The following is a 120566-nucleotide window of genomic DNA, read 5'->3' as shown; positions in this document are numbered from 1 at the left end:
CTTTTATGCTCATAGAGAATACGTCACACCAAAATGTGCCACTATGGCATACAGATTATTTCGAAATAAAGGAATTTTAGAAATAGTGCAAGGATACTCTGCCCCTCCCTTGTCCCCCCTGAAAGCAGATGAATCTATGTAAAAGGTGCCCTCCCTGTATCAGGAGGGCAGACCTCCTTATCGCCAAATAGGGAATTGAGGGCTGAGAAGGCCTATGAACAGACCTTGCTACTTACCAATTTACTACCCCAAGCCCAAACCCCTTTGTCTTGTCAGTTCTTCACTAATTTATTGTTTCTTTGTCTAAAAGATGCAATGACCTACTTTGGTTATTCCTTTGAATTTATTTTTATGGAGGTCCTGTATGTGCCGTAATTAAATCTGGTTTCCTCCTGTTTATCCTGTGTCAGTTTAATTACTAGACCAGGAAAAGAATGGAAAACGTAAGAAGGGAAAATTTTCCCACCCCTACAATGCTATGCAGACGTTACCACACCACGTAGGTTTCTGTTCAGCGTGGCAATACGATAGATAGTTTAATTTTGCATTCCCTATACCTGACACATAGTTAGTAAATGTTGAATTTTTGAATGCCTACCTATGTGCCATGAACTCTGCTAGAAGACTTATCTAGCTGGCAACAGTTGCAGTGTAGAAATACTCTTTACAATTTGTTTTTAATCTTGGTAAAGATCTGGTAAGCTGGCACTATGCCATCTAGAAGTTCCTGGGCTCAAATGGTCTACGGAAACCAAACGCCCTATTACTCTTTGTTACCTTGAAATTACCATCAGACCTGAAATGCATCTAATGGTAGAGTCAGAAGTGGTGTAATGGTGAATCCATTCTAAGAAAAGGCAGAAATCAAAATGTGAATCCATGGGGAACTCTAGGATAAAAACAGTAAAAATCATTAACTTCCTTATAATTATTTTGTTATTATTTTATGTTTATTACTTTTGTTTATCCGCATAGTAATTACCAGCAGGATCCTTGAAATGAAAAAAGCCTGAATGCTTGTTATCAGGGATGGCAAGGAATCTGGGGAAGCCACTAGGTATTATATTCCACATCCAAGCATGGGGGGAAACCCATGAAATGGTAAAGGTATTGGGCGATACTGAGAGGAGTAAGGCAGGGTTAGTCTCTGAGACCTTCAAATAGGAGGTAAGTAGACGAAGAAGAGGAAGAAATCCCAGATGGATCTGATAAAGATGTTTAAAGTTGAGGAGCAGAAATAGCCAAGGGTGGTTTCCACAAAAGGCACACAAGAAAAGTAATACAGTGCCGTGATTGAGAGGTTTAAGCAGTGGAAAACTATAAAGACTAGTTTCAAATTTCAGCTCTGCCAGTTTCTGGCTGTGAGAACTTGAGTCCCTCAAAGCTTAAAAGTGTTCCTTGGGGCACCTGGGTGGCGCAGTCGGTTAAGCGTCCGACTTCAGCCAGGTCACGATCTCGCGGTCCGTGAGTTCGAGCCCCGCGTCAGGCTCTGGGCTGATGGCTCAGAGCCTGGAGCCTGTTTCTGATTCTGTGTCTCCCTCTCTCTCTGCCCCTCCCCCGTTCATGCTCTGTCTGTCTCTGTCCCCCCCCCCAAAAAAAAAAGTGTTCCTTAAAAAGACAAAGTAGATGGGAGAAACAGGGAAACCTACCTTTCTTGGCATCACGTTCAGCATAATTTCCCATTTTCCTACATAAACCTGTGTATAATGCAAGTAAGAGACAAAAGCACTTTTAAAATCACCTTCTTGATTTTTGTCCACAATCCTTTACCTGCAACCCTTGTAACCAGATGTTTGAGAATGCAAACATTTTTGGATTTCAGAAGAACAGTAGTGTGAATGGAGTATTACTCAGCAATCAAAAAGAATGAAATCTTGCCATTTACAACAACATGGATGGAACCAGAGTGTGTTATGCTAAGCAAAATTAGAGAAAGACAAATATCGTATGACTTCACTCATATGTGGAATTTAAGATACAAAAAAGAGTAACATAAGGGAAGGGAAGCAAAAGTAGTATAAAAACAGGGGAGCCTGGGTAGCTCAGTCGGTTAAGGGGAGTAAGGCTCCCCCTACCCTGACTTTGGCTCAGGTCACGATCTCATAGCTCATGGGTTTGAGCCTCACGTAGGGCTCTGAGCTCAGAGCCTGGAGCCTGCTTGGGATTCTGTGTCTCCCTCTCCCTCTGCCCCTTCCCTGCTTGCACTCTGTCTCTCTCTCTGTCTCCCAAAAATAAACAAAAAATAAAAAAGGGAGGGGGGCAAAACATAAGGGACTCTTAAATACTGAGAACAGATAGGGTACTGGAGGGGTTCTGGGTGGGAGGATGGGCTAAATGGGCAAGGGCCATCAAGGAGGACACTTGTTGGGCTGAGCACTGGATGTTATATGCAGGGGATGAATCACTGGAGTCTACTCCGCATATCATTGTTGCACTATATGCTAACTAACTTGGATGTATATAAAATAAAAAATAAATATGTGTATATATATTGGAAAAAACCAGTAGTGTGGTACATATGTTATGTAACCATCCCTCCCTCCTGCAGAGGTGTTAAATCCAACACACAGCTATTTTGCACTGAAACAGATTTCACATTAAATGGGATAAAGACTGTTAACTTTAGATCAGGTTAAGTTTACACTAAATTCAAAAAAATACTTTGTTTTCCAAGCATTTCAGATTTTATGAATTTTGGAATTGCAGATAAGACAGGGTATTGGTGGCACCTGGGTGGCTCAGTAGGTTGAGCGACCAACCCTTGATCTCTACTGAGGCCATGATCTCACAGTTCATGGGAATGAGCCCTGAGTCAGGATCTGTGCTTGACAGAGCAGAGGCTACTTGGATTCTCTCTCCCTCTCTCTCTGCCCCTTCCCCACTCATGAGCACCCATTCTCTCGCTCTCCCCAAAATAAATAAATATATATATTTTTAAAAAAAGGGTATTGCAGGGGCTCCTGGGTGGCGCAGTCGGTTAGGCGTCCGACTTCAGCCAGGTCACTATCTCGCGGTCCGTGAGTTCGAGCCCCGCGTCAGGCTCTGGGCTGATGGCTCAGAGCCTGGAGCCTGTTTCCGATTCTGTGTCTCCCTCTCTCTCTGCCCCTCCCCCATTCATGCTCTGTCTCTCTCTGTCCCAAAAAAAATAAATAAAAACGTTGAAAAAAAAAGGGTATTGGAGAACCCAGCCAGTCATGAGCATGCTACCATCTTCATCCTTCCTCACCCAAAATTTTGCTACCCCTTCAAATTGAGAATTCTTTTTCTTCTCTGGGAATGCTGGTATTACTAAAGAAAGAGACAGGACCTTGACTGATAACACGTAGGTTTATTATGAAAGCTCTAAAGTGAGAAATGAGAACTCAGAAGATGAGAACAAAGAAAAAATAAAAGGCTTTGAATGTTGATATGTAGTGGTTATGGCCCATATATTGTATACATGAACCCAACAACTTCTGTAAAATGGTTATTTATTGACTTTATAATAAGCTTGGTTATGAATTTCTCCTTACAGTCTTCTTTATTGCCCAGAAATACATGAATGCAGAAGCCATTATAAAAGCAAGAGTGGGAGGTCAGGGTGCTTTCAACAAATCTGAAGTGCAACAGCAAAATAACATGCTAGAAGGGCATAGCAGGAAACCGTCAGCCCTACATAAGGCCTTATCAAAGGAAGCTATATTATGCTGCATGCTTGCAAAGTAAATCAAGGTCATCAAGAAAATAGGACACTGTGGGGTGCCTGGGTGTCTCAGTCAGTTAAGCCTCTGACTCTTGGTTTCAGCTCAGGTCATGATCTCCCAGTTCGTGGGCTCAGGCCCAACGTTGGGCTCTGCACTGACAGTGCAGAGCCTGCTTGGGATTCTCTCCCTCTCTCAAAATAAATAAACTTTAGAAAAAATGTGACACTGTACTCATTAGTCTGTTTAAAATAGGAGTATAAGGGGCACCTGGGTGGCTCAGTCAGTTAAGCGTCTGACTTCGGCTCAGGTCAGGACCTCACAGTGTGTGAGTTCGAGCCCTGCATCAGGCTCTGTGCTGACAGCTCAGAGCCTGGAGTCTGCTTCAGATTCTGTGTCTCCCTCTCTCTCTGACCCTCCCCCACTCACACTGTCTCTATCTCTCTCTTGAGAATAAGTAAACATTAAAAAAAATTTAATAACAAAAATAAAATAGGAGTATAAGACATTTGTTTGTTTTTATTTAAGTAATCTATACCCCCAGCAAAGGGCTTGAACTCACAACCCTGAAATTAAGAGTCACATGCTCTTCCAACTGAGCCAGCTAGGCACCCCAGGAATATAAAACATTTATTACACATTGTTGCTTAAAGAAGTATTTAGAACTTGATACCAAAATGCATCATTCCAAATAATATTATATAATGAAGAATTAACTATTTAAATGTAGTACAATAGAAGCAAATGAACATACTTCTCAAAATATAGCTAATTTTTGTATGGGTACTTGTGTGTTTATTTCTTTATAGACAGTAGATGCTTTATAGCTATGGTATGTGAAGAACAAGGTGCTTTTGGGGCGCCTGGGTGGCTCGGTCGGTTAAGCATCCGACTTCGGCTCAGGTCATGATCTCACGGTCTGTGAGTTCGAGCCCCGCGTCGGGCTCTGTGCTGACAGCTCAGAGTCTGGAGCCTGTTTTGGATTCTGTGTCTCCCTCTCTCTCCGCCCCTCCCCTGTTCATGCTCTGTCTCTGTCTCAAAAATAAATAAACGTTAAAAAAAAAATTAAAAAAAAAAAAAAAGAACAAGGTGCTTTTATTTAAGTATGCAGGTTGACAATCCACATCAGCATGGACTGGTATTTATACTCCTGGTTTTTTCTTTTTTTTTTAATATTAAATTTATTGTCAAGTTGGTTTCCATACAACAACCAGTGCTCATCCCAACAGGTGCCCTCCTCAATGCCCATCACCCACTTTCCCCTCCCTCCCACCCCCCCCATCAACCCTCAGTTTATTCTCAGTTTTTAAGAGTCTCTTATGGTTTGCCTCCCTCCCTAACTTTTTTTTCTTTTCCCTTCCCCTCCCCTATGGTCTTCTGTTAAGTTTCTCAAGATCCACATAAGAGTGAAAACATATGGTGTCTTTCTCTGTATGACTTGTTTCTCTTAGCATAACACTCTCCATTTCTATCCACATTGCTACAAAAGGCCATATTTCATTCTTTCTCATTGCCAAGTAGTATTCCATTGTGTATATAGACCACAATTTCTTTATCCATTCATCAGTTGATAGACATTTAGGCTCTTTCCATAATTTGGCTATTGTTGAAAGTGCTGCTATATTGGGGTACAAGTGCCCCTATGCATCAGCACTCCTGTATGCCTTGGGTAAATTCCTAGCAGTGCTATTTCTGGGTGATAGGGTAGATCTGTTTTTAATTTTTTGAGGAACCTCCACACTTTTCTAGAGTGGCTGCACCAGTTTGCATTCCCACCAACAGTGCAAGAGGGTTCCCGTTTCTCCACATCCTCTCCAACATCTATAGTCTCCTGATTTGTTCATTTTAGCCACTCTGGCGTGAGATGATATCTCAGTGTGGTTTTGATTTGTATTTCCCTGATGAGGAGCGACGTTGAGCATCTTTTCATGTGCCTGTTGGCCATCTGGATGTCTTCTTTAGAGAAGTGTACTCCTAGCTTTTTCTACAAATACCAATTAGTGACACTGGGATACTTTGGTGACCTGATGTTCCAAACACAAAAGCTTCTAATAAATCTCTCTAGAATAGGATACTCTGAGAATACTCTAAAATACATACTTTCTTTTAGAACTTAGGTATCAGGGTAAAATGAAAATGCTCCAATATTGTTTATTAATATATTTTTAAAAAATATTTATTTACTTTTGAGATAGCACAAGCAGGGGAGGGGTAGAGGGAGGGGAACAGAAGATCTGAAGTGGGCTCTGTGCTGACAGGCTGACAGCAGTGAGCCAGATGTGGGACTTGAACTCACAAACTGGGAGATCATGACCTGAGCTAAAGTCGGATGCTCAACTGACTGAGCTACCCAGATGCTCCTATTTATTAATATTCTTTAATGGTCTATAATGAAGATAAAATACTTGATAAAAGCTTGACAGAAAGGTCAACAAATAATTATTTTGCTAACTGTTCTCATAGTAGTAGAATATTTAAAGAAAACAAACAAAAACATTAGCTTCAGGGTCAAGACTATTTGGATTCTAATCCTGGTCCTAATCAGTGATTTGTACAATTCCTGAGCTTCAGTTTTCTAGCATGCAAGACACTGAGATACCAGCCTCTGAGGTTGTTGTAAACATTAGAAAAAATTTAATGTTCAACATATTCCAAACTTAAAATATTTTTCTAGGAATGTGTTCAATGTGGGAGCATCTACAGCAAAAATAATCAATAATGCAGGATTCATGGCCAAACATAACTATTTATTAATTTTTTAAATAAACATTCAGTTTCTTCCTTTAGAAAAAACCTAGAATTTAAATATTTTCCATCCCATCACATACAAGTCTGTATACATTATTTACATCTTTCAATTAAACATATTACAGATTTTCTGACATTCAGTATCCCTTTAAAAATTTTTTTTCTTAATGTTTTTATTTATTTTTGAGACAGAGAGAGACAGAGCATGAGCAGGGAAGGGGCAGAGAGAGAGGGAGACACAGAATCGGAAGCAGACTCCAGGCTCTGAGCCATCAGCACAGAGCCCGATGCGGGGCTCGAACTCACAGACTGTGAGATCACGACCTGAGCCGAAGTCGGATGCTCAACCGACCGAGCCACCCAGGCGCCCCCAGTATCCCTTTTAAAGTAAAATGACGAAGCAGTTAAACTTTGATCTGTAATAACTAGAATTTGAGTAATCTTGGCACACTTTTCAATATAGCATTCATGTTTCCTTTCATATTTTAGACCATTTTTCCCCATCCAACTACTTAAAAATAAAGAGAATTGTGTGTTTCCATGAGAGCAGGATCTGTTGTCTTGCACATTCTCTGTGATTACACAATGTGAATAGGCTTCCATTATATGGCACTGGCAGGATTATGCTTTTGTCATCAGAAATTATCTCTACTCAAACTTTAAGAGTTGTCATGTTTATTGTACTCTCTCTCAACCTAGATTTCATGACACTGTTCCTTGATAATTTTAAGTAATAACGTATGGAAAAATTCAAATAGAACAAAAGTTAAGCATTCTCTACAGGATTATGGCCCTTACCACCTTAGTTATGCATGTACAAAAATAACACATACAATTTAGTGACTGTAAAAAACTATTTCCCCTAAAAATAGTTATTTCTGCAGAACAATTTAAGGAGAAATGTGTTCTTAATATGGAAATGCACTAATCTATTATCTCAGAAAATGAAAATGAAAATATGTACAAACCTGTAAGAAACACCAACACATAAAAATTTAATACACAGAAGAAAAATTAAATATTAACAAAAATTTTAAATTACTAATAATCTCAGCTTCAGTGACATAACTTCAAGAAAGCTGTCAACCAGAACAAACCAAAAATGCTTATGTAAGTTGCACCTGCCAACACTTCTGTCAGTGGATTACAGAAAGTGCTTCAGAACCACTAACAACAAGGACCTGCACAATCAACCCATCTGTTTTGTTCTCCTAGTGCAATGGAGGCTGAGAGGTGGGAAGTCAACAGCGTAAGGAAGTAATTTAAGGAGAAGGAGATGACAAGCCAACAGAGCTAAAAACAGGCCAGTGCTTTCATTATCTATCTTTGAGAACTGTAACCCAAAATGCTCTATTGTATAGCATTACACACAGAAAAGGAACTGGCATCATACTTGCAAAACTGAGATTATTCAATATTTTAATATGCATTTCCTGTCTTTTGTCAAAATTTAGGTTTTGTTCAGCTATAAGTGGCAGACATGGAACATAGTATTATACCTTTACAATAAATTATTCTCTATGATTAACTTGTTAGGAACATCTTAAAAGTTTAAATTGTTTGTAGTCAGAACTGTTACTATACCTTAAAATTAAAATTTTCCAATAAATCTTAAGATATCTTTACCTCTAGTAATATACACCATTAAACTGAAAAACAGTAATTGCTGTGGGTGAATCTTAACATTATGACAAAACTCTACTATTTAAATTATTTTAGGAGTGGATCTAGAATAGCATGTCTAAAAATTGGTATATTCTTTAATATTTCAGAAAAGTTTCAAAATAACTTTTCCCCTTGGTATGCAGTCACATTTTCAAGTTACAAATATACTTATGGTCCCATATCTTTTAAAAAGACATTCAAAAATTTTAAAGTTATAAATGATATATGAAATGATTATACAATTTTAAATATTTTATCTGTGATACACAGGTTTAACATTCAGCATAATTATTATATAAAATTTATTCCAATTTCTTTGTACAATGATCTGCAGTCTTTTCATTTGAGTGAAAATAATGTTTAAAAAAAAAAGGACAAAGGTAAAGGCTATTGTTATCTTAAGCTACTTCTATATTAAATATTGGATCCATTTTTTCATACTGTCCCTTCAATCAAAATTATCTTATAGTAGTTGAGATAAAACTCAGAAGCTATCAGGGAAAGGAACAAAAGTAGAAAACAAGAGACAGACCTTGATTTTTTAATTATTATATTTAACAATAAGGTAATTAAACTAAATTTGTAAAAATTAAATAAAACCTATACATCCAAATGACACTGTATACTTCAAAGTAGAGACATCAGGAAACTATTCCTTTATTAAATGGTGCTACCAATGCTCAAAACATTCTCTTCTGCAAATTCAGAGCCTATGGCAGTCTTTTGAACTTCCCTAATGGTTTAGTTTTAAGAAAACAGCAAAGTAGAGTTAAGTTTGGTGAATGAGCTAGGTCTTACTAAGCTGCCAAAAAAGTCTTCGGTGCAACTAAAATGATGAAATAGATTTTCTTGCATAGTCATAAACCAATTCTCAAGGCATCTCTGAAAATGCTCCAAAAACATTACACCCTCAAAGCATAGCTAGAAAGAATAATGCTCCCACAGGAACCACTCTGAAGATCAACTCTCATTTGGATGTTTAAAAGAAAGTCCTACAACTAACTTAATAATTGTATCTCACATTTCACCATTTCAGTGGTTATCAAAACCTCTCTCAGAGAGGGTGTACACAAAGGTATAAAAGAAATGTCATTTTGCTATTTTCCCATAAGCAAGGAAAATGCTAACACATAAAATGGAGTCTGGTGATTACATGTAAAATATAAATATCCACATCATCTGTATTTCCTGAAGATAAGAGATTGTAGTGTTTTATCTTTCCTGATAAGCCAGGCAGTAACTTAATCTGAGATATATTATACACTAAACCTGTCTTCTCCCAGCCAATACATTTTATGCTCACCCTTTACCATTTACAAATAACACAAGTAGAAAGAGCAATGTAAAATCTTTCGATGTAAACTGACCTCCAAAGCCTCTACCAGCCAACTAACACATGCTTACTCTTTTAATGAAGTCTAATGGCATGGTTTTTATGGGAAACAGAACAATCAAGTCAGCAAATGAGAGCCAGTAGCACCATCTACTGCTTACCGAAAGATTTTCACTCTTGGATTATTAATTTTCCATCATTTAAAATAACTCCTAAAACTTGCTTCATTTCAACACTTAACCAAAGCATTGTGATAATAATACTATGTTAACTTATTACTTGATATTTTATGCTTTAATTAGTGGATGAGAAAACCAACTTCTGCTTTAAATCTCTGCATAAAGAGCAGGGGGGAAATCATTATCTTGGTTATTTATAAACTAAATTAAGAGATCTGGTAAGAATCCAATACATATTCGTAAGCAAAGTGCTACAAAACCAGGATTTGATCCTTATTTTATAAAGGGCATCTTATGAACGCTCATGGAAATGAATCAAATCAAAGCAAGTTTTGTTAAACTGGTTATTTCTCACATGCTCTGGTGGGTGTTTCCTTACCTGTAGCCATGTAACCCCATGTACAATGCCAGGCCTCTCCCTGGGAGAACTTCTCTACTTTGTTACCATATCCATGCGTACATTATCTCCCTACTTCCTAATAATACCTCTGTTTAAAGGAATACTCAGAAGCAGGCACCTGAGATTCTGACACAGTGACAACAAACTCCTATCTACACACAGTAGGAAAGTAGGGCCTAGTACTAAACATTATTTTATAGAAACATCCTTCCATTTTTACAGTGTACTACTGTGTAAGGCTTAAAAGAGCAAGAACAATTTTTCAGTATTTTCTACACTTGGCTATTTGCAACCCCTTTGTTACTAGGATGATACAAAGTCCAACGCAGTATGGAAGACTACTGGAATAATCATGCTTCATTTTCATCAATAAATAGGACCCCATGTCACTTGATGCCAAATTTTATTTCTGAATCAACCTACAGGGATTGATATTACCTACCTAGGTAATAAAATATTTGTTTTAAGGACATCAGTTACTTCTCACTGCAGTTTATCAATAACCATTACCAATGAATGTCCAACATACTTGCCAGGCTCTCCCATTACTTCTACTGTTGGTACTTGGAGAATGATTGTTGGAAATGAAATGGAGAAAAAGGCAGTTCCTAGTCATCATAACTGTAATGGCATTACATTATATCACTGCTCTCCCTGTTAATGGCAAAGACAGACTGATTTATTTAATTTTAGATTCTCGCCTACTGACCATTTTTAGTCTATATAATTTCAAAGCAAGATTTCTATTCCACAAGGAAAAAGGTATATATTTCACACTAAAGGAAGAATATATATTTGTAACTGAAGGAAACAGATCTTACCAGAAATGACAAAATCAAAAGGAAGTCTGAAAAAGATACTTCTCAAGACTAAAATTGAAGTGAAAAATGTTAAAATTATTTTAAAAATTAACTTTCTGAACTTTTTACTTATGGGAATAATTCACTAGAAAGCCATGACAAATAAAATGTAAAAGTTGATAACTACTAAATTAGCACTTACATTGTTTGATATCACTGCAAAGAAAAAGATTTCCTTTCACAGTAGAAAAATCAGAAGTCAGAATGCTTCAAATTGGGCCTATCATAAGCAGAGAAGGGTACTGTATCATTTTAAAATGACAGGCAAACACCAGCTCCATTCACTGAATGGAAATGCTGGAGAGTGATCAATTTCCCCCAAACAGTCCTTAAATTCCATGTTTAATGTCTACACCTAAAATTAATAATTTATGTTTAACTTCTCATGGAAGTTGATTCCTAAAAGGAAGTCTCTAAGACTTTGTTTACAAGAAATTGGTTAAAAACTTCATGCCACTCTACTCAAGGATTTTAAGACAAGACTTTCTGAACTTGACTCATCATACAATTCCATCTATAGCTCCCCATACAAACAAACCCTCCCAACCAAACACACACTCTTATCCATCCCATCCTCTTCAAAGTAGAAGGGAATTCTCTAGACTTATGGCTCATTTGGCAATTGCTAAGAAACCTCACAGTTCAGCATCACCTCTGAAGATGGCAAACCTATATAAAACCTGAATTTTTTACACCTAGAGTGCAGTTAACATGTAGAAAGAAGCTAAAATGCAATAGGTATTACACTTCAACATCCTTTAGTTTCAATATCACAGATATCAAGAGATGGAAGAAAGACCTGCTTGTAGAACTTTAAACATTTGTTGAACAGAATTACCATCAATATCAAAAATAATTAATAAATACTGATTTTGTACGTTCTACATGCACACCTTTACAAATTGTGTTTCTTTAATGTAGTAAAAGCTGGAGATCACCAATTTTGGTAAACTATGGCTTTTATCATAGACATTTTAAAACATGCATCAGTAAGTGCCCTGGGTAGTAATCCTAATATTGTTCAAGCCCTGTTCAGTTCTATGTCTGTGCTTTGCACCTCAGAAGTGAGCCTACCAAGGCACTTAAAAACATAAGTCTTTTGGGGACTTCAGAAATTGGCCACAATTTACACAACACAGAACCCCCAACTGTCATCAGTCCAATCAGCAAGCGTTTTCTTTCAGCATACAGTATTATCAAAAATTCTGCAAGTAAGCAAACCAAGTAAAACAAACAAACAAACAAAAAAAAACACCATATGCCACTAAGACAAAACTTACCCCTATCAAATTTACAGAGAATGGTTCTTGGCTTCCTCTAGCAATTGAATATGGTTTCACTTACTCAGAATAAAGAAAAAGAAACCCAAACAAGCCCCCTAAACCTATGACAAAAATGACCGAGATAAAAATAAAACACAACCAAATCCAAATAAACTCCACACACTTCATTTGAGGAACAATTTGCACAGCTCTGCGTCCTTTTATCTGTCCTTTGAGGTGAGTTTTTCAATCAGTTCTTGGAGTGGTGCAAGTTCTCTTCTATCAATAAGGTTGAATTCCTACACACAATAAAGGCAGGAAAAAATAGTAAAAATGTATTATTTATATCTCATCCCAAAGCAGATTTCCATTAACATTTGTTGGACATTAGCTTTCAAAGTAAATAAGGGTCTTATCATTTTTTCAAAAAAATGTATTCCTATTCCCCCACTCTGTGTCTTGACTTAGGCAAATCACTTATGCACTTCTGATATTGTACACATCTGTAGTAATACTAGGGTAAATCCCCCTACCTTGTAAAATTACTGTAGGGACTAAATGTGATACTGTGTGCTAACCACTTCATGTAATTCCTGGCATAAAGTGAATACTCAATAAATGAGAGTGCTGCTTCCTGTTAAAAGGGAATAACCATTTAGATATCGTCAAACAAGTGGGGACCAAAAACTCTAGCATCTCAGGCAAATTTCAACATTATATGAACATGAAGAGTAGAAGAGTTAAACATCAGCAAGCTATCATGAGATGTAGCATGAAAGTAACATAAGAAACACGGAGTCCACAAATGATAAACAAAATCCTGTAACAAACAAATTAGAAAGCCTGGATTTAATTTTTGCTTCTTTATGAATTCCACTCCTGTCGTTGTGAGCTTCAATGTTGAACAGATTTCCCCACAACTATAACACCGTAAGGCTAAATAAATATAGGCTGTCTATACTTCTGATCTCATATTCTGCCATGGTGGGGCATTCTGAGCTCCCAATTTCATTCACTTATTGAGATGATCATGTCAACCATTATAGTAAGTACTGGGGGAAAGAATTAGAAGCATTTAAGAGCAAGCCTACCCCTAAGATTTGTGGGATCTGGACTAAGAACACAAATGGATATATAGCATATGACTATTAAATTTTACATTAAGCTAAAACATTGTTAAATAAAACATGTTCTATCCTCCTACCTTAACAAATATACCTTCAAAGTGACCAGGAAAGCAGATTCGAATTTAGAATTCTCAAGATTGCTCAGGATTCTGCACTGGAAAGGAGTAACATGAAGAGAGCCTATCCCTGACCCTCAGCAAACCTCCCTGATCTTCCAACCCCCAGCTCTACCCAGAACTTTAAGGAGCCTCACTTGCAGGAGTGTGGACACCCTGGCTGGTTTATGTAGGCCATGGTTACACACCTTCACAAACTGCTGCCATCTCGCTACCCCTAAGATCTAGAGGTACACGTATCAGAGATATGATCATCCCTTTAAAGAATGGACCCAAGGAAAAGATCCATGCAGAACTTGGAAATATAACTGGGACCATGTGGAAAGAAAATTGAGATCAGGTACCAGAGCACAAACCAGAGGGATCTGGGAGGTATGTTCTTTGCCCTGTGGGTCCCTTACTCTGTGAGAGTACAGCTGGAGAATGACCAGAACAGGATTCTCTAAACAGTGAGGTCTAGGGCAGAGGTCCCTCTTACACCAACAAGGGGTGACTGTATACTAATGGAACTACCTTTAAGAAGGTCACAGTGTCTTGAAATACATTTCAATAGGCTCAGATGTGCTTAATGCTAGGTATCAATATTTGCTAGGAGCTGAGAGATAACATTGCATTTTCAGATAAGATCATACAGGATAAAAGTAACCCTTCTGGAGGGAGAATATCCTCTCCTAAATCACTAAAACCTGAACATTAGCAATCCTCTTCTGTCTAAACCAAAGCACAGAAGCAAACTTTGGGATAAGATTTTCTTTTTTTCTATAGGTGTCTGTAGATAGGATACCATGGTAAAGTAATTCCTCTGAGCAACAGTTTTGGCAAGTTATAATCTAAAATGGGTTTATATAGGTGAAATTGAGACATGAAATGTGTGCTTTTAGTGTGAGGGGTATGTAGAGAGGGAAAATAGACACATTTTTCTTTAGTAGAGATGGGATGAGGGGAGGGCATTTGTGAGTATATGCCCACAGATAAACAAAACTAACACAGATTTAAGACTTGGACTTCTGCCTACCATCTACCCTCTCAACCTCAACCAAAAAGAAGCTCATCAGCTTAACCATTTCCACCTCTTTTTCAGTCCTGCCTATTTGCTGTCTAGTTATTATAGCAGGATGAGAATATCGGACTCCTCTTAGTCTACACCTCTGAGAACTAAAGTGAGAAGGAGGAGGTCAACCAGAGTCAGAGAAAAGACCAATGGACCTCTGGAATAGCAATACTCTTTGGGGCAATTTTTTCCTCTTTTGGACATAATGAATAGTACCTAACTTAAAAATTATTCAGCATGTGGTTTTAAAAAGGAGGAGAAAAAAGATGTTATATACAAAGCCCATTTCCAGGCCAGAATATGCAGAAGGAAGGAAGGAAGGAAGGAAGGAAGGAAGGAAGGAGAAAAAAAGAAAAAGAAAAAGATCCAAGGTAGACAGGAATTGAGAATTGAGGGTTAAGAGGATTAGGAGGAATGCTAAAATGGTAAAGGAGCCAAGTTCATCTGGAGGCCTGCCAATTAGCCAGGTTCCTAATTCAGCCGCTCCATTATGGCCTGTTAACTGAAGCAATGTCAAGGCAAGACCTCTGAGATCCATTTTAGACTTGCATGCCACCAACCTGGAGATGAGTGGAATTTAGAAACAAAAGGCCTTATCATCATGGCAAGTAGAGAAGAGCATAAAGACTAGAGAGATATGGCAAATTTTATCCTAAAGGATACCTTTAGTATGGATGCAGTATTCACCTTTGAATTCTACGCATAATGCGTTTTACTGAGCAAAAAAAGCTTCCTGGGGTGCCTGGGTGGCTCAGTTGGTTATCTGCCCAACTTCAGCTCAGGTCATGATCTGACAGTTTGTGAGTTCAAGCCCCAAGTCATGCTCTGTGCTGACAGCTCAGAGCCTGGAGCCTGCTTTGGATTCTGTGTCTCCCTCTCTCTCTGCCCCTCCCCCACTCACACTCTCTCACTCTCTCTCACTCTAAAATAAATAAACATTTAAAAAAAAGGAAGAAAGAAAAGAAAATCAGAACTCTAAAGGTCTCCGAATCCAACTTACCTGGACAAAAAAAATAAAGTGCTTGAAAGAAGTATTGAGATGTGCTTCCTCCTGAAGTTGGATTACAGGATCGAAATGCTGATGATAAATGTGAGCATAAACCCTAAAGAGGCGTTTGAGTATAGTTTTTGCCACAGACATGAAATTCTTCGGGAATGGGACACCTAATAAATAGATAAACAACCCCCTTATTAACAAGAGACAAGAACAAAGCAATATGAGTTTGTCAACAAATGGCAACATAAATTAACAAGACAACCCTTTAAAGAAATATTTGTGAATTATTTTACTTAATAATACCCACTGTACTTTTCAGAAGTTCTCAACATATCATGAATGAAATTAAACTTTAAAATTTCCATGGAATAAGAACTAGACTTCAGCATCACCCCTTAATGCTTCTTGTGTGCTTACCACTTTACTAAAATGAAATAAATTTATGCCTAAGATGGTAATGAAGCTAAAACTCACACTTATATCCTTAGATTTCTTAACATCAAGTCTCAATACAAATATGTGCTGAATACAATGTATTAACCATGTTCAGTTTTACTTAAAATGCTTGTTGGGGCGCCTGGGTGGCTCAGTCAGTTAAGTGTCTGGCTTCAGCTCAGGTCATGATCTCACGGTTCGTGAGCTCAAGCCCCACGTCCGGCTCTGTGCTGACAGCTCAGAGCCTAGAGCCTGCTTCAGATTCTGTGTCTCCTCCTCTCTCTGCCCCTCCCCTGATCGTGCTCTGTCTCTATCTCTCAAGAATAATAAATAAACTTAAAAAAAAATTTAAAAAAAAATAAAATGCTTGCAACACTTTTTTATATTTTTTCTACGGAAATTATTTCATTACTACTCCAGGTCTACATTTATTTATTTATTTTTAATGTTTATTTATTTTTGAGACAGACAGAGACAGAGAGAGAGCACAAGTCGGGTAGGGACAGAGAGAGAGGGAGACACAGAATCCAAAGCAGGTTTCAGGCTCTGAGCTGTCAGCACAGAGCCTGACATGGGGCTCGAACACAAACTACGAGATCATGACCTGAGCCAAAGTTGGATGCTTAAACAACTGAGCCACCCACGTGCATTTATTCTGAAATTAGCTACAGTCCCTCTCAATGAGGCTTATTGTTTTATGAATTAGAGCACTTTTACAGCACTAAACAAATACAAAACTAGGAAAATACAAAATTTCATGTCCTTTGTTACACTGGCAAAATGATCCAGTTTGGCAAAACATAAGGCAAATATTAAAACTCCTGGATTCAGTGTCATCACATGACACTCACTTAAAAATATTATAGGTCACAAGGAAACATAAGACAAACCAAAATGAAGGGACACTATAAAATAGTATGCTTATCCTCTTCGAAAACATCAATGTCATGAAGGACCAAAAAGACTGAAGTACACATAGTCCATATTAAAGAAAGCTACAGAAACATGACAAGTGAATGAAAGCAAACGTCAAAGATTTTCTTTTGCTATAAAGGATATTATTGGGGAAATGTGAAAAATCTGAAAAAGACCTGTAAGTTAAACAACAGTATTGTATCATTGTTAAATTCCTGACTTTGATAGTTATACTGTGATTTTCTAAGGAAATGCACACTGAAGTACATTTGGATAAAGAGGCATTATCACATAACTTACTCTCAAACAGTTCAGGAAAAACAAAATATGTAGTTAGGGGGAAGAGACAGGGAAAAGAGGGGAGGAGAGGGAGGGTGGGAGGGAGGGAGAGAGAAAGTGCACACACAAATATGGTAAGAAGTTGACAACTAAAAAATCTAGAAGAAGAAAAAAAAATCTGAAGAAGGATATACAGGATCCTGTTCTTTGCACAACTGCAAATTTTCTAAAAGTCTGAAATTGAGTCAAAATAAAAAGTTACAAAATATATTATGGGAGATAAAAGATAAGGTGAAGGCACTTAACAAAAATGATTATGATGTATGTAAGGGAGTCCTGAAAAATAGACCTTTTATTACAAAGGCTCCAAGGTAGTTTAAAAATTTTTTTTTTCAACGTTTATTTATTTTTGGGACAGAGAGAGACAGAGCATGAACGGGGGAGGGGCAGAGAGAGAGGGAGACACAGAATCGGAAACAGGCTCCAGGCTCTGAGCCATCAGCCCAGAGCCCGACGCGGGGCTCGAACTCACGGACCGCGAGATCGTGACCTGGCTGAAGTCGGACGCTTAACCGACTGCGCCACCCAGGCGCCCCGGTAGTTTAAACATTCAATAAATGTGTTTAAAACAATCCATAATAACAGCAACTATTTACATTGTGGTCTCCTCCACCACAAACTCTGAAAGTATAAAATATAGGGGCTCATGGGTGGCTTAGTCGGTTGAGCATCCAGCTTCCACTCAGGTCACAATCTCGCAGTTCTGGGGTTTGTGTCCCGCTGTGTGCTGACAGCTCACAGCCTGGAGCCTACTTTGGATTTTGTGTCTTCCTCTCTCTTTACCCTCCCCTACTTGTGTGCCTCCTCTCTCCCTCACTCCCTCTCTCTCAGAAATAATAAATGAATGAACTTTAAGAAATAAATAAAAATATAAAATGTAGACAAAAAGCTGTCCGTTGATAGAACAAATCCTTAATTTTTTCAGAAAACACAAGTTGTAAGAAGTTTGAGAGGGTAAAATCATATGAACTAGCTGGCTATGAACAATTTCCACTTGAAAGGTCAGCCCTGAAAAACAAATAAAAAAAAAAGCAAATGTCATTCAAGTTGCTAACAGGCCAACCCCTCAAAATCTTCTGGTTTTCTTCTCACCTAGCTTGATTTCATAGTCTGTAAGATTCACACTGTGGTCATAAATTCAAACTCCCTCTTTGCTGAAAATACACTGTAAAACTGAATATAAGTTACATAAACTTCTTCCCTAAACAAGAAATGGATATGACTATGGCAGATGATATTGGCTGCCTACTCAGTATCCAGTCTCTTTTTTCTATAACACAGGCCAAATTTTGTTACTATCCAAGATATACGGATATTCTCACTGTTTAAAATTACAGGGAGGTTTAACTTAATGTTCATGATAAACTTGGTATGGAAAAGATAAGGCACTTAAATGTGTAAGATTAGAAATACTGTGATAGATATGATAGGCTAGTATGGTTCCTGGAAGAGGGCCAGAAAGTTCTAAAAACATATAAAATTATATAAAGCATAATGGATCTCAATTATACAAAACAATCATACCAATTTTTGATGGGAATAATGTCTCATCATCCAACTGGTCCTGAACCCAAGTCATCAGGTAATCAATATACTTTGGCGCAGAGCACTTAATAGGCTTCTTTATGTTTGTTCCATCTGCCCAGTGATACTCATATCTGTATTGGAAAGATAACAGGCACACAGAATAGAAGAGTATACCTATACAAAAAGCATATATTTTTATATTGTTAAATGTATGTATATCATGAATGTATACAGGACATGTTTTAAACAATCTGCTCCTCCAAATAAAGATCTTTTTTTGCATTTGGCATTTAAATTTAGAGTTTTTAAACTGCTACTGACTGGACTATTTTGGATTTAGCATGATCCAAACTAAGCTGATCCATCAATCTCAACTTTTCTAAGTTTTTCTTTATATACAGCATTTGTATTTTAGAATCATACATTGCCATGGTAGAAAACCTAGCTAACTTTCCACGTCTCCACTTCTGTGATAACCATCTTTAATCTTTATGGTTTTTTTTTTCTTTGAAAAACATTTCTTATGCAGTACAATTATTTTTACTTGTAGTTTTAAATTTAGGGTTAAGGATAGAGAACGGCATGGAAGATGCATGAAGAAGAGAATGATTCAGTATTTGAGTACCTTTGGCTGAAAAGCCAAATTTGCCTTTAAAGAAAAATGGCAACTCAAATAAAGATGCCTATAGGATTTGGGTATTAACAGAACACTATCGTTTGGTATAATCAACATTTAATGTACACCGACCATGTGAGAAATACTGTATCAAGGAATACTGTTCTTGACCAAGGGACACTAAAATGAAAGACACTTTCCATACCGTTATGGAAAATAGACTAGTAGAGGAGATAGGCTCATAAATGAGTAAGTAAAGACAGTATGGCAAGACTGGTAATGGAGTTATACACAAACCCATACCCACATGCAACCACAACCTGATTTTTAAGATAAGGAATAAACACACAGCTGCAACTCCAAAGCATAAAAATCTCCAAACTGAACTATCATTTCGTTTTTTTTAGTTTCCAAAAGATTACTTGGCTACCATTTAGCTTCTCTCTTTGAATCAGTTTTGTTTTTCTAACCCTGTTCCAATTTAGACTAACAAAATGACAGGTCAGTGAGTCTAACGAAGGAGGTGAAATAAAATATAATGGGAAATACTACAGAATATTTTAAATAATAAAAATTATCTTGAGATAGGATAAATAAGGAATCTATTTAATTATAGCTACTTACACCTGAACAATAAACTTAAACACAATACACCTGAATAAACATTCTAACAGCATACCTTACTGCCAACCCTGGGCAACAGGGTAGATTATCAAGTCTACTTTGAAGGTCTTCAAGAGGAGATTCTCCAACTTTTGGCATCCTGTTCCACTGCTTAATCACTTTCATAGTCCAGAGATTCTTCCTAATATGAAACTAAAGTCCCGAGGGACACTTAAGCCTATTCTTGTTTGATCCTCTTAGGAGACATAGATCATGAACCACATAACTTTTAGCATCATTACTCTTCACTTAAAGACAGGACTCATCCATGTTTTCTCCCACATGTTAAGAAACCTTAACATTTTTGCCTTTCCTTGCAATCATATTTTTCATTTTATTAGTGATCAGGTGTTCCATATTCATTTTTAAATGCAAAAATAAAAAATGGACACAGTTAACCTAAAAATCATTTTCAACATTCTGAAGTTTTTAAAAACACTTATTTTCAATATCCTAAAGCTTTTTGAAAAATAAAACTATATATTGCTTACACTTCTACAGTTTATAACTATGATTCCTCGATCCATTCTTATTCTTTTGTCATGTCTATACTTAAGAATGACTTCATCCTGTAATTCTATTTTGCCCACATTGATTTTTTTATTCCACCTCTGACAGACCATTCTCTTTGAAATTTATTTCCATCATCATGGTATAAACTTATCAACTGCAAACTACAAAATACTCATCGTTTCTTGGTTAATAATAATAACTGACAAAATTCTCTGAGCCATCACTCAATACCACTTTACAAGGGGCCAGTACTAAGCTACTAACAAATGCCTCTCCTTGGTACAATCCCAAACATCTTCTAGTAAAGATGGCAAAGCATGACGACAAATGCATCTTCTCAGCACTAAAAATGGGCATAAGACTCTCAAAAAAAAAAAAAGGGGGGGGGAAGGGAGGGAGGGATGGCAGGTGGAAAGAAAGGTAGAAGGAGGGAAGGGAAGAAGGATGGATGAATGGAAAGGAGACAAGGAAGATCATTTTTTGTTTTTCCAGTATCTTTACAGAGATCCTGTGCCTGTTACTTTAGAAAAATTAGATACATTCCTCCTAACCAGCTTACTTAGATAAGGTTTCTGCAGGAAAAGTGATCAGACCAGTATTCTAAGTGGTAGTAATTCTCCCTAGTTCACAGGAACAAGGATATTGGTATAATACCAGAAAACCTCACAATAAAATACTGATCAATTTCAGAGGGGGAAATGACAAATTTGAGGTAAAGAAACCTTGCAAACATTCAGATGATAAAGTAATCAGGGTTAATATCACCAGTGATGGGACAGTTGATATCGTGTGTGCCTTCTGATATGATCCACTGAGAAGAAATTTATCATTTCTATGATGTCCTGCCAAGATAGCAAAGCCTAAATGTGGTCACAAGGAAACATCAGACAGACTGTATCAGGGGTCCCTAAGACCACCCCCATGTTTGACGATTTGCTAAGAGGACTTACAGAACTCAGCACACAGTTGTACTCACAGCTATGATCTATTACAGTGAAAGAACACAAACCAAAATCAACAAAAAGAAAAAGCAAACAGGGCAAAGTCCAGAAGAAACCAGGCACAAGTTTCCAAGAGTCTTTTCCCAGTGGACTCACAAGGGCCACACTCAATTCCCCCAAGACTGAGCTATGATAACACATGTTAAATACGATCTACCAGGTAAGCTCATTAGTGACTCACTGTCCAGATTTTTTATTGAGAAATGGTCAAGATGCACCCTCTGCATGGCACATATTAAAATTCTAAACTCCCAGAAGGAAAGCATAAGCCATACTGTTTGTACAAACAGTTTAGGCACAGTCAGCCTGTTTTAACAAATAGGGAGGTGGGAACCCTTTCAAAATCCCAGGTTCTCAGATGCTATCCAAGGATCAATTGTGTAAACAGGCCTTTCGAGGGGTAACAGTCAGGCCTGCTATGTTAAGTCTTTTCTGTATAAAGAAAATAAATACTGGAAAAGACTGAGGAACTGTTCCAAATTGAAGGTACCTGAAAAGATAAGTCAAATAAATGCCATACATATTCCTAGGTAGAATCTTGGACCAGAAAGGGAAAACTGAGCAGTAATGAAATGTGAACAGTGTCTATGGACTGGAGGAAGTGATGTGGAGGGTTTGTATGCTGGTTATACAGAAGACTAACTTTGTTTTTGGCAAATACACAGTTGAATATGAAGGGGTAAAGATGCATTAATGTCTATAACTTGCTCAAAAGGTTCAGAAAAAATTGTTAATGAGTACATATACAGAGTAGGTGATGAAACAAATGCAGTAAAATGTTAATAATTAGGGAATCTGTGTGAAAAAGATACGGAGGGGCCTCTGGGTGGCTCAGTCGGTTAAGCATCCAACTTTGGCTCAGGTCATGATCTCACGGTTCATGAGTTCAATCCCCACGTCGGGCTCTGCTGACAGCTCAGAGCCTGGAGCCTGCTTCAGATTCTGTCTCTGTGTCTCTCTGACCCTCCCCCACTTGCGCACTGTCTCTCTCTCTCTCAAAAATAAACATTAATAATTAAAAAAAAAAAAAGATATGGGAGTTCCTTGTGTTCTGGCACCTTTTCTGTACACTTAAAATTATTGAAGTTTCAAGGTTTGAAATAGTCTGAAAATAAGTTCTTTTCAAAAAAAATTACCTTAAGAGATATTTAAATCATATTCTTTTGAACATCTTTGATGACGGCAAACTGTCAGTTTTTCTTTAAAAGATTCCAGGAAATAGCTAAGCTCATTTGAAATTAATTTGAGGAATAAGGGTAGACAACTCCAAGTAATACTCTGCTCAGTATGTGAATTTGGTCAAAAAATAAAAGTATGACTATGAAGTACTAAAACTGAATCTCTTGGGTAGTAAGTAATCTGACTGACACTGTAGTTTAAAAGTTACCAAAATTAGGGGTGCCTGGGTGGCTCAGTCAGTTAAGTGTCAGACTCTTGATTTGGGCTCAGGTCATGATCTCAGGGTTGGTGGGATTGAGCCCTGCATAAGGCTCAGCGCTGTTAGCACAAAATCTGCTTCAGATGCTCTCCCTCTCTGTCTGCTCCTCCCCTGCTTGTGCTCTGTCTCAGTCTCTCTCTCTCTCCCTCTCAAAAATAAACAAACATGAGAAAAATTTATAAAAATAAATACATAAAATAAAAGTTACCAAAAATATTCTAAAATAAGTGATGAGCAATCTAAGGTCGCTACTTAAAATGATAATACCCCTAAGCACTAGTAAGTTTGGGCAATGTCGTTTTGTTTTTGGTGTGAAGCATATACTTCACAAAAAGTCAGCATTAAAAATAAAACTTCTCTCTTTATGTCTCATAAGTACCAATTAATCTTTCTTAAAGTTATAAAATGACACAATGTAGCAATTGAGAGTACAGGCACTAGGGGTGGCTGGGTGGCTCAGCCCATTAAGCGTCTGACTTTGGCTTCGGTCATGATCTCACAGTTCATGAGTTCAAGCCCCACGTCAGGTTCTGTGCTGACAGCCTGGATCCTGCTTCGGATTCTGCACCTCCCCTGCTCATGCTCTGTCCCTCTCTCTATCTCCCAAAAATAAATAAAATGTTAAAAAAAAAAAAATTAAAAAAAAAAAAAAAAAGAGTACAGGCACTAGACTCAAAGAGACCTGTATTTTAAATCTGGTTCTGCCTGCTTCTAGATAATAGGACCTTGAACATCTTACTTAACCTTTCTCAGACTCCATTTCTTTTCTTATCTCATAGGGTTGTATGAAGTAAAAGATAAAATGCATGAAAGGCTTGAGATTTTAGGTAGCACTAAATAAATGGTAGCAGCCATTGTTATCATCAGCCATAGTAGTAATAAAGGCCAGTTTCAAGAATCTATCGATCCAAGCAAACATTTATCAAGTGCTAAACCAGGTGGCAAGCACTGTTCTTGCACCAAAAAGGATTTAAACAAAGAAGGAATCTAATAGGTTAAATAAGACATGTATAAACAGTGCAAGAAAGAAATATAACCACAAAGACAAAAAGGTTAAATAGATCAGATCTAGTCTGAAAAAATCAAAAGGTTTAGAAGCAATTGATGTGAGCCTTGCAGATGGGTAGGATTTTTTAAAAATATTGCCAGATGATTAGAGGGAGATGGGAAGAGAAGAAAAATATCCAAGAGAATAATGGAGTAAGCAAGTTTTCAGAGTGTATGCAATGGAAGGAACAGCAAGGCATTGCCAGTAATCTAGTTTGGATAGACCAGAGAAGATTCATAAGCAAACAGAGAAAAGGTTGGAAGGAGGATTATACAGGGAGAGCCAGAAAACTCAGGCTAAGAAATCTGGACTAAATGTATCAGTCATTGGCGAATCGTGCTACATTGGTGAAGGAGATGCTACACAAAGAAATTATATGTTCAGAAGCTTTCTTTCTATCTAAGAACTTTTAAGTAAAAATGAGAAGTGATTATGAACCATGTCTTACTTTGGGCCAGCTGACATCACCGGACAACTTTCCTCTGTACAGAAATCTGTGATTGTTCCATAAAGCATATTAATCTGATTGAAGAAATCCACAGCTGCAAAGCAAATACCAGTTATAAGTAAAAAATTAAATTTTAATTTTACTCAAGCAGAATCCTAGATTTATCAGTGTCCTTTTCTCCACAAAGAACAGGTGAAAAGCATACAAAGAAATCACAATACTTGGTTACACTGAAATTAGGGGTTTCTGTTTGTTAAGTGGCTCCTTTAAGCAGATAAAATAGCAAAGCAGAGAGTGGGAGAAATTCTTTGCAACACATATAACCAACAAAAATCTTGTATTCAGAATATATAAAGAACTCCTATGAATCAAAAAGAAAACAACAACCCAGTAGAAAAATGTGAGACAATTTTGAACCCCAACCGTTAACAAAAGAAGCTTCCAGATGGTCAAAAAGCACATGAAAAGAGAGTGGCGATCATGGAATTGCAAATTTAAATGATAGTGGGATGCCGGTCCATAGCCATCAAAAAAGTTAAAATCCGGTCCATAGCCATCAAAAAAGTTAAAATGTATTTGAAAATGCAAAGAGCTATGAATATCCAACACATTCTTAAGGAAGAACAAGATGAACATCAAAATTTGTAAAGCACAATGGATAAAATAGTGCGGTCTTAGTAGACCAATGGAACAGAATGGGAAACAGAATGGAGACCAGAATGGAGACCAGAAACAGACAAGAAACAGCAAGCACAGAAGCATGTTACTTTTAGGTGTACAATATAATGATTCAACAATTCTACACATTAGTCAGTGCTAATCACAATAAGTGTACTCTTAATCTGCTTCACCTATTTCACCCATTCCCCCCCATTCACTTACACAAATATTTCTTCTTTTTTTTAATGTTTATTTATTTTTGGAGGGGAGGGGCAGGGAGAGAGGGAGAACAGAATCCCCAACAGGCTGTCTTCTGAGCTGTCAGCAGAGAGCCCCACACAGAGCTTGAACTCACGAACCTGGAGATCATGACCTGAGCCAAAGTCGGACGCTTAACCAACTGAGCCACCCAGGTGCCCTCACAAAGATATTTCTTAAGAAGAGCACAAAAAGCACTTACCATAAAGGAACAGTTTTCTATGTTTCATTGGGACTTATTCCTGGGTTTGCAATATTTTTGATGCTATTTATAATTTTTATATTGACTCTAGTAACAATCTTATTAAGTTTACCTATTGGTAATAATAATATTGGTGCAGTAATAATCCTAATATTTCGATTTTTCAACATTCATTCATATTGACTATGAATGAATATGTTTTCCTTCAAGTGATGTTAAGAAAGCAATCCCATGTAGGAGCACCTGGGTGGCTTAGTCAGCTAAGCATCTCACTCTTGATTTTAGCTCAAGTCATGATGTAGATCAAGCCCCATGGTGGGCGCTCCCCACCCCCTCCCCCCACTGCTAAGCATGGAGACTGCTTGGCATTCTGTCCCTCCCTCACCCTCTGCCTCTCCCTCACTTGCAGTCTCTCTCTCTCTCTCTCTCTCAAAAAAAAAAAAAAAATAATAATAAAATTAATAATAAAGTAAAATAAATTAAAAATAAAAATTAATAAAATACTTTTAAAATCCCATTTATAATTGCACCAAAAATAATAAGACATTGAGGAATAAAGCTAACCAAAGAAGTGAAAGATGTGTACTCTGAAAACTATAAAACATTTATGAAAGAAATTGAAGATGACACAAAGAAACAGAAAGACATTTCACGCTCATGTATTAGAAGAACAAATACTGTTAAAATGTCTATACTACCTAAAGCAAACTACAGATTTAATGCCATCTCTATTTAGTACTTTTCACAAAACTAGAACAAATAATCCTAAAATTTGTATGGAACTACAAAAGACCCCAGATAGCTAAAGCAACCTTGAAAAAGAAAAGCAAAGATGGAGGCATCACAATTCCCAACTTCAAATTATATTGCAAAGCTGTAGTGATCAAAACAGTATGGTACTGGCACAAGAGAGTCACATACATCAATGTGATCAACAGAACAGAGAGCCCAGAAATAAACCCACACTTATATGGTCAATTAATCTATGACAAAGGAGGCAAGAATATACAATGGGGAAAGGACAACCTCTTCAACAAATGGTGCTGGGAAAATAGAACTGGACCACCTTCTTTCATCATACACAAAAGAAACTCAAAATGGATTAAAGACCTAAATGTGAGACCTGAAACCATAAAAATCCTAGAAGAGAGCACAAGCAGTAATGTCACTGGCCATAGCAACATTTTTCTAAATATGTCTCCTGGGGCAAGGGAGATAAAAGCAAAAATAAACTGCAGAGACTACATTAAAAAAAACAGCTTCTACACGGGAAAGGAAACAGCCAACAAAACTAAAAGGCAACCTATGGAATGGGGGAAATATTTGCAAATTACATATCCAATATGGGGTTAGTATCCAAAATACATAAAGAACTACAAACTCAACACACAAAAAACAAATAATCAAATTAAAAAATGGGCAGAAGACGTGAACAGACATTTCTCCAAAGAAGACATACAGATGGCCAACAGACACATGAAACAATGTTCATCATCACTTACCATCAGGGAAATGCAAATGAAAACTACAATGAGATATCATCTCACATCTGCCAGAATGGCTAAAATCAACAACACAAGAAACAACAGGTTGGTGAGGACATGGAGAAAAAGGAACCCTCATACACTATTAGTGGGAATGCAAACTGGTTTAGCCACTGTGGAAGATAGTACGGAGATTCCTCAAAAAATTCAAAACAAAATTACCACACGATGCAGTAATTCCACTACTAGGTATTTACACAAAGAATACAGAAACACTAATTCAAAAAGATATATGCACCTCTATGTTTATTGCAACATTATTTACAATAGCCAAAATATGGAGGCAACCCAAGTGTCCGTCCATAGATGAGTGGATAAAGAAGATATGGTGTTTGTGTGTGTGTGTGTGTGTGTATAGACACACACACACACACACACACACACACACATATATATGGAGAGAGAGAGAGAGAGGGAGAGAGAGAGGGAGAGAGAGAGGGAGAGAGAGAGGGAGAGGGAGAATGGAATATTACTCGGCCATAAAGAAGAATGAAATCTTGCCATCTGCAACAACATGAATGGATGCAGAGAATATAATGCTAAGCTAAATAAGCCAAAGAAAGACAAATACCACATGGTTTCATTCATATGTAGAATTTTTAATTTATTTTTTCTTTTAGTAATCTCTATATGCAACATGGGGCTTGAACTCACAACCCCGAAAAAAAGAGTCACACACTCCACTGACTGAGCCAGCCTGGTGCCCTCCTATGTGGAATTTAAGAAACTAAACAAAAAAGGGAAGACAAAGGGAAAAGGCAAGGGAAAGGGAAAGAAAAAAGAAAAGAGACGAACCAAAAACAGACTCTTAACTGTAGAGAACAAACTAGCGGTTGCCAGAGGGGAGGTGGGGCAGGGAGCAGATGGTGAAAGAGGTGAAGGGGGTTAAAGAGTAGTACACTTATACTGATGAACATTGAGTAATGTACAGAATTGGTGAAAACACGCTATTGTTTACACCTGAAACTAATATAACACTGTAGGTTAACTACACTGGTTTTAAAATTTTTTAAAAGGTCTACTCCAAAAAAAGAGTATCTGATAAACATATTTTACTAATTTCATAAGATCATTATTGAATTTCCTTTAAAAAAAAAGGCATAGATAAGTAACTGAGTGTACTACTGAGAGAGGCAATTTAGCATAGTGATTAAAGTGTAGTCTCTACTTGTGATGAGCACCGGGTGATGGATGGAAGTGTTGCATTACCATATGGTATACCTGAAACTAATGTAACACTATATGTTAACTAGAATTAAAAGAAAAACTTAAAAAAAAAAATGTAGTCTCTAAAACTCTAAAGCTCTATATTTGAGCCTAGGTTCTATCATTTGATAACTATACGACTTAGGCAAATTACTAATCTTTCTGTCTTACCTTCCTTATCTATATTAAACTGAAATAATAGTACCTACATCATGATGCTATAAAGATGAAATAAAAATAATCCATGTAGAAAGGATAACAGAGGGTAAGACATAGAATTAGTGTTCCATAAACATTAATTGCTGTTATTATTATTTTTTTCCACTGAAGATGGTAAATCTGTGCTTTGTATTACATTATAACAGGAGACAAAAATTTCATAGAACTCCATATTCACAAATAAAATAACACAAAGGCTAAAGTGGATTGAGGTATCACTATCCTGTGACATTAAGTTGCTAACTAGAACCTAGAACAGACAGCATTCCAACACTAACCTATAATGAGGCTACTAACCTAATTTAGAGCTTACTGAGAAACAGGCTACTTACTGTTCACTGCAACCCATTCATTTAGATCCTCCCCCTCAGGAAGCATGACCGCCATCCGGAGATTACCACTACCAAGTGTGGCTTCTGCATGCTTTAAGAGCTCATACTGGTGAGAACCCTCTGGAATGTTCTTCTTTGGTTTAAATGTTTTAGAGGAGCGGCTACCACTGTGAATAGAAAAGAAAAGAAGAACCTCAATATTTAAGGCACAACTTTCAACAGAGTTGCCTATACTGTATTACTGAATAAAATAACATTGAGGTGATCCTAATGTCTACAAATAAACAGCCCTAAATTGTACTGGCAACGTTAAATCCCAGTGCAATAATGGTGGTGACTACTATGTTTGATACCCCAAACTCCTACAAATCTTCTCTACATTCCTACTGCAACTCCCAAGGAGAAAGATAATTTTTAGCTATAACTAATCCAGTGTTTCACAATAAATTAGATTCAGGATTATAGGTTGTAATCTATAAAAACAAAATAGTACTTCTATAATCATTTTTGGTCATTTTATTCCTTTTCACCCCTATTCTAAGTCCCTCATTTTACTACAAGTAATTTATTTCCTTCATTAAAGATAGTTTTATGTCAATAAAACACAAAAATCCCAGAGTGAGAATGAGAAGATACATGTTCTGCCCAGTTATAGGAAACATCAGCAATCTTAACCCAGAATTCCACATATGCAGATAAGTAGCTAGACATTAATATGGTTGGCTTCTCAAATTTCTCAGTTCGTGTGGATACATGCACACACACATTTTTTAAACGGATCAAATGAAACTAGTATTAGAAATGTTTTTAAGAGTTTTTAAGAGATGGATTCTTCTGTTAACACTATCAAATTTTTATCAAACTGTATTATATCCTGGTAATTCCTTCTCAATACTTCCCTTCTCTTCATATAGAAAGGAACAGTTAAGAAGGAATTAGAACAAGGAGAGGCTGGGTATGTGCGAACTCTAAAGTTTCATGTTACTAAATTCATACCACCAAAAACATTCAGTGAACATATGAATATGGAAAGGGAATTCCAAGAACAGACAGTTACACTTTGCAAGCTCTCCATAGCTTTTCACTCATTACCTCCTTCTCCCATGCTTAGCCCCATGATCTCTCCTGTTTTCGCCAAGATAAAGGGTAGTTCTCAGTGCTGGTCACATATTATAATTACCTCTGGAGCTTTCAAAAGGTACTGAGGATCCTGAGATAAACTAAGAACCCAGTATCAAATTCAACCCAAATATGGAATTCAAATGACAGGTATTTTTCATTCTAAGGCAATGGAATTGTTGTTTAAACCAAAGTCTCTGTTCAGATGTTTAATTAGAGTACACTGATGTTCTTCATATTATTGCCCCCTCCCTCTGCCAGGTATCTCTACTCAACAGCCAAGGTAACTCTAAAAGCACTGATCAGACATTACTCCTCTGCTTAAAACCACCCAGTGGGTTTCCAGTGCCCCAAAGTAAATCCAAATATCAAATATTAAGACAGAGGCCCTGGGGGTGCCCGGGTGGCTTAGTCAGTTGAGTGTCCGACTTCAGCTCAGGTCATGATCTCGCTGTCCATGAGTTTGAGCCCCGCATCGGGCACTGTGCTGACGGCCTGGAGTCTGCTTCAGATTCTGTCTCCCTCTCTCTCTCTGCCCCTTCCCCGCTCATGCTCTGTCTCTTTCTCTCTGTCAAAAATAAATAAACATTTTTTAAAAAGTTAAAAAAAAAAAAAAAAAGACAAGAGGCCCTGGACCGAAACCCTTCTTCAGTTTAATCACAGAATGCATTAAACACCAAATCCTCTCCCAGCATCTCTAAAATATAAAAACATAAAGATCATTATGCCTACACCAAACTTGAGACTTACTTTATTTTCCTGCTCTTCTCACCCTCTATCAAAATTTAGTGTGAGAAACAAACCTCACCAACATTTTCTACAAAGACATTTTACTGATTTATGTGTGATTAATGACAAAAATAGCTCTCCTATGACTAATCTGGTGCATGTCTTCAGGCAGGGTGTTAAAGTTAAATACACTCTCTTTAATTAGCCACTGTTCCAGTTAATGCAGCAACTGAGGACGTGACAAGCTGTTCTGAAAAGCGCTGGCGGAACACATGAGGATTATTAAGGACATCAGTTGTGCCTGCACTCAGAGGAGGGTCAGAGCCTCACCTGCCCCCCAAAACCATCTACTTGTTGACCCACTCTGCCATGAAGTCTTAGGCTTCCAAATGTTTTCTTGATTGATACTCCACCCAGAATTGGTCTTCCACAAAACTAAGTAAATCTACCTCATAAGACTTTAGTCTTGAGTAGAAAGAAAAAAAAAATCTGAGCTCGATTTTGTGAAGGCCAGCTATGTTATCTTAGGCAAATACCCCAACTTTCTTGAGCCTATTCTTTCTTAAGCAGTGAAAGCCTAATTAAAATAACAAAACATCACCACTGTCTAGATCTTAGATCTGCTGCAAAATGAGAAAAGTAATATATGTGAAATAAAGTTTGGTTAAAACTGTAAAGTGCTATGCAAATGTTAGTTTTTTCATTGTCCTTCCTGTTCCCAAACCAGAATAAGAGAGTCACAAAGCAAAGGGTAGCACAATATCCAAAGCAGTATTCAAGCACCACTCCCACCCTCTTCCTCTAAGACTGGATGGGGGGGGGGGGGGGCGGCGGGGAATATAACCCTACTTCAGAAACAAATGCTTTTACACATCAAGTTTATGAAAGAATTTTTTTTTTTCAACGTTTATTTATTTTTGGGACAGAGAGAGACAGAGCATGAACGGGCGAGGGGCAGAGAGAGAGGGAGACACAGAATCGGAAACAGGCTCCAGGCTCTGAGCCATCAGCCCAGAGCCCGACGCGGGGCTCGAACTCATGGACCGCGAGATCGTGACCTGGCTGAAGTCGGACGCCCAACCGACTGCGCCACCCAGGCGCCCCTGAAAGAATTTTTTTTTTTAATCCTGTTTTATTTTTTGGTGCTAGTCCCATATGAAGGTTCGGGTGATCTAATGCTAATCATGGAAATCAAGAAAACAAGGTTCTATTCCTCATTTTGCCACTTTCTTTTTATGTTACTTAGGAAACCACAAATTATCATCTGGGCTTCAATTTATTTGGTTTTTTGAAAGTCTGGAAAATAACTTTTTACAAAAAGGTATAATTTAAGAGATGAGATAATGTTTATAAAGTGATCTTAGTTCCCTGTAGACTACTGACTTCCTTCTCTGTTCCTCATTTCCATGTACACTTAAACTTCAAAAATGTTTTCAAGTTCTCTAGTTTTCTTTCTCTCTGACCCTTCTGCTTTATTCAGGCAGTATAACCTAACCATTTCAATACTCTATATTTTTTATATATTCTTTTTAAAAACCATATTCAGGGGGTGCCTGGGTGGCTCAGTCGGTTAAGCATACTACTTTGGCTCAGGTCATGATCTCACAATTTGTGGGTTTGAGCCCTGTGTCGGGCTCTGTGCTGACAGCTCAGAGCCTTGGAGCCTGCTTCGGACTCTGCCTCCCTCTGTCTCACTGCCTCTCCCCTGCTTGTGCTCTTTCTCTCTAAAATAAATAAACATTAAAAAAAAAAAAGAAGAAGAACTCAGCTTTGTCCTTTATTTTTTTTAAATTTGTTTTAAGTTTATTTATTTTGAGAGACAGAGCATGGAAGTGGGGTAGGGGCAGAGAGAGAGGAGAGAGAATCCCAAGCAGGCTCCGCACTGTAGGCACAGAGCCCAATGTGGGGCTCGACCTTGTGAACCGAGAGATCTTGACCTGAGCTGAAACCAACAGTCGGACGCTTCACCGACTAAGCCACCCAGGCAACCCCCTTAACTTTGTCCTTTAAAAAATAAAAAAAAAACATATTCAGCTTTGGTATGCCTGGGTGGCTCTGTCAGTGAAGCATCTGACTCTTGACTTCGGCACAGGTCATGATCCCAGGGTCGTGTTATTGAGCCCTGTGTCAGGCTCTGTGCTGAGCATGGAGCCTGCTTAAGATTCTCTGTCTATCCGCCCCCCTCCCTCACTCAGGTGCTCTCTCTCTCCAAAAAAAAAATTATTAAAAAATAAATTTAAAAAAAAAGCATATTCAGCTTTTTCAACAGCTACCTGAAACTTCTTCTAGTATCCACCATACCCTGGAAGGGGGGGTCAGTACTAGTCCTCATTCCTAGGTCAAAAGATCAACTGACAGAGTCCTCAAGTTCAAAAGCACAAAGAGGAAAGCATATATGCAAAAGTCCTCATCAGTGACTACAAAGCTCTTATAATAACAATGTATGCCCAAATGCATATATGTCACATGGCATTTTAAGATATTTGGTGAAAATATTCAAAGACATTTTCAATAACAGAAAGTATGTTGCCCTCCCAACCCACCCTCCTCAGAAGAAATCTGCTTATCTGAAGAATCTCAGAACTAAGATCATATATATCCTTCCAAATAGTCTATGCCTATACAAGCATAAAAATGCTTGGACCTGTTTTTTTTGTTTTGTTTTGTTTTGTTTTGTTTTTACACAATTGTTGCATGCTATAGTATACTAAATAATGTTTTTCACTTAATATCCAGGAGATGATTGTATATTAAGGCAGAAGCAGATCTAATTTATTCTTTTTAAGACTGAATAGTACTTCCTTATACAAATGTATAATACACACACACACACACACACACATATATATATATATATAAGTTTATTTATTTATTTTGTGAGAGTGAGAGAGAGAGAGCAGGAGAGGGGCAGAGAGAGAGAGGGAGAGAGGGAGTCCCAAGCAGGCTCTGCATTATCAGTGCAGAACCCAACATGGGGCTCAAACCCATGAACTGCAAGATCACCACCTGAGCTGAAATCAAGAGTTGGATGCTCAACAGACTGAGCCACCCAGGCGCCCCAATGTCTAACATATTTTAATCAGTCACTTCATGATAAACATTTAGGTTGTTTCCAGTCACTTGTTACTATAAACAACGCTACAGTAAGTAACCTTGTGCACATGTATATATGAAAAATAAATTGCTAAAGTAAAACTGCTGTAAAGGACACACACATTTTTTAATTTTACATAAGCCTATTTTTCTCCCCAAATAAGTCGTACCCTTTTACAATCTCATTAACAATGTATGAAAATAGCTAACACATTATCATAACTTTAAGAGAATTTGGAGCTTTCTGATTAGACAGTGAATGACACATTATATATAAGGATGTTACATTGATAAATCATGGCATTACCCAGGGGTCTTTTCTTTCCAAATAAACAACCAAGATTCAGGATTGTTTCTCCTAGTCAGTCCTCTTATTCACATCTGAAGGCTGATCAGTTTCTACAGCAAGACAGGATGGTTTGACAAATAACGGAGTCCTAAAGGAAAACCCTGAACCCACATCTCTTACAATTGGTAATCCAATTTGATCTACCATTTGTAAATTTCAACAGCATTATTTATTTGCTCTTTGAGAACCTGAAGAATAGATTAGCCCCCATAGTGACACTAGGTTAACTTCCATAAGCCATTTCTCACCATCTCAACACTCACATTTATCATTGCCCTTATTTTTTTTTTTTTTCAATGTTTATTTATTTTTGGGACAGAGAGAGACAGAGCATGAACGGGGGAGGGGCAGAGAGAGAGGGAGACACAGAATCAGAAACAGGCTCCAGGCTCTGAGCCATCAGCCCAGAGCCTGACGCGGGGCTCGAACTCACGGACCGCGAGATCGTGACCTGGCTGAAGTCGGACGCTTAACCGACTGCGCCACCCAGGCGCCCCTCATTGCCCTTATTTTAACCCTTTATTGTCCAATCCAACTATCAATGAAGTTGATACTTCCCAAGTTGAACAGGAGACTCTTAAGGCTATAGGAATTGGGGAAGGGAGAGATATATAGAAAACTCAAAACAGGGGAACCAGTAAGAGTTAGAAGAATAGATGTCCGTATATTTTGATACCCAAGAACATGCCAATTATCTTGAACAAGTTATTTGACATTACCAAGCTTCAGCTTCCTCATCTATAAAATGGGAAAAATAATATCCACCTTACTACTGAACCCTGTGGTAAGACCTCCACTAATATTAGTTCTCTTTGCTTCACCTCTAGGTACCAACCTGTCATTCACATCAGTAGCTCCTTCCATAGGTCTAAGTCCAATACTAAAGATCATGTACTTGATAAATATTTCTTAATTGACAGTTCCAGTGAACTTCAGGCTGAGAACTCCTACATCAGGATAGTAATGATGATTAATATTAACTAACATTTACTGCAGGCTTTGTGCTGAGAAGGATTTTACATGCAATATCTCATTTAATCCTCTTAACTATGATGTATATGCTATTATTTTCTTTATTTTATGGGTAACAAAACTGAGGTTTAAAGAACTTAAGTATTTGCTTAAGATTATAAGAGTGGTAAATAAAGGAGCCAGAATTTAAATCTAGGATTGAAATCTTGAAAGCTCATTCTTTTACCCACTACTGAAGACTGCATGATGCTTACTTACCTTTACCTTCCATCCAATTATTTCTAATAATTTTCTTCCTATATCACCACAGTTTAATCAAGTCACTTATGAAAAAACACAAGACTAATTCATAGTGAGAGAGTTATCAGTTAGGCACATTTTTTTTTTAACGTTTATTTATTTTTGAGACAGAGAGAGACAGAGCATGAACGGGGGAGGGGCAGAGAGAGAGGGAGACACAGAATCTGAAACAGGCTCCAGGCTCCGAGCTGTCAGCACAGAGCCCGACGCGGGGCTCGAACTCACGGACCGCGAGATCATGACCTGAGCTGAACTCGGACGCTTAACCGACTGAGCCACCCAGGCGCCCCAGTTAGGTACATTTTTAAAACAATCTTCAAACTACCTAATTCTATCTCCTCTCCTCATACCTCTACTAATTTATATGAATACTTAGCACTGCCATTAAGGAAAAACAAAATCCCGCCAGAGAACAATTTCCTCCAAAAGGGTGCCAAACATACTAATGCTTTCAGAAAGGCAGATATGCACCAGCAAAAAAATGTTAGAAATTGCCAAAATCAAGTACAAGATGTTCTAAAAACAATAAAGCTAAAGACTCTAAGCTAAAAACATTGAGTATCAAAAAGACTACCTTCAATTCAAGGAAGTTAGCAATCTGAACAGACATACCTACTTACATTTCTGCCTAACATTCCTTTTAAGCCACTATTATGGGTGGTGCTACTGCTACTATCATCAATGACAGAGTAACAAGTTCCTTAACACCGCTGGAAAGCAAGAAAAAAGGCTATCAGCAGGCCAGAAATTGAGGAATTCTGGGAAGATTAAAAAGTTGATGAGAATACACCTAAAACTAGAAGGATACTTCAATAAAAAAATAGATTTTAAAAAAAGTTGATGAGATACAGGGACAAAGTCTAAAAAAACCTAGTTTAGAACATGTGCACTGATAAATGAGTGAATCTTGATAATACTATGCTAAGTGAAAAGAACCCAGACACAAAATATGTTGTATCACATATTGTATAATCCCATTTACACAAAACGTTAGAACAGGCAAGTCCATAGAGACAGAAAATAGGGGCTGTAAAGGGAGAAATGGAAGAGTGTCTACTAATGACACAAGATTTCTTCTGGGGGGTTAATGAAAATGTTCTGGAATTAGATAGTCCTGATGATTGTGTAACTTTTTAATATACTAAAATCTACTAAACTGTACACTTAAAGATGAGTTTTATGGTGTGTAAATTATAGTTCCGTGTTTTACATTTTTTAAAGAAAAATCTTTACTATTAAAAAATAATTCTCCTCACCACCTCAATAAATCAGTTTCTTTCATCCATTTATCCAGTCTTGCATTCTGCATTCCAAGTAACATACTCTGACCACCACTTATGTTCTAAGAAGCACTGTTCTAAGCTGAGACACAACACTGAGCAAGAATCCCTACTCTCCTGGTGGGGATGGGAGGAAGAAGATTCCAATATTTATAGGAAGAACCAACAGACTCACTACTGGATTTCATGATTTGTGGACAGTGGTGAAGAATCAAGGAGGATTCCTAGATTTTTAGTCTCAAGTAGATAGAAGATGGGCCACTTATGGAGATAGGCTTTGGAAGATGGGTTTAGGACATACTAACTTGAGATATCTATCAGACATCCAAATGGATATGTTAGGTAGGCAGTTGTATTTACAAGACTTAGGCTCAGAGGAAAGATCAGACTGAAGGTAACTAATAATTTCAGTATCTTCACTGGTTAGCACAGGGCCAAAAGAGGCACTAGTGTATAATTAAATGCATATTTTATAAGTTAAGAAAAGTCCTATAGTAGTAAAGAAAATTGTTCAAGATTTAGCCTAGGGCTTCCCAGACATCTGTAGTCATGGAAACTTTTCTTCCAAATTTTAACATCTTGCTCTTTAACACATTATTAGGGAATATTGTACTCGCATATTAAACTGCTAACTGGGTTGCCTCTCAATGTGAAGCAGGTTCACAACTCTTCAACTTTATAAAGTATAACTTAGTGACTTCATATAAGAACAAGTAGAGGGTTGGGCAATTCACTATTTAATACCCTATAAAATTTTATAATCTAATCCTTGGAAAATAATAAAGCACTTCACACACAAAGGCCAATTAGTTTCTACATCTGTGAAGTGATCTGAGGCATTATCTCAGCTACAGGCAAAGACACTAAAGTTTAATAGCTCATCTCCGATCACCCTCTGAGCTTTTGAGTCGTATATAGGCTGCAGTTTCCTTTCCCCAGCACTAAATTCATTACCCCAGTCAGTAAATGGGTAGTGAAACCACAAGAGACTTTAGGAAGTGCCCAGAGTCAAATGTCTGGGTGATTTCTATGCAATAGCAGTGACTCCATTTTCAGAACCCTATACAATGTGCTGCAGTGTTAAAAAGAAGACTCCAAAACTTGCATGTGTAGAACTCAGAATGAACATCGATCTAGCAAATGAGTTGGCAGTAATTCCAAATAACACCGGTATTTCAACCAAAGGTATCTAGGGAGCTTAAACATCATTTCTTTTAGAAAATTTTTCCTAAACTCTCAGGAAAAACTGTCCATTCTCTCTTGTGTCTCACTGTAGCTTAATGCTCCTGCAACACCTTATGTGTGTATTTTTGTGTTTATTCTCTTTTAGAAAGTATACTGGAGATGATATCATCAGTTATGTAGAACCATTATGACAATTAAATGAGTGAATACATTTAAAGCACCTTAGTTTTAAGGTAGCTTTACACAGCAAATGCACAACACAGGAACTAACAGCTTTAAAATGTTCAATGAGGGGCGCCTGGGTAGCTCAGTTGATGGAGCAGAAGACTCTTGATTTCAGCTCAGGTCATGATCGTGCTGAGTGTGATCCTGCTTAAGAGTCTCTCTCTCTCGAGCCAAAGCATAAGAGACTGTTAAAAACTGAGAACAAACTGAGGGTTGATGGGGGGTGGGAGAGAGGGGCGGGTGGGTGATGGGTATTGAGGAGGGCACCTTTTGGGATGAGCACTGGGTGTTGTATGGAAACCAATTTGTCAATAAATTTCATAAAAAAAAAAAAAAAAAGAGTCTCTCTCTCTCTCTCTTCCTCTGCCCCTCTCCCCAGCTCAGGCATATGCACACACTCTCTCTCTCCTCTCAAAAAAATAAAAAATAATAAAATAATAAAATGTCCAGTGAATGAATGACTACATGTAAATGCATATTTACATGCAGGTATATGTGTAAGTAAAACACCAATCCTTACTTTATCCCTTAGTCCATTCAGGCTGCTATAACAAAAGACTGAGTGGCTTATAATCAATAAAAGTTTAGTTCTCAGGTTCGGAGGCTGAAAGTTCAACAACAGAGTGACAGCATTGTCAGGTACTGGTGAAGGCCCTCTTCTAAGCTGGTGCCTCCCACTTCTCACTGCATCTTCTTATGGTGGAAGGGGCTACGGAGCTCTGTGGGGTCTTTTTTTATAAGGGCACTAACCCCAATCACCTTCTAATCACCTCCAAAAGGCCTCACCTCCTAACACCATCGTATTGGGCATTAGGAGTTCAACACATAAATTTGGGGGAACACATTCAGGCCATAGCAATTCTACCACCACATGTATACTAATCCACAAAGAGTCAGCTTAAAACACTACCTCTCATGCTTATTTGTTTACGTTTTTCTTTCTCACACTTGATTACATAAATGGGAGTTACGAATCATGTTTTAGTCACCCTTGAATCCCAAGTACCTAACACAGAACCTGGGATACAACAGATTCCTAACAAATGTTTACTTAACATTAAATAATAATGTTGAAGGGGGAGAAAAGCTTGTTCTTATTGCAAAGAGCAGTTGTTACCAATATTAAAGAAAAAAAAAAGGATCCATCATTTTTATTTGGCACACCAAATCTGAAAGATTTTAACTGCAGCAAGAGAAGCAGCAGATGGATTGGGGATAGTTCCTAATCCTGATAACCAAAATTTCATTTTCAATCTTGGGCCCTTTGCAGTTCTACCCTACTTAAACCTTGGTTTAAAAACTGGTCAGTCAGGGGCATCTGGATGGCTCAGTTGGTTAAGCATCTGACTTCAGCTCAGGTAACGATTTCGAGTTTTGTTAGTTCAAGCCCTGTGTTGGGCTCTGCGCTGACAGCTAAGAGCCTGGGGCCTCCTTTGGATTCTGTGCTTCCCTCTCTCTCTCTGCCCCTTCCCCTCTTTGTGAGTTCACTCGCTCTCTCTCAAAAATAAATAAACGTTAAAAAAAAAAAAAAAAAAGAAACTGGTCAATCTGGGGCACCTGGGTGGCCCAGTCAGTTGAGCATTCAACTCTTGATTTCAGCTCAGGTCATGATCATGGTTGTGGGATCTAGCCCTGCACTGGGCTCGGGCTCTGCACTGACAGCACAGAGCCTGCTTGGGATTCTCTCTCAACCCCTCCAACTCATGCTCTCTCTCAACATAAATAAATAAACATTAAAAAAAAAGTAATAAAAAATAAACTGTCAAGACATCTCAGCAATTCTAAGCAAGCTTACTCCTCCCAGTGGGGGGAGAGGAGGCAAGAGGTTGTTTTTATACTTTTTTTATTACTGAAATATAATTGACATACAATGTTATGTTAGGTTCAGGTGTAGAACATATTGATTCAACAATTCTATATGTTACTCAATGTTCACCACAAAAGGGGTAGTCACCATCTGTCACCATACATTACAAAATTATTGACTATAATTTTCTATGGTGTACTTTTCATCTCTGGAACTTATTTTATATATATTTAATAACTAAGAAAGTTTCCATATCCTCCCATTGCTTAAACTAATTTAATCATACTTTAAAAGCTAAAATGCAAAATAAATAAATAAATAATAAATAAATAAAAGCTCATATGCATTTACTTGTGGTAATAGGATTACTTTTTTTTTTTTCCAAAGCAAAGCAGCAGAATTACTCTGGGATTTAATCCAAAATAGCAACCCACTATAAAGGATTCAATAAAGAATAAAGTCTGCAGGCTTGGCACCAATGGAACAATTTTTTTTTTTTTTTTTTAAGTAGGCTCCACGCCCAACATTGGGCTCAAACACACAACCCTGAGGTCAAGAGTCACCTGCTCTACAGACTGAGTCACCCAGGTGCCCCTTGGAACAATCTTTATATCAGATACAGATCTCAAGGTAACAATAGGGCAAAGATTCACCTACTATTCCTATAGTCTATCATTCGCCTACAAATACAGAGCAGTAAAGCAAGAGGTATACAATGCAATCAATGACATCGTTTTGTGGTCTAAATGCTGGGAAATTAAATTCTTATGACAAAGCCAACTTGACTAGGAAAAAAAATATGAAATTAAATCAGATACAGCCTACTCCTCCTTATCTCATATACTTTTAACTGAACTTTCTTTTTTCACCGATGTCTAGTCATCCTTAAAGAATTAATCCAGGTATCCTCTTCCTCAGGAGGTTTCTCTGATAACCTAGACTGTGTTAAGGAAGCCTTCTCTGTGTTCACATAGGACACTATCAAGTGTCTCTATTTTACAATGTACCATGAGTTTCTCAAAGGTATGAACTATTTCTAAGTCAGCACTACATCTCCAGAATCTAGCAGAAGGCATAGGTTGTAACAGATGTTTAATAAACGTTTTGTTGAGCTAAACTGATAAAAGATTCCAGATCAAAAATGGTAAAGTAAAGCAAGTATTTTGGCATAATCTGCTGAACTCATATCCTGGGCTTACAAAAATAGGTTCAATCATAACGGACATAAGCAGCATAGTACATACTACATTACTACATATGTATAGTGGTAAAACATCTTTCTGGTAGTCAGTTAACAAACGCAAGCACAAAATTACAGCTTAAGACTGTAGGACTGAATTTACTCTGACACTGTCAGTTTAAATTTCAGGGATCCTCAGTGGGATGGTCCCTTCCAAGGTACTGGAAGCAGTCCTAACAATATGTTCCCATGGTCGTATGTTTTCACAAAACTTGCAAAGGAATGCTAATTGCAACTGGTTAAGACTGCTTTCTCTAACTCCTGCTCCATCGCACTTCCGCCTTGGCTAATGCAGTATTCTGGGCATTTTGCTAAAGGGAGGTTGAGGTGGAGAAGTATGCAGGTTTCACAGGATATGTCTAGTTCTCAATCATTTCCATGCATAACTAAATTACTGCTAGTCTAGGTACAGGAACGACTTCCAAGAATATTCTTATACCCAAGCACTGCCTCATTTGGTGTCATTTACACATTAATGTGCAGGACCACAGTCATCCAGACATGAGCTCCATTGGGTATTGGCAGAGACATAAGAACACTGTACTACACATCAGCTAAGGAAAAAACTTAGTCGAGATATACTGAAATTTGACAACAATCTTAAAATAGTACATGACATTACCAATGAGTTATAGATCTGAAACTCTTGAAAGTTATCAATAATAATAAACACATTTTGATCAGTAATGCTAGAAGGAGATAACCTATTCTCTCTATAGAATAATCTACTCTCTCTACAGAAAACAGTAATCCTATTTTACAAATTTTTGACATAAGAAGTCAAAAAGTATGCAGTCAAAAATGTATACAAAAATATATTAAGGTAAATTGGGCAGTTAATTAATAAAAATGTTATTTTTCTATATTTTGTGATATTCATTGACTTGGCTTTATTAAACATGTAATTTATTATGATTTTTTTCTTACTCTAAATATTTACTTTGCTACCTAATTTTGTATTCATTAATTTTTTATTCATTTTCTCCAGAAGGGCTCCCAAATCTCTACAAAATCTCTAGTCTCTACCCATTTTAAGGCTCACTAAAGGTACTGACAGATGGAAAATTAGAAGTTGGCTGATATAACCAATTCTCTCAATTATCCACACATAAACCTACTTAGGTACCTTCTCAAAGAAACTGCCCTTGGCCATCCCCTAAAGAATTAGCATGTCTTCTTTCAAACACGACTGTACTCTGTACAGTATTCTGTTACTGTATTTACCCAACTGAAAATTATGTTAACTAGTCTGTCTTCCTTTTTGCCATGTACTTAAGAGCAGGTCCTACACTTCTTATTCATGTGGGTATTTTTTCAGAAGCTACTTTTAATGCAATAAATGATCGATAATTGTTAATCTTTCTAAGAGTTGCTACCCCTTGAACTACTACTATCTTTAGGAAAGTTTATTAAAGCTCTTTCAGTCACTATGTTAGTTGTATCAGATGTTGACTGATTAACCATTGTGGAAGTGAGGAACAGGATTAACTATAAGAATTCACATGAGCTAATTTCTTTAGGATCCTAGGAGGTGAAGTAGTTAATTATCATCTCAGTGCTTTGCTCACCTAAAAGATCATCATAGTTTAAAAAGCTACGTTGTCCAGTGGAGAGAAAGGAGGAGCAAGTATAAACAGTAGATCCCCCATAAAAGCTGAGCAACTCACAGGATATCCAACTGGCTCAGCTGGTAGAGCATGTGATTCTTGATCTCAGGGTCCTGAGTTTGAGCCTCACACTGAGCATAGAGCCTACTTAAAAAAATAATAACAAAATAAATAAACTAAAATTTATGGGAGGCCTGGCTGGCTCAGTCAGTCACAACTTAGGGTTGTGAGTAGAAGCCCCACATTGGGCACTGAACTTACCTTAAAAAACAAAAAACAAACAAAAAAAAACCTGAGCAACTAATTTAGCTAATAGATTCTCCAGGACTATGTAAAGAAGAAGTCTGTCCTTAAATCAAAGAGCTACAAAGAATGGCCTTTGCTTTTACTTTAAAAAGTTAAGGTAACTTCTGGGGTGATGAAAATGTTCTGGGTCTTGAAAACGGCATGGGTTAAAAAAAAAAGAAAAAGAAGAAAAGGGTATGGGTTACACAGAGTTTATACACACTTGTCTAAACCTATCAAACTATATACCTCAGATCTGAGCATTTCACTGTTTGTAAATCATACTTCAATAAAACAAAAATAAAGATAAACCTAAAGTGGTGAACGTGAGCCTAAGACATATCTCTGAGCTACATAATATGGAAATATACCTCCCATGATGTTCTTAAACATATAAACAATTATTTTTTTTCTTTACTGACTTTTTTGCCTCTAGTTCAAGTGTTTTGAGCCTCTGGTAATCTGAAAGACATTTAAGAACTTTCTCCCTAGAGACATAAGAGACAAAATATTTTGCACATAGGAATTCAGGGAGGTGCTAAAACATGTCCAAAAACCCAGATAAAGAACTCCTGTCCTAATCTGTCTCCTTTTTCTCAGGCTATCACAAGAACATTCATGTTCTTGTGAAATTTTCCATGAGCTCCACATTTATTTTTTAATCCTAGAGAAGTATTCTTTTGGATAAAACACAGACATTCAGGATGAATAAGTACAGACCCTTTTTACTCAATGAAAAATAATTTATAGTTTATATCCTATGGTTTATTCTTTATTAAACAGTGACTCTAAAGAAAGCTTTGATCATATTTGTATCATACTTTAAAGTTCAAAATGACAGCACTTATAAGAAATTCAGTGTATTAAATTAATAGTCTTAAGAAAATAAGGAAGTTCATGGCGATGCCTATAAATACAGATAGGGTCCAGGAAAATGGGAAAATTTTATTTCTTTTATTTCTTGGAGCTGGAGAAAGATATCAGGAACATAAATACAAAACTTATAAATCGTTTCCTCCTATAATTTCAAATGCAATTGACTGGTTTTTGTTTGTTTTTACATAAACAGAGATCATTCCTGATTTGGAGATAAATTTTAACCAATGAGTAATTGAAGTCAAAGACATTAAAGATTTAAACGAGATTTGCTAAAGCATAACTTCAGAAGCATAACCTGAATAATATGGATTATTAGTGAAGACTGATAATAGATAATACATAAAAGACAGTTCCTTACATACAGCTCAAATTTGTATTAATCTGTTTTCTTGTAAAAATGAGTTATTGAACTGTTAGTTGGAAAAGGACTTTTAGACTCCTTACCCACTAAGACATCACTGAAACAAAAGCAACTCAAAAAGCACAAAGTAGTTTAACACAGTGACATAATTTCCTTTCACTTACAGACACCACACAACTGTCAACACTTAACAGAATGTGGCAATAAAATGAATTAGAACTTATAAGAAGACTATTTTGAAGAGTGAATTGTTGAAGATGGTAGGCTACAAATACACATTAGCTTCCACTCCCTACTCAAAATGATAATAAAGTGAATTTAAAAAAAAATTATAATTATAATCCTGTAAGGACAAACAGAATGAAAGAGAAGACAACAATAAAAATTTTAAGATTATAAAGTAGATGAAGAAATAACTGAATTGACATACCTAAGGAAACCTAACCCTAAACTTAGAAGCTACCCAATTTATACCATAGATCCCACAAAAGGTTCAGGAATGAAATAAGTAGGATACTCTGGAAGTGGGAGTGAAGATAGAGCAAGACTTTCACAGTCTAAGAAATTACACACCCAGCTTCCCTCTGCAATCTACACAGTGGGCATCTGTACTACCCCCCTCCTAAGAAAAGATTAGGGTTACCTACAAAAGGGCAAAACAGAGACGGTGTCTAGCTTGGGAGATAAGGCACACTTGGAGGCAAATGTACCATAGCTAACATTGAGAGATTAGATGAGTGTGAAAAATCAACATCGAGACCTCTATAGCCCCCAACCTCCAGCTCCTTCAGGATACCAAAAACCTTGCAGCCAGGATAATAATCTCCAAGCAATGTAAGTGATGGATCACTAAATTCTACACCTGAAACCGTTTACCATATATGCTAACTAGAATTTAAATAAAAATTTGAAAAAAAAAAAAAAAGCAAACACCAGAAGAGCTCTTGCTGGCAAATCTGACCACACCATGTAAAAAGGCCTAAAAAGATTCATACCAGGAGTTCTTCAAAGAAACAGCCTAGCCATATCACCTTTCAGCAAAGACCACAGTTAACATGCCCTTCACACACAAGCACACAGATTCCAATTAGATTTTCAATTGTCCTACATGTAAATAAAAGCAGAAAGCAAAGGAGTTACCAGGCATTTGCAGGGAGCCTCTAACATGAAAGAAGACACTAAAATAGAAAAAAGCAACCTGGAGAATAAAAGATGCAGAAGAATAAAAATGACCCCATTCCAAAAAGAACTATATAATACTGATAGGAAAAAAATATTGCTTCATGAAATAAGAACAGGATACTATATAAAAAAGAGAAACTAGGGTCCCTGGGTGGCTCACAAAAGACAGATGGCCAACAAGCACATGAAAAGGTGCTCAAGGTCACTAATCATCAGGGAAATTCAAATCAAAACCATAGTGAGGTATCATCTGATATCTGTCTGAATGGCTATTATCAAAAAGACAAGAAATAACAAGTATTGGTGAGGATGTGGAGAAAAGAGAACGCGTGCTCACTGTTGGTAGAATGTAAACTGCTACAGCCACTATGGAAAACAGTATGAAAGTTCCTCAAAAAATTAACAATAGGGGCGCCTGCATGGCTCAGCCAGTTAAGCGTCTGACTCTTGGTGTCTGCTCAGGTCATGATCTCACGGTTTGTGAGTTCAAGTCTCGCATCAGGCTCCATACTCACAGTGCGGAACCTGCCTGGGATTCTCTCTCTCTCCCTTTCTCTCTGCCACTTCCCTGCCTGTGCTCTCCCTCTTTCTCAAAATAAATAAATAAACTTAAAAAAAAAAAAATAGAACTACCATATGAGCCAGCAATTCCACTACTTACTAATTATTCACCCAAGGGGGAACGCATGAAACCAACAAGATATATGCACCCTTATGTTTCCTAAAGCATTATTTAGCATATCCAAGATATGGAAACAACCTAAGTGTTGTTCAAAGGGAAAATGGATAAAGAACATTGGCAGGGGCACCTGGGTGGCTCAGTTGGTTGAGCATCCGACTCTTGATTTAGGTTCAGGTCAGGATTCCAGGGTCGTGGGATCAAATTCTGCATCCTGCTTTGCACTGAGCACAGAGCCTGCTTAAGATTCTCTCTTTTCCTCTGCCCCTCTCCCCTGCTTATGCACTCTCTCTTTAAAATAAAAATAAAAATTTTTTAATATGTAATACAAACTCACACGAATACTACTCAGCCATAAAAAAAGAATAAAATCTTACCATTTGCCACAACATGGATGGACCTATAGGGTATTACGCTAAGTGAAATAAGTCAGAGAAAGGCAAATACTGCATAATTTCATTTACCTGTGGAATCTAAAAACCAAAACACAACAAAATCCAAACACATAGATACAGAGAACAGATTGGTGGTTGCCAAGGGGAGGGAGCTTGGGGGAAGTGCAAAATGGGTGAAGGGGATCAAAAAATTCAAAGTTCATTCCACTTATAAAATAAGTAAGTCACAGGGACATAATATACAGCATAAGAAATAGAGTCAATAATACTGTATCATACTTTGATGACACTAGACTCACAGTGGTGATCATTTTGCAATGTACACAAATGTTGAATCATTCTGCTACACACATGAAACTTATGTTAATACTATATGTCAATTACACCTCAATAAAAAAAGAAAAATAATTCAATAATTAATGCCTAGAAATGAAAAAATTAAGTAACACTATAAATTAGAGATAAAAATTAAAACAATCAGGTAAAAGAGTTCAAATGGCTGTATCCTGAAGCAGGAAAAAAGAGGTTGTTTTTATAACAAGCCTTACAGAACTATTTAACTCTAAATCATGTACATGTAGAATACCAACAAAAATAAATTTTTAAAAGTATAAAAGCTTAATTAAAAAACAGTGTGAGGGGCGCCTGGGTGGCGCAGTCGGTTAAGCGTCCAACTTCAGCCAGGTCATGATCTTGCGGTCCGTGAGTTCGAGCCCCACGTCAGGCTCTGGGCTGATGGCTGGGAGCCTGGAGCCTGTTTCCGATTCTGTGTCTCCTTCTCTCTCTGCCCCTCCCCCGTTCATGCTCTGTCTCTCTCTGTCCCAAAAATAAATAAAAAACGTTGAAAAATAAAAATAAAAATAAAAAACAGTGTGAATGTTTATTAAAATTTGGCAATAAAATAGACTATTTACAGAAATGTCAATAAACTGTTCTATCTTTAAAATCAAAGCAGGGGCGCCCGGGTGGCTCAGTCGGTTAAGCGTCCGACTTCAGCCCAGGTCATAAGCTCACAGTTTGTGAGTTCAAGCCCTACATCAGGCTCTGTGCTGCCAGCTCGGAGCCTGGAGCCTGCTTCAGATTCTGTGTCTCCCTCTCTCTCTGCCCCTCCCTAGCTCACGCTCACTCTCTCTGTCAAAAATAAACTTTAAAAAATAAAATAAAATAAAAGCATACTGTGCAATATATCTATGACTCATAATATTTCCAGTACACCACAAATCAGTAAGCCAAAATCACCTATATATGTGGAGACTTCTCATCCTAATGGTTCATTAGCTGGTGGCTGCGTAGCTATTATAAAATTGTTTCAAAAACATTCATTCACCTTAGAAACTGCCAGATTCAATCAATTTGATATACCAATGGTCGCTGAGAAAGCCAAAAGCCATGAATGAAATACATACAGAGTTGAGATCTGTTAAAGCAGCATGCAGCACAGAGTAGTGGGAGGACGCTGGCTGCCAACTACAGTCCTACAGCCCTGGAGTAACACTGTGCCTCCACTACTTAGTGAGACACGTAGACTTAGTCACTTAACCTCTCTAGAGCTTTATTTGCGTCATGGAGACAACGGAGACAGCATTATGCTGCAGTCGTTTCAAGAATTAGAAACCAGAGAATAAAAAATACTAATGCAATACTGGACACAAAGATCGACAAAAGCCATCTACCATTACTGTTTAACTCGGGGCATTATCTATTTCACATGGAATAGTGGAAACCTTGATTTTTGCAGTTGGGTATCCTGGAATCCTGTATTTGGCTTGTACTAGTTATGTGACTTTAGGTAAGCTACTTAATCATTATGATTACAAAAAAGAGAAATCACGGGGCGCCTGGGTGGCTTAGTCGGTAAAGAATCGACTTCGGCTCAGGTCATGATCTTGTGGTTGGTTCTTAAGTTCGAGCCGCAAGTTGAGCCCCACGTCGGGCTCTGTGCTGATAGCTTGTAGCCTGGAGCCTGCTTCAGATTCTGTGTCTTCTCCTCTCTCTCTCAAAAATAAATGAACATTAAAAAAATTTTAAAAAGAGAGAGAAATTGTATCACCTACCATGTAAGATGGTTCTGAAAACTAAATGATATGTATAGAAATGTAAAGAACCACTGATGCATAGTCAGCTCTCCATAACTAACACCAGTTAAATATAGCCATACTATCTCTTTACCCCTTATAGCAAAGGCCCTTCCACAGACATAAGCTTAAGTTACATCTACATATTGCACATTTTAAATAAGCAATTGTAAAAAGAGTAAATAATCATGTAATGTCAAAAAATACAACTAAAATAACAAGAGACTTGGAATTCTTGGTGTAATCAAATCTCATCAGGATTTGTTTACACAAATAACAAAGAGTGGCCTTAGAAAATCACAAGATCCCAGAGTCTCAACTGGTTTGTCTAAAAATAAGAGGGTGAACTGGAATCTTTTCCAACCCTAAAACTGTAAATTATTTACCCAGAGATTTGATCTCATTCTCATCAATTCCACAACTCACCAGAAATCTCAGACACCATGAAGACTGCATATTGTTAAACATAAAACTGTTCTTTTTATAAATAAGAAAAAAAGGCACAAAAGTACAATGACTTTGCCCAACTTAAATTCTGTACTGCCACCACCTAATTTCTAAGTCCTGCCTCTCAGAGTCTGACATACAGGGGCCTATACAGGCTCTAGACATATTGTTTTAGAGTACATCTGCAGATCACAAGAACAACTGAATTCTTCTTCTTTTTTTTTAATATTTTTTAAAACATTTATTTTTGAGAGAGAGAGCACAAACAGGAGAGGGACAGAGAGAAAAGGGAACAGATGATCCCAAGCGGGCTCCACACTGACAGCAGAGAGCCCGATGCAGGGCTCAAACTCACAAACCACGAGATCATGACCTGAGCCAAAATTGGAAACTTAATAATGAGCCATCCAGGTGTCCCAAGAATAACTGAATTCTTCTACAGACGAATGCAGATAAAATATTTCTTTTCTTCAAGATTGTTTCATTCTCCCTTTCTGTTGAGAAGCAAGGGTTTCCATTTTTCAGATCACCAATGGTTTAACCATGAGCTTATGGCACCCAAGCACAGGATAATCAATCCTCTAAATGAAAGCTAACAAGAACAGCTATCATTACCAGGGTATGTCAGGAAAGCCCCTATGAAAATAATACAGATGCAGTCAAACCTGGGAACACAAGGCAGAGAAAGCGCTATATAAAACTCCAGGAATGGTACAATAAAAAAAAAAAAAAAAAAGTCCCTTTAATCCTAATACTGCAAAAATGACATTTTACACTATCTGGAATTCAGCAATGCTCCCCAGTACCTGCAGCAGGCTTTAACTATAGCCATAGCCACTGAAAACTAAGAAAGGATAACACAAACAAGTGAAAACCATCAAAGAGGAGGAAAAGAAAAAAATGTATAAAATTGCAAAAATCCTCCCTTGTCCCGTTTCTTTTTGAACTAAGTGAAATGTAAGTATCAGAACTACCATAAGGAAAAAGGAACAAATTCATTAAGGTTAGAAGTGTTTCTCATATATACAAATATGCAAAGTATTTACTGATAAAATGATAAAGTGTTCTGAGTTGTCATATCATATAACTTACTCATGCTTGTAACAGTTGACCTGTAAATGCTCAAAACTATAAACATTTCATCAGATTCAACAGCAATTGGATGCTACTATTTACTTATATTTTGGAGAAAAAACTCTCTACCTTGAAATAATCCAGAGAGGAAAACCCTGGCAGAGATCTCTATCAGACTCCATAAGAAAAGCAACAAATACGTTAAAAGGAATAGGTGAAAAGCAGCTTTAAATCCATCTCCAGAATCTGTACGTCATTTTTACAGCTCCAAGTATGCCATCTGCCTCCCAAACATGTTCATTATTTGCTATCTACATTAAAATATCAGAAAGATACCTAAGAAATAAGAAATCCAATTAAATATTTCATTTTGTAAAATCTCCCTTTAGGGACTATAATCCATACAGAACTTGGAGAAAATTAGTATCTTCCTAAGAAGTCATTAACATTTTAAAACTTAATTTTGTGACTTTGTTGATCAATGCATTTAACATATTACTTTTCCCTTTTAAAATTAAAGAGGAGAAAGATTGATGGCAATGGAAGCAAGCACCCTAACTATATCATTAGAAATAAAGGAGACAGATTCTTTGGCAGAATCTTTACCATTAACTTGTTTACTTGGTATTAATATGAAAAGCCCAAGAAGCCAAGAAGTTTTCTTGACATTACTCTCAGTGGTGCAATGGTGGTGGGATACAGGGAAAGGGGCACTCTCACTCACTGCTACTGGAACACAATTCACAGTGGCAGGTATGAAACATGTGCCTGGCATATACCAATCCTGAAAAAGGGGTAAGACAACAAGGTCTCTACAAAATTGTGAGATAAACATCCAACAAATAAGTGTTCCAAACCTTTCTGTGCACCTATTTATATTTCCCAAGAAGTCTCTTAAAGGTCAAAATTAGAGCAGAGTAAAAGGAATCACTAAGACCTCCACCTACCACCATGAAAATACTTGAAAATGTCTTTGATTTTTTAAAAAATTTTTGTTACCGAGTGTGTAATATACACGAGGCACTATACTAGGTGGTAGAGATTTAAGTACAGCTTTTGAAATCACTGTTACCTTTAAGGAGGTCACGCATTCTGATGAAGAAGAAAGGCCAGAAAACTGATAAGTACAGTTGTTTTTGATAAGGGCTATAATAAGGAATCTGAAATGTTATCCAATAAATTGTAAAGGGGTCACAAGTCAGGGGAAAAGAGCTGGCTCTTGAACTGAAGAAATAAGGGTGGGAAGAAGGGCAGTCCAGCCAGAAGAACAGGAATAGCACTTACAAAGGCAGGCAGACAAGGGAGGAATGTATGTTGAAAGAAATGCAAATAAAATGGCTGGGCTCCATGGGGGAGAGCATGGCAGGAAGGCACAAACGAGGCTGGAGTGGTAAGCAAACACCACATCACAGAGGCTCTCTATGCCTTGGGATTTTGCCAACCACTGCCAGCACACTCCAATCTCTACCTGAAAAGTCCAAGTGAACTGCAAGAAAAAAGTGGTCCAAAGAATTCCAGCCACTCCCTTTCCCTATTAAAAAATGCAGTGCTACAGCAGAGTAATTACGGCAGCAGTGGCAAAATCTAGTAGGGAAGGAACCCACATCCATCCACTAGAAACAGCTTCTACCTAAAAATACAGAAGCACACATCTACACAATTCCTGCTGTTCCGTATGTATGAACACAATGGATACATCCTGTGACTTTTATAAACATGGAATGCAACTATTTCATTCCTATATCCAAAAGAGTTGTATAGTCAATGCAACATCAATAATCTTTAACCTTCGTTAGCCAGTGGACTTAAAATGAGTTAAAAACAACTCTTGAGGAGTATATCCACATGACATACTGGTCTTCAAAGATACTTGAGGCCAGAGACCACATCTTATTTATTTCTGACCCCCTACCTTTCTCCTTCCACCACCAGCAAACACTTTGCTTTAGACACAGAAGGCGTCCAGTAAATATTTATTGTATTATTCAATAATACCATTCATTTGTAACATAGCTAAATAAAATTTGGAATGCAGAAAGCGTTTATATACTGGGTTTGGGAACTTCATAAGCAAGGATAATAACAGTGTTTGTACAGGACTCTCTGGTTTATGAAAACTTACATATACATTCTTTCAATTCTCAAATTTACCCAATAGACTAGGCATTCCTTTCCACCCAGTAGACAGAGGAAACAGAAGCTACGAAATTAAGTGATGTGCCCAAGGTCACATGGCTGGTGACAGAACAAAGACTCTGAAACTCAGGTCTCCTCACTCATTAACTACTACTGTTTCCATGACAACCTTTAGTCAATAAAAAAAATTGTACACACACACACACACCCACACACACACACACACACACACACGACATACTTGCCAAGCAATATATTAACATTCTGAGAAATAAAACAGTGAACAAACACTATGAAACTTACAGTCCAGAAGGGGGGAAGGGGACCTTAACTAATAATTTAAATAATCACAAGTATGCAAAGACAACCAAGGGACCTAACCTCCTTGAGAGTACAATGAGATAAATATAGGAACCACTGCAATGGGATGGGATTTTACTGGGGGGAGGGGGGTGTCTAATGTGCAAGTAGGAATTATAGCCAAGAAGCAGGGTATGGGGATGAATGGACAGAAAATTACTAGGAGGAAATATCAGGGTTAGGAGGGTTCTGGCTAAACCGACCTAAGGGGATTCTTGCTGAAGACAGGCCAGGATGATCAAACATCACCTGAGGGACAGTGGAGGATAAGGAAGCTAAATCAGATATTGAGGCTGCAGGAAGGGGGGGTCTGGTTAAACTGACCAAGCAAGGTTCTTGCTAAAACTAGACTTTAAGGAAGTGCACAGATGAGCCTAGGAGAAGGTTCAAGAGCCTAAGTTTGGTCAAGAATAGAAACTGTCAGGGCCTCACAGATTCTCTCAAGAACAGAGGTAGTATTATAGTGAATCCGAAGGATTTTTCTTCTTTACCTTATTTTGAATCATTTAACTCCATATACAGGCATTATCCACTTACTATTATAATCCAAAGCTTCTCAAACTTGAATGTGCTTTTCACCTAGGGAATCTTAAAATGCATTCTAATTCAAGGCTTCGGGCCTGAAATCTTGCATTTCTAACATGCTCCTAGGTGATGCCAAAGCTCCACACTTTAAGGGTACAAAGCAGACTTATCAAGAATTATAATTATATAGAGATTTGGATCTCCTCAGTCCTGGGTGGCGGGGGGGGGGGGGGGTCTTCTGTCACCAAAGAGCCAACAGCAGCCTTTCTTCCCAATGGTAATACAAAATGATAGTGGTACTTTTTTTTCTAAATATTGAATGGCATTAAAAAAAAAAAAGGTATGGGCACCTGGGTGGCTCAGTCAGTTGAGCATCTGACTTCGGCTCAGGTCATGATCTCACAGCTTGTGGGTTCGAGCCCCACGTCAGGCTCTGTGCTGACAGCTCAGGGCCTAGAGCCTGCTTTGGATTCTGTGTCTCTCTCTCTCTCTCTGCTCCTCCCCTGCTCACACTCTGTCTCTCTCTCAAAAATAAAATAAAAGATTTAAAAAAAAAATTTTTTTAAAAAGGTAAAGGTATCTCTAGAACCTACAGTTATCACTAAACAATGTAGTCCTAACACCCAAACTATGTTCCCACTTAAGCAAAAGCTAAAATCGATACCTCTCAATTGAGGTACATTTTGGTTCCCAAATGTTTAGCAAGTTGTAACTGTACTTTTTGGATAGTTGGCTGTAACTGTAGTTTGAAAAAAAAAAAAAAGAAACAAACAAACAAACAAAACTTTCATGTTGGTTCTTGATGTTTGTCATTTCCCAAATTACAAACTGACAAGGTTGGGGAGCACCTGGGTGGCTCAGTCAGTTAAATGTCTGACTCTTGGTTTCAGCTCAGGTCATGATCTCACAGTTTCATGAGTTCGAGCCCCACATCTGGCTCTGCACTGGCAGCATGGAGCCTGCTAAGGATTCTCTCCCTCTCCCTCTCTCTCTGCCCCTCTCCTGCTCATGCTGTCTCTTTCTCTCTCAAAATAAATAAATAAACTTAAAAAACAAATAAAAAAAAAAACCCTCCAGCAATTGCACTACTAGGTATTTATCCAGAGGATGCAGATATGCTGTTTCAAAGGGGCATATGCACCCCAATGTTTATAGCAGCACTACTGACAATACCCAAAGTATGGAAAGAGCCCAAATGTCCATCAACTGATGAATCGATAAAGAAGATATGGTATATATACATATGCAATGGAATATTACTCGGCAATCAAAAAGAATGAAACTTGCCATTGGCAACAATATGGATGGAACTGGAGTGTATTACGCTAAGCGAAATAAGTCAGAAAAAAACAAATATATGACTTTACTCATATGTGGAATTTAAGATACAAAACAGACAAACATAAGGGAAGGGAAGCAAAAATAATATAAAAACAGGGAGGGGACAAAATATAAGAGACTTAAATACAGAGAACAAACTGAGGGTTGCTGGAAGGGTTTGGGGTGAGGAGATGGGCTAAATGGGCAAGAGGCATCAAGGAGGACATTTGTTCAGATGAGCACTGGGTGTTATATGTAGGGGATGAATCACTGGATTCTACTTCTGAAATCATCATCACACTATATGGTAACTAACTTGAATGTAAGTTTTAAAAAATTTAAAAAAAATAACTGAGAAGGTTGGGGTGCTTGGCTGGCTCAGTCAGTACAGCAAGCAACTCCTGATTTCAGGGTTGGGAGTTGCAGCCCCATGTTGAGGGTAGAGTTTACTTAAAAAAAAAAAAAAAAAGAAAAAAGAAAAAAAAAACCTGACAAAGTCGGTGAAGGATCGATTAAAGAGTTAAATAGGCTGACTGATTAAGACCCCTTTGGGAGTTAACCATAGGCTAGAGACATAAGCATCAGTCCTCAAAACAATGCTATGTTCCAGTTGAGAGAACTCAGTTTTGACAAATCAGTTTGTTGTTCACGGATTCAAAAGTGAAATTTCTAAGAGTTGAAAACAAGAGGGCCAGCTAAATATTTGGCAGGATGTGGGGAAGAGTTAGGAAGAATGGAACAAGGCATATGTGAATAAAAACTATAACCACAGGGAGTTTTTAAACAAAAAGCTATTTCAGTAGTTAAATCTAATGCTACAGGGCACTAATTAATAAACAGACTCTCTACAGAGCAGAAAGGCCATGCTGCTGCTCATCTGCCTGAAACATGATCTAGGCACCAAGATACTGGAAAATACTTCTATTGCTTCCACTTAACTATTCCCTATTTACAGTGAATATTAAGAAAGTATTTAAGTTATACCATCACCTATTTCTACAAAGAAACATACACAAAAAATATTCCTCTAATAGCCAATACTACAACTATTGAACTATTCCCATCAAATTTCAATTTGAGAACAAAAGGATTTAGGCTGAAAGATAAAATAGTAGCAATAAAAGAAAATCCAACCTTTCCTTTATAAATAGTAATTATAAGGCTACTTGGCTATAAGGTAAACTATTACCCAAATATTTGCTTACCTTCAATCAAACCCCTGCTTTTAAGCTCTAACTGCAGAAAATCGTAGTACTGATACATGTGATTAGAAACCTACAGAAATTGGCTAGGATTTAAGTAATCAGAAATGATGAAGATGCTTACAAAAAATAATAACAGCTACCAGCAGTCATAACACTGCTGAGTTATTGATAATGAACTGCTGCACTTAACTACAATTTATCAAGCTAGGCTTTTTCCATTCGGTATCTCTAATCCTCCCAACATGTCTGAGGTATTGATCCTAAACACAGGATTCATAGGGAAAAAATTAGATTACTGTCACACTCACACCATACCCAGTGGAGTCTGAGACTGCCTTCAACCATGATATGGTGGAAGCAGGGGCCCACACATGCTCAGATGACATGTGGAGGCCCAAGCCACAAGAAGGGTGGCCAGGAAGGGTTGGGTTAGGAGAATGGCTATACACAGCAGTTTGAGCAAATACGTATGTTGAGGATTATGGGAGCCTAGTTTCTCACTAACAAAGAAGGAAGTGAAAAATATGTAAAGGGAGAAGGCTAGAAGGAACCCTGTGCTACTTGGCTCAGCATTGCAGGTATTAGAGTTAATGTACTCAATATACACAGATAGAAAAAAATACATGCACATGTAAATGTGTGTGGTTATGTTATTTTCTAGCACAGTCCAATGAGAAGGTCTGGGAGCAGCAATGCATCTGTACCAACAAGCATACCTATCACCTACATTCTGTTTTCTAAATACTATTTTTCAATGAATAGAACCTACACCTTTAGAGAAATAACCATTTCCAGGGCCAGGGCAGAGAAAGTGTAGGATAAACCTGGAACATTTGGTTGTGCCAGAAAGTTAGGCAGTGCTCACAAAAAGACAGAGACAAGTCAAAGGGACACAAAAGCCAGCCTGAATAGGACTCCCACTAGCCAAAACTGAGACAATATGATTCTTGATTTAGGCTCAGGTCATGATCTCATGGTTCATGAGATCGAGCCCCATGTCAGGCTCTGCACTACCAGTGCGGAGCCTGCTTGGGATTCTCTTTCCCCCGACCCCCACTCTCTGACTCAAAAATAAATACATAAGCTTAAAATTTTTTTTTTAATGTTTTTATTTATTTTTGAGGCAGAGAGACACAGAGCATGAGCAGGGGAGGGGTAGAAAGAGAGGGTGACACAGAATCCGAAGAAGGTTCCAGGCTCTGAGCTGACAGCACAAAGCCCGATGTCGGGCTTGAACTCACAAACTGCGAGATCATGACCTGAGCTGAAGTCGGACGCTCAACTGACTGAGCCACCCAGGCGCCCCACATAAGCTTAAAATTTAAAACAAAAAAACAAAGATGGATCTGGGGAAGGGGACAGGGAGAAAAAAGAGAAGTAGGAGAGGAAGACAGAGATGGACACATAAACACAGCTATAACCCTAGGTCTCCTTTCCTAAATTTCTATTCTTTACATTGAAGTTACTTCACATAATGCTTAATAAAAATTTCCTTCCTGTCTCTATCTATCTCTGTTTCTGCCTATACAGAAACAGATCTGGTTTATACTCATTCACATCCCTAAACCACCTTTCCTACAGACCTCCATTTTAAAGTTAACTACAAGTGTTTGTTTCAACTCTGTTTCAACCAAGTAGCCCTACATTAGGAAATAAGGCCTTAGTCTTTTTCAAGTTAAGTATTTCTGTAAAATTTCACTGGTCAGAAGAGACTAGCAATTCCAAAATGCAAGAAATATAAAGAATACTCAGTATTTTCAGTGAACACACTTTGAGTGAACGTTAAGAGCTCTGATCCTAAATTTCCCTGAATTTTATATGCATAAAATGCCAAGAGAGGAAAAACCCTAAGAGGGCTGTATTTTGATTTAACCCATGCCAATAATCAGGCCAATAACCTAAAGTTGGTGATTTTGCCACTTTACCAAAAAAAAAGTTGAGTAAGCTATGTTACTTATAGATCTCATCTAGCTCCAAGATTCTACAGCTTTTCAGACAAACCTGAAAATGGACAATTCACAAGCAAATTCATGTCTCTATGACGTTTCCTCTGACTGAAATCTTCTACTTCCCCTTCCCCTTTCAGAAAACCCTTGTTATATATTCCATCACTTCTTTCACGAAGCTTTCTTCCAGCCCAAATCGGACAAATTGCTCCATATTCTTTAGACCCCCATGTACTGCCTCTATTACAGATGACGATTTATAAATGATCGATCACTCTGGAGTCCCACATTGTCCACAATGCTTAGCACACAGCAGGTGCTGACAATGTTTAAAGATTTGAGTCTATTAAGTTAAATTAGGTTCCTGTGAAGTTTCTCTATGTATCAGTTGGGAATTTAGCTTATTAAAGATACCCAAAGGCCAGTCTGCAGCACACCCAAAGCTTTGTCCCAATCTTATCTACACATGCTGTACAAATTTATTCTGTGCATCTGCACAAAAGCTACAAAAGGTATCACTGCTGCTGATTATCTGGACACCCTTGGGTATTACCTAATCTACCTCATCTCCCCATCCCAAAACCTCTTTACCCTGCTTTACTTTGTTTCCTGGCACTTACGTCCTCCTACCATGTGGTATAATTTACTGATATTCAGTGTTTATGGTCACTTACCAAAACATAAACTGAACTAATACAGGAATCTCTTACTGTTTTGTTCATAAATGATACCCAGTGCCTACATCAGTGCCTGGCACAATAAATTATTTTTTTAAACAATAATTCTTTCCTTCTGTCTTAAAGCCCTCGGGAATTATGAGTCAGCACACTCATTAACTAACGTATCTCACATTGCCCTTACTTCCTCAGCTACAACCATTTACAGTAGCCTTCCAAGTAAGCTTCTAAGAACTAGAGAAAAATGTGTGTATACACACAAACACACACAATTTTTTTAAGTAGGCTCCATGCCCAGCATGGAGCCCAACGTGGGGGTTGAACTCTCAATCCTGAGATCAAGACCTTAGTTGAGATCAAGAGTCAGAGGCTTAGCCAACTAAGCCACCCAGATGCCCAGAAAATACTTACATTTAACTCCTAAACAGCAACTCTTAATTTCTCTGATCAACTCCTGGTAGAGAAATAATATTCAGGAAGCTATACCAAATAACATATAGATGAAATAACCAAAACTTTGTTCTTTCATTTCTGAGAATAATTATTTATATCTATGAGATCTTCAATTTAGCGTTGGAATTACTAGTGGACAAAAACCAAAACCAAAAATGTTGGATTAACTTTTTTGGATTGTCAAACACAATCCAATGGTGGGAATATATTAACTGCTACATGAGACCTGACTGAAAAATTGTACCCCAAATAGTACAAACCCTCTAATGTGCCATATATTTACATACATCAGTTATGGCAAGATTTTTCTTATGTAACTAATATGCTTCAGAAGAAATAAACTTATCCACTTCATTTCTGTAACTATTACATACTGAGCCATGTATAAATAGGGTACTATTCTATGTGTATTCAGAAAATACCACCAAAACTTTCTCCATCCCTAGTTTCAGCCAAATATGGTTTTTCCCTGCCTCAACCAATTTAGCTCGGAGTTCCAAGAGACACAAGTCCATTAGCAGCAGTTACAGACATCATCTACATTGCTATTTTGAAGACAGCTTTTAATTCTTGAAGAAATCAAACATCAGCAGTGTAAAAATACACTCAAGATGAGAAGCTTCAAGCTGAGATACCTGGAAATCTCGTTTCAAGCTAACATGGGAAACAAGGACTTTCATGAAGTCCCCCAATCCTCCTGTCACTACCTACATGACAAACTCAAAATCAACTTCCAGTATGAGCCTAAGGAAGAGATTTCACAAACTCACATGTGTTAGGCAGGATGACACAAACCAGGCCTCCTGTGCACATGAGAAATGTTAGCAAGCTGGCCTGCCAGTTAGCCTTCTGTGGTCACTCAGTTTTGCCTGAACACTCGAAAAAGAATTAATATTCTACATAGGGGCCTGTGAAAATAAGGGTTAATTAAATTCTCAGGATCCAGGTGCCAATGTGATGACTAAAAATTACAGGTGGGGAAAGAAGAGAATGGGAACAGAACTGCTATTGCTACTGTTGTGAAGAAAAATACTATTCTGTACACAACAGTAAAGGAGTATATGATGTTAGTTTCAACCTCCAAGTTTTTATTAGCTTTCTAACCACAGATCAAACAAAAGTGAATCACAACGAAGCCTTCAAACGCGGAATTCCAAGGGTGTTCAGACGACCTGGGGCTGTCTGCTGCCTCCATACCCCCATCTGGCCATCCCATCTTTCTGTCCATCCCCCCAAACTCGTCTGCAATAAAGGTAAATGAAATAGGGACCAGCACTAAATGTGACGTTAAGTTGGCATTTACAAATGATCTGCAAAATAACTCCCCAGCGGACCTAATCAACCCAGAGCACACTACCGGACTGCTTGGTGGCTGTCTAAAAAGATAAAGCCCGTACTTTTCTGGGGAGCATACTGGGAGGAAGGGCACCTCGGTGAACCAAGTAGCTGCTCCACACTCCAAGACCCTGGGCTGTCACCTGGGGATCCTGACCCTAAAGCCGCCTCATTAAGGATGTGTTACATCCACAGGACTTGTTACTCCAACTTTCCACTCCTAAAACCTAAGAGGGAAGTTAAAAGGGTGCTGGGGTGACAGGGAAAAGTACAACGCCCGACCTTGTGTGCTTGGAATCCAGAAAAAAGCAATGGGCAAGCGAAACGGAGAAAGACCACCTGGCACGCGACGCATAAAGGTCATGCGGAGGAGTGGGAGGTATCTATATCTATGCAGAGCGTGCAAACCAACAAACCCAAGAGTGGAACGAAGGGAAAGATGGGGAGATGGAGAATGCAGACCCAGGTACCGGGGTGTGTCGGGACTCGGGGTCCGGGGAGAAAGAGCCTCTGTGGGGGCTGGAGGACTCCAAGCGAGCTTGAAGCGGGTTGGGGAGGCGACGGCCGTCAGGCAGCGCCAGCGCACCAGAAGGGCTACCGGAGACCTGCTCAGTGGGAACGCCCGGCCCGGGCAGCTCCGGGCAAGGCGAGCTGGGGCCCGCGGCCCTGGTCGCCCGAACAAAGCCGGCGCAAGCGGGGCCTGGCTACTCACAACAAGAAGCTCATGTCTGCCGCGGCGTAGGCTGGGGGCTTTGTGGTTTCTAGGCCTCCGGGCGGCGGCGGCGGCGGCGGCGGCGGCCAGGGATGAAGAGGGAAGGAGAGAAGAAGAGGAGAGGAGGAGGAAGGGAAGCGCCAGCTGTTCGACGGCCCCAACTTGTTCGGCTTTGCTAGTTCCAATGGCAGGCGGAGGGGGCGGAAGTGGGAAGCGCACGGCTTGAATCACTCACTGGGAGGGGAAGGGAAAGAAGGCGGGGAAAGGGCCACACGCCTGCTCTCCAAAGAACAGCCGCCGTGACTGCTGAGCTGCTTGTCGCGCCTCCCCCTCCTCCGATTCCTCTCCTTCCTCCTCCCCCTACTCCTCGTCTCCAGTCCCACCGCCCTCACCCCGCGAACTCTCGCGAGAGTGGCGGGCGCCGACCCTCCCTCTCCCGCTGTGGCCCCGGGTCCCTCAAGTTCTAGACATCTTTGCAGCCCCGGACCACGCCCAGCGAGTGCACTGGGGCCACCAGATTGGTCAAGGACTGTCCACCTAGTTGCGGGTCGTGGCAAAGCGCTCCGAACTGCTTAGCTGGGTTTCAGCAGTCAGGAAGGAAGTGGGCTTCAGCGGCGGGATGTCAGGGTTCTGCAGTGAGGGATGGAATTGCCACCAGAATTATGCCCTCTGTAAGTGTTCGGCACAGGATGGTAAAAGGTTATGGAGTCTCTTTGCTAGTATATAAAAACAGGAGGAAGTTTAACGTGTTTGGAATGGCTTGGGTGTGGTTCCCCCAGAGGAGAGAAAAGGGTCTAAATGGGTTTTCAAGGACCCTGTCGTTTTATGGTTGTATTTTAAAACCCTGAACTAGGAGAGGTCAGGATCCATTATTGTCTCAACAGGCAAGCTATGGTGTCATCAGCAGCTGGGAAAACTGCTGTGGTGACATATTCAATGTGGAGCATTCTTAAATGGATTATAAAGCCTGGCTCTGAACCCCTTAACTGTGAAATGCAAGGCTCTCTATAAGGGGGACTGAATCAATTCTAGCCTCTAGAATGTTTTGTGCAACAGAGTGCCGAATGGTTATAATTGGCTTAGGCCCCATAAATGCTTAATCAGCATTGCCACTGATAACCAACCTACCACAACATTATCAATTTAAGTACCCATTTATTTTACACAAGAGATGTCCATCTTCTTTACTTAAAACATGCATCAAGTCCACAAGTAAGTTTTCAAAGAACCTGAACATAACTTAAATAATGTGCAGCTATTAACCCACTTTGGGCTAACTGACATGAAGGAAGTACCAATATGAACTATATGCTTTTGAGTTGGTGCATTATTAGTTTGGCATGTTGGTAAATCAAACCATTTAAAAAAAATACAGAAGAAAATATTGGAATCTTGACATTATCTTGGGAACAGCAGAGGTCACTGGAATAATTTGGGAAGACTTAAATACTCAAAAGATGCAGGAAAGAAGGGGGGAAAGGATTTATCTCAATATAGTGAAAATAATGGATTTATAACAAAAGCCCAGATCTTGATTTGGTACTAATTTATTATGTAATTCCATAAGGGTCTTCTGAAAGTAAGACTTGAATTACCAGATTAGGAAATTATGTTTGGGAAGAGTAAATCAGTTAACCTATTAGAACAACAGTTCACACCTTTTAAAATGAGGGTCTTGGATTATTTCATGATCTCTAAGATATTTCAGTTCTAAAAGTCTGTCATGTCAGGGACATCCATCAAATGACTGGCAGACAGTTCCCATCTGCTCCCTGATTTGGCAGGCTGTCTTACATAGTTTTGCTTTTGTTCAAACACAATTTAGATGAATCCTATGACACTGAATCAGGATAACAATTGGCAGAGGAGAGAATCTGCTAAAGTACCTGCTGAGTTCTTCTTTTCATACCACAAGGAGAGTTGCCTGAAATTAACAGCTGATAAAACTTAAATATATTGGTCTTAAAAATGATAGTCATGTTAATAATATGGAATATAATTCCAGAGGTTAGACATTTAAATCAAACCATGGCTGTCACTTAAAATTATTCGGCTTCGAAAGCACTGGGAAATTTAGAACCAAATAGAGATTTATTCAAATGGACATTTCTAATTGCAATTGCACTTTCACCAATCCATATTTCATATCACTCTTCTCTTAAAATTTCAAGAAGTTCCTCTCCTGGTCAAAAACTTATTTTGTTTATAAATCTTTGTTTATGAAAGATTATTAAAGTTTGTATTTACCAGTTTTTCAAAGAATTGAGACTATAGCATGAATAGAATAGAATACAACAGAACATGTGTGGGTATATGCTTTCAAATATCTTTACAGATCTATTCAAATTTATAAGTATATTTACATATATAAATATAAACAAACAAGATAGTTATACATTCTGGTAAGATAGGAAATAAACAGAATAATGTCATAGAGAATAATGGTGAAGGAAGAGGATCTAATTCATTTATTTATTTTTTAATTTTTCTAAACGTTTATTTGTTTTTGAGCGAGAAAGAGAGACAGAGTGTGGGCAGAAGAGAGGGAGACACAGAATCCGAAGCAGGCTCCAGCTGTCAGCACAGAGCCCAATGCGGGGCTCAAACCCACAAACCCTAAGATCATGACCAGGGCCGAAGTCGGAAGCTCAACCAACTGAGCCACCCAGGTGCCCCGAAGAGGATTTAATTTAGATTGAATGGTTCATAAAGTCCTCTCAAGGAGGTGACATTTTTGCTAAGACCTGAGACAAGAGAAGGAGCCAGCCTTGCAAAGAACTAGGGAATGAGCATTTTCTGGTAGAGGGAATAACAAGTGAAAATGCTCTAAAATAAGAAAGAGCTTAAAGAGTTCTTAGAGTTGAAAGGTTATGGCCTGGGCAGAGTGAGCAAGAAGAATGGCATAAGAGAAGCCTGGACATGTAGACAGGGCAGGCTGGGTTTGACAAGCTTAGGCAAGGCATTTGGATTTTATTCTGAGAACATTAAACAAAAGAAGTAAAACAAAATAATCTGAATAACATTTCATTTTTTTTTAATTTGGAAAATTTCAAACATATATAGAGGGGAAGAAATATGATGAATCCATCACACAGCTTCAACAATTATCAGCTCATGATCCGTGATTAGCATTTTGGAAAGATCATTCTCCCTTGTTGTGGAGAATGGACCAGAGGAGGCCAACATGTCAGAAGGGAAACCAGAAGACTATTGTAATAGTCCATTTGTTTCTCAGTTGTGATTTGGTTTAGGGTAGTGTCATTAATAATAGGAGAAATTAATAATCTCAAGGTAAAACCAACAGCACTTGGTGATTGTGCAGGTTGGGGAAAGAAAGGAGTCAAAGATTACTCCTATTATTTTGGCTTTAGCAACTGATGGAAATAGCCATTTATTGAAATAGGGAAGGTCTGAGTGATAATTTGGTAGTAAAACCAAAGTTCTATTTTAGATTAGTTAGCTTTGAGATGTCTATTAGACATCAAAGTAGTGATGTCTGAAGAGTTTTGACTACTGCACAAAGCAGAGGGAGAGATCCAAACTGCAGGCATGAATGCAGACCTCAGTAAGTAAATAGTATTTGAAACCATAAGATGGGCTTGCAAATAGGAATTTATATTCCCGATAAGGATAGACATAGCAGAGCATTACCTGTAAGCATCTGTTTATTCTTTACTTCTCTTCCCAGATATCTCTGGTTTCTGATCACCACTTACCTACTTCAGTTGTATTTATAATCTCCTTTTCCCTCAAGGTAATGGTTTCTACAACCTTAGAGATGATTCATCATACTTTTTATCAGATTAATCATTTCCAATGTGTTCACTAACATGTTACCCTTCCCAGGTAAGATAACACTAATTAAAGCCAAGTTTCCAAATAGTGGGTAAGAGGAAATTTCTCCTTATAGAAACATTTCAGTTAAAAAAACAAAAAAACAAAAACAGGGGCACCTGGGTGGCTCAGTTGGTTAAGCATCCGACTTCGGCTCAGGTCATGATCTCATGGTTCGTGAGTTCAGGTCCCATGTCGGGCTTTCTGCTGACAGCTCAGAGCCTGGAGCCTGCTTCAGGTTCTGTGTCTCCCTCTCTCTGCCCCTCCCCAGCTCGCGCTCTGTCTCTATCTCTCAAAAATGAATAAATGTTAAAAAAAGAAAATTAAAAAAACAGTAGGAATGATTTAATTATTATTAGAATATCACCATTTTTGCAACCCCTAATAAATTACTGGATCTAGGCATTAATCATGGCTGCTGGTATCACAGGGAGAAAACCATACTTTGTATGCATCCTCATGGAAGAATGTATCATCACCTGTGAAAAAGTCTTGCCAACGAAAGAGAACTTGAATCTGGTTAAGCCTCTAGATCAACTATATTAAATTATAGGGAATAGAGAGAACAGGAGAATATGGTAAAGAACACGTTAAATGACACCACATGGATTCATCAACAAAATCCAAACTGTGGAGAAATGATACAGGACCCAATGTCTTCAACAAATGAATTACAAAGGGAAAATAGAGCTGAAAGAGAAACCTAGAGGTTGAAAGAAACATAAGAGAGATACCCACCAGTTGTCAGGTGTGCTTTCACTTACATCCTAATTCAAACAAGCAATGTGAAAAAGAACAATAACAAATATTTATGTCATTTATGGACATCCGAAAGTTTTGAACACTGGGCAATTGATGATTAAGGACTAATTATTGTGGTGATGATGTTGTAGTTATGTTTTTTTAAAGAGCCCTTATGTTATATAAATATGTACCAAATACTTACAGATGAAACAATATGCCTGGAATTTGCTTCAGAATAATGTGGGAGAGGGAAGTAGGAGTATAAATGAAATGAGATTGGCTGTGAGTTGATAATTGTCAAAGCCAGGTGATAAGAATATGAGAATCATTAAACTGTGCTATTTACTTTTGAAAATTTAGTTTTGAAATTTTCCATAATATAAAGAAAAACAAATAAATAGCAGGTCTCCTTTTGCAAAGGCCTAGAAGTATTAATTAGTGATGGGAATTTAAAATTTGCTGATACAGAACAATGATTTTTGGGGGTGCCTAGATGGTTCAGTTAGTTAAGCGTCAGATCTTGATTTTGGCTCAGGTCATGATCTCACAGTTTGTGAGTTTGAGCCCCACATGGGGCTCTGCACTGATAGCACGGAGCCTGCTTGAGATTCTCTCTCCCTCTCTCTCTGCCCCTCTCCTATCCATTCTCTCTCTCTCTCTCTCTCTCTCTCTCTCTCTCTCAAAAATAAATGAACATTAAAAAAAAACTTAAAAAAAAAAGAATAATGATTTTTTTTGGACCAGAGCATTCTTTCCTTGCCCTCATATCACCCAGCCTTTTCTGCCTATATAAAGATATTCTTTTATATATAAAACTAAAAGGAAATGCAGTTAATACCAGGGAGAAGAAATGCCAAATTCAAACCCTGTGGCTAAATCTGGGCCTCAGTATTTCTTAAGTAGCTGATTCCTTCTGATTCTAAAATGTGATCTGACTGGGAAAGAATAGATACCTGCACAGCAATAGAAAAAGTACACCTAGGCAACAAATCTTTAGTAACCTGATCAAGTGCATTCTGTTGTGCAAGAGTGTTTTGGTTACATAACATCTAGATTGATGTGGTAATTATTCCATCTAATTAGTTTATTGCATAAGATTGTTTTTATAGCTACCTCATATTGAATATTTCTCATGGTCTAGTCACTCTGCTAAGCTTTTCATATATTTTATCCTCATGTCATTTATTCCTTACACTACCCCATAAGGTTGGTATTAGGTGTTATTCCCCCCATGTATAGATTAGGAAACTAATGCTGAGAGGTTATGTATGTAACTTGCTCAAAATCACATAGCTGTACATACAAGCTGAATTCAGTAGATCCCATTTCCTTCTGCCCATTTCCATAATGACCTAAATTAGAATGAATATATCCTAAATGAATTTTGGCATGCTACACAATCCCACTTAACATAGCTAGCAGTTCAACCTAACCCTCATTAATGCCCTTTAGATCTTAATTCCATACCTTGCTTCATTAAAGACAAACATGTATAGTTATACACAAACCAGTGTATGGTTATAAATGCTTCTCAAGGGCATATTATTCTGCTATAATAGAAAAGAATGAAAGTGGGGCACCTGGGTGGCTCAGTCCATTAAGCATCCAACTTCTGCTCAGGTCATGATCTCACAGTTCATGGGTTAAAGCCCCATGTTGGGCTCCATGCTAATAGTGCAGAGCCTGCTTGGGATTCTCTCTCTTCCTCGGATTCTCTCTCTCCCCCTCCCCTACTTGCTCTCTCTGTCTCTCTCAAAATTAACAAACTTTTGAAAAAATTTAAAAAGAAGTGTAAAAGATTGGTTCATGAAATTTGGTGTCTCTGGGTACAATCATTTATCACTAAAAGCCATAAAGTATCGAAACACAAAGCTTATTTATTTATTTATTTATTTATTTATTTATTTATTTATTTTTGCTTTTCACCTTTTTTTTTATATGAAATTTATTGACAAATTGGTTTCCATACAACACCCAGTGCTCATCCCAAAAGGTGCCCTCCTCAATACCCATCACCCACCCTCCCCTCCCTCCCACCCCCCATCAACCCTGTTTGTTCTCAGTTTTTTAACACAAAGCTTATTTAATGTGTTACAAGGGAAGAAGAAATCTTCTATTGATCCCAACCCTAACCCAATCCCCTCCAATTCAAGCTGTTCATTCTTTTAAAGGTGAGGTTTGTGCAATAAAATGCTAGATTTAAGAGAATGATGACATACATACGATTTGTCCACTCAACAAGCATTTACTGTCTATTATGGGCCTCTGGAAGCAAAAAACATCATGAGTCCTATAGGTCATTGGGAAATACAGGTAATCAGACAAAGGCAAAATTAAAAAGCATGTAAGTTTCAGTAAGGAAAAGCCTATGTTATATGTGAGCATATATGAAAGAGAACTCACCTACTTTTTTTTATTATTTTGAGAGATAGAGCACAAGCAAGGGAAGGACAGAGAAGTCAGGGAAGGACAGAGAGAGAGGGAGACAGATAATCTGAAGCAGGCTCCAGGCACTGAGCTGTCAGCACAGAGCCTGATGCGGGGCTCGAACTCATGAACTGTGAGATCATGACCTGAGCTGAAGTCAGACGCCCAACCGACTAAGCCACCCAGGTGCCCCAGGACCTCACTTATTTTGGTCAGAGAATTAGATCCTGTGCATTGAGAAATGGCTGGTGTGTATTTACTCCTTGCATATAAATTCCTGTTATATTTATAAACAGCACAAATTAATAAAACTTCTATTCCCCTCTCATCATTGCCAACCCACTTTTGGTGGGTTTTTTAATTTTAATTTTAATTATTTTTACAATGTACATTTTATTTATTTTTTAATATAATTGATTGTCAAGTTGGCTAACATACAGTGTGTACAGTGTGCTCTTGGTTTAGGGGTAGATCCCCGTGATTCATCACTTACATACAACCCCCAGTGCTCATCCCAACAAGTGCCCTCCTCAATATCCATCACCCATTTTTCCCTCTCCTCCACCACTCCCCCACCAACCCTCAGTTTGTTCGCTGTATTTAAGAGTCTCTTATGGTTTGCCTCCCTCCCTCTCTGTAACTATTTTTCCCCCTTCCATTCGCCCATGGTCTTCTGTTAAGTTTCTCTGTTTTGGTGTTTTGAAGCACCATGACATAGAAATTGATTTTTGTTTTCAAGAAGCCAGTCTTAGAACTTTTTAGAAGCTGCTACTTTTGGTATACAATTTTTAGAATCTTAGTTCATAGGACAAAAATCATAAAAGATGGACTATATGCACTTGCCCAGTAAATGTTGACTGTCTTTATCTGTCAAGTTTATTATTGTCCACAATTGATTGTTTTTTCCCACTAAACTTAGACCTTGTAGCCACTTTTCCAGGCAGCTGCATTGGGGGGAGGAGGAGAAAGGGTCCTTTTTGAACCTATTCAAAGCTGCCTTTCCCAAATTGATAGGACATTGCCAAGGTCAGAAAGCCTAAAATTAACTCTACCAGCTGTGTTTTGGATTGCTTCATATAGCACATGGACTCCGGGGGGCTCATTCTGGATAGGCTAGTTTACTGCTTCAATCTGCGGTACCCTTAGAAGTTTGTTTGCCTGGAGTACATGTTGTGCACAGGATGTGGTAGCTAAGCAGCTTGAAAGTGTATGGGGACTAAACAAATAAGTCTCTCTTTTAATCTCAAAGAAACCTAGCAACAATGGAGGGGGGGAGGGGATGGAGAAGTCACTACTGTGTATGTCAGATGAGCTGCTTAACTTTTAACCTTGCTAAAGTTTCCCAGAGAGCAAGCTGGTTATGTGGTGCCAAAGACCAAGAGATGATGCTGTAGTTGCAAGGAGTCTATGTTTTTAGCCCACCCATCTCCATGAGGTCCTTTAGCATGAAGGACCATATATAGGCATAGAAAGTATCCCAACTGGCTGCAACTTAAAAATATCCTAAGAATCAGCAGCTGTTACTTTCACCCACACAAATTCACAGTTGGCTTAATAAGATAGTGCCTGTTCTCAAGAGCTGCAGCCCTCTGGGTTATGCCCTCTGTTCTTAGGTTGCCTCCCCCATCTCCAGTCCCCTACTCAGAGTAACTTAAAGCAGAATGGATGAATAAAACAGATTAGTTATGAGCGGTTCAGGGTTTGCACCAATGTAAATAATGAGATGTGGAAGTCAGATCTTGCAATATGGTCTTAAATCCCTGCCTTTACAACCACTGGACCCCAGGAAACCTAGGCTGTCCCTACTCCTGGCCATTTGTTCTCTCTCACTTATGGCCACTACCACTCCCTCTTCTTGGCATCCCTCTCATGTTTTTCATAGTTGTCATGGTCACAACCATAGCAACCTGAGCAGGCCACAATCCTCTTATAGCTGGAGATGTGAGATACTGCTTTACACAATACAATTCCCCTGTACTTCACCAATAGAAATCTGGTCCCAGATAGTCAAATCAAGTTTTTCCTTGGGAGAAATATTGCAACCCTCCCCAAATAGCACTATTTTTAAGGTTTGTATAGCATCAGGGTAACCAGGAAGAATCTACAGATTTGACCAGTTTTTTTTTTTTAAACTGTTCCCTATTTTTGAGACAGAGAGAGATAGAATGTGAACAGAGGAGGGGCAGAGAGAGAGGGAGATACAGAATTCAAGGCAGGCTCCAGGCTCTGAGCTATCAGCACAGAGCCTGATGCTGGGCTCAAATTCATGAACCGCAAGATCATGATCTTAGCCGAAGTCGGACGCTAAACCGACTGAGCCACCCAGGAACCCCCAGGAAGAATCTGCAGAGAAGAAGCCCAGGATAATCCGTCCCACCTTGAAATTTGACCAACTATTTCTAAATCCCTTATTTATAGTCTCTACTCTGTGTTTCCACACCAATCATTCCATTTGAGTACAGGGCAAGAGTTTTAGAATGAAAATGGCGGGAAGATTTCATGTGCAAAATAAAGCATTTTTTTGTTTTATTTTTATTTATTTATGTATTTATTTATTTATTTAGTTACTTACTTGCTTATTTACTTACTTTTGAGAGAGACGGAGTGTGTGTGAGCAGGGGAGGGGCAGAGAAACAAGGAGAGAGAGAATCCCAAGCAGGCTCCACCCTGTGAGGGCAGATCCTGATTTGGGACTCTGTCTCATGAACTGTGAAATAATGACCTGAGCTGAAATCAATAGGCAAGATACTTGACCGACTGAGCCACCCACATGCCCCAAAAGAAGCAAGTCTTTTTTTGTTTGTCTGCTTTTTTATGTTTACTTACTTTTGAGAGAGAGAGAGAGAGAGAGAGAGAGAGAGAGAACAGGGAAGGGGCAGAGAGAGAGGGAGACACAGAATCTGAAGCAGGCTCCAGGCCCCGTGCTGTCAGCACAGAGCCTGACATGGGGCTCAAACTCACAAACCTGTGAGATTGTGACCTGAGCCGAAGCCAGAGGCTTAACTGACTGAGCCACCCAGGTGTCTCAAGAAGCAAGTCTTAAAAGGTTAATAGACTTTCTCCAGATCAGGAAGGGGTGAGAGAGGAGTAAGAGGCAGAGACATGGCATTACAGAAAGATGATGCCACATGTGTAAAGCTCTGAAGCATGAAAAAAAAAAAATACATACATAGACAAAGGACATGTTGACTGCTACAACTAATTACCTTAGTACAAACTCTCATTCATTCAACAATATTTATTAGTACTAACCATATACTAGTTACTTATGTTAGCACTTGGGGATATAGTAGGGTATAAAACAAAGTCCCTGACCCCAAGAAGTGTATATTCTAGTGGGGGGGGGAGATAGTTCGGATTTGTCAATGCATTAACTCTAGCTGTATTTGCATTTTCATTCATTATCCCTAATTATGGCATGAAATCTCAACTTATTAAAGCAATATTTTAGAGGAGTAAAGGTATCAGGAATCAAGTAGGGAAGAAATTCAAGAGTTACAGCATAAAGATACAAGGTGTTCTGACCACCAAGCAGACAATAGTTCCAATGCTCAGTTGAACTCTGCTTTACTTGATATCACAGAACTGTAAATTTAGTTCTATAGGAAGTGCTGTGAATATTTAAAGTATAGCTTTTAGCCATAACTCAGTGACTGCATGGTCAAATGGCAGGTCAAAAATTGGAGCAGGTGTGTGTGTGCAAAGACATTAAGATGGAACCACAACTCTGTTCCTAGGAACAAAGCCTCCTCCTTCTCCCCTGACTCTTTCCTGCCTCCGGCAACCTCCAGGGACCTGTGTCATCTATTAGAATCACTGTCACAGGGCCTTCATGCTTACAATTTCCATAAATCTTCCCCAGATCATCAACAACCATCACAGGAGGCAGGGGGTTGGGAAAGGGTGGTTGGTGGCTACGCAGCATGGCTCAAAAGGCCGTGCCTCCCAAGAGGCCTTAGTAGCTACTTGGGATAGGACTGAAAGCAGCTCTTTGTTTCTGGTAATACTCTGGAGCCAACTGTGGCTGCCCGTCCTGCCATGGCTCTTAGCTTGTATAATCATGGAAGCATATGAGAATCTAAGCCAGTACTGGAAAGAGACCACAGAATTTTCAGGAAATGAGGGGAACTAATATTTATTTTATGGCTGCGTAATTTTCTGCCGGAATCTTGCAAGGTTCTATCCTCATTTAATTCTTACCACAACCCAGTGAGGCAGATGTCCCTGTCCCAGTTCTATGGGTGAGGATATTAAATCACATCTAATGTAACACCAGGAGTAAGTAGGAGACCCTGAATTTGAACCCAGGTACTATCTAATTCATGGGGAATCAAATGTCCAGGGCTTTGTATTATTGTAGGGTTGGGAATATAAGTAGTACACAAACACAGCTTTATATAATATTGAGTCACATATTAAGAAAGTTATTCCCCTTTAAATTAATTTTCATTTCTTCTGATTATGAAGGAGAAAGTCTTGGTTTGATGCCTATGTCTTTAACATCTCTTTAACATATAGTCTCCAGTTTTAAGAGAGAGAGCCACAGGCTTTAGACCCAGAGACTTTAGTAGGCAACAATATTTAGCTAGAGCTTAATAAAATAGTGCTCTTATTGAATTTATTTATATCTTCTATTACATAAGGCATGTGATAATGGTTTTCATTTACAGTAGCGATGTAAAGTAGATCTTATTGGTCAAGTTCAGAATCTCTAGCATCACAGTACTCAGGTTCATCTACTTGCTAGCTGTTAGACCTTGGACAAATTAAGTAGCCCTCAGTTTCCTCACTTGTAAAATAAGTTCAATGGTAATACTAATATATAAGATGAATGTGTGGATTCAATGAGATACTGCACATGAAGCACTTAGAACAATATTTTTATTTTTATTATTTTTATTTATTTTAAATATGAAATTTATTGTCAAATTGGCTCCCATACAACACCCAGTGCTCATCCCAAAAGGTGCCCTCCTCAATACCCATCATCCACCCTCCCCCCCCACCCCCCATCAACTCTCAGTTTGTAGAACAATATTTTTAAAATACTGTTGCTCAATAAATGGTAGTTATTATGAAGTTTAGGAGAAAAACAAGCTAATTTAAATCAGGGTTTCTCATCTTTGGCACTGCTGACCAGACAGTTCTTTGTTGTGGGAGGCTATGTTGTGTATTATAGGATTTTTAATAGTATCCCTGCCCTCTATGTCCTAGATGCCAGTAGCACCCATTTATGACAAACAAAAATGTCTCCAGACATTGCCAAGTGTCCTCCCAGGGGCAAAATAACCCTTGGTCATTACTGTTTTAAAAGAAAGGATTAGGTAAAAGTATGACTCAGACATGACATGACTTAGACATAACAAATATCTAAATGTGCTGTGTGGGGCGCCTGGGTGGCTCAGTCGGTTAAGTGTCCGACTTCAGCTCAGGTCACGATCTCGCGGTCCATGAGTTCGAGCCCCGCGTCAGGCTCTGGGCTGATGGCTCAGAGCCTGGAGCCTGCTTCCGATTCTGTGTCTCCCTCTCTCTCTGCCCCTCCCCCGTTCATGCTCTGTCTCTCTCTGTCTCAAAAATAAATAAACGTTAAAAAAAATTGTTTAAAAAAAAATAAATGTGCTGTGAGAAAACCTGAAGTTTGGGAAACATTGCACTACTATAGTGCTATTCAAAATTTAATTTGCAGAAATTACTATTTTTACTTGCAGATTTATAACTATACTCTAAGCTTCCTTTTAAAACTGAAAGTATCAAGCAACTTAGAAGGAACTGGGCTACTAAGTACATGAAAGTTATCTTTACCTTTTTTTCCTTTTACTTCTTTTTTCTTCTCTTCTCTTCCAATCCGTCTGCTGCCATAGACCCTCTTCTAAACACACCTGTGAACTGACGAGGCAACATCCTTTGTCCAGACTTCTTACACCCCTCCCTCCCCAGTCATGGGTGCTCTTATCTTCCTCCCAAGGCCCTATTCCCGCTTTTTGAATGCATGTAATAATGTAATTGATGCCAAATCAGATAGTATGCTTTCAGTTACACACAGCAGAAAACTAAACTATCTTTGGTTGAAACAATAAGGATATTTGTTGGTTCACAGAAATGAAGTTTCAAGATTGGAAGTTTTCAGGGTGGCATTTATTCAGTGGATCCATCTCTAATTTTCTACAGTTCCCTTGAGTCAGGCTTTCTCTGTGTGCCAACTTCATCCTCAACTTGGTGGTAAATTGGCTATGCATTTGGGGACCTCATATTCATACCCAACCATGTTTAGAGGACATTGAAAAAAAATTGTCTATAGAAGTTATCCAGAGACAGCCTCAGATTATTGAAAGTGTCAGTGTAGGATTTTTCTGCCTTGGAAGTTAATTGCTTCTAATGATACGATGCCTGAAAATTTCTCTATCTCTGAAGTTCATTAGTTTACTGAGATGTTGATAGAGTAAATGAGATAATGTAAGTGAAAGCACTTTGTAAACTGACATGTAATTGTAAGGTATCCGCTCTTAGGTCTTTTTTTTTTTTTTTTAAGACTATAAATCTACTCAACTAGATCATTTATAGTAGAGTTTATTGTACAATCTCATAGAAGAACAATGGAGGATGAATGTCAAAGAAACCTCAAAACTGGTGCCTTAATAGGGCCACATAGGTCTCAAGGAGACTGGTGAGTGATTCTAGACTCAAGACAGCTCTGGAGTACTCAGCAGCAGAATTCATGGGCCTTATTTGATATGGAGTGGTTATAATGAATGTTTCTACTTTCTTCTGTCCTGCCCCCAACTGGAAAATTATTTCTGCATTTGTAATTCAAATTGCCAGGATGGGGGTGATGACTGAGTAATTCATCAATGTTTAGACTATACCCTTTACCCCTGGCCACATCAAAGGCCACTAGCTACCTTATGGGGAGAATGCTCTTAGTTTCCATGGTTAATAATGTCTTTCAAAGCCTAAATGAATGTCATTTCATACTACACAATGTGTTCTTGCTCAAATCAATTTAAATAAATTTAAAAATAGATTTAAATAAATGAAAAGATGGCACTGTCATATGAAGACATCAATGCTCTAATTAAACTATAAACTTAATGCAATTCTCCACCCAACAAATATACCAATAAGATGGAAATTTAAAAAAAAAAATAGGATTTTCCAGAAAAACTGAAGTGTACAAGTTTAGCCAGGGGAATTCTAAAAAACAAAGATAGTGGGGGCAGGGGCAGTTTATCAGATATTAAAACATTATAAAGATACAAAGTTTAAAATCTTGAAAAGTAAGCTAGATCAATGGAAAAGAATAGAAAGAAAAGATATAGATAAAAAAATACATAAAATTACTTCAAGAAAAGTAGATTATTCAGTAAATGGTGAGGGACAACTGGATAGCCATCAGAAGAATCTTGGATCTCTACCTTAATTTTTTATACCAAATTAAATTTCAAGTGGATCAGGGCACCTGGGTGGCTCAGTTGGTTAAGCTTCCAATTCTGGATTTGGGCACAGGTCCTGATCTCATAGTTCGTGTGGAGCCCTAATTCGGGCTCCATGCTCCGTGCTCACAGTGAGGAGATTCTGTCTCTCACTCTGTCTCTACCCCTCCTCGGCTTGCACTTTCTCTCACTCTCTCAAAAAAACAAAACAAAACAAAATAAACTTAAAAAAATAAATGAATTTCAAGTGGATCAAAGATTAGGGGCGCCTGGGTGGCGCAGTCGGTTAAGCGGCCGACTTCAGCTCAGGTCACGATCTCGCTGTCCGTGAGTTCGAGCCCTGCGTCAGGCTCTGGGCTGATGGCTCAGAGCCTGGAGCCTGTTTCTGATTCTGTGTCTCCCTCTCTCTCTGCCCCTCCCCCGTTCATGCTCTGTCTCTCTCTGTCCCCCCAAAAAATAAATAAACGTTGAAAAAAAATTTAAAAAAAAAACAAAACAAAGATTAAAAGTAAAATTGAATCCATAAAAATGCTAGAAAAAACACTAAAGAATTTTTTATAATCTCATCAGGAAGAAAACCTTTCCAAGCTTGACACAACTCCAGAATCCAAATCCACACAGATACAGCACATATTGGTAAATTTGATATGTGAAAGAAATTGCCAATAATGAAATATATTAATAACAAAAATTTTAGATTGACAAATTGGAGTATTTACAACATATTTCAGGTATAGGGCTTATTTCTTTGCTTTATAAACAGTTCTTGTAATTCAATAAGAAAAAGATCACAACACAACTTTTAAAAATCAGAGAAATAAACGTAAAGAGAATATTCTGCAGCTGTTAGATACAAGTGGCAGATCTATCTTAACTGATTTTAAATGATCTTTCAGGGCATCTCCTTGACTTAGTAAAGCATGGTACCCTTGATCTCAGAGTCGTGAATTGACGCCCCACGTTGGGCACAGAGATTACCTAAAAGAAAAAAAGTAAAAAAGAAAAAAAAAAGAAAAAGAAATGGTCTTTCAGATATATTAGTAAGAGAGAAAAAAGCAAAGGTACAGAAAAATAATGTAGTAGTCTATCATTTCTTTAAAAAAAGGGGGAGTTATTTAAAAGACCATGTTATTAATTTCTTTATTGTTTTATAAAGAAATTAAAACAATTTATAAAACAAATTACCACAAATTTATGATCTTACATTTCTGGAGATCAGAAGTCCAAAAGGGGTTTCACTGGGCTGAAATCAAGGTAGCATCAGGGATATTCCTTTTGGAGAATCTAGGGAAGAGTCCAATTATTGGCTTTGTCCAGCTTCCAGAGTTTGCACAGAATCCTTGGTTTGTGGCCTGTTACCAATCCAACAGTTGCTTTTATCATTACATCTCATTGTCTAACTTTTCTGCCTCTTTCTCCCATCTTTTAAGGGTCTTTATGATTATATTGAACTACCCAGATAACCCAGGATAATCTCCCCATCTCAGGATCCTTAATGTAGTATAATCTGGAAATCCTTTTTGCCATACAGGGTAACAACATAGTGTCAAAGAAACATTGGAGCTGGGGTGCCAGGGTGGCTCAGTCAGTTAAGCCTCTGACTTCGGATCAGGTCATGATCTCGTGGTTCATGGGTTTGAGCCCTCTGTTGGGCTCTGTGATGATAGCTCAGGGCCTGGAGTTTGCTTCGGATTCTGTGTCTCCCTCTCTCCCTCTGCCCCAACCCCACTTGTGCTCTTGTCTGTCTGTCTGTCTGTCTCTCTCTCTCTCTCATCTCAAAAATGAATAAACATTAAAAAATTTAAAAAAAAAGCACCATAGCTGTGTTAAAGTGATAAAATCAGATTTTATTCAAGACTATTGCAATAGAGGAAAATAATATGGTATAGAACTGGGCTTAACTCTGAATACATGGACAAGTGGGGATTTACAACCAAAGAACAGGACGAGGGTCAGTGGATGGAAAATTACTAAGGGGAAACATCAAGGGTAAACGGGATTTCTGGCTAAACCAACTTGACAGGATTGTTAGTTACTAAAGGCAGGCCAGGGTGATCAGCTATCAGTTGGTGGAGGATGAGGAATTTGATCAGGTACCTGGAGTGATTGGATATCAAGGGTGGGGTTCCTAGCTAAGTTGACTTAGCAGGATTCTTGCTAAAACTGGGCAATGCAAAGACAAACATGGAAGCCCAAAGGTCAAGACCTAGTTCAAAAGACGGCTCTAGGGAGCCTGATTAAAATTTGATCAAGGAGAGAATCTTTATCAAGAGTTGTAAATTCCAGGGATTAGGATTTGGGCACCTGTTGTGGGGGGAGGGGGTCATTATTCTGCTACCACACCAGGAAAATTGATCAGCCAAAGAGAATCAACTAAAAAACTATTATAAACTATAAAAAAATTCATTAGTTAAAATTAACATATAAAAGGCAATATCCTATCCACATATGTATGATTATGCAAGAAAATGGAAAATGTCACTGGGGAGAGCAAACATCAACCTGGGGATCAGAAGAAGAGAAATTATTTTTCAATGTGTCCACTTATGCATCATTTAAGTCATTTTATAGCCATCTTCTATTGAACAAATGAATCTGATCTTGTCACTATTTAAGATCTTGTATGGTTTTTTGGTTATTGGTGGTGTTGCCCCCTATCGAAATTGTTTTTGTGGGTTGCTTTTTGTTCTTGTCAATTATTCAGGTCCCTTTTCCTATTTTGGGAGAATCTGCTATTGTGTATGGTTTTGATAGGACTCCATGCCCCATCTTTTACTATGGAAACTGAAAGGGGAAGAATTTGCATCCTTCTAACCAGGGCATTGACTCTGGAGGTGAAGCCAAGGGACACCTTGGGTGTCAGGGAACCTGCAGGAGCACGCTGCACTGGTGAAGGGGACTCCTGCCAGTCTATTCTAAGAAACAGCTAGTGTAATGTGTGTTCTTGACCACAGTGGGAGCTCCCTGGCTTTCTTCTGTTTTCCAAATCTTATCTTCAGCCTCCTGCTGACTTTGTGAGTCCCACAATGTGCATCACGATGTTCTTTTTCTCCTGTTTCTTGTAACAAAAACTCTGACTCCAGATATTAGTTAAACCTCTTAGCAAGTCATACAAGGCCTCACTTTTTTTTGTAGGCTTCTCTCTCATCCACCTTATCCCCAGGACACACCTGGATTTTCCATAATTTCCTAAACATGCCATGCCTTTTCACCCCTCCATAACCACTGAGAATGCTTTCTTCCCCAGAGAGGTAAGTGCTTCCTGAGCTTTTAACTCCCACTTAATTCAACTATAATTTCTCTGAATTATCCCTTCATAGTACTTTTTAGCCTACTTCTGTGATCTATTACAATATTTATCATATTACATTTGAAGTGTTTGAACTATTTTGTATCAGACGAAGAAGTCCTAGAGAGGACCTGCCCAATGAAGCCTGATCCAGCATACAGCATTTTGAGGTTCCTTAATAAATATTAGTTGGCTAAATGAATGAAATTGAATGCATTTTTGATGATTCAAGATCATTATGACCACAATTTTGTGGTCTATTTGACTATAGCTCTTTGGTGTTACAAAAGGTTATAGGATGATTTGTTCCTTTAAAAATACATTTAATATTTGATAGCTTAAAAATAGCTTCCACATGTTATCTTTTTTAATTTTTAATTTTTATCTTTTTAAGTAATCTCTATGCCCCCAACAAGGGGCTCAAACTCACAACCCCAAGATCAAGAGTTGCATGCTGAAAAAAAAACAAAAAAAGAAGAAGGGTGCCTGTATGGCTCAGCAGGTTAAGCCTCTGACTCTTGATTTAGGCTCAGGTTATGATCTCAAGGTCTTGAGATGGAATCCCCAAGTCAGGCTCCACACTGTGCATGGAGCCTAAGATTCTCTCTACCTCAGGGGCACCTGGGTGGGTCAGTCCGTTAAGTGTCTGCCTTCAGCTCAGGTCATGATCTCATGGTTCATGAATTCAAACCGTGGGTTGGGCTCTGTGCTGACAGCATGGAGCCTGCTTGGGATCTTCTTTCTCCTCTCTCTGCCTTTACCCTGCTTGCACGCTCTCTCTCAAAATAAACTTAATAAATAAACTTAAGAAAAATTAAAAAAAAAACCTCACAAGATTCTCTGTCTGCCCCTTCCCTGCTCATGTGCTCTCTCTCTTTCTCTAAAAAAAGAAAGAAAGAAAGAAAGAAAGAAAGAAAGAAAGAAAGAAAGAAAGAAAGAGAAAAAAGTTGAATGCTTTGCTGACTGAGCCAGCCAGGTGCCCCTACACATATATTTTCTTGGTTGATTTTTGTTACAACCATGTGTGGTAAGCCAGGGTGAGTTCCAGAGAGAGTGAGTAACTTTCCTAAGATTACATGTGATTTACAAGTGGCAATAATGATAAAGTCAATAAAAGAAAAACATATGAAATTTATTTAGCACTTACTATATCCAAACACTTTTTTTACTTGCTGTATGTAATTTGATCCTTTTCACTATGTGGTAACCATGTTATTATCTTCCTTGTGTGGATGGGGAAACTGAGATTACCAGTTAGTAAATAGTAAAGCTGATATTTGAACCAGATGTACTGAAATGGAATCAGTTTCCCAAATCATTATGCTACAGTGGTAATTTTACTATTACCACTGGCTCCTAGAGGCTGGCTTCTTACAGCTTTTTTCATGCTATTTTCTTGTTAGCATGTAGTACCATTTTGCTGCTGCTAATTCAATATTTCTTATCTATGCTAGAAACCAGGTAAGTAAAGTGGGTGTTGGGTCTAAAATTAGGAGGAAATAGATGACCATCTGTTGATTCTGTAACATCTTTTATTGGAAGGCCTTTTTTTGTTTGTTTACTTATTGATTCGCCATCATATTCTATTTAATAAAAGTCCCAGAAAAGTGCCCCTTGTCAAATAGCCTTATTTGAGTTAACTCATGCAATTGACCTGAAAACAAGGTTCTCCAAATAGTCAATGGGGAATTGGAGTGGCAATAATCTGGAACACATAATCTTTTTTTTTAATCACTTGAGCTCATCCACTTGAAGGAAAGAGACACTGGCCCACTCAGTGAACCTACCACCGAATGTCTCTGCTGTAAACTGTTTCAGCATTGTTAAGTAGCTGAAATGATAAGTGGATATACCTGGCCAAAGAAGCAGAGCTCACAGCTTCAGAAAAACTGCTGAGCTCTAAAACATTTGTTAGTAAATGCCCTTTGAAGGGTTGATTCTTTTATCAATGAATATTTCTTTACTACAACTTTTCTTTTTATCATGTATTCTTATATATATGTATGTATCACACACGTGCACGCGCGCACACACACACACACACACACACACACGCACACACCCCAGGTGCCTGGGAGGCTCAGTCGGTTGAGCTTCCGACTTCAGCTCAGGACATGATCTCACAGTTCATGAGTTCAAGCCCCGCATTGGGCTCACTGCTATCCGTGCAGAGCCTGCTTCAGATCCTCTATCCCCCCTCTCTCTGCCTCTCCCCTGATCATGCTTTCTCTCTCTTTCTCTCTCTTAAAAATAAGTAAACATTGAAAAAAAAGACCAGAGATTTTGAATTTGCCTACATCATTGGCAGTAGAAAAAAGCCCACTTTTAGTATGTGTACTAATCAAAACAGCACAGTAATTAACTGTGCATGAGTATTCATGTAGTTTCTCTCAGAAGAATGTTTAAGAATCTGATTTCACTCATTCAGTTCATTCCATGAAAATTTACTGAGTACTTGTCATATGCCCAACACTATAAATAATAAATATCAGTAGTGAACAAAATCAATGTGGTTCCTACCCTCATCGATATCACATCTCTTATTGTGCAGCTTCATTATACAATCAATCCTTATTTTTTTTAATGTTTATTTATTTTTGAGAGAGAGACACACAGAGAGCAAGTGGGGGAAGGATAAAGAGAGAGAGATGGAGACACAGAATTTGAAATAGGCTCCAGGTTCTGAGCTGTCAGCACAGAGCCTGATGTGGGGCTCAAACCCACAAACCATGAGATCATGACCTGAGCTGAAGTCAGATGCTCAACCCACTGAGCCACCCAGGCGTCCCAATCCTTATTTTAACTTGTAGTCCAAGGTTATCATAAAATCCTACCTGTAAAATTTCAATAGCAATGTGAAACTTCCCAAATATACTTTCTCAAAAAATATTGAGCCAAATATAGTCATTGGATTTTAGTGCTAAAATAAATTTTAAAATAGGCATATATTATGCTCTTCTGCTGTGTCTTTAATTTTGTAAGGTATTATATTATTTTACTATTGCTACTGTAACAAACTTCATGGCTTAAAAAAACACAAATCTATTATATTACAGTGTAGAGGTCAGAATGAGTTTCACTGGGCTATAACCGAGGTATCATCAGGGCTGTGTTCCATCTGGAGCCCTGGGGGAGAATCTAGAAGCTGCCTACATCCCTTGGCTTGTGGCTCCATTTCTTTGTTTTCAAAGTAAAACACTACTTTGTAAACTGTGCCGAGATTATGGAAACGGCTTCAGTTTTTTTCTTTTCAGCATTTTCTGATGTGGTCATGTTGTCTTTTCATAATGTGAAAAAAAGAAAATTCATAACACAGTCTGTTCGGAAAACAGTTTAAAGTTCTATGTAGCTGGAGTGCAAGTGTATGGAACAGATCAGTAGAAATTGAGGCTATTCTAATTGGGTTGGAACCAGACCAAGTCCAATTTTGTTGGCTGGGTAATGATTTGAGCTTGATCTCATGAACAGTAGGGAATCATGGGGGATTTTTAAGTAGAAAATTTCCAATCAGAATTGTAATTTAAAAAGAAACCGTAATGATAGATTCTATTAAAATAAGATAAACTTTACTACTATGTTTAATTCCTTCATTTAAATTCACAATGTATAATTTAGTTGTCTCCATTGTTGATTTAGCCCATTTCTTCATACAATCGGGGCTGATAATTTAAAAAAACTGTAAACTGAAGTATAGTTGACACACAATGTTACGTTGGTTTCGGGTGTACAACACAGTGATTTGACAAGTTAGTTCGTTATGCTATGCTCACCACAAGGGTAACTACCTACCATCTGTCATCCTACAACACTTTAACAATACCATTGACTATATTCCCTATGGTGTACTTTCTATTTCCATGACTTATTCATTCCATAAGTGGAAGCCTGTATCTCCCACTCCTCTCCACCCATTCTGCCCATCTTCCCACTCCTGTCCCCTTTGGCAACCATCAGTTTTTTCTCTGCATGTGTTTGTTTGTTTGTTTTGTTTTTTAGATTCCACATATAAGGAAATCATGTAGCATTTGCCTATCTCTGTCTGACTTATTTCACTCAGCATAATACCCTCCAGGTCCACCCACAAACGGCAAATTCTCATTATTTTTTTATGACTAATATTCCATTGTATATATACACCACATTTTCCTTATCTATTCATTTATTGATGGACACTTGGGTTGCTTTCATATCTTAGCTTTGGTATAATGCTGCAATACACATAGGGGTGTATATATCTTTTCAAATTAGTGTTTGTCTTCTTCGGATAAATACCCATTAGTGGAATTACTAGATCCTATGGTATTCCTAGTTTTAATTTTTTGAGGAATCTTCCTACTGTTTTCCATAGTGGTTGCAGCAATTTACATTCCCACCAACAGGGCATAAGTGTTTCTTTTTCTCCACAACCTCACCAACAGTTGTTATTTCTTGTCTTTTTTATTCTAGTCTGACATGTGTAAAATAATTTTTCATTGTGGTTTTAATTTGCATTTCCCTAATGATGAATGATGTTGAGCATCTTTTCATAGGTATGTTTGCCATTTGTATGTCTTTTTAGGAAAAATATCTATTTGGGTCCTCTCCCCATTTTTAATCAGATTATTTTTGGTGTTGGGCTGTATAAGTTCTTTCTTTTAAAATGTATTTATTTATTTTGAGAGAGTGCATGATCAGGGAAGGGTAAGAGAGAGAGGGAGGGAAAGAACCCCAAGCAGGCTCTGCATTGTCAGCACAGAGCCTGACTCAGGGCTCGATCTCACGAACTGCAAGATCATGCATGACATGAGCCGAAATCAAGAGCCAGATGCTTAACCCAGGTGCCCCAGAGCTGTATAAGCTCTTTATATATTTTGGATACTAATGCTTTATTGGATATGTCATTTGTAAATATCTTCTCCCATTCAGTACGTTGCCTTTGAGTTTTGTTGATGGTTTCCTTCACTGTGCAAAAGCCTTTTATTTTGATGTAATCTCAACAGTTTATTTTTGTTTTTGTTTCTCTTGTTTTCTTTTACAAAAATTTTAATTTTATTTTTGAGAGAGAACATGAGCAGGGGAAGGGCAGAGAGACAAGGACATAGGATCTGAAGTAGGCTCTAGGCCAACAGAAGAGAGCCTGATGTGGGGCTCAAACTCATAAACTGTGAGATCATGACATGAGCCCAAGTCGAATGCCTAACCAACTGAGCCACCCAGGCATTCCTTGTTCCTCTTGCTTTAGGAGATATATCTAAAATAATGTTTCAATGACTGACGTCAAAGAAATTACTGGCTATGTTTTTTTCTAGGAGTTTTATGGTTTCAAGTCTCATATTTAAGTCTTTAATCCATTTTGAGTTTTTGTGTATGGTGTAAGAAAATGGTCCAGCTTCATTCTTTTGCATGTAACTGTCCAGTTTTCCCAACACTATTTATTGAAGAGGCTGTCCTTTTCCCATTGTATATTCTTGCCTCCTTTGTCATAGATTAATTGACCGTATCAGTATGGGTTTATTTCAGGGTCTCTATTCTGTTCCATTAATCTATGGGTCTATTTTTGTGCCAGTACCATACTGTTTTGTAGCTGATAATTCAATTTTTAATTCACTTTTCTATGCCGTGAAGATGTAGCATTTACTTTGTACACTTATGGAAAAATAAGTCTTGCTGAATTGCTCTTTTTTTCCCCCCAAGACATAAGCACAGATAACAAAAGGTATCTGGTTGGTATTCAAATACTACTATTTCAAGTGAACCAAATGTTCGCAATAGAGAAACTTTTTCAATCAGCAAACTTGTATTATTCATTGGCCCAATACTCTGTCATATGATACAGTATCTTCTTGACCCTTGACCAGAGGGAAAACAGTAGTGCTGATTCTACTGAAAGCAGTTTACTCTCATGGTCTAGCCCAGCAAACATGAATTATTACAGTTGCTTTGAACAAACTATATAGTTTATAATTGCTAGCTTTAAAATTACCCAATATGCTTTCTTGAATGTCAGTAATAAAGTACATGCAAAATAAAAACTGGACTTATTTCTTTTTCTGACAAAAGTAGTTATCTTCTTATCAAATGGTACACTGAAAAGAGAAAAGCACCTTAATTACTTTTCAATGTATTCTGTTATCTTGCTCAAGAGTATATTTTGTGATAAAACCTACTCAGTATGTTTTACTTTTTAAAAATTTGACCAGTGACTGTCTAGTAATAATTAACTGAGTTCTACTTAGGATTAACCCTCCAAAATATTGATCTCAATTTTACTTTCCTAAAATAGCCTAGTCAGTCAATGAAAAAATCAGAACCACAGCTAGTGTTAAACACGAAACGATCTTTAAGTTCCTGTTTAGCTGCATAAAAGAAACACCACTTTGGGTTTTTGTTTTGTTTTGTTTTTTAGTTTTTTTTTTTTTTTTTTTTTTTTTTTGAGAGAGAGAGCATGAGTAGGGTAGGGGCAGAAAGAGAGGGGAGAGAGAGAATCCCACACAGGCTCTGCACTGTCAGCGCAGAGCCTGATGCAGGGCTCAAACTCAGGAAGGGTGAGATCATGACCTGAGCCGAAACCAAGAGTCAGACACTTAACAGACTGAGCCACCCACTTTACTTTTTAAAAACTAAATGGCATTATTATTAGTTAATATCAAGACTGCTTTCACAAAATAACATATTGTATCGATGGGTTACATCAACATTACTACAATAACTCAAACTCTACCTTTTATTCACATCTAGGCAAACAGAACCAAATTTCAAATAGGAAATTTCACATTTCTAAAAGCACCAATTCATAGCAGTCAGATGACAAAAAAAGGACCAGGCAACAAGGTCAGGCATTGGAATTGAGGAGGCATGCATCTTTTCTATTTCTGTGTCAGATGATAGTGATTTTTGTTTTTATTTCCAAAGACTTCCTTACAGAACAGTGGCAAAGGAATAACAGAAGAGCTGGAACAGGATTTTCCTTTGCCACATGATTTTAGGGAAGTCAATGCTGCCATCTCTGGCCTCTATAGTTTCTCTTCTGAAAGAAATAATATAAGCATAGGATTAATCCAAGTTATAAGACTTAACAAGATGTTCATAGAGAAATTTGAGGAAGGCACAAACTCCTTGGATATACATATCCAAGGATATATTTATTATATATGATATAAATAAATATGTAACAAATAATGTATAACACTATTTAATATACAATAAATATATAATTATAAATATCTATAAATATATCCTGGCATATATTTGTTAAGTCATTTCTATATATCTCTAGGGATACAAAAATGATAGGGTCCTAGAGATAGAAAAATAATAAGGCATAATCCCTGTCCTTGAAGATCTTGGAGATTCTTATATAAACAAAAAGTGCTTGTAAAATAAGCAAACAAAAAATCTAAACATTTGGTTTTGGTTTCAATATTTCATAGATACATTAGTTAATTATGGTATAGTCTAAGCTTTTTGTAACAAAGAGATATAGAAATACAGTGGCTTAAGAAGAATGTCATTTTGGTGGTGGGGGTGGGGTGCCTGGGTGGCTCAGTTGGTTAAGCATTCAACTCTTGATTTCAGCTAAGGTCTTGGTCTCAGGCTCCTGAGTTCAAGCACTGTGCTGGGCTTTGTGCTGGTTCTTTTTTTTTTTTTTTTTTTTTTTTAATTTACCTCCCAGTTAGTTAGCATATAGTGCAACAATGATTTCAAGAGTAGATTCCTTAATGTCCCTTACCCAGTTAGCCCATCCCCTCTCCCACAACCCCTCCAGTAACCCTGTGTTTGTTCTCCACATTTAAGAGTCTTTTATGTTTTGTCCCCATTTTTTTTTAATGTTTATTTTTGAAAGAGAGATAGACAGATTCTGAGCAGGGGAGGGGCAGGGAGAGCCAGAGACACAGAATCCAAAGTAGGTTCCAGGCTCTGAGCTATCAGCACAGAGTCCGACGCGGGGCTCAAACCCATGAACCACAAGATCATGACCTGAGCTAAAGTCGGATGCTCAACCGACTGAGCCACCCAGGTGCCCCAAGAAATAAGGGGTTCTTAGAAAGAAAGAAAGAAAGAAAGAAAGAAAGAAAGAAAGAAAGAAAGAAAGAAAGAAAGAAAGAAAAAAATAAAAATCTCATTTTTATCTCCTTCACCTAATATTCTAGAAATAAGTCGTTCTGGGCTAGTAAAGAGGCCCTGCCATCCTCAACATGTGGCTTTTGTCTCTGGGTCCAAGCTGGCTGCTCTTGTCCACCCCCCCCCCACTTTTGTATCTGGACCAGAAGGTTAGAAAAAAGAACAAGTTGAAAGCATGCCAATTTTTTTTAAACTTTTTTTTAACATTTATTCACTTTTAAGAGGCAGAGAGAGACATAGCGTGAGTGAGGGAGGGGCAGAAAGAGATGGAGACACAGAATCCAAAGCAGGCTCCAGGCTCTGAGCTGTCAGCACAGAGCCTGACATGGGGCTTGAACCCACAAACTGTGAGATCATGACCTGAGCCAAAATCGGGTGCTCAACCGAATGAAAGCATGCAAACTTCCTTGAGGAAAAGAGTGGGTAGTGACAGAAATCACTTCTCACATTGCACTGGTCAGATTTAGAAAAAAATGGTCAGGTAGTGGTAATACTCTAGCTGGTTGGCCTAGTAAAAACTTCGTTGTTTTTATTAAAGTACCATCATCAGTCTCTGCTCCATGTAAGTATGATCATAAGAGTTGATTAGAGTATCTTGTTTTAGTAGCTCTAAGAAAGACATTCCTCAGGAGCTAAGACTACACTTCAGGAAAGGATCATAAACACCTTGAAGATGAAACCATGGTGACCCCACCTCAACAATGTGTTGTTTGATGATCAACGATATGCACCAGGACACGCATGCTAATTCTTTAATTTGGAGAAGCTATACACTCTTACAACTAATAAAATTATCTAGGAATTTGCTTTAAGATGATCTGGGAGTGGGCGGGCGAGGAAAGAAGTGAGCATCTGTAAAAAATGAAGCAAGATTGATCCTGAGTTATTTTTAAACCTTTTGCATATGTTTTAACTTTTCTATTTTACAAAGGTTTAAGAGTCAATGAATAATAATTGCTAACATCCATATAGGGAACTGCAGATTTTCAAACCTGTTTCATGGGCATTATCATTGTGAGATTTGATAAAATTCCACAATTTTTTATCATTATTCTCCTCAATTTACCTTGACGAACAGAAAGTATGGAAAAGGTAAATGCTACAAAAGTCTTTATGAAATTCAAAATGCATGTTAAAATAAAAAGTTTAAAAGTGTTTGAGGGTTGCCTGGGTGGCTCAGTTGGTTAAGCATCCAACTCTTGATTTCAGCTCAGGTCATAATCTTGGGGTTTGCGGGATAGAGCCTGCACTGGGCTCTGTGCTGACAGAGCAGAGCCCGCTTGGGATTTTCTCCCTCTCCCTCTGCCCCTCCCCTGCTCACACTCTCTCTTGTTCAAAATAAATAAATAAACTAAAAAAAAAATAATAAAAGTGCTTGAAAACATGTAACTTTAACTATTTTCACTACCTTCTTCCTTGTATTTCTTTTAAGAATAAAATTATAGGGGCGCCTGGGTGGCGCAGTCGGTTAAGCGTCCGACTTCAGCCAGGTCACGATCTCGCGGTCCGTGAGTTCGAGCCCCGCGTCGGGCTCTGGGCTGATGGCTCAGAGCCTGGAGCCTGTTTCCGATTCTGTGTCTCCCTCTCTCTCTGCCCCTCCCCCGTTCATGCTCTGTCTCTCTCTGTCCCAAAAATAAATAAACGTTGAAAAAAAAAATTAAAAAAAAAAAGAATAAAATTATATCATGCAATACCAAAGCATGTCCTAGGAAGAGAATAACGTAATCTCATGAGTTAGAATGTGGTGTAGTATAAAGAGAAAGAGCTTTGGAGTGAGGAATCTGGCTAAGACCTTGCTCTACTCTACCAGCTATGGGACTGGGGCCATGTCATTTAATTCCGCTGTATCTCAGTTTTCCAATTTAACAAATGGGATTAATATTTAAGTTGTAGGTTTTTGTGAGGATAAATTCACAGTAAATGTAACTATTATTATAAATAAAGAGATAGAAGTGCTAATGTTTTCCTTTATGGCTTAGATTCCCAAGGTAGTGCTTTAAAGAAAAATACTCTCCAATTTTCCTTCTAGTTTTGGTAGAATTCTGAAGGTGTACACATCTAAAAAGATGCCTGTATGAACATTAGGAAGAAGGCAAAAAATTCATGTGTACTGCATTACTTATTGGCCAGTAAAATAAGTGTTAGGGAGAGCCTGTAGAAGACAGATGGATCTTGCAGAATGACAGTGGATTATTGTAAACTCAGTTAGTGATTCCAGTTGTAGCTGCTATTCCAGATGTGATTATGTTACTAGAGAACATATAAACTGAGGCCCTTATACAGAACCATTCCTTGAGGGGGATCTGTCACCTAGCTGGAACAGATTATTATCAACATAATGTTGAACTACTTCCACTATGGGAAGACCAGCACTTTGTTCTCACTGGAATAGACACTTAATCTCTATATAGATTTTCCTTCTCTGTACATAAAGTTTATGCCAAAACCACCATCCATGGATTTATAGAGTGGCTTATCCACTGTCATCGTATTCTACACAGCATCACTTAAAAATTTTTTTTTATGTTTTTATTTATTTTTGAGACAGAGAGAGACAGAGCATGAGCAGGGGAGGGGCAGAAAGAGGGGGAGATGCAGAATCTGAAGCAGGCTCCAGGCTCTGAGCTGTCAGCACAGAGCCCGACGCGGGGCTTAAACTCATGGAGTGTGAGATCATGACCTGAGCTGAAGTCCGATGCTCAACCGACTGAGCCACCCAGGCGCCCCCACACAGCATCACTTTTGATGAAGGAAGTCTTTGTATAGAAATGAAGTGTGGTAATGGTAGTTTCCTCATAGAATTCACCAATCCTACTCTATCCCCCATCACCCTAAAGCCACAGATTTGAAAGAATGGTGGATTGGCTTTTTGAAGACTCAAATATGGTACCAGCTAAGTAACATATGGCATACTTTGTGCAGCTGAGGCAACATCCTCCAGGATGCAGTATATGTTCTAAACCAGATAATGTATGTGGTGCTTTCTCCTATAGACAGAATTCATGGGTCTGGGAATAAAAGGGGGTAAAAATGGGAGTGACTCCTTTCATTATTATGTTATATATATATTATATTACATATATATTTATTAATATATATGTATGTTACATATATAATATTATGTTAATAATATATTGTATATATTATTCATATATAATGAAAGGAGTCATTCCCATTTTTACCCCTAGTGATCCACTAGCAAACTTTTTGCTTCTTGTGACTTTGGGTTCTGTTGGTATACAGGTCTTAGTTCCAAATGGAGGAATGTTTTCACCAGAGGACACAAGAATGGCTCCATTAAGCTGGAAGTTGAGACTGCTATCTGTTTACTTTGGGCTCCTCATGGTAATCAATCAACAGGCAAAGCAGGTAGTTACTTACTGTTCATGGTGTGGTGATTTGATCCTGACTACCAAGGGGAAATTGGGTTACTCCAGCACACTGGGGATAAGGAAGAGTACGTTTGGATTGTGGAAGGTCTCCATTTTACATGCTCTTACTCTTCCCACGTCAGGTGATTTAAGCCAAGGGAGGAACTACAACAACTGAGTTCAAGTAGGATTAATGATCCACACCCTTCAGAGATGAAGGTTTGGGTCACCCTACCAGGCAAGGAACCATGACCAGGTAAGAAGCTTGCAGAGGGCAAAGGAACTATGGAATTGATAGTAGTTATAAATACCAGCTACAACTGCATGACTGGGAGTAAAACTCAGGACTGTAATAGTCATAATTATTAAACTGAGAAAATTACTCTAGCCAAATCAGTGATTATACAAACTTCTGAAGGCTTTACAGCATTTACCAACTATTTGAGTTTATTCTGGAATTTGCACTTCTAAAAGGAAAAGGATTTCTTAAAAGTCTACTTTTTATCATCACCTACAAGCATATTATATAATATTAAATCAATTAAATGCTGTTCACTAAGGGTTGTGATTTACTATTTTACATACTCAAACTTAGTACACAGCTAAGGCAGTGATGACTTCCTGGTATTTGCTTTAGGCAGAGATTCCTAAGTAGTATTCATCACTTTATATTCTGGTTGTTTATTCACTGATACATTTCCCAGGCTAAGACTACAAATTCCATACGGGGATATTTTTCCTCTGTTTTATATGCAGCACCCATCTAATGCCTAGACCCTAGAAATAAGCCATGTGTGTGTGTGTGGTGGGGGGGATGTTTTCAGCCTGTGTGGTTGTATAAATGAATGAACTAATGTTACAGGTAATTTGAGTAATTCTGAAGTGACCAAAAATTGATGATTGTAAGTAAACGTCCTTATAATCATTTAAGAAAGGTATAACGAAATAATTTTGGTATCAAAAAGATGGGAGTCTGAATGCTGTCTTTGCAATTTGTTAGTTATTAAGCATTGGGCGCCTTACTTAGTCTCTCCAAGTCTAAATTTCCTCTTTTGCAAAGTAAGGTAACATTTTGCAGCATTGTTATGAGGGTTGGAGGTAATTTGTACACCTGACACAGGGCTTAGCTCAGAGTATGTGCTCCAACTTCATTAAAGATAGTTCTATTATTATTTACTACACGTGTCCAGGAGTAACTAAACAACTCTTTGTATGAATTAATAAACTCAAATTATTCAGAAAACAGAAAACAGTTTATGACATTCTGGCTCATGCCTGGAATTGTTTTAAAAACTTAGAATACTCTTATAAACCTTGGGAAATTCCCTCAAACTTTGGGTTTTGAGAAATCTTCATCCATAAAATTGGTATCTCAACACATATCCTACCTATATTATAGAATTATTAGAAGAATCAAATATGCAAATGAGTTTTATAAACTATAAAATGCTAAACAAATGCTAATTATTGTTATATCTTTGACCTAAATGCTTCAACCATAATTGTGAGAACATTTTTTTTTGTCATTGCACTATTATAGCAATGCATTTTTATCTCCTTGTCCATTTCCCAAAGAGAAATCAGAGCTGAAACTTGCCACTTGATTCACAAAGCTATCTTGAGGCCCAATGACCTAGTGTTTGCTACAAATTCATAAAACTCTCATCCTTAGAGACATATACTGCAACTGCCAAAAGAAGTTTTAAAGGTAAAATGTTACGTATTTTATATTCATCAGCGCATTCTGCTGGTTGAAAACCTACTGTTGTTTAAGTAAACTTAGAAACTTTAAAAAAGTCAGTAGCACATTTCATCAGCTACCTAATGTTTTATTGACTCTCCCCATAACCTTTACCTTAGAGACTTTAGAACAAGAGCTTTGTATAAACAAACCAAGATGGCCCTAGGCAGAATAGGGACATTGACTTTGTGTTTTTATGCGAAGTGGGGGTCATGTTATTTTCTGTTTTTGTGTGTGTATGTGTTTTTTAATGTGGCTTTATAGCTAGCAGTTCCTAAATTTAGCTGAGTATCAGAATTGCCCAAGAATTCACCCCAGTTCTACTGAGACAAAATAATACAAGGAGGAATCCTAGAAACAGTATTTTGAACAAATTCCAGGTCCTTCACATGTAATCAACTAAGTATCTCTGTCCATGGACCATTGGGAAACTGGCTCATCTTGCCTCAGTGTTGCTTTTCTCTTCTCCACTTCAGTGCTCTTTCCTTTGCTAGTGGTTCTTTACTTTCCAGGGTCCCCAAACGTCAGGATAAAATCTATCTGATATGTCATTAACACCCTAGTGTGACTTAGTTTAATGTGTCATTTCTTCAGAAATGCTAATGGTGTGATGTGAGAGTCTATGATAGGTTGGGGTGGGGGTGGTTAAGGGTGGGGAAACTTTGCTTCCTGGCCCCCGAAATGACTTTCTTAGAGAATAGCTTCCTTTAAGGTCAGCCTTCCCATAAATAAAAACTTTTAAAAAGGCAGCCTTCCCATAAACTCAGTCCTATATGTAAATCACTATATGGAGATGAATTTGAGGAAGAGAGTGAAAATGAAGTCCAGTGAAAATGGAAAATGGGGATAGCACCTGGAATCTAGACTTGCAGGTCCCTATAAACCTTGCTGGTTTTGTTTTTTGTTTTTCTTTTTTAAAATTAGAGTAAATGTCTGTGACCTTTCTAAGGAAATAGTGGACTATTCTCACTAGAGTTATTTAACATGGGATGTATCTCCACTTGGCAGAGATGCTGTAAACAAGATTCAAATATTGGATCAGAATCTCTCAATAACCTTAAAACTTTTTTCTATCTCAAAGACTTTATGGTCTCTGATATAGTAAAATTATTTTTTGGTTTGGTATTTCCCCAGTTTGTAACAAGTTGGATTAAAGTCTTTACTTCTGATACATGTCTGTTAGCTCCTTTAGCTTGACCTTTACTTTGCAGCCTGTGTCCAGGACTGCCATAAGGCTTATAGAGGGCACTTTCAGGAAAATAGGATTTCCATCATTAGTCCAGATAGGTCTTGAAACATGTATATACATGTTTATTGCAGTATTATATACAATAGTCAAGATATGGAAGCAATGCAATTGTCCATCAATAGATGAATAGATATATTATTCAGCCATAAAAAAGAATAGAATCTTGCCATCTGCAACAATATGGATGGATCTAGAGGGTATAATGCTAAGTGAAGTAAGTCAGTCAGAGAAAGACAAATACTATATAGTTTCACTCATATGTGGAATTTAAGAAACAAAACAAATAAACACATTTAAAAAGAGGCAAACAAAAACAAACTCTTAACTGTAGAGAACAAAGTAATGGTTACCAAAAAGGAGGTGGGTGGGGATGGGTGAAATAGGTAAAGGAGATTAAGAGTACATTTATCATAATGAGCATTGAGTCATGTATAGAATTGTCAAATCACTCTATTGTACACCTGAAACTAATACAACACTATATCTTAATTATACTGGAATTAAAAATAAACAAATAAATAAATTTAAATCCTTAGATACATTATTGACAAATACATATTGAAGTAGTTATATGACAATTACATTTTGATTAAAAACATAAATAAATCCTGAGGTAAAATCAGAGGGAAGAAACAATTAAAATACAACAATAACCATTTCCTTTAAACAGTATCTAAGAAAATAAAAACACACGACTTACTAGGTTTTTCCTAAGTAGTAGATACCTCACAGTTTTATGTGGTAGTTAATGTTACCTTCATTTTTACAATTTGGGAAAGCAAAGCTCAAAGATTGAGTAATGACCAGTTACACAGCTTGACAGTGACATAGCCAGAATTTTATCAGAATGTGACTCTGAAGTCTTATGTTTTTCCTAATTAAGCTATGTTGTTAAAGAGGGAAACATTATTCTACAAATATCATTGCTGATTTACCTTTTCCTTTCATACCTTTTTTTCCCCAGTGTCCTTTGTTTCTTGTGACAAGGATCTCATTGGTCTCTTGCATTTCCTTTTCCGTTAGCTCTCAGTTTAGGAACACACTGGCTTCAGAATATTCTCTTAGCAGGTGGAAAACTTGTCAAAATCCCAAATACAGCGGAATTACCAAATTTAGAAGTGAGGAAACTGCACCAACCATCTCTGAAAGGATATACAACAACAATATCTTTGAGAAGCGGATGGCTAGAGATGAGTGGCTAGAGGCTACCTTACTCTGTGTGTGTGCATATATGCATATGTGTATATATAATCTTGCATGGCTTGACTTTTTTTAAACACTGTGTTCATGTATTACCTATTTGAAAGAGGTGATTGTTCAGAATGATGCCTATTAACAAAGGCTTCCTGGTTATTTAATATCTTGTGTGTCATTTGATGTTCAGAGACTGGGCTCTGGTTGTACCCTAGCTTTTGCCCTCCTAGGAAAAGCTAGTTGATGTGATTACTTCTCCTTAGCTGACTAGTAAAAACCACTACCACCTTATCTTTGTAAATATGGCCAGAGGCGGGGTGCATGAGTAGCTCAATGAAGCATCTTGATCTCGGCTCAGGTCATGATCTCACACTGTGAGTTTGAGACATATATGTATATATATACATATATGTGTATATATATATGGCCAGAGGTGCTCTATTCCATCATTCCTCTGTCTAAATATCCTCAATGAGCTTTACGCAGTATCATCTCGGCATTCCCATAGAATTCAGTTTTGTAACCACCTCATCTATTTGGATAAACAGTTCCTGTCAACTGTGTTGACAATGTGTTCTGAGAGCTCCCTCAGGAATATAGGTCACATTTCCAGTCTTGTTCATATTTGACATGGGAAAAATGGGCTATTATCAATATAAATCATACTCTTATTTTTATTTATATTACTATTTCTCGATAGTACATTTCATTTAAACAACAAATTTCTTTTCTAGAGACAAATCTTAACAAGCTAACTTTAACAAGTGCAGAAACTGTAGTATTTAGAAGTTTATTGGTCTGTCACGTGCCGAGCATAAAGGGTGTATTTTATTTTTTGACAGAATGGTTTTCCAAATGCAATCTATGGGAGAGACCTAAACATTGTTTAGCATGGACTTGTTAGTAGTGTCAATTGACAAAGCAGACGCAAGAAACACATCGCTGCAGCAAAGACAAATTTTTGAGTTTGTGGCTCCAGTCGATCAATTTTCCTTGTCAGATAAAAGAATGAAGCAATGATAGTGGTGATAAAATGCACCTCTTTGTCTTTCCTTGGAAGTAACTTTCCTGAAGTTCTCTTGCATCTAGTCAATGTAATAAACTTCTTCCTTTAATCTTGGATGATGAATAGCATCTTAACCACAGGTTACACAAATGGGCACCATTTCTTTATGGTACTTCACTTCCATCCCTTTTCCTTTTGCCACCCTAGGCTTATTGACATCCTTGGTTCATGATTTTTTTGTTCCTTTCAAATGCAAAGAAGGCTGTGGGGTGGGACCTTTAAGATTAACTCCACTTCATTGCATATCAGAAGAAAAGTATGTTCACCTCCAAGAATTGAGGGGCACAGAGAATGTGTTCCTTCAGTTATTTATTAGTAATCAAACAATCATCCCCTTCCAGCTCCTCTCCCAGCTCACAATAATGTGCTCTTTAGAGTTAAGAGGACTTCTTTTGAAAATTCTTTCCTAGCAATGAGAGATGACTGTTTTTCTGTCCTCCTTATTCTCTCCTAAATCTAGTGTTTCTTTCCACCAATTTAGACTAGCTCTACCTCATAAATCCTTGTCAAAGAAGTAGGTTGACACTCTGTCAATGCTACTCGGCATATAGTACTATAATAAGTGTCAAATGACCATACCCAAAGAACAATATGCTTTATGATAGAAACCATGGAGGAACTCTCCTCTATATAAAGCTAATCTCTGCACCAGAGCTTTGATGCCTAGTCCCTTTCACCTTCTAGGAACCCTCTCATCAATTATGCCTATTTTCTCCTGGTTACTCAATTAAATCCTTATTGACTGAATCCTTGCCCAACATCATTTCAACATGTTCTAATCAAACCCAATTTAATCCAAACAAAGTAAAATGAAACGCACTTTTGACCTATACTTCCTTTACTGACTTACCCCTTTTTCACCTACAAAATCAAACTTATTTTGGACTTCTATCTCCATTTCCTCATCCCTGCTTTATTTTGGCCTCTGCTATCACCCCTCCAAACAACTGTACACAAGATTCCTGAAGGCTTCCCAAAGCACTAAATCTAAGATACTTTTTTCTTGTTCTCATCTCATTTGACAGGTAAGTAACGATCTTAGTAAGGACTTGACACTGGTGAATACTCCCTACTTCTTTCCAGAAATACTCCGTTGGCTTTCTTTAATTTGCTCTTAATTCTCTTACTGATCCTTCTCTATTGCAACTTCATTTTCCTCTACAGGCCATTCAATATTGTAGTATCTCACTTCTTTTTAGGCCTTCTCTCTCTAACCTTGATCCTAACAATCTCATCCAAATCAGCAGTTTCATTTATACTGACAACCCCCAAATGAATATTTTTAGGACAGATTTCTCTGGCTTAACACAAAATGGGGTTGACTTGCTTCCGATATCTCTACATTGAATTCTAAACTTTCCCCACCCATCTCTCCCAACTCCAAATAACAATAAAATTACGGAAAACAATATTCCCCTCTCTAATGTAGCTTCAAATCCTGTTGATCCTACCTTCTAAAATCTCAAATCTTCCCTCTTCACTTCCATCATCACTACCCTAGTCAAGTCCCTCGGTGTAAATTATTTGTCCAAAAGTCTTTTTATTTCCATGATAAAAGTTTAGTCCTAGAAAGTGCTATACTTATTTGGGTTATAATTTTATTTTACTTTATTTTATTTAATTAATTAATTTAAATGTTTATTTATTTATTTTTGAGAGAGAGAAAGCGCCGTACAAGCAGGGGAGGGGCAGAAAAAAAGGGACACAGACGGGGGCGCCTGGGTGGCTCAGTCGGTTAAGCGTCTGACTTCGGCTCAGGTCATGATCTCACGGTCCGTGAGTTCCAGCCCCGCGTCGGGCTCTGTGCTGACAGCTCAGAGCCTGGAGCCTGTTTCAGATTCTGTGTCTCCCTCTCGCTGACCCTCCCCTGTCATGCTCTGTCTCTCTCTGTCTCAAAAATAAATTAAAAAAAACGTTAAAAGAAAGGGACACAGAGAATCCCAAGCAGGCTCTGTGCTGACAGCACAGACTTGCCACTCCAACTCACAAAGTGTGAGATCATGAATGGAGCCCACATTAAGAGTCAGATGCCCAGTCAGCTCCCCAGGTGCCCCTAAAATAATATTTAATACAACTTTTAAACCCTGGTGTTCCAGGGGTCCTGGGTTCCAGAGTAGCTCAGTTGATTGAACATCCAGCATTTGGTTCTGGCTCAGGTCATGATCTCACGGTTTGTGAGGTCGAACCCTGGATTAGGCTCTGCGTCGACAGTGTGGAGCCGGCTTGGGATTCTCTTTCCCCTATCTCTGTGCCCCTTGCCCGTGCTCTCTCAAAATAAACAAACTTAAAAAAAAAATAAAAACCTGGTGTTCCGTAAGTCATTAGTGTCCATTTACAAAACTTATTGTTCTCTTTATATTATCTAGACATATATAAATCTAACCATCACTTTGATATTTGGTCTGTAAGCCTATTATTATATCCCTGACTGCATAGGGCATAGCATCATGCCCAGAACACAAAAAACACTTAATGATTATTAGATAAATGAATAATTGTTAAAAATTAGTTTCTATTCTCCCTTATGTTCTATTTTAATAGTGTTAAATATTGGGTGTTACTCCTGATTATAATCTGCAAAATTTCATTCTATGCATTGAGATTGCTAATCCACTCAGATTTGTGTATTATGGAGGATGGCTTCAGCTATTAACAAAATGAAGGCAAGAGTAAATATGGGCAGAATCCCTAACATGTTCACGGACTGTGAATTCAGATGAATACTGAAAGGGTGATTGACATGATCCTTGGGGTTTGCTTTAAAATATTCCAGCAAAGAAAAAAAATTGGGCGTGGTGGTGATAGATAAAACAAGACTGAAAAGTGTTGATAATTTCTGAAATTCTGTCATTTTATTATACTTTGAGATTTTCTTGAATAAAGTTTTAAATCTTTCAGCTTTTCCTATTTTTTTTTTTTTTTTAACTCTCAGAACTCCCTTTTGGTTAATAATCTGTGATGGATCCTGGACCCTGGAGGAGGAAAACTTCACAAGCAGTCCTTTTGCAAACCTCTGCCTGTCCACCTGTGAACACGCTAACTTATTACAGGAGGCTTTATTTTTGCTATATACATTATCAGCAGATAAGTATCTATACATTTCCTTTTGAAAAGAAAGTTGTGGGGGGCACCTGAGTGGACTTCTGCTCAGATCAAGATCTCAGGGTTTGTGGGTTTGAGCCCAAATCGGGCTCTGCTCTGTGCGGAGACTGCTTGGGCTTCTCTTTCCTGCTCTCTGCTCCTCCCCTGTTCTCTTTCTCAAACTAAATAAATAAATAACTTAAAAAAAAAACAAATAAAGTTGGCCTTTGGCACAGATCTCAAATTTAGGGGGTACTAAACCTCCTCCGATATTATACCAACCTCTTTATAACCAGAGTAGCACAATTCCTCCCAGAAACGGCCCTGTTGCCCCTCACGTCACGCGTTTCGGGGACGGTGCGGGGGCGTCGCCAAGCTGGCGTTCCACGACTCGGCCCTCCCCAGAGCAAGAAGGCCTTCGCCTCGTCCACTTCGGGCCTCAGTTTTCATCGAAGGAAAGAACAACCGGGCGGTCGGACCCAGGCCCCGTGGCCCCTCCCGGCCCTCCGGCAGCCCCGCCCCGAGGGCGGAGACCGGGCGGAGCAGCGCGCTCTCCTCCGCCTCCTCCCGACTCGTTGCTGCCCCGGGTGCCGGCGGCGCATGTGCCTGGCACCCCCTCCCCGGCCCTGGATTCCACTCCCCCTCCGCTCGCGCTGCAGCCGCAGCCGCCTCCAGGCCCCGCGCCGCCTCCGGAGTCCATGGCCGGGACGCGCTGGGTGCTCGGGGCGCTGCTCCGGGGCTGCGGCTGCAACTGCAGCAGCTGTCGGCGCACCGGCGCCGCCTGCCTGCCCTTCTACTCGGCCGCCGGCTCCTTCCCCTCGGGCGTATCGGGCCGTCGCCGCCTGCTGCTGCTGCTCGGGGCGGCCGCGGCCGCCGCCTCTCACACGCGGGGCCTCCAGACCGGGCCTGCGCCCGCCGGGAGGCTGGCGGGGCCACCCCCCGCGGCCGCCTCCGCCGCCGCCGCGGCCGCGGCCTCTTACCCGGCCTTGCGTGCCCCTCTGCTGCCGCAGTCGCTGGCGGCGGCCGCGGGCCCGGCGCGGAGCTACAGCCAGGTAGGTGGGCGCAGCGAGGGGCCGCGCGCGGTACCCTTTCCCGGCCGCGCGCACGCGCTCCCGCGCCCCTCCGCGTGCGCCTCTCGTGCACGCCCGGGGATCCGCGGCACGCGCCGCGCACCCTCCCCCCCTTACCCCCGCCCGCCCAGTCCTCCTATTGGGCCCCAGAACAAGGGACGCTCTCCCAGGCCTCGGGTTTTCTCCTTGTTTTGTTCTCTCGAGTCTCTGGTCGGTTGGGCAGTGTAAGTGTGGCTAGGGGTGAATGTTGAGGCCTTGTTTCCCGCCGGCCCATGGTAGGTTTTGTGAGGCTGTTGATGCCCCCACCCCGCATCCCTGTAGCTCTCCGCCCGCTGGTGGTGAAGTTGGGAGGCTGGACCCGCGGAGGGTTGGGAGTTTCCGTGCAGTCAGAGCACTAGGCCTAGGCGGCCCTGGTGCGCCTCGCAGCCTGCTGATGGGGAGGTTCACGCACAGAGTTACGTGGGCTGGGTTCGTGGGGAAGGAGCCTCGTCGCCAGCGCTCCCCTCTCCCTCGTGTCCCTGGGGAAAGGCGGGCTGCCCCAGTTTACTGAAGGTCACCTCTGCACTTCACCTCCTCTAGCCGAAGGTCCTTTGGGACCATGGGTCGCCGCCGACGGGAGGACGGTGTGGAGACTGAAATATTGGGGGAGGGGACCTGGAAGAGGGGACGCTTAGGGGTAAAGCCACGACTTGGGGACCCAGGAGGGAGGCTACAGTGTTTTCTTTTTTAAAGTCAGTGTGTGTCCTTTAAGAACTCGGATTGCAAATATTTTGTGCCTTGTAGGAAGCTTTCTTTTCTGCTTGCTAACGTGGCGTCTGGGAAGTATCAGTACACGTTTTGACTACCCACTCCTGATACCTTGGATCATATTTATCTAATTCAGTTTGTGCTTCTCCTTGAACTTAAGGGAAACTGGGAGGCTAATCAGCATGGCTTCTGTCTGCCAGTGGCTGAGCTAATGGATTTGAATCCTGGCCCAGTACTTTGTGCTGCCCTTTTCGTAAAAGCTTGTGATGCTTGTGGAATTCTGGGAAAATGGGGAATGTTGCCTTTATTAAAAAACACAAACTATCTCTAATAAGCCTTTGCCAGCTGGCTACTCTCTTGATTACTTTTCTGTGAAATTGACTATAGTATCTGTTGAGCCTTTACTAGTGTTGTTACACACTGTGCTTACATTTATCATTGACTTCTTAAAATTCTATGTAAGTCTTCATGAAAATGAGGAGAACATACAGAGGAGTGAAGTATCTCCTTAGCCCGAGAGAGTGCAAGTCACTTGTCTTAAAACCTGAGTTGTCTTTCCACATTGATAATTGTGCTTGTTGCGTTTTTATTAAGTATATAAGAGACTTCTGCTAGAGGTTTACATTTATCATTACTTCTTGCAGTTAGACGTAAGCCTTAATGTAAATGTGGGATGGTCCAAAGGAATCTCTTTCCTTAGGCCAGTAGAGTGCAAGTCTTAAAATTTCAGTTGTCGTTCCTGGTTATGGTTGTAGTGCTTATTGGAATCTTATTAAATTCCAGCGTTTGCTTAGTATTGTAAAATAGAGTTCTTTGGGTATGTCTCAGGTTTCTGTCACCTTATACTACTACTGTCACCTTTCATGATCTTTCCCTTATTCAGTTGGTCGGATTTGCCATTTGACAGATTAATCTTTACACGCCTCCTGCTGTCTTGTTTTACCCAGTCCTATCTTTTATTAACTCCCCTTTGCCTACCAGGTTAAGGGAACACATTGAGCTTGACACTCAGGTGCCTCTGCTATATGGTACCAAGTTCCTTTTGCCAGCTCATCTTCTTTGGCTCCTAATTGTCCCTTGCAGTTTAGCCAAATGGGATTATTGCAGGTTTGCAAATGGACTGTTGTTCATGCTGCTTCTTCCCCTCACCTCTCAAACTGGAATGCCCTATCTTTTATATATGGCTGTCAAAATTCTGTCCTTTCAAGGCCCATCGTATATTATGTCTTGATTCTTCTGTTAATGCTCTGTTTTGAATTCCTCTAATAATCTTATATCTTAATTACAGCACTTAAAGCATATTGTCTTGTAATGCTTGTCTTAGTTTAGATGGTAAGCTTTTTGAGATGAGGGCCTAACATGGCACATGGTGAATAGGAGGCACTTGTATTTGTCAGATTGAAGGGACTCTTCTTGTCCTCCCTTAACTAAAATACTATTGTTATTGGGGCTGATGAATTTAAAAACAAGCCCAGAATAAAATTTATGTCCTGCCAAATCACTGGGATATACCTGCATGTTGCTTTAGAGTATACAATTTAAGCCAAAATGAGATGGGTTAGATTGGGGAAGTTTATTTCTTGCCTCTGAAATAGTAACTGTCTCCTAAGAATAACATTCGGAGTGTTAGTTTGCAGGAATAAACAATTTCTAAGTAGGTTGTCAGAGAAGTATTTTTACATTTTTCCATTTTTCTTGGAAGGAGTCCAAAACAACCTACCTGGAAGACCTTCCACCTCTCCCTGAGTATGAATTGGCTTCATCCAAGTTAGGAGAAGAAGTGGATGATGTTTATCTCATTCGAGCTCAAGGATTGCCGTGGTCGTGCACTATAGAAGATGTGGTTAACTTTTTCTCAGGTATATTTTATGTATGTTTGAAATATGTAATTTTGTCTGAGTTTTTACTCAGACAGGTAGTCTCACAAAACCCAAGTTAAGCTATGCTATAGACGTCTTATTTGATATTTGGGAATTGTCTAGTTCTGACTGGTTTCATATCATACCAAGTAACACCATGTGTACCATTTGTGGCATATGCCAGGTTTAAAGACTTTAAATGCAACTAAAAAATGTGGTGTTCAAACTACATGGTAGAAACCAGTTTTCTCTGAAGTTCAAAAAGCAAAACCTGTTAACGGTAGCTCTTTATATGTAACACATACATTTAGAATACAGGATCACTTAGTGTCAAGTGATATAATTTCCTTAATAACATTTTTGGAATGTTTACGTATCTACAGTTAGTTTTTAAGTTCTGTATCTGACTGTGATTTTTAATATTCCTCTTAAAAGACCTTTAGAAGATGCCACCTTAAATGTTATAAAATCATATAATAATATATTGTGTACTTTCATGTGCATAACATTGAGTGGGTCAAGTATTTTATGAAGCCAGTTACATCTTCAACTAGTTACCATTATAAGTATGCAGTATGGGGATCTTTTCCTTGGTAATGAAAAGGGGGCACAATCAATTATGGTAACGACATTATTCTTATAGCATTTTAGAGTTCTTATAGTTACGATTGTAATAAAAGAAAACACTTCTATATAAATCTAATCATATTTTAATTTTTTAAGTGATTTGAAACTGATTGTAGAAGCATTGGGAAGGGCATAATTTGTTCTTTGTTGAGCTTGTTTGCTGTTGTAATGATCAGGAGATTATAAGCTTATATGTTAAGGTTTGCTGTCCTTTTCAAGTGGAACATCTTCCAGACATCCACCTTATTAGCATTCGGACGCCTTCAGTGATGGGGGTTTCTGTAAGGAATATGATAGGCATTTTGGTTCATGCTTTGTTTTGTTGTTGGAATTGGAAGATTGCATTCTAGTGACTTTTATAATTGAAGTAAAAGTTTGATTTCTGGTTTTGATTTTACTCACATACTTTCAGACTGCAGAATTCGCAATGGTGAGAATGGAATACACTTCCTCTTAAATAGAGATGGGAAACGAAGGGGTGATGCCTTAATTGAAATGGAGTCAGAGCAGGATGTGCAAAAAGCCTTAGAAAAGCATCGCATGTACATGGGACAGCGGTATGTGGAAGGTACGTGAGGTCACGTTCTGGCTTTTTGCGATCAGTACGTTAGCCTATACTGTCTAAGGCAGTTCATTTGATCCTTAGCAATAATGAAGTAGTTAGATGTTAGGAATATACCCTTTTGTAGGCTGTGAAAATGAAGCACAGAGATAATCTCAGTTTCTTACTTATAAAATGAGGATGTTGACCAAGTTTACCTCACAAGATGGGATGTTTAAGTCACAGCTGGCACACAGTAAATAGTCAATAAATATCATTTGTTATTTTAAAATTCTTGGATAACCCAACAAGTGTGATTTTTTTTTTTTAATGTCTTCTTCTGTTATGTAAATTTGCGTACTTTTTGTGCTTTTACATTGCAGTTTATGAGATAAACAATGAAGATGTGGACGCCTTAATGAAGAGCCTGCAGGTCAAATCTTCACCTGCGGTAAATGATGGTGTGGTTCGTTTGAGAGGACTTCCTTATAGTTGCAATGAAAAAGACATTGTAGACTTCTTTGCAGGTGCTTTTCAGTTATATCATGTTTATGAATTATATCATGTTTATATCAGTATATCAGTTACATTATGTTCATGCCTTGTTTTTTCCTGCTGTTGTTTCCTTTTATATCTTAGATGAACCTTTTCTCCTAGGTAACTGCATTCAGTTATATTTGGTTCTTTAGGGGAGAACTCTTCACTCAGATTACCAATGTTTATAGATTATAGAAATGTTTTGACCTATCATGCTGATCTTTGGTGGACGCCACATTTCAAAATTATTTCATGTAGGTTTATTTTACTATTGAGAAAGGTAATCTCTCACAAGAGTGGCTGTATTTGTCTAAGACAGTAACAATTTATATGGTTTAAAAGCATTATCATCTAATTTTAGCTCTAAAAAATGTACCAATATTAGTCATGTTAGTCTAAATTCTTATTTCTCCTACAACACAATTAATGGCAAAAAAAGAGAGGAGAGATTGTGTGTTTTAGATGGACTGCATGGATTCTAAACATTCTGGAAATACAGATGTGTAGGTGTAGCTGGATAATAATTTTCATGTATTCAGCTTAGAGACTAGCAAAATATACCTAAAATTTTAATAATAAAATTCAAAAAAATTAATAGTATGTGAATGAATGTATTATATTCTAAGGATAGAAAAGACTCCTGTTAGCATTAATTTGTAATAATTTTTTGGTGTCCTAGGACTGAATATAGTAGACATCACCTTTGTCATGGACTACAGAGGGAGAAGAAAAACAGGAGAAGCCTATGTGCAGTTTGAAGAACCAGAAATGGCCAACCAAGCCCTCTTGAAACACAGGGAAGAAATTGGTAACCGGTAAGTGAAGCAGATTCTAATAATGTGGAAGTATCATACATTGGGTCATTTTATGAATGCGCTGTGATAGAACTGTAAAATTATCTAAACACAGCAGAGAGGATAGCATGATGACATACAAATGCCTGACACTTAGGATTAACAAATTATTAACATTTCTTATATCTGTTTTTTTCAGTAGGCATCTTTAAAAAGCATTTTCTTACCTCATGTGATCCAAGTATTATCACATCTAATAAAATTAGCAGTAATTTATTATCTAATGCCAGTCCATAATCACTTTCCTAATTGTACCAAAAATGTCTGAGTTGGTGTTTGTTTTTTTTTTTTTTTGGTGCCGGAATCTAGACATGGTTCACAAGGTGCATTTTGATTGTTATGTCTCCAGTTCTCTTAAACTAGGGCGAGTACCCTTCTCCTTTATTTATTTTTTTTTTCTCTTCCCCCTTTTAAATGCAACTAACTTGAACTAACTTGAATAAACTGAATCAGTCGTCCTGTACAGTGTCTCATGTTTTATATTGATCTTATTGCTTCTTCATTGTGTCACTAGTTTCTTTGTATCCTCTCTTATTTCCTGAAAACTGGAAGTTAAAGTCTTGATTCTTGATTCAGGTTAACATTTTGATATGGACACAATATAGGTGTTTCTGTATACTGCATATTACATCACATTAGAATGCATATGATGGATGGGTTCATTTGTGTCAAATTTGGAGGAGTACTCAAAAGTGTCAAATTTTAGATTGTTTTACTGCTTTCTGGCTGTTTTATTTGGCTGCTTTGAAGTTTAAAAAAAAAAAGAAAAGCCATTTTAAAGTTGTGTATTTCAGGATCTTTGTATAGAATTGATTCAGAGGTCTTTATTAAATTTTTAGATAAAAATATGTATGCAAAAATACCCTCTCCCCCCATTTTCTTTCAGTAGTCTTCATGTTTTCTTGTATGTCTTAGGACAAATACATCAATGTTTTTATGTGGTAATGTTATGGCAGTGTATAAATCTCTTCAATAAATTAAGAAGTGGTGCCTATCTAATAGTTATGGATCTGTAAATACAAATGATTTTTGCAGTTCAATCTTGATAACTTAATTTGGAAAAGCAGTCTTGAGGGAAAAAAAAACACAAAAAAACAAGCTGGTTCCAGAAGCTTGGATTTAATAGATAATCCCACTGCCAAGTAGATAGCAAGTCAGAATTGACATTTAGTTCATGAATCCTCATTGACATCTTGGTGTCGTTATGGGGGAAGTTAACTCCTCATATACTGTGAATTTTTTAAAAAATATATTTATTTTGAGAGAGAGAGTGCGATTGGAAGAAGGGCCGAGAGTGAATCTTAGGCAGGCTCCATGGTCAGCACAGAGCCCAACACAGGGCTCGATCACATGACCATGAGATCATGACCTGAGCCAAAAATCAAGAGTTGGACACTTAACCAGCTGAGTTACCCAGGCGCCCCTGATTTTTAATATCTTATACAGATATCATTAATTTTCACAGAATTGACTTGTGAGGCTTCAAGAGATTGATAACCAACTATAAAAAACAAAACCTTTTTTACCAGATTATTTTCATACACACAATTAGTCTTTGCATAGTTGTCCTCATGAAGCAAGACAGAATAGAAAATACTGTTAAAGGGTGCCTGGGTGGCCCAGTTGGTTAAGCGTCTGACTTCAGCTTAGGTTATGATCTCAGGATTCGTGAGTTCAAGCCCTGCATCAGGCTCTGTGCTGACACCTCAGAGCCTGGAGCCTACTGCAGATGCTGTGTGTTCCTCTCTCTATACCTCCCCCACTCATGCTCTGTCTCTCTCAAAAATAAACATTAAAAATATAAAAACTAGATAAACTTAAAAAAATTTTTTAAAAAAGAAAGAAAATACTGTTAAAATGTATATGAAGAAAGCTGTTATCTTGGGCAGGGATGTGAGAAAGATTGAATCAGTGACCTGTTCTGTTGAGAGTACTTTTCATGGGCTAATATCTATATCTTATCTTACTTTTCCTCCATCACTTGTGTTTCATAACACCTTTGTGTTGGAAATATTATATATGTATGTTTTATTTTAAACGAGTTCAGTCTAAAGTTACTTTGCATTGCTTGTGCCTGTTTACTTTTGCTTTGACATAGATATATAGAGATATTTCCAAGCAGAAGAAATGAAGTCCGAACACATGTTGGTTCTCATAAGGGAAAGAAAATGACATCTCCTACTGCTAAGTATATAACTGAGCCAGAAATGGTCTTTGAAGAACATGAAGTAAATGAGGATATTCGACCCATGACAGCTTTCGAAAGTGAGAAGGAAATAGGTAAGGACCTGCATCCTGTTGAGACTTAATGAATCTGTCTTGTGATACTAAAATATTTTTTATGAATATGTTGTATGAAATGATTAGATTATAGGACCAAGGAATTGAGTTGAAGATTTATCGGTCTTTGAGTGTAGTATGTACTTTGAATATGTGCAACAGGGCTTAATTATTTCATAAAGTTTTTTTATTTAATCATTTTTGTAGATTCTGTATAAAAAGCTGGGTGGCACAAATATAAAAGGAAGTAAAATGTCAACATTTACAGGTGAGGGGTGCCTGGATGACTCAGTCAGTTAAGTGTCTGACTCTTGGTTTTGGTTCAGGTCATGATCTCATGGTTTGTCAGTTCGAGCCCTGTGTTGGGCTCTGCGCTGGTAGCGTGGAGCCAGCTTGAGACAGAGTCTCCCCCCGCCCCTCCCCTGCTTGTGCTCTCTCAAAATAAATAAATTTAAATAAAGATGAGAAAAGATGTGGGTAGAGAGCAGAAATGTTGACTGAATTAAAGAGTTTTGTTTGCCTCTGTATTTAATTATTCCTCTGATTCCTGACCACTAAGCAACACTGAAGTTTGATAAATCCTTTTTAAACTGGTGCTATGGGATTATCCCATTACCATATTTATTCTTTTTTAAGTGGCTATAACCCCCCAAATTTCTGTTGCCTCTATTTCTTCACTCATAATCATTTTTCTTCTCTTTGTTCTTATAGAAAAATCTGTAGTTTGTAATCTGGTATTAGTTTGAGGCACTAAATCTTTGCACTAAATCTTCATGGGGGTTCAGGTGATATTTGTTAGGTGTCACACATTTCAGATTATTTTTGCTTTTAAAATTAAAGCCCTTCCTGGGGCTCCTGGGTGACTCAGTCGGTTAAGCGTCCAACTTCAGCTCAGGTCATGATCTCGTGGTTCCAGAGTTGTAGCCTCTCTGCTCTCAGCACAGAGCCTGTTTCAGATCCTCTGTCCCTCTCTCTCTCTGCCCCTCCCTGCTTGTGTGTGCTCTCTCTCTGTCTCTCTCTCTCTCAAAAAATAAAAAATAATTAATAAAATTAAAGCCCTTCTTTACTGGTTCAAGAAGAATTGAATAACTGGACATAAAGATTATGCCTAATTATAATCTGTTAATAACCCTTGAAGCCTTTATGTTCCTGATAGTGCTTTTTGTTCCACTTCCCAGAATTGCCTAAGGAGATGTCTGAAAAGCTTCCAGAGGCTGTTGATTTTGGAACCCCATCTTCACTACATTTTGTCCACATGAGAGGATTGCCTTTCCAAGCTAATGCTCAAGACATTATAAACGTGTGTGGCAGTAAGATACCCAATCTCAATAGGTTTGAACAAAAGTTCTAAAATTGAACTTATATTACTTTGGGAAAGATAGAGAAGAAAATACCATATTTCTGAACTATCTTTGGACAGTAAGATGGCATCTCCATTGTTGTAGAGGCTGAGAAGTGTGGGTTTTATTAAGGTCAAATGTATAATGATAAAGAGGATTTTACAGATACAAAATAATGTGGTATATGTTTAGTATTCTAATTAAGAAAGTTTGAAAAAACAAAACACCAAAAGACAGATAAACACAGACAAAAAAACAAAATAGGAAAGTTTGGGTTTTCTCCAAAATGGTTCATTTTATTCATTTTTGAGTTTAGGAAACAGACTCAGAGGGAATTTGTCACAAGGCAGTTATATACTAAACAAGAATCTAGTGTTCCTATGCTTAGAACCACGTAGGCTTCTTCGTCAGGATTCCCTAATTCTTGGAGAAAAGGAATTTTAAAAATACTCTTATAATAGATAGTATATGAAAACAAAAGGAAGCAATAGCCATATTGACTTCATGAACTTGAGGACATATATGTAAGGTAGATTCCAGCCTAGACTCTTCAGTTAGTGGTGGGGCCTCAAAATTGTCTTCATTATTTTGAAAAAACCCGATAGGAGTCATATCTTTAACCAGACGGAAGTTGCACAATCTCATTAAAGTATTACATTCGTGTTGCTTTGGTTTGAAATGATAACCATACTCAGTGTGGTAGTGGTAAAAAACCTGATTCACAGGTAATGTCTGATGAAAATATGGTAAAAACGACTTATTAAGAAATGAAGTATATTTGATGGATGCTGTTTAGAAACAGGGAAGGATAAATTAGGGAGGAGTAATAAAAATAGTCCTTGTTGGCATAAAAAAGTTTGAGTATTCTTTGTGTAGTGTACTTATAGTTTACGTTTCCAGTGAACAAATATTTGAAATGTAACCTTGAGTTCCAAAAGGATCAGAAAAGCCAGAAGAGATGGTAGATGTGTAACTACATTGTTGCCTAAGGAGATTTCCTAAAAACAAATTTATTGAGCGTATGAATCAGAGTCTGAAAGAAAAAAATGCAGAACCTTAAGACTTCTAGAAATTGGGCCTCCTACCATTATGTTCCTTTTGGCTTCTTTTGTTGTTTAGTTTTTTGCTCCACTGAAGCCTGTTAGGATCACCATGGAATACAGTTCCAATGGGAAGGCCACTGGAGAAGCCGATGTGCACTTCGATACCCATGAGGATGCTGTTGCAGCTATGCTCAAGGATCGGTCCCATGTTCGTAAGTGCTGCTCATGGTTTCCATTGTCATTTTGGATGTCTGTCTTTGCTTACAAATGCCTTTCTGTATTTTGAGTTTACCTAGACTTTTTACTTGGGTAAACTTGCTCTGTTAATACTACTAAATTACATGTAAAAAGGGCAAAACACTATATTGTAATGAAAAGCATTTGTTTGCTAATTCTGCATATTTCTATACAGAGTTAGGTAGGGTTTTTTTTGCTTGTTTTTTAGATTTTGTTTTTGTTTTTAATTAGGAAAAGTAATGGACAAAGGGTTTGAGTTGCTGTCTGAACTATGAGAAAATGGCTGCAGTATTGTTTCTCCTTTTTAAAAGCTTTATTTTTTTTTATTTTGATTTTATTTTTTGAAGTTTATTTTGAGAGTGAAAGCACGAGTTGGGAAGGGGCAGAGAGAGAGAGAGAGAGAGAGAGAGAGAGAGAGAGAGAGAGAGTGAGTGAGTCAAGCAGGCTCCATACTGTCAGCATGGAGCCTTACAGGGGACTGGAACCCATGAACCCCTGAGTTCATGACCCCTCAGCCAAAGTCAGACGCTTAACTGACTAAGCCACCCAGGCACCCCTTCCTCTTCAGTTTCTTAAAATGAATCTTTTTTTGTCATTCTCAGACCATAGGTATATTGAATTGTTCCTGAATTCATGTCCAAAGGGAAAATAAGACTTCCAAGGACTCCAGATAATAAGGTAAATTTAAAAGGTACAATTGTGGGAATTATTTTCAGTTGATAAATTAGGCATTAACTCATTTATAATATGGTGGAAACCATTTTTTTTTTTATGAAGATCAAAATAATCATGATATTGAGCGTCACAAAGAATCTTGTGGCATCATTCGCAATATTCATGAATCTATGTGCCTAAAATTAATTTTTACCTTTAATACCTATTAATTATATCACACTGAAAATGTGCTTATGTTAGTTTTTCTTCCTATAAAATTTAAACATATTTTCTCAGTTTCTAAGATATTAAGATGTTTAAAATGATTCTCCTGAAATCGGGGTGTACATTGTTATGTTCACTTAATGTAACACTGTCTCTTTTCCTAAAAAAGTGTTATGAAAATGGTTGTCCTAGGAAGTACATGATTTCATAGTTAAGCTATGACAAATCTAAATGTTTTGATGTCCCCTCCCTTGACTAAATGTTATGTGGTATCTTTTATTTCCCCCTAAAATCTTTTAATGTATTATAATCATTTTTTTGTATATAGTGGTACATTTGAGACTGTTAACTAGAATGATTTCTTGGAAATGCATGGAGCATTTCTTTACTATAGTTGTCATAGGCTACTTTTGAATATTAAGTCCCACAATCTTGTGATGTTAGATATTAGTTAAATCCATGTTAAATGTATTTTGTGCTTAATTGTGAAGATCTACTGTCTTCATACCAGGCTGTAAACACTAATGCCTAATAATTGTCCTTAACTTAATGGATTTGTCACCAAATGGACTTGCACTAAACCAGAAAGAAAAGAATTGATCATTTTAAATGGTCTGGGAATGCGTATGATATGGCAACGCTTTTTGTTTGTTTGTTTGGGCAACACTTTTTCATTGTGAGTAAATGTCCAACATTTTTCATTTTATTTTCAGGGTGAAACAGGAAGCATTTCATTTGCACATCTTTCCTGGACGTGGAGTATAAAGTTCCAGTTTTGTAGCAGCAACTGCTAGAGAAAGGATTTGGGGGTTTTGGGTTAATTGCTTATAAGACAAATTACATAGTGGACTATTTAGAAAGGAAAAGGAAAGTTTCAGTTTGGAATTATGAAATAAACCACAAATTTAAATTTTTGTTTAATCTTCAGGATCTGATTTAAAAATCTGGTTTTTATTTTATACGATTAAACACTTTGTTTTCATAGAAGTTATGTTACCCAGTGTAAAGACTACATATTTTTTTTCAGCACTGTCCTTGAAAATCTTCCTCCCATTTTGCAGATGATCTGTTTGAGGTTTTGTCTTTCTGCCTATGAATTAAGAGCTCTGATTGTAAAACTTCTCTGGAATGAAATGCTGATTTATTTTAACCAAATACTCACCAAAGCAAGGAAAGGTTTCAGACCTTCAAACCATTATGGTTTGGCAGAGTAGTTATAATTTTAGGTGTATTAGATTACTTAGGTAGGGGTAGAAATTTAAAAGAAAGAATCAAAACAAAAAATAAGTACCACAGGTTAGTGAGTGTAAATGACAACAATTTGGCAGTTTTAGGTCTTTAGAAATGTTTTGCCTTTCTACGCCTTGTGCTAAAGGCATTTGACATTGGTGCCTGTAATACTAAAGGAGAGAATTCTAGTCTCAACTTAAAAGTTCACTGAACACCCACCCCCAACGTTTTTTGATTTTGGGTAAATCATAAGGTGTGTGTTAGTCTCAAAACTGTGAAGTGACATGTGAGAGAACAGTCCTGACTGGTAAGGACATTAATGGCTTCACTTGAATTTAAACCAGCTCCCTAGAGGAAAAAAATGTGTCTCCTCATTTGCTTTTTCAGTGGGATAGCATATCCCATATTTTAGAACAAGTAGGGGTGCCTTGCTTAAATAAAAATAGCATTTAATGTATAATTGTGTGAAGGGTTTATGGATAAAGCTGTACTTCTGTCACATTGTGACAGTACCTTCTGCTTAATATTAAACAGCTTGTTATTTAAATATTGGATCAAAATGGCTGGCTTCAAAATGTAGTCGTTAATAAACTAACTTTCTGTGCACCTGTGTAGGAGAATCAAAGTCCTGTATACTTTCTTTGCCTTGTTCCTGTTCTCAGGGTGACGACTGCCACATAGTTACCAGGAGATACAATTCTAGTTCTTAAAATTGAATTAGCCCAGATTTCTGAGAGGTGATATCTGGAAGAGAGAGGATGCCTTCTCTCACCTAATACATAACCATATTTGATTACCAGCTAAGATATGAAATCACTGTACTGTAAGTAGTCAATAAATGAAGGCTTGTTTCAGGCTGCAGATTACCTAAGAGTATTTATTTTGGAGTGTGTGTATCAACCAAATATATTTTTGTTACATCAAGTCCTGGTATAGTGTAAGAAGACATTGTTAATTTTCATTTGTGTTTTTATCATATGAGCTTGAAGTAACCATCTTAACATCTTCAGTATTACTACTTAAATAGAAATCTGTTTTCATATATGGTTGAGCGTATCAAGCTATCAGAACTGGTGTCTATAGTGGAGTGATCTATTACAATATGATCTTTTCTCTCTGTTTAGCAGTAGGTATCTAATTTGCCATGAAAAAAATCTGTAGGAACTGTTGGGATTGGGGTTGGTGAGAAATTCATTTGCAAATATTTTAAAGCCAATGAGTTCATTTGCACATCTGTAGGAAAAGAGTGAGAGCAAAGTTTATGTGGTGGGTAAGCATGAAGGGGTGTATCTTACCACACTAATGACTGAGTATTGCGTACAAAAGGTGGCCGTTCTTGGGAAGTCATTTTATAAATTCAGACACTTCACTATACTCCTTCCTTGAATAGGTGATAGCTTGTAATTTAGGCTAGTAAACGAATGATTGCTGAGACGGCAAATGTAGTTACTGGAAGGGGAAGAAAAGCACATAATAGATTAAGAGTAATCTTTTATTCCATCCAATCAAAAGACATATTTCTCTCTCCTGAACTTTGACAAGACTGGATTGTGTATTATTATTAGCTATTGAAAGAAGTAATGACAGTGAATTTCGCCCTTCTGCTTGGGTCCTTTTGTGTCTTTATAATCTCTTTTGTGGTAAAGCTATAAAAATAGCAGGTTTGGATATGGCCAGGTTACCCATCCTGCTTTAGATAGCTACTAGAATTGCAGGAGGGAACTCTGTGTAGACACCCAGGAGGAGATGGCTAAAGATCATGATCTGATTGATACACCCGCTGATAGGAGAGAATGAAGCAGTGTTCCAAAGTGTTTGTCCTTCTGCCTGGTCGAATAAGGCTTCTGCCAGGTAGGAAAGGAGACTGTCCACTGTGGACTGGAAGTCTCTGTGGCGTAGGGAGGAGGAAGCAGGAGAAGGCCACTTACAGCCACATGCCCTTTTGAGGCAATGGCCTTGCTCATTATTAATCAACATGCCCTATTGGCATCCTCTGCCATAAACAGTCCCTTAGCAGATTCTCACTTGGAGAGGTTTTTTTTTGAGTTACATTCTATTCACTAACATTCCATTGTTCTAAGAGTTTCCCCTAAATTATGTGAAAAGGTTCACATTCAATTGGCAGGACCTTATTATGGAGTAGAATGGTTTATCGGCAGTAAAGTAGAGGCAGGCCTAAGTTCCAGGGGCTTTGAAAAAAATTGCTGTAATGTAGTAGGAATACATTTTCCCTCAATTCAGCAGATTAGAAGAGAATCTCTGAAGTTTGTAGGAAGGGAATAAAGCTGCTATAAACATTCATGTGTAGGTTTTTGTGTGTACATAAGATTTCAGCTCATTTGGGTAAATACCCAGGAGTATGATTGCTGGATCATATGGTAGGACTATGTTTAGGTTTGTAAGAAACTGCCAAACTCTTCCTAGGTGGCTGTGCCATTTTGCATTTCCACTAGCAATGAATGTGAGTTCCTGCAGCAATTTGTTCTTATCAGCATTTGGTGTTGTCACTGCTTTGGATTTGAGCTATTTTAATAGATGTGCGCTGGTTCTCTTGTTTTAGCTTACAATTCCTTGATGACCTAAGATGGTCAGCATCTTTTTATGTGTTTATTTACATCTTCATATTGCCTTTGGTGAGATGCCTTTGGTTTGGTTTGCCGCCCAGTATTTTAGTTAGGTGGTTTTCTTACTGGATTTTAGGACAGGGATATATATAGGAAGGTTTAGTTTGGTTCTTAAATCTGTATGATATGAAAATAAATGGTGGGGTAATTTGTAAATTGTTTATATTTTATTTTTTGAATGAAATAAAATTCAAGAGATATGAAAGGGTAAACAGTGAAGTCTCCCTCCCATCCTGTTCTTCAGCTACATAGATCCCCTTCTCAGGCAACCCTGCCATCAGTTTCTAGTGTAAACATCCAGTGATATTTACTGTGTAGATAAGCAAATATTAATAGATATTTTCATTTTAAAAATATAAATTTATAGTATACTATACATGCTGTTCTGTGCCATTTTTTTCCATTTAATACATCCTAAAGATCATTTTATATCCGTATATAAAATCCTCTCATTTTTTAAAATGTACAGTATGGATGTACATAATTTAACCTGTTCCTTACTGGTGAACAGGAAAATTGCAATCTTTTGCTACTGTAATGCTGAAATGAATTACCTTGTAATAAACTTATGTCATTTTGTACATACATAAATTTCTCTAGGATAAATGGTCAGAGTATGTGCACTTGTAATTTAGATCTACAATTAAACTTATGTCTATAATTTGTTTTTTCTTAGTTTGCACCAGCAATGCAAGTGCCCATTTTCCCATAGCCTCATTAACACAGCATATTAGCAGTCGATTCTTGGCCAATCTTGAGAGGTTAAAAAAAAAACCCAAAACACAATGGTATTCTTCTATGAGGTGGCATTTCATGTTTAAGACTTGTGGGATTTCCTTTTCTGTGAATTGTCTTTTTTTCTCTCTTAAAATCTCCATCTACTTATTCTCTTCATATTAATCTTAAAGCAGATCCAAGACATGGCATCATTTTATCTAAATATATTTCAGTATATATATTGTCTTTAAAAAGGACTTTAAAATAATACCACCATTCCTAAAAATACTAATTTCTTATCACAAATATCTGAAAAATAATGTTTTGAAAAGTTGATTTGAATCAGGACCTAAACAACAATCCACACTCTGCAGTAGGTTATGACTTTCCCCTGTAATATTTTTTATTTTTTTATTATTATTAAAAAAATTTTTTTTAATGTTTATTTATTATTGAGAGACACAGAGAGACAGAGCATGAGCATGGGGTGGGGGGCAGAGACAGGAGAAGACACAGAATCCGAAGCAGGCTCCAGGCTCCGAGCTGTCAACACAGAGCCTGACGTGGGGCTCGAACTCACAAACTGTGAGATCGTGACCTGAGCTGAAGTTGAACCTTAAGTGACTGAGCCACCCAGGCGCCCGGCCTGTAATATTTTTTAATAAAAAATTTCAAGCATACAGAAAAGTTGAATTATACATATACCTATACCTACACCTAATAGTATTTTGTCTTATTCTCTTCCTCACTTTATATCTGTATATTCATCAAGCTATCTTTTTTCTTTATAGATGTCAAAGTTGCAGACATTGATCTTAAGCTTTGATTGATCTTAAGCATTGATCTTAAGCTTGATCTTAAGCTTTTTGGAATACATATTGTTAATTAGGGTTTTTTCTTGAAGTAAAATTTACAGTGAAGTGAACAAATGTTAAGTGTACCTTCCACTTGATGAGTGTTAATGTACAATTGTGTAACACAAACCCCTAGCAAGCTATGGAGCATTTCCATCACATCAGAAAATTCCTTTTCCCAGTCAATTCCTACACCACTCCCATCCTTTCTCCCTGTTAGAATTTTGTTTTCACCATAGATTAGTTTGGCCAATTCTAGAACTTCATATAAATGGGGTCATACAGTATGTATACCTGTGTAAATTTTCACTCAGCATGTTTTGAGATTTCATTAATATGTTTCAGCTCTTTGTTCCTTTTCATTGCTGAGTAGTATTCCATTGTATGAACATTTCACAATTTAACCTTTCACTTAGGTGAACAACTGGTGGACAATGGGCTGTTTCTAGTTTTTGGCTCTTATGAATAAAGTTGCTCTGAACATTCTTGTGCAAGCCTTTTTGTGGATCTATGTTTTAATCTGTCTTTTCAGTAGTAGAATATCCTAAATTGTACGATTGATTATCTTTTTAATTTTACTAGAAATTGACATACCTTTTTCCAAAGTGGTCATCCTATTTTATATGGACCAACAATATGAGAGTTCCAGTAGGCCCACATCCTCATTGTTTGGTGCCAGCTTGTAATTGTAGCCATTCTGTGTGTAGTGGTATCTTGGTTGTGGTTTTAACTTGCTGTTCATGACGATGTTGAGCATTTTTCATGTTTATTGGCCATACAAATATCTTCTTTAATGAAGATGAAGTGCCTATTTCTTTTAATCCATGTTTCCCCGTCCATTACTTTTGCCCTTATTTGAAGAAATAAGATTTATTTATAGAGGTTTCCACAAACTGAATTTTGCTGATTGCCTTTTTGTGATGTTTTTATATTGTGTTTGGGTTTTTTCTTAATAGGAGCCCTTCTTCTTCTTTTTTTTTTTTAATGTTTTTATTTATTTTTGAGACAGAGAGCATGAGCAGGGGAGGGGCAGAGAGAGGGGGAGACACAGAATCTGAAGCAGCCTCCAGGCTCTGAGCTGTCAGCACAGAGCCCGATGCGGGGCTCAAACTCATGGAGCGTGAGATCGTAACCTGAGCTGAAGTCAGATGCTTAACCGACTGAGCCACCCAGGCGCCTCATGGAGCCCTTTATTCTTGCAAGGAGCTAACTCTATGAATACCTTTCCCTCTGGCACTTTGTCATTTTGGTTGCTTATCATGGTAGAAATTATTTTTATGGGGGCGCTTGGGTGGTTCAGTCAGTTAAGCATCCAACTCTTGATCTCAGCTCAGGCCTTGATCTCAGGGTCATGAGTTCAAGCCCCTCATTGGGCTCCATGCTGGGCTTGAAGCTTACTTTTTTAAAAAAACAAAAATTATTATTATGTGGTGCAATTCTTAAATCTCCCCTTGTATGGCTTCTAGGTTTTGTGTCACAATTAGGACATCCTAGTGAAATGATTTTGAAAGTACCTGGTAACAAGGCATGAAGCCAAGGTGAATTGGAATATGGATGGACCTAGTGAAACTCACAAGGATCACCAAGATACATTTAAGAAGCCGCCTTCCAAATGATCCAGACTGAGTTTGAAGTCCACAGGTGAAATTTCACAAGTATATTCAAAGACCGTGATTGCAAAACATAACTGGTTCTAACTGAACTAAAGAGGCTCTCAACCTTTCTTTCTGCCACGTGACAGTGACATTAGGGAATAAAGACCAAGAGTTAAAGAGAAACTGAGTTATTCACAATTTCTGGTAGGCTGGCTGTAATTCCATTTCTTGTCCTCTTGAGAAAGCAAATGGGGGAATACAAGCCCAATACAAGTTGGGCTAATTTTTAACCTTTGACTTCTAAGAATAAATTTTTTTTGAAGTTTATTTATTTTGAGAGAGAGTCAGTGTGCAAGCAGAGGAGGGGCAGAGAGAGGGAGAATCCTAAGCAGGCTCTGTGCTCTTAGTGCAGAGCCCGCGGGGGGACTTGATTTCATGACCGTAACATCATGACCTGAGCTGAAATCAAAGAGTGGGATGCTTAACTGATTGGACCACCCAGGGGCTCTGAGAATAAATTGTTTTTTGATAGACCTTATAGTTGAATATGAATGGATGCTATTGTGTCGGAAAGCAGCACCCCCCAAATGGTAAGGCACTGTTGCTACCTGGGGACTTGTATAGCTTTTCTACTGAACCTGTCTGTTGGAGGCCCGAGTGCTGTGTCTCTATCAAACTCAATTATTAACTTGTAGGAATCTGACATCCTCAGCAATGCTTACAACTGGTCACTGGCTCTATTTTTTAACTAATTTTACATTTCAAGATAATACGTTGTCTGAATAAAGTTTGCCTTTTATTCTAAAGTTTATTTTTTAATTTATCTTGAGAAAGAGACAGCATGAGCAGGGGAGGGGCGGAGAGAGAGGCAGAGAGAACCCCAAGCAGGCTCTGCACTAGCAGTGGAGAGCTGTGAGATCTGGACCTGAGCCCAAACCAAGATTTGGTTTCTTAACCAACTGAGTCACCCAGGCGCCTCCAAGTTTACCTTTCATTCTAGGTGTAGAAATGGTATTTCTCAGATACTTGATTTCTGATTTGATAGACTGAGATGCTTATAAGATTCTCTTATACAAAAGTAGTTGTGTTAACAAAATTAATTTTCCTCAGGATTGTTGACAATAAAAGATCTCAATAATTGACAAATCTTCAAGCCCACCAGCGTCTAAGAATCCTTGAGATTTGACCTGAGGGACTTTTAAGTGGATATATTAGGCTAAGTTATTTGAAAGATGTTTTATAATCAAAACATGGTCACTTCTGAAATACAATTCCTTAAAAAAGGCCTACATTTTCTGTTGAGCAAAGCTGAAATGAGGTAATAGACAGTGGTCCTGAGAACTACTTCAAAATCGCTAGTCTGTCATTGGGTCCTTTCACAGAATGGTTAAGTTCCCTTTAAGAGTTTCATCATACATTTTTATTGACTTACTCTGAGGTATAAATCTGACTTAAAATCCTCATTCTGAGGAAAATTCTTACTCTATTTGGAAATAACATCTAGGGAGTTAAATTAAGTTCTATAAGGTTAGACCTATAGTTAGGAGTATGAAAACACCCTTTTTTAAACTTTTAATTTCAGGATAGTTTTTGGTATACAAAAATATTGCAATAATAGAATTTCTATATGCACCTCACCTAGTTTTGCTACTGTTGACTTCTTACATTGCTACAGATTTGTCACAACTAACATTAGTACTTTGCCATTAACTACATTCCACACTTCAGATTTTTTTGGCTTTTTCTTCATATCCTTTTTGTCCCCAGGGCACATTACATTTAGTCATCGTGGCTCTTTAATCTTAGACTTTTTTATTTTGGATGACCTTGACAATTTTAAGGTACACTGGTCAGGTACTTTGTAGAATGTCCCTCAATTGGAGTCTTCTGAGGTTTTTCTCCTGGTTAGACTGGGGTTATAGGATTTGGGGAGGAAGAACACAAAGGTGCCATTTCACTACACCTTGTCAAAGATTCACGTTCTAAGCGTGACTTATCACAGGCATCAGTTTTCATGATCTTGCCAACATAGAGTTTGCTAAGTGACTATAAATTTCCTCTTATTTCTTTCTATATCATACTTTTTTGAAGCAAGTTACTAAGCATGGCCCACATTGAAGAAGCAGGAAGTTCCATCTTCTTGAGGAATAGTAGCTACATAAATCATTTGTAATTCTGTGTAGATGTGCCACTTCTCCCTTATTTAATCTTTTATATCAATATGGACTCCTAAAGTTTTATTTTTTGGCTTATAATCCTTTATTATGTTATTTTGTTGCTCCCACTGTTTTTGGTTTTTATGCCACTTCCTTACTTTCTGGTATTACAAGATGTCCCCGACCTAGAATCAGCCATTTCTCCAAAGAGCCCTGGTTCCTTTTATTGGAGAATGGTATTAGAAACCAAACTTAAGTTTCTTTTTATTTCTTATTTTTGAGAGAGTATGAGCAGGACAAGGGCAGAGAGAGAGGGGGACGGAGGATCTGAAGTGGGCTTTGCGCTGACAGCAGAGAGCCCAGTGTGGGGCTTGAACTCCCAAACCGTGAGATCATGATCTGAGCCAAAGGCAGGTGCTTAACTGACTGAGCCACCAGTCCCCTCAGAAACCAAGCTTTTGTCTTTTTTTTTAATTTTATTTTATTTAAAAAAAAAATTTTAATGTTTATTTCTGAGACAGAGAGAGACAGAGCATGAGTGGGGGAGGGGCAGAAAGAGAGGGAGACACAGAATCTGAAGCAGGCTTCAGGCTCTGAGATGTCAGCACAGAGCCCGACGCGGGACTCGAACTCACAGCCCATGAGATCACGACTTGAGCTGAAGTCGGACGCTTAACCGACTGAGCCACCCAGGCGCCCCACTTTTTTTTTTTTAATATGAAATTTATTGTCAAATTGGTTTCCATACAAAGATTGAATGCTGGGTTGTGCCCGTTGTTACCAAGTGTTGGCTTCCAGGCCCTTTCAGCAGAGGGAGCTGTGTACCAACCCATATTCATCTTCCCCAACCGAAATTCTGTATCCACTTTCCCCTTCCCTCAGCCTTTGGCAACCACAATTCTACTGTGTCTGAATTCGACTGCTCTGGGGCGCCTGGGTGGCGCAGTCGGTTAAGCGTCCGACTTCAGCCAGGTCACGATCTTGCGGTCTGTGAGTTCGAGCCCCGCGTCAGGCTCTGGGCTGATGGCTCGGAGCCTGGAGCCTGTTTCCGATTCTGTGTCTCCCTCTCTCTCTGCCCTTCACCCGTTCATGCTCTGTTTCTCTCTGTCCCAAAAA

General features: G+C 38.2%; 2 protein-coding genes and 2 long non-coding RNA genes across 7 annotated transcripts; 2 read left to right on the top strand and 2 right to left on the bottom strand.

Annotated features, from left to right (window-relative positions):
• Window positions 1-10391: 10391 nt before the first annotated feature.
• Window positions 10392-61046, bottom strand: MOB1B (MOB kinase activator 1B). 2 transcript variants are annotated; one of them, XM_047090733.1, is made up of 7 exons: window positions 60735-61046; window positions 34908-35019; window positions 28783-28949; window positions 24362-24455; window positions 18632-18765; window positions 15422-15585; window positions 10392-12426 (listed from the first exon to the last, which is right to left on the bottom strand). In XM_047090733.1, exons 2-7 carry the CDS (start codon window positions 34961-34963, stop codon window positions 12349-12351), a joined length of 693 nt encoding a protein of 230 aa, XP_046946689.1. In that variant the 5' UTR covers window positions 34964-35019; window positions 60735-61046; the 3' UTR covers window positions 10392-12348. The 2 variants fall into 2 exon arrangements, with proteins under 2 accessions (XP_046946689.1, XP_046946690.1); XM_047090734.1 differs by lacking the exon at window positions 34908-35019 and having other exon boundaries at window positions 60735-61045.
• On the top strand, window positions 60042-98347 carry LOC124520115 (uncharacterized). The gene is made up of 4 exons (XR_006964251.1): window positions 60042-60488; window positions 89802-89927; window positions 90073-90185; window positions 98112-98347. It is a non-coding gene; the product is annotated as an uncharacterized LOC124520115 (long non-coding RNA).
• Window positions 85070-98597, bottom strand: LOC124520117 (uncharacterized). Its single transcript, XR_006964252.1, has 3 exons — window positions 98543-98597; window positions 93870-94061; window positions 85070-85464 (listed from the first exon to the last, which is right to left on the bottom strand). It is a non-coding gene; the product is annotated as an uncharacterized LOC124520117 (long non-coding RNA).
• A 281-nt stretch (window positions 98598-98878) lies between these two features.
• On the top strand, window positions 98879-112370 carry GRSF1 (G-rich RNA sequence binding factor 1). Of its 3 annotated transcripts, none has more exons than XM_047090730.1 (10): window positions 98882-99312; window positions 101780-101936; window positions 102976-103131; window positions 103488-103631; window positions 104321-104456; window positions 106594-106775; window positions 107954-108075; window positions 109235-109370; window positions 109998-110073; window positions 110988-112370. In XM_047090730.1, the coding sequence occupies exons 1-9, from the start codon at window positions 98959-98961 to the stop codon at window positions 110045-110047; spliced, it is 1437 nt and encodes a 478-aa protein (XP_046946686.1). In that variant the 5' UTR covers window positions 98882-98958; the 3' UTR covers window positions 110048-110073; window positions 110988-112370. The 3 variants fall into 3 exon arrangements, with proteins under 3 accessions (XP_046946687.1, XP_046946686.1, XP_046946688.1); XM_047090732.1 differs by lacking the exon at window positions 98882-99312 and adding an exon at window positions 99588-99605; XM_047090731.1 differs by lacking the exons at window positions 109998-110073; window positions 110988-112370 and having other exon boundaries at window positions 98879-99312; window positions 107954-108107; window positions 109235-109331.
• The last annotated feature ends 8196 nt before the right edge of the window (window positions 112371-120566 follow it).

The sequence above is a fragment of the Lynx rufus genome, unplaced genomic scaffold (assembly GCF_022079265.1).
Source record: "Lynx rufus isolate CCGP_SWC_20201006 ecotype Redwood Valley unplaced genomic scaffold, mLynRuf1.p SCAF_3, whole genome shotgun sequence".
NCBI lineage: Eukaryota > Metazoa > Chordata > Mammalia > Carnivora > Felidae > Lynx > Lynx rufus.
The sequence above is the reverse complement of the archived record's forward strand: the minus strand, read 5'-3'. Positions and strand labels throughout refer to the sequence as shown.

What these genes read in the sequence shown, in the direction of transcription:
- MOB1B (XM_047090733.1), bottom strand. Translation starts at nt 34,963, where the DNA reads ATGATCTTTAGTATTGGACTTAGACCTATGGAAGGAGCTACTGATGTG. An exon ending in GTGATGTCAGCTGGCCCAAA is followed by an intron (nt 18,766 to 24,361) that starts GTAAGACATGGT and finishes TTTCCAATACAG; the next exon opens with ATATGAGTATCACTGGGCAG. An exon ending in ATTATTCCCATCAAAAATTG is followed by an intron (nt 15,586 to 18,631) that starts GTATGATTGTTT and finishes TCTATTTATTAG; the next exon opens with GTGTCCCATTCCCGAAGAAT.
- GRSF1 (XM_047090730.1), top strand. Translation starts at nt 98,959, where the DNA reads ATGGCCGGGACGCGCTGGGTGCTCGGGGCGCTGCTCCGGGGCTGCGGC. An exon ending in CGGCGCGGAGCTACAGCCAG is followed by an intron (nt 99,313 to 101,779) that starts GTAGGTGGGCGC and finishes TTTTCTTGGAAG; the next exon opens with GAGTCCAAAACAACCTACCT. An exon ending in GGGACAGCGGTATGTGGAAG is followed by an intron (nt 103,132 to 103,487) that starts GTACGTGAGGTC and finishes TTTACATTGCAG; the next exon opens with TTTATGAGATAAACAATGAA.